This window comes from Pseudonaja textilis, chromosome 6 (genome assembly GCF_049901715.1).
Source record: "Pseudonaja textilis isolate UNSWEBS1 chromosome 6, rPseTex1.2, whole genome shotgun sequence".
NCBI lineage: Eukaryota > Metazoa > Chordata > Lepidosauria > Squamata > Elapidae > Pseudonaja > Pseudonaja textilis.
In genome coordinates, this window is record NC_141995.1 from 4148354 (window position 1) to 4289868 (window position 141515).

At 47.9% G+C, this 141515-nt stretch overlaps 2 protein-coding genes and 1 long non-coding RNA gene across 6 annotated transcripts; all 3 read right to left on the reverse strand.

Annotated features, from left to right (window-relative positions):
• Window positions 1-11620: 11620 nt before the first annotated feature.
• Window positions 11621-92071, reverse strand: LOC113450829 (transcription factor COE1-like). 3 transcript variants are annotated; one of them, XM_087935692.1, is made up of 18 exons: window positions 91606-92070; window positions 90519-90643; window positions 71930-72086; window positions 70024-70087; window positions 68446-68501; window positions 65237-65310; window positions 59865-59933; window positions 49747-49828; window positions 46368-46485; window positions 44409-44542; window positions 41443-41569; window positions 36603-36691; window positions 26625-26690; window positions 23320-23497; window positions 21563-21748; window positions 19760-19933; window positions 17762-17840; window positions 11621-14109 (listed from the first exon to the last, which is right to left on the reverse strand). In XM_087935692.1, exons 1-17 carry the CDS (start codon window positions 92023-92025, stop codon window positions 17767-17769), a joined length of 2193 nt encoding a protein of 730 aa, XP_087791818.1. In that variant the 5' UTR covers window positions 92026-92070; the 3' UTR covers window positions 11621-14109; window positions 17762-17766. The 3 variants fall into 3 exon arrangements, with proteins under 3 accessions (XP_087791818.1, XP_087791819.1, XP_087791820.1); XM_087935693.1 differs by lacking the exon at window positions 17762-17840 and having other exon boundaries at window positions 91606-92068; XM_087935694.1 differs by lacking the exons at window positions 17762-17840; window positions 19760-19933 and having other exon boundaries at window positions 91606-92071.
• A 6076-nt stretch (window positions 92072-98147) lies between these two features.
• On the reverse strand, window positions 98148-115630 carry LOC113450826 (RING finger protein 145-like). 2 transcript variants are annotated; one of them, XM_087935689.1, is made up of 10 exons: window positions 115306-115630; window positions 113164-113272; window positions 111691-111782; window positions 110388-110623; window positions 109338-109531; window positions 109067-109207; window positions 106871-107053; window positions 103733-103880; window positions 102242-102598; window positions 98148-99780 (listed from the first exon to the last, which is right to left on the reverse strand). In XM_087935689.1, the coding sequence occupies exons 1-10, from the start codon at window positions 115583-115585 to the stop codon at window positions 99094-99096; spliced, it is 2427 nt and encodes an 808-aa protein (XP_087791815.1). In that variant the 5' UTR covers window positions 115586-115630; the 3' UTR covers window positions 98148-99093. The 2 variants fall into 2 exon arrangements, with proteins under 2 accessions (XP_087791815.1, XP_087791816.1); XM_087935690.1 differs by lacking the exon at window positions 109067-109207 and having other exon boundaries at window positions 115306-115547.
• A 12027-nt stretch (window positions 115631-127657) lies between these two features.
• On the reverse strand, window positions 127658-133061 carry LOC113450832 (uncharacterized). The gene is made up of 5 exons (XR_015744024.1): window positions 132945-133061; window positions 132562-132629; window positions 130992-131090; window positions 129084-129182; window positions 127658-127738 (listed from the first exon to the last, which is right to left on the reverse strand). It is a non-coding gene; the product is annotated as an uncharacterized LOC113450832 (long non-coding RNA).
• Between the last annotated feature and the right edge of the window lie 8454 nt (window positions 133062-141515).

The window sequence follows — 141515 nt, forward strand, 5'->3', positions numbered from 1 at the left end:
TAGTAGTTCCTCAATTGAGATGTTGCTCACTGCAAGACAAACAATAAACAGCAGCCTTCCAGATGTTTTAGAATACAATCCCCATCAATCCTTCACACTGTTTGGATTTTATAAGAGATTAACCAGATTCTAATCCCACCAGGAGGCGACATCCTTTAGCACCCTTTCCTCCTCCTCCTCCTCCTCCTCCTCCTCCTCCTCCTCCTCCTCCTCCTCCTCCTCCTCCTCCTCCTCCTCCTTTTGTCATCCTCTTCCCCCTTCTTCTCCATTCCATCCTTCTCCTTGTCTTTCTCTCTTTCTTTCTCTCTCTCCTTCTTCCTTCCTTCCTTCCTTCCTTCCTTCCTTCCTTCCTTCCTTCCTTCCTCTCTTTCTCTTCCTTCCTTCCTTCCTACCTTCCTTCCTTTCTTTCTTTCCTTCCTTCCTCTCTTTCTTTCGTTTCTCTTGTCCTTCCTTCCTTTCTTTCCTTCCTTCCTCTCTTTCTTTGTTTCTCTCTCTCTTCCTTCCTTCCTTCCTTCCCTTCCTTCCTCTCTCTTTGTTTCTCTCTCTCTCCTCTTCTTTCTTTCTTCCTTCCTTCCTCTTTCTTTTTCTTTCTTTCTTTCTTTCTTTCTCTCTCTCTCTCTCTCTCTCTCTCTCTCTCTCTCTCTCTTTCTTTCTTTCTTTCTTTCTCTTCTCTTTCTTTCTCTCTTTCTTCCTTCCTCTTCCTCTCTCTCTCTCTCTTTCTTCCTTTCTCTTCATCTCTCTCTCTCTCTCTGTGTCTCCTTCCTTCCTTCCTTCCTTCCTTCCTTCCTTCCTTCCTCTCTTTCTCTTCCTTCCTTCCTTCCTACCTTCCTTCCTTTCCTTCCTTCCTCTCTTTCTTTGTTTCTCTTGTCCTTCCTTCCTTTCTTTCCTTCCTTCCTCTCTTTCTTTGTTTCTCGCTCTCTTCCTTCCTTCCTTTCTTCCCTTCCTTCCTCTCTCTTTGTTTCTCTCTCTCTCCTCTTCTTCCTTCCTTCCTTCCTTCCTTCCTTCCTTCCTTTCTTTCTTTCTTTCTTTCTTTCTTTCTTTCTTTCTTTCTTTCTTTCTTTCTCTCTTTCTTCCTTCCTCTTCCTCTCTCTCTCTCTCTCCTTTCTTCCTTCCTCTTCGTCTCTCTCTCTCTCTGTCTCTCTCCTTCCTTCCTTCCTTCCTTCCTTCCTTCCTTCCTTCCTTCCTTCCTTCCTTCCTTCCTTCCTTCCTTCCTACCTTCCTCCTCCCCCCTCAACCTCCCCAAAGCTTATCCTAGTGCTCCCGCATCCACGTACCAAGTGACTTTGCTTCCTTTCTCCTGCCCCGGATCAGGGCAAGCGCCTTCCTTTGGCTCCAAGCGATCCTTTGACCCTGATTGCTTGCAGGGGAGGCCTGGATGGCTCTTCAGCAGACATTAATGTTTCGAGAGAGGCCGTTCTTTAATGGCCTATTACCATTATGGCTAATAGCTGGGGCCATTCTTTCGGGGTTTGGGGGGAAGGGAGGGAGAGAGGGAGAGGGAGGGTTTGGGAAATGGAAGCAATCACAAAGGAATCTGTTGTTGGGTTGTTGTTGTTGGTTTTTTTGCCTCTGCCCTGAAGGGCTCTTGAGGGCCAGGAAAGAGGAATGGCTAAAAGCGCCTTTTTTTTTTCTGAGCCTCGCCCTGATCCTCGACAAGCAATTACCAAAGGAAGCCCACTCCCCTCAATTTCTCATCCCAGAGGAGGCCTAACCCTTAATGGTGCTGCTCTGGAATTTTCTGTGGGTGGCGGATGCAGAAAAGCCTAAGAGCACCTTCGCTTTGAAAATGGCCTTCTTTGGCATTAGCCTCGGTCTTTTTCCGGAGAGTTTAAATGTGTTTTTAATGGCGAGGTGCGGTGTGGTACGGTGCGGTGGGATGAAAGCACCGGTAAAGCTGCACTAAGCACCCTGCCCCATCTCTTCCTGGAAGGAGAAACGTTTTCCTTCTGAGGTTAGAGCCCTCGAGACAGTCCCCCATCAGGGAAGGTTTTGCACCCAGGACAATTAGCCCGCTCGATGCAACTGGAAGTTCAGGTACCGTTTGACAGGGGCTGCCACAAAGAAGAAGGGGAAATCCAAGTTATTTTGCCAAAACACCCGAAGGCGGGACAGGAAACAACGGATGGAAACTAACTTAGGAGAGAAGCGACCTGGAATTTAAGGAGAAAGGCTCCTCCCTAAGAGGGAGGACAATTCATCTGTGGAACAGCTTGCCACCAGAAGTCGTTGGGTGCTCCAATCGCCAGAGGGGTTGAAGAAGGGATGGGAGGACCTTTTTTTTCTGGAATGTTAGAGAGTCTCCTCTTTGAGCAAAGGGTTGGATTAGAAGCAGGGGTAGGATTCGGACGGTTCGCACCGGTTCTATAGAACCGGTTATCATGATTCTGCGCAGTTTGGAAAACCGGCAAATCGCGCTCCTGGCTGGCCCCACCCCTCTCCGCCGGCCCCTCCCCTCCCTGTCAATCAGTCCTTATCGCGCATACGTGACATTGCTGACTGTGTTCTTTCCTGCCCAGTCACTCTTTAAATTATTTCTTTCCCCCCCCCGAAGATCAGCTGTTCCGAGGATCAGCCGTGCCGGGATCCCCTCGCTCTCTTACTGCTTTGCCCAGGAGGCTTCCCTGAGGCCCAGGAAGGCAAAAGGGTGTGCAGGGGTGTGTGTGTGTGTGAGTGTGTGCTGTGCGCTCCATGTTTTGCCTTCCTGGGCCCTAGGAAAGCCTTCTGGGAGCAAAAATACCCCCGGAGGTTTGCCTGAGGCCCAGGAGGCAAAAGAAAAATGGAGGGTTCTGCAAAAAAAAAAAGAAGCCACGCCCACCCAGTCACATGGCCACGCCCACCTAGCCGCACCCACAGAACCGGTTGTTCAAAAATTTGAATCCCGCCTCTGACTTAGATTGACCACCAAGGTCCCTTCCAACTCTATTAGGATTGATTATTTTTCTAGATTGATTATTCTTATGAGCCGCAGTGGTGCAGTGGTGAGAGGGTAGGACTGCAGGCTACTTCTGCTGACTTCCGGCTGACTTGCCATTTGGCAGTTCGAATCTCACCAGGCTCAAGGTCGACTCAGCCTTCCATCCTTCTGAGGTGGGTAAAATGAGGACCCAGATTGTTTGCGGGGGTGATATGCTTAGAGAGGGCTGGAAAAACCTGGGAAGAGGTATATAAATCTAAGTGCTATTGCTATCCCTCCCTCCCTTCCTTCAGTAGAAATATCCATCTGGTTCTGTTCCAAGCCGGGAAAAAGACACTGAAAATAATGGAGGCTGATTGGAAAGATGGTTTAATGATGAAATAAAACCGCATAGGTCCTGGTGCATGTGACCACATGGAGTTGAGAGTGGGTGGCTTTTATACCTTCTCTTGAACTTCCTGTTCCTGTGCAAGAACATGTATTCTATTAGCTGTTGTCAGATTCCTATGGGGTCATGTAAGGGTCATGTTTGTCTGAGCTACGTTTGGCTGAAGTTTGGAAGGTGATGCAGTGTCCTTAGGAGATTGTGCAATGTAGTGAGCTCTGCTGCTTAGATGGTAGAGGGTTATTCTCATTATGTCCTGAGGAGTCACGTCTTAATCCCATCATCCTGGAGCTGGAGGTGTTTTGTTTTGTAGATGGACTGGCCCAACCTTTCTCAATGGGCACAAAATATCTGCTGGGGGAGGGAACTGGGCCCGTGAGTTTCTGTCTTCCTTAAGTTTTTATTTCTCTTTTCGGGGGAATATTTTATCCTGCCTTTTTAAATAGTTGTCAAAATATTTCATGCTTCTAGGAGGAGGGTGGGTGCTAACTTCCTTCCTTCCTTCCTTCCTTCCTTCCTTCCTTCCTTCCTTCCTTCCTTCCTTCCTTCCTTCCTTCCTTCCTTCCTTCCTTCCTTATTCCCTTTCTCATTCTTCTTCCTGGTGGCACAGTGGTTCGAATGCAGCACTGCAGGATGACTCTGCCAACTGCCAGAAGTTTGATCGTGACCGGTTCAAGGTCGACTCAGCTTTCCATCTTTCCGAGGTCAGTAAAATGAGGACCCAGATTGTTGGGGACGGGGGGGCAAGAGGCTGACTCTGTAAACCACTTATCGTGGGCTGTAAAGCATTGTGAAGCGGTATGTATATACAGTAAGTCTAAATGCTCTTGCTAAGTGCTAAGGAAGGAATGCAGGAAATAACATGGGAGGGAGAGAGGAAAGAAGGCAGGAAGAAAGAAAGAAAGAAAGAAAGAAAGAAAGAAAGAAAGAAAGAAAGAAAGAAAGAAAGAAAGAAAGAAAGAAAGAAAGAAAAGAAGGAAGAAAGGAAGAGAGGAAGGAAGGAAAGAAGGAAGGAAGGAAGGAAGGAAGGAAGGAAGGAAGGAAAGAAGGAAGAAAGAAAGAAAGAAAGAAAGAAAGAAAGAAAGAAAGAAAGAAAGAAGGAAGAAAGGAAGAGAGGAAGGAAGAAAGAAAGAAAGGAAGGAAGGAAGGAAGGAAGAAAGGAAAGAAGGAAGGAAGGAAAGAAGGAAGGAAGAAGAAAGAAAGAAAGAAAGAAAGAAAGAAAGAAAGAAAGAAAGAAAGAAAGGATTTATGATGATGGATAAATAGGTAAGAAGGGAGGGAGGAGACAGAATGGATGGAATTGGATTCCCCTCTTGGGATTCAGCCCAAAGCTTCCAGCTTGGCAGATGAAATCCATCCTCTTTCACCATCCAAACAAAGAACTCCGAGAAGCTGCCAGCTGTTGCATTTATACTGACGCCTCTCCTCGGCGTCTCACTCATGTCCACTTCTGCCGATGCTCTGAGGGCGGCTGTGCGATTGTGTCTGTGGGAGAGAGACCAAATCTCTTTGCACAAACGTCTTCTTTTCTCCCAGGGAAAGCCGGCCTGAGGCTCACCAACAGAGCCTCAAGCTGCACAACTCGTACAGAGGTGTATTTTGACGGTGGGGCCATAGCAACACTCCTAGAGGCACAGACTCGAACCCCGTGCCTCTTTCCTTCCTGTTCCCAGTTGGCAAAGGCCTTGTATTTCAGGTGCTCAACGTGCGTCAGGAAGGGTCTCCACAGTTAAAGGCAAGGAGGCTGGCTGGATTTTATTTGATCGATCGATCGAGCAAATTTACATGCCTGAGATGAGTGGGTGAAGAAGGCAGAGATACCGAAGGAGGGATGCATTCTTAAGCACCGCCTCCCCACCCCAAAAACAGCACGATGGTGGTGGGAACTAGAACATTTTAATACCGGTTCTGTGGGTGTGGTGTGTGTCTTGGTGGGCGTGTCTTGGTGAGTCTGGCAGGGGAAGGATATACTGCAAAATCCCCCTTCCCTACTAACCTGCTTTCCAGCTCCGTTCTCCTGTGCAGGGCAACCAAAGGAAGGCTCAGCCGATCAGCTAGGACTCGATGGGAGGCAGAGAAGAGATGGGGGTTGGCAGGGCCTGTCAGAGGCGGGTTTGGCCGGTTCTCCAAACTATACAAAATTTCCGCTACCGGTTCTCAAGAACCGGTCTGAACCGGCTTAATATACCACCTCCGGAGCACGGCACTTCCCATCTGCAAAAGGAGAACGGTTTCTATGCACGGGGAGGCCCTCAGAGGTGTGCGTGTCTGCGCACATGTGTCATGAAAGCTGGCAACGTCTGCAGGCGTTTTAGAAAGTGCAGCCAAGAGGGCTGTTAGATCTGACAGACATGAACGGCACGGATTTTTTATAGGCCTATCTGGCTAATTTCACGTACCGGCAGAGGCCCATCAAGGTGGCGACTAAAAGCCACGTCAAGGAAGTAGCTTTGTAGCCTTACCTTGAAGGAGAGAGGGGGCTGGTTATGAAGACTCCCTCCCACCCCCATATCCGTTGCCATCTCAATGCCATCTTGCTGAGTTTTAACAGAAAACAGGTAGTCCACGGCTGATGACGGTTTACTTAGTGCAGAGGTCCCCAACGTTTTTTGTACCACAGACTGGTACAATCCACGGTCCGATCCACGGACCGGTACCGCATCAGCACGCACGACCACAGCAAGGCGAGCCGAGCGACTGGCCAGCCAGCCGTCCCCCACTTCTCCCCACCACCTTCAACTCCTCCTTTGTACCTTCTCGTGGTCGATGGGCTTTTCGGGCTCTTTCTTAATCTCCTCCTGAGTAACGCGAGACTCCACCGCCATCGGGACGGCTCTTCGTTCAAAGCTGCTCCCCCCCTTCAACGAAACTAAGGCGCGAGGATTCCTTCAGCACCCAAACGCTGCTTTCCAACCGACGACCGACAAGCTCGCACGGAAGCACTTTCTCAAGCGCCATCGAAACAAGATGGCGGCGCCCAAGCAAAATAGGCCCTACTTTCGTTCTTTGGGGCCCGGTACAAAATGATCCATGGCTGGTACCGGTCCAGGGCCTGGTGGTTGGGGACCCCTGACTTAGTGTGTAAGAAGCTTGACTTAGTTGAAAAAGCTAAGCAGTTGGCGGGACTGGTTAGGAATTGGATGTGGTGGGATTCTAATTTTTTTTACTACCGGCTCTGTGGGCGTGGCTTGGTGGGCACGGCAGGGGAAGGAGACTGTAAAATCTCCAGTCAGAGATGGGATTTGCTGGTTCTCTGAACTACTCAAAATTTCCGCTACCGGTTCTCCAGAACTGGTCAGAACCTGCTGAATATACCACCTCTGGGGGATGCCCAGAAGACCCCCAGAGCCATGAAGCATCAGATAACAGATAATGAGAGTTGGAAGGGACCTTGTAGGGCATCTAGTCCAACCCCTCACCCAAGCAGGAGACCCTACACCCATTCCTGACAAATGGGAGTCCAATCTCTTCTTGAAAGCCACCAGTGATGGCACTTCCACAACTTCTGAGGGCAACTTCTATCCAATGGGTTGATTGTTCTCCCTGTCAGGAAATTCCTCCTTATTTCCAGGTTGAATCTCTCCTTGTTCAGTTTCCATCCAGTATTCCTTGTCTGGCCTTTGGGGGCTTTGGAAAATAGCCTGACCCCCTTCCTCCTCCCTGTGGCAGCCCCTCAAATATTGGAAGATGCTCTCCTGTCTCCCCTGGTCCTTCTTTTCACCAGATTAGCCAGTCCTAGTTCCTGTAAACATTGTTCATATGTTTTAGTCTCCAGTCCCCTAATCATCCTGGTCGCTCTTCTCTGCACTTTTTCTAGAGTCTCAACATCTTTTTTATAGTGTGGTGACCAAAACTGGATGCCGTACTCTAGGTGTGGCCTTACTAAGGCTTTATAGAGTGGTATTAGTACCTCCCTTGATCTGGATTGTATCCCTCTGTTGATGCAACTTAGGATTGCATTGGCTTTTTTGGCTGCCGCTGCACACGGCTGGCTCCTATTTAGCTGGTTGTCCACTAAAACTCCAAGATCCCCCTCCCAGTTCCTGCTATTGAGCCTGGTTTCTCGCAGTCTATATGGGTCCTTTGGGTTCTTCTTGCCTGAATGCAGGACTTCACTTTTCTCTACACTGAATTTCATTTTGTGAGATACGGCCCAGTGTTCCAGTCTTGTCGAGATCCATCTGGATCTTGAGCCTATCTTCTTGGGTGTTAGCTATTCCCGCCAGCTCAGTATCATCTGCAAATTTGGTAAGTTCCCCTTCTATTCCCTCATCTAAGTCGTTAATGAAGATATTGAAGAGTCCTGGGCCTAAGACAGAACCTTGTGGCACCCCACTGCTTCCTTCCCTCCGTGGAGGCAACCTCACATGTCTGCTCTACTCCCAGGAGGAAGGCCAGGGTGAGCCAATTCCACAGAGGAGCTGCCAAAAACACCCTCCGTCATTCTGACCGTAAGGTCGCTTAAAGTTGCACCGGACTATCATTTCCCACACACGGTGTCTTCCGGATATGTTGCAATGGCCAAGGATGACGTCCCCCTTGGCTTGAGGGAAGCCCATTGGCCAGTATGTTGTGATGGCGAGCCAGCTGTGAAAACACAACAACACAGCTGCAGGAAGCCATTTTTCCCCCCTTTCCCTGGCTGGCCCCCTCCTTTCCCCTCCCCTTCTCCGATACCTACAGATAGTTCTTGAATGACGACAGTTCAAGTTTGATTTTTGTTTTCTCTGTCCACAGAACAAGGGAGGTGGGTATCCGGCTTTCTATATAAATAGTGTTCTGACCCATTTCCCCAAACATGAGACAAACCCTCTGGCGTGAACTCAAAAGATTCCTCTATTAGGAAAGTCTCTCTCTCTTCTCTCTCTCTCTCTCTTTCTCTCTCACCCCGCTCTCTCTCTCACCACAGGCTAATCAGACCATCTAGCTGGAAGATGAATAGCTGTCTGCCATATTTATTCATCTCCACCCCCTGCCTTTTATCCCCACATCTAGGGTGGGGCTTCGCTAGCAGCGGTAGCTCTTCATCCCAAGGACGGGCCCATAGATTTCCACTGCTCTCCTCTCCTCTCCCTTCTGCACATCCATGCGTCAGGCACTGGACTCAGCTGTTCCTCTTCTTCCTCATCAGCCACCTCCAGACCTGGGGGATGTTGACTCTCCCTCTGAGGGCTGATGGAAGGCCCAAGCTCTCTCTCTCTCTCTCTCTCTCTCTCTCTCTCTCTCTCTCTCTTCTCTTTCCTCCCCTCCCTCCCTCTCTCTCTCACCACAGGCTAACCAGACCATCTGGCTGGAAAACGAATAGTTGTCTGCCACATTTATTCATCACCACCCCCTGCCTTTTATTCCCACAGCTAGGGTGGGGCTTCGCTAGCAGCGGTAGCTCTTCATCCCAAGGACGGGCCCATAGATTTCCACTGCTCTCCTCTCCTCTCCCTTCTGCACATCCATGTGTCAGGCACTGGACTCAGCTGTTCCTCTTCTTCTTCATCAGCCACCTCCAGACCTGGGGGCTGTTGACTCTCCCTCTGAGGGCTGATGGAAGGCCCAAGCGCTCTCTCTCTCTCTCTCTCTGATAGCGCCATTCCCTCATCCCCCTCGGAGGTCCCAGGTTGCCCTGATACTGACCCTGACTCCCACGCCTTCCCCTCCTCCTCATTTGGCTGCTGGAGGGGCCAGCAGCTGACAAGCCACAACAAAAGGTCTGCCTGAAGGCTTTTTCTTTTGAGAAATCCTAAACTAAAGAAGAAAAATTAGCACAAGCATTCGGCTGCCCTCTGTGAATTTGGCTGCCCTCACAAGCATTCGGCTGCCCTCTGTAGGGAATTTGGAAGAGAGGATCGACTGAGAGAGGCTGGATCCACTCCCATTCCCCAAAGGGGTAAAATATGATTTGAATCTGAAGAATCTATTATTCCTCTTCACCACTTTCGATAGAGGGACGATAAAGAGCATCCTGTCCTATGGCATCACTGTCTGGTTTGGAAGCATTCCTGCTCCAGACAAGAAGGCGGAGCAGAGAGTGGTCAGGACAGTAAAAAAAAAAAGACCCCCGGAAGTCCACTTCCTTCCACCCAGGACGTGACATATAAACGCTTCAGCAGGCTCCGCAGGATTGTTTGGGATGCTCTGCGTCCTCTTCACAACCTGGCTGGGGAATTTGGGAGTTGAAATCCACATGGGGTTGTAAGACACTCCTCTGGCGTGCAGGAGCCCATTGGGAAACGGAGAAAGGCTTCGGTGTCTGGCAAAGAGGCTTGAGATCAGTGGTGGGATTCAAATTTTTTTCTACTACCGGTTCTGTGGGCTTGGTGGGCGTGGCAGGGGAAGGATATACTGCAAAATCCCCCTTCCCTCCCCTCCCCACTAACCTGCTTTCCAGCTCCGTTCTCCTGGGCAGGGCAACCAAAGAAGACCCAGCCAATCAGCTGGGAGTCGATGGGAGGCAGAGAAGAGATGGGGTTGGCGGGGCCAGTCAGAGGTAGGATTGGGCGGTTCTCCCAACTACTCCAAATTTCCACTCCCAGTTTTCCAGAACTGGTCAAAACTGGCTGAATGCCACCTCTGCTTGAGATGGAACCAATATGGAACTTCCTTCCTTCCTTCCTTCCTCCCTCCCTCCCTCCTTCCTTCCTTCCTTCCTTCCTTCCTTCCTTCCTTCCTTCCTTCCTTCCTTTTCTTTGTTTTTCCTCCCACCATCTTCTTTCACTTCTCAGCTCCCCTTTCCTTCCTTCCTTCCTTCCTTCCTTCCTTCCTTCCTTCCTTCCTTCCTTCCTTCCTTCCCACCTTTTTCCTTCTTCCCTCCCTCTCCCCTTCCCCTCTCAGCTCCCTTTTCCCTCCCTCCTTCCTTGTATTCCTTCCCTTCCCGGCTTCTTTCTTTTCTTTCTTTCTTTCTTTCTTTCTTTCTTTCTTTCTTTCTTTCTTTCTTTCTTTCTTTCTTTCTTTCTTTCTTTCTTTCCTTTCCTTTCCTTTCTCTCTCTCTCCTTCCTTCCTTTCCTTCCTTCCTTTCTTTTCTTCCTTCTTTTCTTCCCTTCCCTTCCCTCTGCAACCCAGCCTAGAAAAAAGAAGGTTACATGCATTTCACAAAGCTGCATTTCTGTGAGAGAGCAACGGAGCCTTTGCTTTAGTCCGTCCACGCTCTCCTCTTTGCGGGGCCTCAATTCCCAACTCAAGTGCTGTAACCCTGATCCCCCTGCAGCTGCCCAGGCCTGGAGTCTGAAGGGCAGCCCAAATGCCCGGGTTCCAGCCTGCCCCTTGACCCAGCAGAAACTTCTCAGGAGAAGCTCTCAGCATCCACCCCAAACTCCCAAGGATTCCCCAACCAGCAGGGGTACAAACCGTTCAGAGCTCATGAATCAAAGCCTCCCTTGTTTTCTAACAGCGGTGTTTCTTAACCTCGACCACTTTTAAGGTGTGTGGACTTCAACTCCCAGAATTCCCCAGTCGACCATGAGCTTGGCTGCTTTCTTTTTCCATATATTTCTGTAAAACTAGGTAACATCACCTGAGCTGCTTAACATTAACAATGATATTACCTAGTTGGGTGATGAAACGACTGCAAGAAAGCAACCAAGCTGAGAGAGTTCCAAGGATCCCACAGTCCTCCTCTTCCCCACACACCCCATTCCCTGCTGGCACTGATGATGTTACCTAGTTGGGTCAAGAAACGCCTGCAAGAAAGCAACCAAACTCAGAGAGCACAAAGACCCCACCTCCTCCTCCTCCTCCTTCTCACTGCAAAACCCACTCCATTGTTGCACCAATAATGTTACTTAGTTGGGTCAAGAAACGTCTGCAGGAAAGCAACCAATCTCAGAGGGCACCAAGGGCCCCTTAAGTCAAAATAAACTCAACTGCATCCCACCAAGGAGAATCTATAGGTGGTTGACTGATACAATTTTCCAGGGACAACTTGGATTTTCTTTTCTTTGTCTCTTTTCAACGATGCTTCGCAACTGCTGCAGAAAAACCGCCGTGGTCTGTCACAGATTTCACGTGGATTTCGGCGGTCTCAAGGATAGCTTTTCTCGGCTTCCAATGGATCAGGCTTGAGATAATATCACGCAGAAGAAATTTACCAAAATTTACTGCATAACAGAGTTGGAAGGCCCCTTGGAGGTCTTCTAGTCCAGCCCCCTGCTTAGAGCATTGAGTGGGGATCCTAGAATCCTAGAACCGGAAGGGACCTTGGAGGTCATCTAGCCCAGCCTCCTGACCAAGGCAGGAGTCTTCATACCGGTCCCAGACCTATTAAAAGGACAAGATGTTTCTTTTGCTTCCCGAGACAGTAATCGGCTACAAATTAAGAGAGGGACTTGCTGCAGGAGGCAATTAAAGTGGTATATTGATATATTCTAGGGCTTTTTCCTAAGAAATTGCATTAATGCTTCATTTACATGTGCTTACACTGGGGAAAAAAAACCAAAAAACAAAAAAGAACAATGCAGCCAAGGGGTTTAACCGACATAGGGTATCGTACAACAGGACGTTATTACAGGACGTACAGTGAAGAAGAGCATGAAAGAAAGAAAGAAAGAAAGAAAGAAAGAAAGAAAGAAAGAAAGAAAGAAAGAAAGAAAGAAAGAAAGAAAGAAAGAAAGCACGGAAAACATGAGACAAAGATAAATACACAGCGAACAGAACCTGGCCAGACAGATTAAGATCCCAACTTGGGAGGGTAGGTTTTTTTTTTGTTTCCGCAGTCTTTATTTACAGATATTCATGCCCCCCTGTTTCCCCCCAGCTTTGTCGCTCGGAAATAAGGCTAGAAAAATAATGGAAGAGGTGGGAAGAGGAAACTAAAACCCCAGGGGTTTGCCGAGCGGAGAGGTTGCTTTCAATGGGACTTGCCACCCAGCTGGAATCGGTTCTCCCCACACAACACACACACACACACACACACACACTTGGTGCTTGCTTGGATTTCACCCTCCTTTGGATCTCACTGTTTTCTCTTTTTTTTGTTGTTGTGGTGGTGGTGGTGGTTGTTTTGCAAAACGAAAAGCAAAAGAGACAAAATGGAAAAGGCGTGACAAAGAATTGGTTGCGCTTGGTACAAAATCTCTCTCTCTCTCTTTTTGGTTTCAAAAAAGAAGAGCGGGATGAAAAATTATTATTATTATTTTTAAAACAAGCTTGAACCCGAGCCAGCGTACCGGCCAGTTTGGAAAACTGGATCGTTTTGAGTGGGTGGGGATGAAAGAATGTAAAAAAATTGGAAAGGGGGAAAAGGGGGAAAGGAGGCCTTTTAGGATAGTTGTGGCGATGGTCGTTGTTTAAATGCCTGGCTCTTTTGTTAAACCTGGAGGGAAAAAATGGGATGGGTTCTGTCTCTCCCCGTTAAATATAAGGGAGTCCTCGATGTGCAACAGTTCGTTTAGTGACCGCTTTGAAGTTACAACGGCACTGGGGGGGAAAAAAATGACTCGACGATTGTTTCTCACACATACGACCGTTGCAGCATCGACCCCGTGGTCACGTGATCAAAATCCAGAACGCTGGTCAACGCTTGGGCTCCTATTGGTGACGGTCGCGGCATCCTGGGATCACGTGATCCCTTTTGGCGACCTACTGACAAAGTCGATGGGGAGATTAGATCCACTTCACCCCCGTGGGACGGGCTGAAGCAGCGATTCGCTTATCTCAGGGGTCGGCAACCTTAAGCACTCAAAGAGCCACAAAGGTCCTAACCGGAAGCCCCGCGTTCAATTCTGGAGCCAATCAGACTCTAATGGCGGTTCCCCCCCCACCATAGAGTCTCCTCCTAGAGCGGCGTCCTTTTTCCTCTACCTGTGCTAACCGAAAGCCCTATCAATCGTGGAGCCAACCAGCGACAGGGAACCTCAGCAAGAGGGATGAAAGAGTCACATGCGGCTCCAGAGCTGCAGGTTGCTGACCCCTGGCTTAAACCCCTGGGGTAAGCCAGGTCGTAAAATGAGGCGAGACTCACTTTAGCAACAGAAGGCACCCCCCCCAAAAAAATTGGGGCTCCGTTGCGGTCGTAAGTCGAGGACCAACCTGTAGCAAAGACGAGGAAAATTTTTGGAAAAGAAAAAATGGAACAGACAGAAGATGGGCTGCAGACAAGCCAGCTTTTAGCCAGGATGAAAAAGGGTGTGTGTGCGTGGCGGGGTGTAGGCTGGGTGGGTAGACTTCATCCAAACCAGCTTGGGGTGGGGAGGGGGCTGACAGTTGGAGCCTGGTTTACACGGGGGTGGGGGTGTCTTTTCCATTGGGGGAGTGGGAGACGGGACCCCTAAGCTTTTAAGAAAAGCAAACCTGCTGGGAAAATGGAGACCCTCCCCCCCTCCCTCTTGGCCATCAGCAAGTCTACCTGAGTGAGGGTCCCTGTCTGGGTGTGGTGAGGGTCTCCCTCGGTCTGTTTGTTATCCTTGAACCAGGAGGGGGACAGGAACGGCCAAAGGACCCCTTAGTGGAAGATGGTAGAGCTCCCATCGCTCTGGAGGTCTCTCCTCCCTGGTTGTCTCCTCCTCCTCCTCCTCCTCTTTCAGGAAGGAGCCCCCTTCCCCAAATCCAGAGTTGTTGTAGATCTCCCAAGAGGGCATCAGTCGATCGTCACCCTCCTTCAGCCCCGATGCAGCCTGGGTTGAAGAGAGGGGAACTTGTGGGACGGGGTCCAACCGACAACGTGGGAAGTCACCAGGGACGAGGAGAATTCAGGAAGGCAGGTCTTGCACCCCTGGCTGGGCCCAGGCGTCCGTTTGAGGGTCTCCAAAAGTCCAAGTGCTAGTCTGTTTGCGTTGTCTTCCTCCCATGATTCACATGGGCGGGACAATGAGCCCCGACAGGCCTGGAAAACAGAGAAGGTCTCAATCAACCCCGCTAGAGAAGTTCGGTTGGCCGCGCCTTAAAGACACCACCCCAGAATAACGCCCACAACTTCTGCAGGCAAGTCGCTCCGTTGTTCTTGAGGAGCAATGCAGAAATTCAGGGTTCTTGGTTCTCTGGGTATAATTCAGTACGGAATAACAGAGTCAGATGGGACCTTGAAGGTCTTCTAGTCCAACCTCCTGCTCAGGCAAGAGATCCTACATCATTTCAGACAAAGGGCTGTCCCATCTCTTGTTGAAAATCTCCAGTGATGGAGCAGCCACAACTTCTGAAGGACAAGTTGTTCCACTGATTCAGGGTTCTAAGCGTCAGAAATTTTCTCCTTAGTTCTAGGTTGCTTCTCTCCTGGATTGGCTTCTACCCAACACTTCTCGCCCTACCCTCAGGTGCTTTGGAGAATAGATTGACACCCCCCCTTCTCTTCTTTGGGGCAGCCCCTCAAATATTGGAAGGCTGCTGTCATTTCATCCCTAGTCCTGCAGATCTGGTCACTGAAGAGAGTTTAGGAGCTAATGGTGACCATGTTTAACTTTAAGGCATTGGATTCTTAAAAGTTACAACACAGACTAATAGGGACCTTGGAGATCTTCTAGTCTAACCCCCTGCTCAAAGAGGAGACCCTATGCTATTCCAGACATGTGGCTATCCAATCTTTTCCTCCACCCACAACTTCTAGAGGCAAGTTGTTCCACTAATTAATTGTTTTCAGTCTCAGAAAATTCCTCCTTAATTCTACATTGCTTCTCTCTTGGATTAGTTTCCACCCGTTGCTTCTTGTCCTGCCTTCAGGGGGCTTTGGAGAATAGCTTGACTCCCTCTTCTTTGGGGCAGCCCTGGAGATATTGGAAGACTGCTATCCTGTCTTTCCTAGTCCTTCTTTTCATTAAACTAGACAAACCCAGTTCCAAAGTAGACATACCGTCATGACTCTAGAGTTATGGTGAGTTTCTTGAGCCCAGCCTGGGCACCCCCAAATTTGCACACAAGTGTGTCCAGGTTCTGTCCCAATGGTGCTTTCTCCGAAAGGCAACTGGGCTTTCTTGTTTTATTTTTCTGAAAACATATTGCTTCTAATCCAAGAAGCTTCTTCAGTTCTTCTCCAGTTAGATCGGAAGAAGCTTCTTGGATTAGAAGCAAAAGATCTTCAAGGAACATTCACCCCTCACCCCAAAGAAGGCCTAGTTTCCTTTGGGAAAAAAAAAACATCTTTGGGTCAACTAGGACCTGAAGGATTTGAGAGTCTTCACAGACATCTGCAGGTTCTCTTTAACCTCGATTGAACCTAGTGTTGTGGCCTGCCAGCGGCTGGCAGAGCTGGCAGCAGAGTCGGACAGTAGTGAGGAGGTTGGGGAGGAACCTGGGCCATTTCTGGAGGTTGAGGAAGGCTCGGGCAAGGGCTCTGTGTCAGAGGCAGAGATGGGACCAGGGCAGGCCGGCAGTCATCAGCTGCCTTCGGGCTCAGACAGCAGTGAGGCGTGGGAGCTTCTGGAACCGGTTCCCAGAGTTGCCAAAAAGAAGGCAAAATTAAGAACTCGGCTTTGTCGTGGGAGTAAGGCCACAGGTGGACGATGAAAGACCCTCCCATCAGGATTAAAAGAGAAGCGAAAGGGGAGGGGGCTTTTTTGCAGGAAACAACTCGCTCATTCGTTCGTTCCAGCCTCGTGAAGATTTGTCTGTATAACCCAGCCCTTCCCTGTCAGCACTGAGTGTGGAACTATTTACCGGGCAGCGTTCCAGGATTGATAAAGGTCTAAGCTAATTAGCATACCTTCGCGAGACTGTTTGCCAAGCCGTTGGCTGACTGTGAATGAAATAAATTCACATTAATGTAATAAAAGAGGTTTTTGCCGGGACTCAGAATTGACCTAGTGTTTTTTGGGGGAGGCCTAGGACAGACCGCCGAGGTTTGCGGAGATCACTTTTGGCACAATATCCTCAAAGGGTGATGTCCCACAACATGGCAGGCTGGTTTCCTATGTTGCACACCCTCCCCGAAAGTCACAGAGGACTTCCACATTAGGGCTGCATCTTTGCCCCAATTGCTAGAAAGAAGACAATGCGAATGCTTCTATGGGGCCAACTGGCAGGCCTGGGGAGGTCGCTGGCTGACTGAGAAGCTGCAGAGCCACACTGTATTTTGTAATATTATTATTATTTTTCTGTTGTTTTGCAAGTACACGGAGTGCTTGTGTGTCGGAGTCAAATGCCTTGTGTGTCTAACCACACGGCCAAATTAAATATTTTATTCCATTTTGTTCTGTTCCCTCTTTGTTTGTGGAAAATTCTCCGTCATCCAAACCATGGTTGTCCCAAAGGTGCTTTTTCAAAAGGCAACTGGATTATTATTATTTTCCTTGAGGAAGAAGAAGGAGACATTTCCGTTCTCATCTCATCCAAGAACTGATGAAGCTTCTTGGATGAGAAGTGAAACATTTTTCTTCTTGCCTCAAGGGAAAAACAAAAAAATCAGCGTTGCCTTTTTGAAAAAGCATCTTTGATAAAACTAATCTCTGTTCTGTCTGGCTCAGTGTAGTCTTTGTTATTCCGTTCCATTATTATAAAAGCACTGCCTTCTAGGCATGTATTCTGACCTAAGCTTCCTTAGAAAGTACAAAACACAGTCCTGGCAAAACCTCTTTTATTTCCCCGGCTGTGAATTACATTCATTCACAGCCTGCAAGGCTTCTCAAACAACCTTTCAGGGGAATGTTGATAAATGCTCACCTTATCACACTTGGAATGCTGCCCGAGAACGAATTGCCAAGCGCAGGGCAAGGCCAGACTTGACACAGAGTCAAACAGAATTCGAATTGACCAGACGAACTAATTGCTTCCTGCAAAGGCTCACGTCCCTTTCGCTCCTCTTTTATGTCCTATGGGAGGGGCCAATCATCTCCGAGGTGTGGCCTTACTCCTGAGTTGAACATGCTTTCTCAATTGTTCTTGCCTTCTGGTAGCCCTGAGCACGCGCAGGCTGGGAACCGGTTCCAGAAGCTCCCACGCCTCACTGCTGTCTGAGCCCGAAGGCAGCTGATGACTGCCAGCCTGGCCTGGTCCCATCTCTGCCTCTGACGCAGAGCCCTCGTCCGAGCCCTCCCCAGCCTCCAAAACTGACCCAGGTTCCTCCCCAACCTCCTCGCTACTGTTCGACTCTGCTACCAGCTCTGTCAGCTGCCGGCGGGCCGCAACCCCATGGGCCATAAAAAAATTAGGAGGAGGAGATTGGATCGCTTTCTTGAGGCCATTAATTTCTCATTTTGGACTACATCCTGCAGTCATTCCTGGCTGTCTTTGTGTGCCTTTGGCAAGATCAAACTAAGTCTTAGAAACATAGGGATGAAAGGGGCCTCAGAGGTCTTCTAGTCAAGCCCTTCGCTCAAGGCAGGAGCCTCATGCCATCCCAGTTAAATGTTCGTTCATACCTGTACATACATATTTACATCCTCCTAAATATCTACCCTCATCTGTCCTGATTCTGGTGGACAATGTAGGTGCTTACGAGGCTGTTGCAGAGGAATTAGTCAAAGTGGGAGGAGCAGCGGAGAGAGAGAAAGAGAGAGAGAGAGAGAGAGAGGAGAAGGCAAAGCAGCGGAAGGAGAGAAGGAACATACTGTGATTAAGAGTAAGCCAATCCTTGGAGTGACCGAGACGCTGTTTGAAACTTGTCTGCAGAATCCTCAAAGGGTTGGTCTGGTTGGTGGGATCGAGCAAGCAGCGAGGGAAGGAGGGAGGGAGGGAGGAAGGGAAGAGAGAAAAAAGAAGCAAAGAAGGATGAGACCGATGAAACAGAGAGAGGAGGGAGGAAAGAGGGAAGGAGGAAGAAGTGGAGGAGGGAGGGAGGAAAAGAGAAAAAGGAAAGGAGAGAGGGAGGAAGGGTGAAATGGAAGAGGGAGGAGCAGGAAGAAAGGGAGGGAAAAGGGAAGAAGGGAGGAAAGATGGAAGAAAAGAAGGGGAAAGAAAAAAAGGAAGGTAGAATGAGAGATGAAACAAAGAAGGAGGGAGGGAGGGAGGAGAGGAAGGAAGGAGAAAGAAAAAAGGGAGGGAGGGAGGGAGGGAGGGGAAAGAGAGGGAGGGAGGGAGGAAGAAGGGAGGGGAAAAGAGAAAAAAGAAGGATGAGAAATGGAACAGAGAGAAGGAGGGATGGAGGGAAGGAAGAGAAGAAGGAAGGAAAAAAGGAAGGAAAAAGCAAGAAAAGAGGAAGGCCAAGAAATAAAAATAAAAAGACAGTTAGCGAAGCACAAAAACTGCAGTAAAGATACACTTGAGAATCTATGAAGACAAGAGATCTAAGATTCCCCGATTCCTCTCATCCTGGTTTTAGACAAGTAGCGACCAAAGAGGCCCCAGGAGCTTTTGACACCTATGGAATAATCCAGATTTCCCATTTCCTTTCTGAATAGGAGAGGTTTAGGGGGTGCACCCTTCCAGGGTGTCCATAAGGAAGGGGAGTAAGGAGGAGAAGGGAAAAAGCACCACAAGGAAATCCCTGGGAAGAAGCTGCCTCGTCTGGTAGCTCTTTCCGGGGACTTTGTTGAGTTGGAAACAGCATTGTCCACTGAGGGTTTGGGGGAAATTCGAATCTCTGTTACCAATCAGCCCAGACCTTAGACTAGTCCTCATTGAGGCCCGCTTGGCTGAAAGCTCTTTGTTTAAAAAACAAGAAGAATTTTAGCTTTAGGGGATGGGAAAGAACATTTAAATTCCGTCAGCCTAGCAAGTCATTGGGGTTAAAACAGGGCCTGTTTCTCCCCGAAAGTGGATTTAGGTCCCGCAAACCACTTTGGGGACGATAGAAGATGCCTCCAAGGACATTCTACTCTCTTCCACGGAAATGCTCTCTGCTTAGACGTCTAATATTTCTTAACTTTTAGTATTTTAAATCCCCTAAAAAGATGTTTCTGGTTCACAACATGCCAAGGGTAGATCCTATCAGTGTTTTTCCACCTCGGCCACTTGAAGAGGTGTGGACTTCAACTCCCAGAATTCCCCAGCCAACCTCGGCCGCTTTAAGGCTTGTGGACTTCAACTCTCCGAATTTGGCTGAGGAATTCTGGGAGTTGAAGTCCACAAGTCTTAAAGGGGCCAAGGTCGGAGATCCCTGTCCTAGATTATGCAGGTAGTCCTCGACTTACGACCGCCACGGAGTCCCAAGTTTCTGTTATTAAGTGAGACGTTCCTTAAGTGAGCTTTTGCCTCGTTTTGCTCTTTCTTCCACAGTTGTGAAGCGAATCACCACAGTTGTGAAGTCAGACACCCGGCTGTTAAATGAATCTGGCTTCCCCACTTGACTTGGCTTGTCGGAAGGTCGCCAAAGGGGATCACGCGACCGACCCCCCCCCCCAGGGACCCCCTGTAACCGTCATAAATACGAGTCGGTTGACGAGCGTCTGAATTATGACCACGGGGATGCCACAGCAGTCATAAAAAAATGTGGAAAACGGCGATAAGCCTCCCACCCCCTCTTTTTTCCCCAGTGCCGTTGTAGCTTCAAATGAACCATCGTAAGTCGAGGACTACTTCTACACGGGGTGGGGGTGGGGGTGGGGGAAGGTGAGCTCGCGACGGTCTGCAGGATGGTAAGCCTGGTTTGAAGACAAAGTCCCCCTTACCTTGCAGGCCGGCCCCGTTGGTGCTGGTGCAGTTGGGGGGTGGGGAGGCCTGGGGTCGCACAACCGGGGCAAAGGCGCTTTTCTGCTTGACGGCAGAGATCATGTTGACCGGGGAGAAGGAGAAGACGCCGGCCGGAGTGGAGGAAGCCCCCAGGGGTGGGCTGGATGGCATGACTGGTGGGTGGGGAGGAGAGAAGGAGAAGGGTCAGTGGGGGCAGAGAAAGCGTGTGTGTGTGTGTGGCTTGAGTCCTGGGAAGGGAGGAAGATGGCTGGCCTCCTCCTCCTCTGTAAACCCCACACTTTTCTAGCCCTGATTATGTTGCCTTGTTGGGCCATGAAACGTCTCCAAGAAAATAACCAGGCTCAGAGAGCACCAAGGACCCCACAGTCCTCCCCCCTCCTGCTCCTCCTGTGGCTGCTTTCCGCCTTCTTATGCTTCCCTTCTGCTCCTCCTAACCCCACTCCCTCCTAGCGCTGATAGTGTTACCTAGTTGGGCCATGAAATATCTGCAAGAAAACCACCAAGCTTAGAGAACGCCAAGGACCTCACAGTCATTGTCCTTCTCTCCTTCCTTCCTTCCTTCCTTCCTTCCTTCCTTCCTTCCTTCCTTCCTTCCTTCCTTCCATCCTTGTCCTTCCTTCCTTCCTTCCTTCCTTCCTTCCTTCCTTCCTTCCTTCCTTCCTTCCTTCCTTCCTTCCTTCCTTCCTCCTCCATGCCACAATTGTCCTTCCTTCCTTCCTTCCTTCCTTCCTTCCTTCCTTCCTTCCTTCCTTCCTTCCTTCCTTCCTTCCTTCCTTCCTTCTTTCCTTCCTTCCTTCCTTCCTCCATCCCACAGTCATTGTCCTCCTCCTCCTCCTTCCTTCCTTCCTTCCTTCCTTCCTTCCTTCCTTCCTTCCCACAGTCATTGTCCTTCTCCCTTCCTTCCTTCCTTCCTTCCTTCCTTCCTTTCCTTCCTTCCTTCCTTCCTTCCTTCCTTCCTTCCTTCCATCCCTCCTTCCTCCATCCTCCTCTCCACACACTCCACTCCCTTCTAGCATTACTGATGTTACCTAGTTGGGTCATGTAACGACTGCAAGAAAAGCTCAGAGAGCACCAAGGACCCCACAGTCATTGTCCTCCTCCTCCTCCTCCTCCTCCTCCTCCTCCTCCTCCTCCTCCTCCTCCTCCTTTCCACAAACCCCACTCCCTCCTGGCTCTGATGATGTTCCCTAGTTGGGCCATGAAACATCTTCAAGAAAACAACCAGGCTCAGAGAGCACCAAGGACCCCTCAGTCCTCCCTCCTCCTCTTCCACTCTTCTATACCATTACACGAGGTCTTCTCTGGTGTCCAGTTTTGGGGAATGGACTGGAGTCTTCCAGGGAGGAGCTAGAAAGAAATGTTCCCGACCCAGGAAGTCCCCCCCACCCCCAGAAGGGATCAAGTCCATTCAGAAGGTTGTTCCCTTGAGGATGGCCCCTGAAAGCCAGCTGGGTGTCCTTGGGCCACTCATTCCCAACCCACCTCACTGGGTTGTTGTTGTTGTTGTTGTTGGGATAATAGGAGGAGAAAGATACATTGGGATAGGTTTGCTGCCTCGAATTATTCTTGAAAATAAAAAACAAGCCACCCAGCTCAGCAGAAAAACAGGATCCTTAGACCGACAGCCCTCCTTCAAAGGTTTTTTTTCTCCATTCGACATTCACCCCGGCTCGGAAAACCAACGGCAAATTTGCACAGAAACATTTGTGTGAAGCCATGGCGAGGAATGAATCCGACCGGGGTCCGGTTGCCGGTCTCTATCCAACAGCCACAATACTCACTGGCGTAGGGGGAGTTGGCAGTGGAGCCGTTGAGGAAACTGGGCGAGCCTGGCACCCCAAGGCCAGTCATGGCGGCCCCCGCGTAACCATTCATGCTGGACGTGATTGTGTTGTAGTTGCTCTGCTGCGGGGTAGAGCTGGGCACGTAGCCGCGGGGTGAGACGCTGCTTGCGCTGCGCGGGTATCCTGGAAGTCAGGTGGAGACAAACAGACAGAGAGAGAGAGAGAAATTCAAAATATCAGCAGCCCTCAATTTATGGCAGTTTGTTGAGCGACCGTTCCAGGTTACAACGGCACTGACAAGAAGAGACTTCTTTTTCATACAGTGCGATGGCAGCATCCCCATGATCGAATTGGTAACTGCGTCATGCCCCTGTCGGAGTCTGAATCTGAGAAGGAAGACGAACAGCTGACAGGGAGCGGGAGTGTGGCTCCGTTAGCTGTGGAGGAAACTGGGGAAGGGCAATGTCCGGCTGGCCAGAGCAGGGGAGGGGTAGAACAAGGGAGAGGGAGTTCAGAGGAAGACCCAGGCCCACCCTCTCTTCATCCTAGGGCACGCAGGAAGGAACGGAGAAGGGAGCAATATGGGTTGCATGGCTTGCGGGGAAGGAAAGGGCCCTGATTCCCTTCATTAGCCACAGCTGGGAAGAGAGTTTAAAAGAAATGCATGCCGAGTGCGGCAGCTGCTGGGAACAAACATGAGTCTATCTTGTGTTGACTTTGCTTATTTGCATTCCTGGTGTCCTCCCAACCATGTTGAATTACTGCCCTTCCTTCATGGCTGAAATTCCTTCTCTTACCCTGCCAAACTAATTTACCTCCTCTTGCTTTGATTGGACTTATAGTTACAGTTTTTGTTGGCCACGTTTTGGACTTGATTCTCTGCAGCCAAAGGCTGTTCCCGGGAGAGTTTTTCTCCAGCCCAGAATGAAACCAGGATATCGGGGGCAAAGTTGGGAGCTAATAGAAGGACTCCTATGGATTATCTGGCTGTGTTGCCTTTGTGCCGCGCCCCTTTGGGTCATCACAAACTGACTCGTGTTTATGACGGTCCCGGGGCTCACGTGATCCACTTTTGTAACCTTCTGATGAGCCCAGTCAACAGGGAGTCCTGATTCGTTTAACGACCATGTGACTAACTTAGCAAATGCAGTGGTTCACTTAACAACGGCGGCAAGAAATGTTTGTAAAATGAGGTAAAACTCGCTTCACCCATGTTTCATTCAGCAACATAAATTTTAGGATCGGTTGCGGTTGCAACTCGAGGACCAACCTGTACCCTCTGACCCACAAGGCGCTGGAAGGAAAAGAGATGGCGCTTAGGATGGACTGGCCAACCGAGCCTCCAGCTTTAGGAGTCGTCTACCCCTCACTCTCCACAAATGCCAGATTAGGACGATCATGCGATGAGTGTCATCAACTGGGATGGCTTCAAGCACAGGTGATTCTTGACCTACGACTGCAACTTTAAGCCCCAAATTTAAGTCATTGCGGTCGTTCAGCGAGACGCCCACGTGACCGCCTCACTCAACGACTGCAATCCTGGCTCTCCTCCCCATTAAAGCCCTCGGAGAGGATTGCACCTGGCGCTCAGGTGGTCGTGGCAAACCTGCCACAACTTTGAACGAGTTGCCAGGCGCTCAGATCACCATGGCCGCCAGTTCGAGGACCTATCCTGCGTTCCTTCGTTCAGCACTCTCGTCGTTTCGAACATTCGTGGAAGGATGGGTCTTTAAGTGAGGACTTCCTTGGCCTACCTTGTTCCGAGCCCTGGGTGGACTCGCTGATGTTGATGGCCAGCTGGCTCCCAAAGGAGTTGACGCTCATCATGCCCGAGTGCCCATGGTTCCCGGCCAGGGACGTCAGCTGGTTAGGGTTGCGTGGGACGCTATACAAAGCTTCGGCGATATCGGCTGCCCGTTTCAAGATGATGTCCTGTTTGAGTGCAAGAGATCAGGCGGCTCAGAACACTCCCTTCCCCAGCCTTTCGGCCCCTCCTCCAAAGTGTCAGGAATGCCACAGGCTGGGGATGCTGGGGATTGGAGTCCCAGCAGATCTGGGAAGCGGTCCTGCATAATCCTTTCGGGCTCAAGCAGAGGCCTGGCAAAGGGTAGAGACAATGAGTTCTAGTCCTGCCTTAGCCATGAAAACTATCTGGATGACTTTGGGCCAATCACCAGGAGACGGTGAGTTCTAGTCCTGCCTTAGGCATGAAACCTGGCTGGGTGACTTTGATCCAATCACCAGGGGACATGGAGTTCTAGTCCTGCCTTAGCCATGAAAGGCAGCTGGGTGGCTTTGGGCCAATCACCAGGAGATGGTGAGTTCTACTCCTGCCTTAATCATGAAAGCAGGCTGGGTGACTTTGGGCCAATCACCAGGAGACGGGGAGTTCTAGTCCCACTTTAGCCATGAAAGGCAGCTGGGTGGCTTTGGGCCAATCACCAGGAGACTGGGAGTTCTAGTCCCGCCTTAATCATGAAAGCTGGCTGAGTGATTTTGAGCCAATCACCAGAGTCGGTGAGTTCTAGTCCCGCCTTAGTCACGAAAGCTGGCTGAGTGATTTTGAGCCAATCACCAGGAGACGGTGAGTTCTAGTCCTGCCTTAGGAATGAAAGCCATCTGAGTGGTTTTGGGCCAATCCCTAGGAGACGGTGAGTTCTAGTCCCACATTAGCCATGAAAGGCAGCTGGGTGGCTTTGGGCCAATCACCAGGAGATGGTGAGTTCTAGTCCCACATTAGCCATGAAAGCCAACTGGGTGACTTTGGGCCAATCACCAGGAGACGGGGAGTTCTAGTCCCACTTTAGCCATGAAAGGCAGCTGGGTGGCTTTGGGCCAATCACCAGGAGACTGGGAGTTCTAGTCCTGCCTTAGGCATGAAAGACAATTGGGAGACCTTGGGCCAGTTACCAGGGTCAGTGTATTCTCCAAAATGCCTGAAGGCAGGACAAGAAGCAACGGATGGAAACTAATCAAGGTGAGAAGCATCCTAGAACTGAGCAGAAGTTTCCAAACCGTAAAAATAATGAACCAGTGGAACTGCTTGCCACCAGAAGTTGTGGGTGCTCCATCACTGGAGGTTTTTAAGAAGAGATTGGGCGGCCACTTGTCTGGAATGTATAGGGTTTCCTGCTTTGAGCAGGGGGTTGGACTAGAAGACCTCTGAGATCCCTTCCAGCCCTAGCATTCTCTGTTCTAAAATGGCTGAAAGGGAAAACACAGCAATCTCCTCTTCGGAAGCACCGAAGGGTGAGTTGGTGCTGCCAACCTTACCTACTTTGAACCCAAGCCTGCTTAGGATGTGTCCCAGCCCGGCCCTTCCGTCGTCTCAAGCAATGGGTGTGACATGTAGCCGGGCCCCAACGCTGGTTTTCCCTCTCGTCCTTGGTGGGCAGCTGAGAATTTGGCCCCGCTGTTCTGTTGCTGGTCACCCCTAAACGGGGGGTGAAAGATTTATACCCCGGAAAAGGAAGTCCGGGGGACTTTGGCCCTGTAAAGCCAACACCTCCCACCTGTTTGGCCCGACCTGACGCCTCCTCAGGACCTCAGCTATATCCGCCCAGGTGTTGTGAGCCATGACAGAGCTGTGAAAACACTGGCTGGACCTTGGACAGGGGTGAGGAAGCAGGGAGATGTTCGAAGCCGGTTACACAATCGCTCTGGAATCCCTGATGACAAACAGATGTTGGCTTGGGAGCCAGATGTTTGTACGGGGATGTTTTTGGGGGGGGCGAACTCACTCTCTCTCTCCCTCACTCCCTCTCTCTCTCTCTCTCTCTGCATTAGTAAGCAAGATCCAAGAAATGGAAAGGATGGTCTGCACAGCTAAACAAGGTATTAGATTTTTGGGAACCTTGGAATCTTGCATCCGAAAAAAAAATGGGGGGGTCTTCATATCTACAAGTCCACAGCTGGATTTGCAAGCTGGGACAGTTTCATGCGTCTGCAACCAGCTGGAGGCTGGGATATGAGCTGCAAAGGTTCCTTCTCCAACCTGAGGTGCCTCCGGTGTGCCACCTGAGACATCGTGGGAATTTGAAGCCCAGCACGGTGGAGGGTTTCAGGTAGGGAAAGACGGGACTTCCGCGTCCCAAGGAGGCATCTTGGGAGCTTTGCCTGTTTCATCGGGAGCTCGGTTGCCAAAACAACCTTCAGGTGGCCTTAAAAAGATCCAGAAAAAATAATTCCTGAAAGGTCTCTGTGGCAGCCCTACTTCCATCCTTACCTTTACCAACCAGCTATAGCTGAAAAAACCCAGAGACCTCGATGTAGATTCTTAGATAACCAGGAAGAATGGTCTAGAAGTTGAGTCACGGCAACCGAATTTCTTTCCTTTTGGGTTGGAAAGCTTCCACGGCTCATTTGAGTACCTTTCGTGCCTAAAGCAGAACTAGAACTCACTGTCTCTCTGGGTGATTGGCCCAAAGTCACCCAGCTGCCTTTATGCCCTAAAATGGGACTAGAACTCACCATCTCCTGGTGATTGGCCCCAAGTCACCCCAGCTGGCTTGAGTTTAAGGCAGGACTAGAACTCACCGTCTCCTGGTTTTTGCGCTGGCGCCTTCAGCGCTAAACCAAACTGGCTGTCTCTGTATGAGTTGCGTGCCATATGGCAAATAAATCAATAGAAATAAAAATAATAATAAATTAAATTAAAATAAAATAAATTAAAATGAAATCAAACAAAACAAAAATAAATAAAATGAATAAAAATAAAAATAAAGAAGTAAATAAAACCTGGACATCTATCATTTTATAAGGGGTGGGAGTGGCAAACCCAGATATGTGACCTTGCTAAGTTTGAATCAGAGCTTAGTTTTTTTTTTCCATCCAGACCTAAGATGGAATCGAGACAGTAACCCTTGATGGGTCGGAAAGCAGGGACGGACCACCAAAGATCATCAGTGCACCAGTGGCCAGGGCCATCAATGACCATGGACAATCTCGCCCAGATGTTCACCAGATGTTAAACCAAAGCAGGACGTTGGTGGCCTCTCTCTGCTCTTCCCCAATGCCGGGGCGGGGGGAGGGGAAGGGGAGCGCAGGAGGTGAGACTTACTTGGTTATTGTGGGGCATCCCATACAAAGCCTCCACCAGATCGGCTGCTCTCTTCAGCAGGACTTCCTACGGGAAGAGAGAGACACGGCTGAGATCAATGCCTGGTTAACAAACCCTGTTAAAGAAGAACGCTTTCTGAAGACAGGATTTTGATGGGTAAATAACCCCAGAGGGTTGAACAAACTCTTGCTGTGCTCAGCTGGTAGACCAGCTCGATCCAACTTAATTAAATCAAATTATTTTAACGAAAGCTTAATCGGTTAGCTGAATTCCAACCTGGGATTTAGAAGAAACTTCCTAACAGTGAGGACAATTAACCAGTGGAACAGCCTGCCACCAGAAGCGGTGGGTGCTTCATCGCCGGAGGTTCTTAAGAAGAGGCTGGACAGCCGGTTCTCTGAAATGGTACAGTGTCTCCTGCTTGAGAAGGAGCTGGACTCGAACTGAGCCCTCTCTGTGGGCGCGTGTGCTGTCGGTCTAGCTCAGCTCCACCACGCATGCGCGCGCACCTCTCACTGGCCAGCTGGCCTTCGGGTCTCTGCCGCGTATGCACGGGAGTGGGGTCAGGGGTGGGATTCAATTTTTTTTAACAATCGGTTCTGTGGGCGTGGCTTAGGTGGTGGGCATGGCTTGGTGGTCATGTGACTGGGTGGATGTGGCTTGGTGGTCATGTGACTGGCTGGATGTGGCCAACTCAATATCACTCACATCGAGGCATGCATCTCCTTGCCTGGCCTCTCATGACTGTGGGGATGCTGCAACAGTCGTAAGTGTGAAAAATGGTCCTAAGTCACTTTTTTCAGTGCCCTTGTAACTTTAAATGGTCACTCCACACAAGCAAAGTACCAGCAAAGGAGGGAAAGAAAACTCCAGAGAAGTTCCAGAGACAGGAAGTCCAGTCCTGCCAAGAATGTAATAAAGGTAAACGGAGAGGCAGTTTCTGTAAGCAACACCAGAATGTTTCCTTCCTGCCTTTCTTACAGGATTAGCCCAGTAATTTCTTCTAACAACCGGTTCTCCGAACTGCTTAGAATGTAAACAACCACTTCTAGCGAATAGGTGCGAACCTGTAGAACCCCATTCCTGGGCAGGGGGCATGCCCAGGGGGCATGGGCACATGCGCGGGGCGGCGCACAAATGCACAAGGGTGACGCCTTGCATTTTGGGTATGTGCACACGCGCTTTGGCACCAAAAGGTTCACCATCACTAGACTAGAAGAACTCTAAGGACCCTTCCAGCTCTCTTCTGATTGATTGGTTGATTGGTTGGTTCGTTGAGATCAGAATCAAATCCAATTGGTTGGGGTGTCTAACTTATGCCACTTTTAAAGGCCTGTGGGCATCACGAGCCTTTAAGTTGTCAAAATTGGACACCCCCACCGTAAAATAGAATTCACGGAGCAGCTTGAAATAAAAAAGTCATTGGAGGTTTTGGAGGGCCAGCCATTCAGACAATCTAGCAGGCCACCCTTTCTTCCTCTCCTGGAGGCCTTCCAGATGCATTGTGCTCCCTCTCTGATCTTCCCAGAGATCCTGGCCAAAACATCTGGCAGGCACGCAGGGGCGGAAGGGTTCTCTGCAAAGATCGGACAGCTGCGGACACTGTCCACAACTGGGATGCATTCGATAGCTCACCACGAGGCCAACGTGTTTTGTGCATTTTGACGCTACTCTTTCGGGCCTCGGCAATTCCTCCCGTGAAGATAGGATCTTTCCTTTGGGCCAATCCTGTTGCTAAAACTTTGCCCAGGGTCCTTCTCCAACTGGAGGAGAACAGCTTCTGCATTCCAAGAATCAAGATAGACTTTGTGGTTTGGGGTGTGGTTGTTACGATTTGTGGAACACAGCAGCTCATCAAAACTCCACTTGTATTGGGGTGTTTTTTTTTTTTTGTCAACGTGGGAGATAAATTGAATGCATCCGGAGGAGGCCTTGGCGGTGTTGACCGAGAGGGTTGCCAACTATTCTTCCAATTTCAGGGATTGTTCTTGATGTTGTTGTTGTTCTTGTGTGGGGTGGTTGTTTTTGGTTGGATCACAAAGCCATCGCTTTGCTGGGATGGAAACCCACTGAAAAATTGCAGAGGCTGTGCAAATTTTTCCTCCTCCTCCTCCTCCTCCTCCTCCTCCCTCCTCCTCCTCCCCTCTTCTCTTTGTCCTCTTCCATCTCTCTTCCTCTTCCTCCTTCCTCTTCCTCTACTTCCTCCCCCTCTCCCTCCTCCTCCTCTTTCTCTTGCTCTTCCTTCTCCCGTCTCCTCTTCCTCCTCCTTTGTCTGTCTCTTCCTCCTCCTCCACTTTTCTCTTCCTCCCCTCCTCCTCCTCCTTCTCATTTTCTTTCTCTTTCTCCTCCTCCTCCTCCTCTTCAATCAGGGAGTATAAACTTGTACACTGCCCAAATTGGCAGTTGGGAAATATGAAATAAATAGATAGATACATACATACATACATAGATAGATAGATAGATAGAGATAGAGATAGAGACATAGATCGATCGATCGATAGATCGATCGATCGATCGATAGATAGATAGATAGATAGATAGATCGATCGATAGAGATATAATAGATAGATAGATAGATAGATAGATAGATAGATAGATAGATAGATAGACAGACATAGATAGATCGATTGATCGATCGATCGATAAATAGATAGATAGAGATATAAAGATAGAGATAGAGATAGATAGATAGATAGATAGATAGATAGATAGATAGATAGATAGATAGAGATAGAGATAGAGACATAGATTGATAGATCGATAGATAGAGATATAGAGATAGATAGATAGATAGATAGATAGATAGATAGATAGATAGATAGATAGATATAGAGACATAGAGACATAGATAGATAGATGATAGATAGATAGATAGATAGATAGATAGATAGATAGAGACATAGACAAATAGATAGATAGATAGATAGATAGATAGATAGAGACATAGACAAATAGATAGATAGATAGATAGATAGATAGATGATAGATAGATAGATAGATAGATAGATAGATAGATAGATAGATAGATTGATAGATAGATAGATAGATAGATAGATAGATAGATAGATATGGATAGATGGATAATTAATAGATGGATAGAGGTGGGTGAGTGGGTGCATGGACAAACAGACCGACAGGGATAGATAGATTATCATTGAGCTGTGGCAAAACCAGGTTCTAATTGCAGATAAAGGTAGTCCTCGACTGACAATCATTCATTTAGAGAACCTTTTGAAGTCATTAAGTGAATCTGGCTTCCTGCATGACTTTGCTTGTCGCAAGCCGCCTGGGAAGGTTGCAAATAGCAATCGCACGACCCTCCGAGACGCTGTAACATGCCGGTTGCCAAGTGCCCAAATTTTGATCAGGTGACCCTGGGGGATGCCACGTTAGTTGCGAAGTGTGTGGAGCAATTGTGTGTCTATGGAGATTCTCAGTCACCCAGGGCGTGGCTGTCCCAAAGGTGCTTTTATTCAAGAGACAACTGGACTATCTTGTTTTGTTTTGTTTTTGAAGATGTTTCGCTTCTCATCCGAGAAGCTTCTTCAGCTCTGACTGAATGATGGGGAATGGAAGGATTTCTGATCCTTGCAGACAGCTGATCATTTGCGTCCTTTTAGAAAGTCGTTGAGGCCACCATCTGTGTCCTCAGGGTATCACCTGAGTGGTGCAAATGGGTCTAGAGCCATCTTGGAACTGCTGGAAGGACTGGGTCGTAGACAGAAGACTGGCGGAGAAACAAAACAACCACTTCACAAACGCCGTGGCACAACACAGGAGAACAAAGCCCTTAGGACAAAAGTCAGCAATCCACCTGCATTTAAAAGGCACAGGTCACTCTTTGGAAGACAATAAACTCCACATGCTGGACAGAGGGGACCTCTGGTTTGAAAAAGAGGCCATCTATGTCCAAATTGAACAGCTCTCTTTCAACATGGGGGAGGGATAGTACATCATCTACTTCCAGTCTACAACACCATCCTTTCAGCAGTTCCAGGAAGGCTCCACACCCATTTGCACCACTCAGGTGACCCCCCCAAGGACACAGATAAACCTCCAAGCGTCCTCAACAGCTCTCTCAAAAGGATGCAAATAACCAGCTGTCTGCGAGGAGTAGAAATCCTTCCATCCCCCACCATCCAGAACTGAAGAAGCTTCTTGGATGAGAAGCGAAACTTCTTCAAAGAAAAAACAAAAAACCAGAAAGTCCAGTTGCCTCTTGAAATAAAAGCACCTCTGGGACAGCCACTTGAGTGACTCCTTTTTTCGGGGTTGTCATAACTCTGTCGCTAAACAGATGGCTGTATGCCGAGGACTCCCGTTAACCCTGTTTGGGAGAAGGAACGCCATCACTGACCAATCCCTGGCACAGGTTGGAAAGGTTTCGTTCCTGAAACCCCCCACCCCCCAACCCCCACCCCCTTCCCCGCTCCACTTTTCCTTCTCCCAGCTTCCCGACAACCGAGAGAGACGACCAACCGGGCAGTTCTCCGGACCATACATCAGGATCTCAAGGCTATTGGATAGCTGTCAAGCTAAGTGCCAACAATCACGGCCACTTGCTCTTCTGTCTTCGGCAATCTCTCGCCGATCGATACCGTAATGGAGGAGGGAGGGGGGAGGGGGTGGTGGTGGCCTCCAGCTGTTTTCGGCACACACCGAGTCCCCAGCCCCTCGCCGTGAAGGTGGGCGTCACAAAAACAGTTGGTTTAACTCTGGGCAGAGACTGTCTGGGGAGGAGAGATTGGGGAAGGAAACAGCAAGCAAGGCAATCTCCCCCCCTGCGCCCCTCGCCCCCACAAGTTTGCCACTCACCCTGCACCCCACAACGTCTCAAGAGTCAGACTTTTGGGGAGCAGGGATGGAGAGGTTCTCCTGCTTTTGATCAAGGGAAGTCCTAATAACACTCTGTAAACCCTTAGTAAGACCACACACCTAGAGTCCTGCATCCAGTTTTGGTTACCACATTATAAAAAAGAGGTTGAGGCTCTAGAAAAAGGGCAGAGAAGAGCAACCAGGATGATTGGGGGATGATTGGAGGCTAAAACATACGAAGAACGGTTGCAGGAACTGGGCCTTGCTAGTCTAGGGAAGAGAAGGACCAGGGGAGACAGGAGAGCATCTTCCAATATTTGAGGGGCTGCTCCAGAGAGGAGGAAGGGGGTCAAGCTATTTCCCAAAGCCCGCAAAGGCCAGACAAGGAATAATGGATGGAAACTGAACAAGGAGAGATTTAATTTGGAAATAAGGAGAAACTTTCTGACAGTGAGAACAATCAACCCATGGAACAGAAGTTGCCCTCAGGAAGTTGTGGGAGCTTCATCACTTGAGACTTTCAAGAAGAGACTGGACTCCCATCTGTCAGAAATGGTGTAGGGTCTCCTGCTTGGGCGGGGGGTTGGACTAGATGACCTACGAGGTCCCTTCCAACTCTGATTATCTTTTTGATCTCGGCAAGTTTAAGACAGGTGGGCTTCAACTCCCAGAGTCAATAGGGATTCGTTTAACGACTGTGCAAATCACTTAATAAGGACAGGGATTTGTTTAAGAACTTGGGGGGCGGGGGGAAAGGTGATAACGTTGGGTCCCACTCACTTAACAAACGCCTTGCTTAGTGACAGAAATTCTTGGGGAGGTTGCAAGGCGAGAAGAACTTATATTTTATCTGAAACTGAAGTGGGATCTGGGAAAGGGGATCAGTTTTCCATCATTCCCTTCCCCCCACACACCCATTTTTTTTGTGGCCTTGCGTGACCCACTTGTGTGCCCCTGCCCATGCGTTCTGATAGGCTGGTGTTGAAAGCCCCAGTCGGGTACCCAAAAGGAACCTTGACTTCTCATGAGGACTAGAAATTTGACTTTGCTGCCTGAACGATGCGCTACCCCGCAAGGCGCACATTCCACATGCAGTCCTTGACTTATGACTACAATTGAGCCCAGATTTTACAGTGCTACACGAGACGGTTCTCAAGTGAGGTTTGCCTCCTTTTACAACTTTTCTCACCACCGTTGTTAAGTGAATCACGGCCATTGATAAGTTAGTAACAGCGTCATTAAGCAAATCTGGCTTCCCCCATCGACTTTGCTTGTCAGATGGGGATCGGTCGACCCCGGGGACACTGCGACCGTCATAGATACCAGTCGGTTGCCAAGCGCCTGAATTTTGATCACGCGATGGTGGGGGAATGCTGCAACGGTCGTAAGTGTGAAAATGGCTCATCAATCGCTTGTTTTAGTGCCATTGTAACTTCAAACGGTCACTAAATGAACTGTTGTAAGTCAAGGACTACCTATATTCCAGGTTCAATGTTCAATTGATTATAGTCTTTGCAGCACAACAATCACACAGGGGTTGTTGGGGGTTTTTTTTGGGCGGAGGGGGAAGGGAGGAGATTGTTGTTGTTTTGTGTTGGCCAGAATGGAAAGTTTCAAGGGTTGTGTAGTTTGCAAGAGAGTTTTTTTTTTTCCCTGAGACAGAAAAGCACAAATCTCTTTCTTTTGCATCCTTCCAAAGTTGTGCGCGCGCACACACACACACGTGGACAGAATAGCTCTAACTGTTGACAGTCTCACTTGAGGAGCTATGGTGTTTGTGTGTGTGTGTGTGTGTGTGACTGAGACAGGCTGCTTAACTATGATGAATGAGCAGCCCAGCCTGGCTACCCACTCTGAGCCTTGGCTAAAGGAGAGTCAGATCCCAGCCGGATGAGTCGATTCTGCTTTTTTTACAATTTACGGTATAAAGCAGAAGGTGAGAAGGATGTGGCCAGAGAATTAATTCCTTCCTTCCTTCCTTCCTTCCTTCCTTCCTTCCTTCCTTCCTTCCTTCCTTCCTTCCCCCTCCCTCCCTCTTTCCTTCCTTCCTCTCATCCCTATCACCATCTCCCTCCTTCCTTCCTTTTCTTCCTTCCTTCCCTCTCTATTTCTCTCTTCTCTCTCTCTCTCTCTCTCTCTCTCTCTCTTTCTCTCTCTCTCACACACACACACACACACACACACAACTGATAATCGAAAGTTAGCGTTTCCAATTTGGCTGTGGTTCGGCAGTTGGTTGTGGCTTTCGACATCAAACTAACCTACAATTTAGAGGATTGATTTTAGGAAAACTGGCTTGGATCCAGATTGGCCCAACTTGGGCATATTCCTAATATTTTCGTATATAGGAGGGCATATTCCTGCGTTTGGCTGCCCTTTTTATCTTTTCCGTCCCTGCAATTTTGTTTCTTAATTTCTCTTCCTTTCCTTCTACTCTGTATTTTTATTTTCCTCTGGGGGTTTTCCTTTCTTCGCTCAATCACCTTTTCTAAAAAGTTAGCTCAAAATGGGAGATTCGTTTATTTTTTTTCTCTTAAAACGTGCGTTTTAAAATTTTGGCAAGCTCTGCAACTTAGGATGTAGTCAGGATCCTTCATTCTTCATTCACATCCTTAATTCCTCCTCCTCCTCCTCCTCCCCCAAGATATAAATAACTCCATGCACCGATTGTCCAAATTTCACCTACCCCAAAGAATTCAGACCAACACAAAGGTGAGACGAAGAGCCTCCATATACAGAGACCGCCTACCTCAAGAACCATCTCCAATGCAGCATCTGTTGTGGTATTTCCTTAACTCCCTCCTGGAGGAGAAAGCCGGGCCTTGAAAACCCACCCTGCCTGTCTCCCTCTCAGCAAAACTAATCCTGAAAGTCAATTAACTTGGATAAAAAGAGGTCCTTCTCCCAGGGACTGACAGTCTCTGCAGGGCCTTCTTGGAAGGAGACCCCAGACTCGCTGATGGGGCTGAAATGGGGGTGGGGAGAAAGAAAAACCAGAGAGATGGGGGAGGGGGTTAGGACCACCGTGAGTCAGCCCCCCCCCCCCCCAAGGCAGGAGTGGTGGGGAAGCCATGCAGGCAAACAGCCTCTCCTGCGTCTGTGTCAAGCCATGATTAATGGCTCCAATTTGGCGGCTGCCTTCAGCTGTCACTCCCCTTCTGCGGTCCCTCTTGCCTCCAGCTGCGCGCTGCCCACAAGCATCAGCCGGATTTCCCAAGGACGGCGGTGGCCCGAGCGAGAGGCACCCAGTCGCTGTGGCAGGAGCCTGTCGGTGGATGGGTGCCACGTTCTCCTCCGGGTCTTTGAGGAATCCTGGTTGGTCTTTACGCCATCCCACTTCCCTCCCGGAAGTCCCTTTAAGGTCCTCAAGGAGTAACTGGAACGGGTCCTTCTGGGCCTTTTACACTCTGTGTGTGTGTGTGTGTGTGTGTGTGTATGCGTGGGGTGGGGGAGACCTCCTTTGAGGTTTGCCAATATCTTCATTAATGACATAGATGGGGGAATAGAAAGGGAACTCACCAAATTTGCAGATGATACTAAGCTGGCAGGAAGAGCTAACACCCAAGAAGATAGGCTGAAGATCCAGATGGATCTCGACAAGACTAGAACCCTGGGCCGTATCTAACAAAATGAAATTCAATGTAGAGGAAAGGAAAGTCCTACACTTAGGCAAGAAAAACCCAAAGGACACATGTAGACTGGGAGAAACCAGGCTCAATAGCAGGAACTGGGAGAGGGATCTTGGAGTCTTAGTGGACAACCAGCTAAATAGGAGCCAACAATGTGCAGCAGCAGCCAAAAAAGCCAATGCAATTCTAGGTTGCATTAACAGAGGGATACAATTGAGATCAAGGGAGGTACTAATACCACTTGATAAAGCCTTAGTAAGGCCACACCTAGAGTACGGCATTCAGTTTTGTTCACCACATTATAAAAAAGATGTTGAGATGCTAGAAAAAGTGCAGAGAAGAGCAACCAGGATGATTAGGGGACTGGAAGCTAAAACATATGAAGAACGGTTGCAGGAACTGGGCCTGGCTAGTCTAGGGAAGAGAAGGACCAGGGGAGACAGGAGAGCAGCCTTCCAGTATTTGAGGGGCTGCCACAGAGAGAAGAAAGGGGGTCAAGCTATTCTCCAAGGCACCTGAAGGGCCAGACAAGGAATAACAGATGGAAACTGAACAAGGAGAGATTCAACCTAGAAATAAGGAGAAACTTTCTGACAGTGAGAACAATCCACCCATGGAACAAAAGTGGCCCCCGGGAAGTTGTGGGAGCTTCATCACTTGAGACTTTCAAGAAGAGGTTGGACTGCCATTTGTCAGGAATGGTGTAGGGTCTCCCACTTGGGCGGAGGGTTGGACTAGATGACCTACAAGGTCCCTTCCAACTCTGATTATCTGTTATCTGTTAAGACGTGACGCAGAGCATGTCCTTCTAGGCCCTTTGCATAGGGTGCATGTATGTTTGGGCAGCTAGGTGTTTGTGTGTTTGTGCACACACAAATGTGTGTGTGTGTATGTGGAAGTGCTCATCAAGGCATGATGCGGAGTGTGTCCTTCTGGGCCCTTTGCATCGCGTGAATGTATGTACGCGCACACCTGTGTGTGCATGCACATGTGCTTGTTTGTGTATGTGTATGTGGGTTGGTGGTGATGTCCCTTGAGGCTCCTCCAGGCACGATGCATAGTGTGTGTGTGAGCCCTCTGCCTTGTGTGCATGTATATTTGTGCACACAAATGTGTGCTTGTGCATACACCTGTGTGTACGTGTGTGTGGGCGCTGATGTCCCTTAAGGCTCATCAAGGCGTAATGAGGAGCGTGTCCTTCTGGATTCTTGCCATGGTGTGCATATATGTGTGTGCAGATAAGTGTGTTGGTATGTGCACAAGTGTTTGGGTGTGCACCACAACCACAACAACATACCTCCCTGCCGATGACAAACCCACCCAGCCGAAAGAGAAGAAAACCAGGTTTCCTAAATGTTTCTTCCTCTGTGGTTTGTCTCTCACCCTCATCAGAAAATTCAAAAGGAAAAAAAACCCACCAGAGAACAAACTTCTGTTTGGCGTGGAAATGAAAACGCAGCCGGTGTTTAGACGCATCGACGCAACGCTGAGAGGCTGAAGGGAAGAGTGGGGTGTGGGGACGTGTGTGTCTTACCTTTGGTAAGCGTTCGGGGTCGCCTGGGTGCCGGGGGATCACCTTCTGTAAGCGCTGAAACCCATAATCGATCGTCGGCTCATTCAGGGCTAGGCGTGGAAAGAAGGAAGCCATCAGTTTTGCAGGGTGCAAAGAGCATCAAATAGTCTTCGAACTTACAACGGTTCGTTTAGCAACCGTTCCAAGTTACGATGGCAGTGAAAAAAAGAAATGACTCGGTGACTGTTTTACGCACAATGGTTGCTGCACAAACACACACACACACACACACACACACACACCTGTGGTCACGTGGTCAAAATCCAGATGGTTGGCAACTGACTCATCTTTACGACGGTTGCGGTGTCCTGGGGCCACGTGATCTCCTTTAGTGACCTCTTGACGAGCAACAGGATAGGATAACCAGGGGTGGGATTCAAATTTTTTAACAACCGGCTCTGTGGGCGTGACTTAGTTGGTGGGCGTGGCTTGGTGGTCATGTGACTGGGTGGACGTGGCTTGGTGGTCATGTTGTTGGCTGGGCGTGGCCAACTCAACATCACTCACAATCGAGGCATGCATCTCCTCGCCTGGCCTCTCGTGACTGTGGGGATGCTGCAACAGTCGTAAGTGTGAAAAACGGTCATAAGTCACTTTTTCAGCTCCATTGTAACTTTGAATGGTCATTCCAAGCAAGCAAAGTACCAGCAAAGGAGGGAAAGAAAACTCCAGAAACGTTCCTGAGACAGGAAGTCCAGTCCTGCCAAGAATGTAATAAGGGTTAATGGAGAGGCGGTTTCTGTAAGCAACACCAGAATGTTTCCTTCCTGCCTTCCTTACAGGATTAGCCCAGGAATTTCTTCTAACAACTGGTTCTCCCAACTGCTTAGAATGTGAACAACCAGTTCTAGTGAATAGGTGGGAACTGGTAGAATCCCACCCCTGAGGATAACGGAGTGGGAAGGGAGCTTGGAAGTTTTCTAGTCCAACACCCCACCCCACCCACCCACCCCCCGCTCAGGCAGGAAATTCCTGTACCATTTCAGACAAATGGTTGCCCAATCTCTTCTTAAAAACTTCCAGGGTTGGAGCATTCACAACTTCTGGTGGCAGGTTGTTCCACTGGTTAATTGTTCTCACTGTAAGGAAATTTCTCCTTAGTTCTAGGTTGCTTCTCTCATTGAAGTCATTCACTTAACAACCGTATGACTAACTTAACACCTGCCGGGGTTCACTTAACAACTGTGGCAAGAACGGTCATAAAATGTGGCAAAACCCACGGAACAACTGTCTCGCTTTAGCAACAGAAATGCCGGGCTCAACTGTGGTCCTAAACCGAGGACTACCTGTCCTTTTTGCTATAGGCAGTACCAATCCTATGCAAATGCAGGGATTCTTACAGCCACATCCTAAAAGGCTGGGATTTAGGGATGGTAGGCCTGAAGCCAAGGCTCCTTAATTGACGCTAATTCTCTTTGCGAAGTTAGGATGGCCTTTTTGGCAGTCTCAGCGTCCAGCTGGCTCAAGCTCGGCTGACCGCAACCTTGGGCTTGCAATGCGTAGGGGCCATTTTCGTGGCAGCGGTCTGAAAGTGCTTCGCTGCAGCTTCCTGTTCTCATCTGCTGCCTTAGGATCTCCTGGTGGTCTCCCATCCAAATCTAAAGCCGTTCCAGCCCTCTCTAAGCTGTTTGAGGTCAGCTACGAAAACCCAGCTGGTGGCTTTGGGCCTCTCCCTCTTCCTCAGCCCAGACCACCTTGTAGGGTTGTTGTTGTGCGGAAAACAGGAGGAAGAGGGAGGCGTAATACATCTGTTTTCAAAAATTATTATTTGCAAAAATAATAAAGGCATTAAATAAATAAGAATAAATAGCAAGCCCAGCGCATCAGGGACCCCCGCCCCCTTTTCCTGGATCCCCTCCAACAGACGCACGCAGCTTCCCTGAACAAACTCCTCCTCCTCCCCCTCCTCCGTTCCCTCCCCCCCAAAGCCCAGATTGGCATGTGCTTCGTTACTACATTGGGATGAAGATGGATTGCTTGATTTAGTGTAAACATATGCTACCATTTCAGTTCTGGGCAGCCTCTCTGCAACCTTAATTGCTATTGATTTCCTGGGCTCCTTCTGCTGCCCCCATCCCTGCAGACCCCTTTTCCAGGCCACAGCATACAAGATTAGTCATGCAACGGGAGGGAGGGGCTATAACGTACCCCTCCTGGCTAGGGTTATGTCCGGGAGGAGAGGCAAGGAGGGGGAGGGTCCTTGGCAGCCATCCCATCTTATGATTACTTTGTTGTTCTGCATGTAGACTGAGCTTTTTGCACGGGAGACAAATTCCTTGTGTGTCTGATCACACTTGGCCTATAAAGAATTCTTTTGTACTCTATTTTATTTTATTCTATTCTATTCTATTCCGTTCTATATTCTGTTATCTTCTCTACCTCTCCATTCCTCTCCTCTCCTCCCCTCTACCATCCTATCCAATTCTATTCTGTTCTATTTTATCCTATTCTATCCTATCCCATCCCATCTGATCCCATCCTATTCACCATCTCATCTATTCTGTTCTGCTCTGTTCTGTTCTATTCTTCATTATCCTATCCTATCCTATCCTATCCTATCCTATCCCATCCTATTCTATTCTATTCTATTCTGTATTTCTATTCTATTCTGTATTTCTATTCTATTCTATTCTATTCTATCTATTCTATTCTATTCTTATTCCTATTCCTATTCCTATTCTACTCTATTCTATTCCTTTCTATCCCATCCCATTCACCATCTATTCTATTCTATTCTATTCTATTCTATTCTATTCTATTCTATTCTATTCTATTCTTATTCCTATTCCTATTCCTATTCTACTCTATTCTATTCCTTTCTATCCCATCCCATTCACCATCTATTCTATTCTATTCTATTCTATTCTATTCTATTCTATTCTATTCTATTCTATTCTATTCTATTCTATTCTTTTCTATTCTATTCTATTCTATTCTACTCTACTCTACTCTACTCTATTCCTTTCTATCCCATCCCATTCACCATCTATTCTATTCTATTCTATTCTATTCTATTCTATTCTATCCTATCCTATCCTATCCTATCCTATCCTATTCCTACATACAAACAAAAAATTAATGTAACCATAAGATAGCAATAGGAGAAGGTGATATGAAAGACGAGAAGGATAAGAGTAATAAATACAGGGCTACTACAGGGAGTGAATATCCTTAGACATCGGACAAGAGCTGTGTGAATTAGGTGTTCAGCAGAGCGATGGCACGAGGGAGGGGAAAAAAAGGGCCGTCCCTGTGTCTGGTGGTTTTGGCCTGCCATGCCCTGTAGTGCCATCCCGAGGGGAGGAGCTAGAACTGTTTATGCCTAGGACGTGAGGGGTCTGCGGATGTTTTCTTTCCGACCCACGCAATATCCAGGTCCTCAACTGAAGGCAGGCCGGTTGCAATTGTTTGGTGTGTGTGTGTGTTGTTTTCCTGCAGTCCTAACTACCCATCGAAGTCTGTGTCTGTCCTGTCCAGTTGCTGTGCCAAACCAGACCGTTATAGAAGCAGGGGAAAAAAAAAAAGGCAAACTTATCAAAATTCACCTCTGGAAACGCCGGAACGAGTGGAAACTTTAACTGGTAAAAGTTGCTAAAAAATAGTATGATTTCCCCCCACACACACACACATATACTTATCCCCCATGTCAACATCACTTTTGTAATGATTCCACACGCCCCTCCAAATCAAGTTTCTAGTCCTTAAGAACTCTGCTTGGCAGCACACTTTGGGCGACAGCCAGTTGAAGGGGGTAAAAAAGACCTCCCACCCACGCCAGATTAGCTTGCAACGGAAGGCCCAAAACCACCCTAAAGGATGAAGTTTTCAGTTTGTCATAAAACGGCTGCTTCCCCTGCCGACAAAATAACATGAATTAAGCCAAACAAGCAACAACAACAACAACAATAACAAAAAGCTGCAATTGAGCGTAATTTTGCACGCTTTTCTAGCCGGCATCTGTCGGACTAGATTTGCAATCATTTCTTGGACCTGGTGGCGGCCTTGCGATTCCTTGCCAAGCTCACGTATCCTCCACACACCTCTCTTATATATGGGAAGTCCTCGATTTATAACCACAGGGCAGCCCTGAATTTCTCTTGCTAGGCAAGACGGTGGTGGAAGTGAGCCCTGCTCCATTTTAGGAACCTTTCTTGCCACCGTTGTTAAGTGAATCACTGGTGGGGCGGGGGGATTGGGAACCCAGTTGTTAAGGAAATCGGGCTTCCCCGTTGACCTCGTTCGTCAGAAGGCTGCAAAAGGGGATCACGAGACCTTGAGACGCAACAATGGTCGTAAATATGAACCAGTTGCCAATTGGCTGAATTTTGATCATGTGACCATGGGGAATGCTGCAACGGACCTAAGTGTGGAAAATGGTCATAAGTCATTTTTTTCAGTGCTGTTTTAGCTTTGAATAATCATTATATAAACCTTCCTTCCCTTCCCTTTCTTTCCTTCCTTCCTCCCTCCCGCCTTCCTTTTTCTTTCTTTCCTTTCTTATTTCTTTCTCCTTCTTTCCTTCCTCTTTCTTTCTTTCTTTTTTCTTTCTTTCTTTTCTTTCTTTTTCTTTTCTCCTTTCTTTCCTTCTTTCTTTCTTTCTTTCTTTCTCTTTCTTTTTTTTCCTTCTTCCCCTCTTTTTTCTTTTCTTTTCTTTTTCCCCTCTTTCCTTTCAGCAGTGCTGGGGCACTGCCTGACTCCTGGCCATCAGCTTTGTGGCTCAACCGTCCCATGGCAGAAGCCGTAAACTCCTGTCTCTCCCCCTTATTTTCTCACACTACCCTCCCTCGTGCCCAGCGCTTACCTGTGTAGACAAACCGCCCAGGTGCCCCTTTGCAAAACTGCTTCGACTTGTAGGAGAGCGTCACCTCCACCACGCCGGGGATGTGCCGGGGTGGCGTCTGGACCCGGATTGCGTGTGGCGTGATCAACTGTTATGGGGAGAAGAGGATGATCAGAGTCGGAGGTGAAGCTTTGCACTAAGGGAAGGGCCCAGGCACACAGAAGCCAGGAATATTTGAGGCTAGCAATCACTTCCTCCTCCCTCTCCTCCTCCTCCACCCTTTCTCTTCTTTTCCTCCCTTTCCATTTCCACTCTCCTTCTACTCCCGCATCCCTTATCTTCTTTTCTCCCCTTCCATCACCACTCTTCTCTTTTCTTTTCTTTCCTTTCTTTTCCTTTCTTCTTCCTTCTCCTCCTGCGTCCCTTATCTTTTTCCTCCCTTTTCTTCCCTAATCTCCTTCTCCACTCTCCTTCTTTTCCTGCATCCTTCTCTTCTTTTCCTTTACTTCCATCTCCCCTCTGCTCCTTCTCCACTGTCCCTGTATCCCTCCTCCCCTTCTTTTCTTCCTTCCCTTTCTCCTCTTCCTCCTCCTCCTCCTCTTCTTTTTCCTCCTCTTCCTCCTCCTCCCTCCTCCTCCTCCTTCTTCCTCCTCCTCCTTTTCCTCCTTCTCCTCCTCCTCTTCTTCCTCCTCCTCCTCCTCCTCCTCCTCCTCTTCCTCCTCCTCCTCCTCCTCTTCCTCCTCCTCCTCCTCTTCCTCCTCCTCCTCCTCCTCCGCCTCTTCTTCCTCCTCCTCCTCCTCTTCCTCCTTCTCTTCCTCCTCTTCTTCCTCCTCCTCCTCCTCTTCCTCCTTCTCTTCCTCCTCCTCCTCCTCTTCCTCCTCCTCCTCCTCTTCCTCCTCCTCCTCCCTCCTCCTCCTCCTCCCTCTTCCTCCTCCTCCTCTTCCTCCTCCTCTTCCTCCTCTTCCTCCTCTTCCTTTTCCTCCTTCTCCTCCTCCTCTTCTTCCTCCTCCTCCTCCTCTTCCTCCTCCTCCTCTTCCTCCTTCTCCTCCTCCTCTTCCTCCTCTCCTCCTCTTCCTCCTCCTCTTCCTCCTCCTCCTCTTCCTCCTCCTCCTCCTCCTCCTCCTCCCCTCCTCTTCTTCCTCCTCCTCCTCCTCCTCCCTCCTCCTCTTCCTCCTCCTCTCCTTCCTCCTCCTCCTTTTCCTCCTCCTCCTCCTCCTCTTCTTCCTCCTCCTCCTCCTCCTCTTCCTCCTCCTCCTCTTCCTCCTCCTCCGCCTCTTCTTCCTCCCCCCTCCTCCTCTTCCTCCTTCTCTTCCTCCTCTTCTTCCTCCTCCTCCTCCTCTTCCTCCTCCTCTTCCTCCTTCTCTTCCTCCTCCTCCTCCTCTTCCTCCTCCTCTTCCTCCTCCTCCTCCCTCCTCCTCCTCCTCCTCCTCTTCCTCCTTCTCGTTCCCTCCCTCCTTTCTAGCACTTCTGTTACCCATTTGGGTCATGAAACATCTGCAAAAAAAATCCACCAAGCTTAGAGAACACTAAGGACCCCACAATCGTCATCTTCCAAGCTCAAAGAGAACCAAGGATCCAGAGTCATTGTCCTCCTCCTCCTCCTCCTCCTCCTCCTCCTCCTCCTCCTCCTCTCCTCCTCCTCCTCCTCCTCCTCCTCCTCCTCCTCCTCCTCCTCCTCCTCCTCCTCCTGTATCCCTTCCCCTTCTTCTCATCTTCCTCCCCTTCCTTCTGCTTCTCCTCCCCTCCTCCCCCAATCTGTGGGGTTTATTGTCCCTCCCTCCCGGTCACCCTTCTTCCTGCCTTCTCCCTCCCGGTCACCCCACCTGGGAAAGACTCCATGGACAAGGAGCCACTGCAGGGGCTCAGGGGAATTTCCTTTCAAGAGGCGGAGAGTCTTTTTGCGTGTGGCTGACTCTGCTCACAAAGGGGGTGCCGATATATTCCCCCCCCCCCCAATGAGGAAGGCGAGGTGCTTTGGACTTGAAAATTTTGAATTATCAACACCTTAAATTATGTTTTTTTTCTTGGCACCCAGAAAAAAGGCTTCTGCGCCGTCTGCTTTTTGACCCCGGACCAAAAGCCGTTCTTTGGCTTTGGGTTTTACATCTGTCTGTTGCCCAGTGGGGGTGGGAGGAGGTGGGCTTTGGGCCATTTCTGCCTGCGGTTAACTTGAGCTGGGTTGTTTCTGCAAACTTCTCTTAGGAGCAAAAAATAAATAAATAAAAAAAATGAAGGCCAGGCCCCCCCCAAAATGGAGCCAGATCAGGCTGAGACACTTCGGATTTTGCTGGGACTCAAACAAGGTTTTGCACTGGGACAGATGGGAAAGGAAGTGGGGAAGGGGAGGAGGAAAGGAAAGGGAATCAGACATAAAACGGTGGGATGGGATGGGAGGAAGGGGAGGGGGAGGGGAGGAGAAGAAAAAGGGAGGGGAGGGGAGAGAGAAGAGGGCAGGACAGGAGAGAAGAGAAAGAAAAGAGGAGAAGAAAAGGGAAGGGAAGAAGGGAAGGGAGAGGAGGGGAGGAGAAGAGAGAGGAAGGAAAAGAGAGGAGAAATGAAGGAGAGGAGGAGAGGGAGGGAGGGGAGGGAAAGAGGCAAGCAAGCAGAGGATGGAAAGGGGGAAGGGAAAATGGAGGGTAGTAACAAGAAAGAAAGAAAGAAAGAAAGAAAGAAAGAAAGAAAGAAAGAAAGAAAGAAAGAAAGAAAGGAGGGAGGGAGGGAGGGAGGGAGGGAGGGAGGGAGGAAGGAAGGAAGGAAGGAAGGAAGGAAGGAAGGAAGGAAGGAAGGAAGGAAGGAAGGAAGGAAGGAAGGAAAAGACAAAAGGGGAGAGCTGAAGGACCTTCTTGGATGGGAAGCAAAAGGTCTTCAAAGAAAAACTACAGAAAGTCCAATTACCTCTTGAAAAAACACCTTTGGGAAAAGGGGAAGATAACAACGAATCCAGAAATGGGGAGGGGGTTGGGTGTGGGGGAAACAGGCAGACTTACCTCACTCCAGACCAGCATGGTGCCGAAGACCACCTGAAGCCCGTCGAAGAAGTTGTCCCCAATCACAATCACGGTGGCCCCTCCTGTTGTCCAGCCTTCACTGGGGCTGACGGCTTTGATGCAGGGGGTGGCTGCTTTAGGAGGAGGGGAGAGAGGGTCAGGCAGAGGGTCAGGACTCCCACAAACAGGGGTGGGATCCTACCGGTTCGGACCGGTTCAGGAGAACCGGTTGTTAAATTTGCATTTGTTTCACCGGATTGATATTTAAACCGATCTCCTGTGCTGCTGCAGCTGCTCTTTCCTTCGAGCAGCCCTGTGCACATGAGCACAGGCTCCTCGGGGGACTCTTCCTCACTGCTGCCAGGCCTCCACAATCTCCAAAGGCAGCACTCCGCTTCCTGATGGTCCTGGCCCCATCCCTGCATCACACGCAGGCCCCTCATCTGAGTCCTCAGTCTCAGAGACCTCAACCATCCACACCTGCTGCTGGCGAACCACAACGCATGTCTCCCCTGGTCCTTCTCTTCCCTAGACTAGCCAGGCCCAGTTCCTGCAACCGTTCATTGTATGTTTTAGCCTCCAGTCCCCTTATCACCCTGGTTGCTCTTCTCTGCACTTTTTTTCTAGAGTCTCAACATCTTTTTTATAGTGCGGTGACCAAAACTGGATGCAGTACTCTAGGTGTGGTCTTACTAATGTTAGAGCATGCTGCATGGAGAAACAGGGCCCAGCTTGCTCACTTAAATGAATTAAATCGACCAAATCCATCTTATCAATCCATCAAAATTATTCTAAGTACATAACAGGCCCCAGATTAAGGCTCAATAACTGGGTGATTTAGTTATGCATGTCGTAAAAAAAAAAAAATAAGCACAGGCATTCCATTTTCCTGGCAGCCGCTGTGTCTGTTCAACACAATTCTTGCTTTGTCCAGGCCATGCGTGGCTGAGAATGATGGAGTTTGTGGTCTGGGAGGGCACTGGGTTGTAGAAAGCTGTTCTGAAGAACTGGAGGGCAGGAAAAACCATTTCGTTGTTCTGTAAGCCTTTGTCTTACAACCTCAATCGGGACTGGTTGCTAAGCGATGCAGTTGTTAAGTGAACCCTGCCCGATTTTGTGACCTTTTTGGTTGTTAAATAGATCACATGGTCCTTAAGTGGATCTCGCTTCCTGCATTCACATTGCTTGTCGGAAGCTGGCTGGGAGCATCGCAAAGTGGCGATCACATGATCTTAAGACATTACAACCGTTGTAGATGCATGTTGGTTGCCAAGTGCCCCCAATCAGATCATGGGACTGTGGGGCGGCTGCTGTGGTCATATGTGTGAGGACCAGTCCTGACTCACTTTTCTCAGCGCACTTCTAACTTGGAATGGTCACTACATGAACCATTGTAAGTCAAGGACTGTGTTTGAAGCCTGCTGGATCACCTCCCATCTTCCTTCAGAGTAGGGCAACGCAACCATTCTTTGCTCCTAGTTGGTTCCTAAGCAACTTAGAACTAAGAAGAAATTTCCTGACAAGTGGAAACAATTAACCAGTGGAACTGCTTGCCTCCAGAAGTTGTGAATTCTCCAATACTGGAAGTTTCTAAGAAGGGCTTGGAGAGCCATTTGTATGAAATGTATATTAAGGTCTCCTGGTTGAGCAGGGGGTTGGACTAGAAGACCTCCAAGGTCCCTTCCAAGTCTGTTATTCCATTCCATTCCATATTTTCTATTCCATTCCATTCTTCTTCTTCTTCTTCTTCTTCTTCTTCTTCTTCTTCTTCTTCTTCTTCTTCTTCTTCTTCTTCTTCTTCTTCTTCTTCTTCTTCTTCTTCTTCTTCTTCTTCTTCTTCTTCTTCTTCTTATTATTATTATTATTATTATTATTATTATTATTATTATTATTATTATTATTATTATACTTTTGTAGTTCCTGCTGTGCAAACATGAATGATATAACAGGCAAGGGTACCTTCTGAAGGATCCAACCGCCGCGCCCGGCGTCCGTGTTTGGAATTGTTGTGGACAAACATGTTGTCGGACACGGCAAGGACGTGACCGTCTACATTCACCGTCGTTGACACCACCACCTGCGGAGAAGGAAGCATCAGAGGGAGGAAAACAAAAGGCAAACCATCAGAAAGAGAGCTCTGAGGATGATCGAGACAGAACCAAACATAGCGAGGTGAGAAATTTAGCTGTTTAAAAAAAAGCATCCTTCTATTGTTTGGGTAGTGGGTTGCTGTGGTTTTAACAAAATTTAATTTTTTATGATTAAAGTAGGAAGGCGGGTTAGTAAGGGAAGAATTACTTCCAGAGGATACAAAAGAAAGTATGTAAAAGAAAGCCAGAAAGAAGGAAAAAAATACACCCCACCCCAAATCTATCTGTCTGTCCATTTCTCTCTCCTCTTTCTATTATTTCTCTTTTTCTCTTCTCTTCAGTCTATATCTCTCTTTCGCAGAGAACCATCTACCATATCTACCATCTGCCTCTATATTGCTCCCCTCTCCCCTCTCCTATCCTATCCTGTCCTTGTCTGTCTGTCTGTCTGTCTGTCGACCTTCCTACCTACCTACCTACCTTCCTACCTATCACTATTATTATTACTGTATGGTTCATTACTCAGTCAGCCAGATATTTATTCTTTTATCTATCATCTACCTACCATTATCAACAGCTATTGTCTGTCTGTCTGTCTTTCTCTGTCCCATCTATTTCTCATTGATAAATCTATCTATCTATCTATCTATCTAATCTCTCATCTATCTATATCCATCCATTTCTCTCTCTCATCTATATATCCATCCATCCATCTATCTAATCTCTCATCTATCTATATCAATCCATATCTCTCATCTTATATCTATCATCTATCTATCTATCTATCTATCTATCTATCTATCTATCTATCTATCTATCTATCTATCCAATCTCTCATCTATCTATATCAATCCATCTCTCATCTTATATCTATCTATCTATCTATCTATCTATCTATCTATCTATCTATCTAATCTCTCATCTATCTATATCCATCCATTTCTCTCTCTCATCTATATATCCATCCATCCATCTATCTAATCTCTCATCTATCTATATCAATCCATATCTCTCATCTTATATCTATCATCTATCTATCTATTATCTATTATCTATCTATCTATCTATCTATCTATCTATCTATCTATCTATCTATCTAATCTCTCATCTATCTATATCCATCCATTTCTCTCTCTCATCTATATATCCATCCATCCATCTAATCTCTCATCTATCTATATCAATCCATATCTTTCATCTTATATCTATCTATCTATCTATCTATCTATCTATCTATCTATCTATCTATCTATCTATCTATCTATCTAATCTATATCTGTCTATCTGTCTCTATCTATCTATCTATCTATCTATCTATCTATCTATCTATCTATCTCCATCCATTTGTCTCTCTCATCTATATATCCATCCATCCATCTATCTAATCTCTCATCTATCTATATCAATCCATATCTCTCATCTTATATCTATCATCTATTTATCTATCTATCTATCTATCTATCTATCTATCTATCTATCTATCTATCCAATCTCTCATCTATCTATATCAATCCATATCTCTCATCTTATATCTATCTATCTATCTATCTATCTATCTATCTATCTATCTATCTAATCTCTCATCTATCTATATCCATCCATTTCTCTCTCTCATCTATATATCCATCCATCCATCTATCTAATCTCTCATCTATCTATATCAATCCATATCTCTCATCTTATATCTATCTATCTATCTATCTATCTATCTATCTATCTATCTATCTATCTCCATCCATTTGTCTCTCTCATCTATATATCCATCCATCCATCTATCTAATCTCTCATCTATCTATATCAATCCATATCTCTCATCTTATATCTATCATCTATCTATCTATCTATCTATCTATCTATCTATCTATCTATCTATCTAATCTCTCATCTATCTTTATCCATCCATTTCTTTCTCTCATCTATATATCCATCCATCCATCTATCTAATCTCTCATCTATCTATATCAATCCATATCTCTCATCTTATATCTATCATCTATCTATCTATCTATCTATCTATCTATCTATCTATCTATCTATCTATCTATCTATCACCTCCCTACAGATTGGATCACCTTTCTAGATAGGTGGGACTATAATACCCATTGCCCCAAACACCAAGTTGGGGAGGGCACAACTGGGGAATCCTCCATCTTCCTGGTGCTCACTATCTACATTTTAACCAAAGACAACCGGCTGGGCACACAAGCTTCCATTTTCAAAAGCCTCGACAAACGAGCGCAACCCGCGATTCGGAAATAAGACCATTTGAGGATGAAAAAGTTGTGTTTCCTTTTTTTAAAAAAAAATTTTTTTTGTTGGTCTTGCATTGGCCATTGGCCAGAAACCTAAAAGGGGCCAGGAAGGGGCTGTGTAAAACCAGAGGCTGGTGGGCCAGGTATACTCCCCAGGTATCCCCCAGTGCTGACTAGCTAGTAGCCTCATCAGTTTGCTTGCATAAGGATATGGTAATTGTGACATTTTTACATGATTAACTGCCGTGCCAATTTGCATATAGCATCGGTGCCAGGCAGCCGGGCGGTTGCTCAAGCAAACACACCCACCCTGATGAGCAAAATTGAGCCACCTTTGGGGCAGGAGAGCACCGTCCAGGACGAAGAATGGCCAGAGAGTCCTTCCAACCTGGCGGACCTTCAAAGGGCCAAATATTTTAGATCTTCCCACTGTTTGCACTGACCAACTGGATTACAGAAGGGGTATTGTTTACTTCACTTCACTTTACTTAAACAATACACCCAATCAAGGAATTGACAAACAACCTAACGCTAAACAGTCCAGCCAAACAATCTCCAAGACCATTCTCAGTCCCTTCTAGCAAAGCCCACTTCCTTCTAGCACTGATGAGGTTACCTAGTTGGGTCATGAAACTTCTGCAAGAAAACCACCAAGCTCAGAGAGCACCAAGGATCCCACGATCCTCCTCTTCCTTCTCCTCCCTTCAAACCCCAAGCCCTTCTAGCACTGATGAGTTACTAGTTGGGTCATGAAACGTCTGCAAGGAAATCACCAGGGTGAATCCAGGTGCATTAATCTTCTCCAGGGATCCCAGCCACCCCAATCTATGGGACACCCTCTTCCTTGAAGTGAGATGTATTCCATTTTTTTGTGTGCAGAGCCTCTGGGCTCCAGGTTCAAATGGATCAGATGAGCAAATGTTACAAAGGAGGATGTCTTTTCTTTCTTTTTTTTTAACAAGGATGTCTCCAGAGAAGAAGAAAGAGGTATATCACCTGGAACCGGCGCATATCTCGCGGATTGCCAGCATTCTTCAAGCAGTTCTGGTTGCATTTGAGGAAGAACTTGAGAAAAAATCTAGAAATAGAAGAAAATAGAAAAAAGCAACATTAATTGCTTTGAGGAATCTTTATAAGAGTTTGATCCTTGGCTTCCCCAGTAATTCCTTCCTTCCTGCCATCCTGCCATCCTTCCTTCCTTCCTGCCTTCCATCCCTCCTTCTTTCCTTCCTTCCTTCCTTCCTTCCTTCCTTCCTTCCTTCCTTCCTTCCTTCCTTCCTTCCTTCCTTCCTCCTCCCTCCTTCCTTTCCTCCTTCCTCCTCTCCCTTCCTCCCTTCCCTTGCCTCCCTCCCCTTTTCCTTCTTCCCCTCCCTCCTTTCCTCCTCCCTTCCCTCCTTCCCTCCCCTGCTCCATCTCTCTCTTTCCTCCCTCCCTCTTTTCCTTCTTCAATCCCTACTTTCCTCACCTCCGTCTCCCCTCTCCTCCCTCTCTCCTTTCCTTCCATCCCTCCTTCTTTCCCCACATCTTTTCTTCTGTCCTCGCTCCCTCCCTCCCTTCCTCCTTTTCTTCCCTGTGATTTATCAACCCTGCCTATTTGCAATTTCCCAACTAGACTGAGCAGATTGTTGGGGTTTCCTATTTCCCGTCCTCCACAGGGAGACTGTCCACATAAGCTCTGGCTAAACCAACAGCCACGCAAATCCATGGCTGCACCGTAAGTGAATCTCCCAAACCCGTTGCCAAAGAGGAAGCCGAAGATAAAAATGGCAAGACAGCAAATCGTACCAGGAATGGCTTATAGAGAGACTAGATAGCTCATTTCAGCCGAATTAAGCTTGCCCTACATAGTATATCGAAGGATTGTCCCTCGTTTAGGATTAAAATACGGCGCTTCCTTCCAAGCGTGTAACAAACTTGGTTTGGTTCCATTTGGTGACGATGCACAATAACTACAGAAAGCAGTTTGAATGACAACCGACGTTAAATCCCCCTAATTTCAAAGCCGTATAGTTAGGGCTCATTTGCACTAAAAGCTACCAGTGAATTCTAGGAACAACTTCCTTAGAAAACTACTTATTACTCATTAAATTAATATATCTATTAAGCCGTCGCCCTGTTTCTTTCCTAATGTAAACCACACAGATACCTTTAAAATCTCCACCGTTAGGTTAGTTACAAGTAGTCCTCAAGTTACAACTACCATTGAGCCCAATATTTATGTTGCTGAGGGAGACATTTCTTAAGAGACGGTTGCCCCATTTTGCAACCTGTGTTGTTAAACGAATCGTTACAGTTGCTCAGTTAGTCACACGGTCGTTAAGTGAATCGGCCTTCCCCATTGACCATGCAGGTCAGGAAGGTCGCATAAGGGGGATCAAGTGACCCAGGAGACACTGTGGCTGTTATAAATACGAGTCAAGTCAGCAAGCGCCTGAGCTTTGATCCCATGATCCTGGGGGACAATGCAACGGTTGTAAGTGTAAAAAAAGAATCCTGAAGGTCACTTTGTTCAGTGTTGTTCTAACTTTGAACGGTCACTAAACGAGCAGTTGCAACCCGAGGAATGCCTGGAATGGTAGAGGGTCTCCTGCTTGGGTTGCGGGGGTTGGACTAGAAGACCTCCGAGGACCCTTCCAGCTCTCTTCTGATTGAGGACTGCAGGGCTTTGAGTGGCAAGAATTAAGGTGGGAAGAAAATGGAGGAGGGTTAATCCCCAAATTCGGCTCATGAGAGCTAGAAACTTTTACAAACCCAATGGACTTTTGCTGATAGCCACTGACTATCTTTCTACCCCAGTGGTGGGATTCAATTTTTTTTTTACTACCGGTTCTGTGGGCGTGGCTGGTGGGCATGCTGTGGCTTGGTGGGCGTGGCTGCAAAATCCCCCTTCCCTCCCCACCCCACTAACCTGCTTTCCAGTTCCCTTCTCCTGTGCAGGGCCACCAAAGGAGACCCAACCGATCAGCTGGGACTCGAAGGGAGGCAGAGAAGAGATGGGGGTTGGCAAGGCCAGTCGGAGGCGGGATTGGCCGGTTCTTCCGAACTACTCAACATTTCCGCTACCGCTTCTCCAGAACGGGTCCGAACCGGCTGAATCTCTGCTCTGCCCCAAATTTAAAATCCATGCCATGGCAGTTTTTTCGCTTCTCTTCTTCTCCAACCTGGTGTGGTCCCTTTAAGGCGGCTCAGAAATACATCTTTGTTTGTCTAAAAGGGTATTGATTGGAAACTGATCCCCGGCTGCCTTGCAGGCAGCTAATGGGCCCCATTCCTGCAGAGAATGATCAATCAGGAAGAGGAACTCGGGAGATAATCTGAGCCCGCAGGGAGGGAAGCGGAGAGGCCCCAAACACCAGAAGGCAGGACAAAAAGCAACGGACGGAAACTCGCCGAGGAGAGAAAGAACCCAGAACGAAGGAGGAATTTCCTGACGGTGAAGACGATTAACCCGGTGGAACAGCTTGCTACCAGAAGTTGTGGGAGCTCCATCGCCGGAGGTTTTTAAGAAGAGACTGGACAACCCCTTTGTCTGGAAGGAGATCCTGCTGGTCTCCTGCTCCAGCAGGGGGGTTGGACTAGAAGATCTCCAAGGTCCCTTCCAGCTCTACCTGATCGAAATAGGGAGCACGGAATGAAAGCCCTCTGCCGGAAAGTCTCAAAGATAGATCCTTGTCACGCTTGAATCAAGCAGCGGACTTGAATGAAGATCACACAAAGGGTTAATATCACTTTATAACGCTTTGGTGAGGCCACACTTGGAATATGGCCTTCAGTTTTGGTCGCCATATTCCAAAACAGATGTTGAGACTCTAGAAAGAGTGCAGAGAAGAGCAACACAAGAGGATTAGGGGCTCTGGAGGCTGGAACATATGAAGAACGGTCGCGGGAATTGGGCATGTCTAGTCTAAGATGAGGAGGACTTGGGGTGACATGATACCAGAGTTTCCCTATTTGAGGGGCTGCCCCAAAGAAGTGGTGAACCTATTCTCCAAAATACCTCAAGGCAGGAGAAGAAACAATGGATTCGAACTAACTAAAGAGACAAGTGGACCTGGGACTAAGGAGGAATTTCCTAACAGGGAGAATAATGAACCGTTAAGAATGATTTGCCTTCAGAAAGTTGTGGTTGCTCCATCCATGGAAGTCTTCAAGAAGAGACTGGACAGCCATTGTTTAGGGTAAGGGTGTCCAAGCTGGAGAACTTTTAGACTTGTGGACTTCAAGGCTACGCCGGCTGGGGAATTCTGGGAGTTGAAGCCCACGAGGTCTTAAAGTTGGATAAGTCTCTTGCTGAAGCAGGGGGGTTGGACTAGAAGACCTCCAAAGTCCCTTCCAACTCTGATATTCTGTTATTTCGTTATTCTGCTTCGAAGAGCAGGCCGATCCAAGAGGAAAAGAGCTGGGATTCTAGGAATCTCTTGCGGGGGGGAAGGAACGGCTTTCGGCTTGTTGGGGCCAATAACCGGTGAGGTCGAAGTTCTTTCTGCCTCGGGCTCCAAGGAGAACGGGGAAATGTCGGTCTTGGATCCAGAAAGTCAGAGGGGGAGACCGAGCTGCCCAGAAAAGGGATGTAAGGATGCTCTGCTTCCCCTACAGCATGCGAAGCTGATGAAATATTTAGCCTGCTTGTGCAGGGACCTATAATTGTCATTCTAGCATCAATAATTAACAGGTAGCAGCCCCGGGCTGGCTGCAGGAGGAGAGAGGCAGAAACAGAGCGAAGTGGGAAGATGGCTCGGGCTCCACAAAAAGTCCCAGAACAAGCGAAACGCCCACAATCGGCGGATAGAAGAGGATATAGGTAGCTCTCGGGCCTGAGCTCGGTGGTTTTCCTGCAGCCGTTTCATTAACCCAGCTAGGTAATATCGTCAGTGCTATGCGGGAGGGAGATTGAACAGAGGAAGAGAAGGAGGACTGTGGTGTCCTCTGAGGTTGCACCACCACCTTCCTTCTAGCACTGATGATGTTCCCTAGTTGGGTCATGAAACATCTGCAAGACAACCACCAAGCTCAGGGAGTATCATGGACCTCACAGTTCTCCTCCTCCTCCTCCTCCTCCTCCTCCCTATAACCTCTCTTCCTTCTAGCACTGATGATGTTCCCCAGTTGGGTCATGAAACGTCTACAAGAAAACCACCAAGCTCAGGGAGCATCATGGACCTCACAGTTCTCCTCCTCCTCTTCCTCCTCCTCCTCCTCCTCCCTATAACCTCCCTTCGTTCTAGCACTGATGATGTTCCCTAGTTGGGTCATGAAACGTCTACAAGAAAACCACCAAGCTCAGAGAGCACTAAGTCCCTCACAGTTCAACCCTGAGCTACAAATATTCTCTCCTATCAATCAAACAGATGAAATGTGTATAAAACTTTCAGTGGTGGTAACTTAAACCGAGAATTCCCTAGCCAGTAAGGGTGGCTTTCAACTCCCGGAATTCCTGGGGAATTTGGGGAGCCGAAGTCCACCCATCTTAAAGCTGCCAAGATGGAGGAACGCTGGCCTGGACCTTTCTCTTCTCGAAGAGGCCCTGGGTTCAATGCCCATCTCTTCCCTCCGGTCTAGAAGCCACTTCTAGAAAGGACGGTCTCTCTCCTTTTTTGAGACCCATTCCTACAGAGCGGGAAACTCCCTAGGTTTAGCGATGGATGAACGGTGGTACCCCAAGGCTCTGTCATAGGCCCGGGACTCTTCAATATCTTCATCTATGATGTGGATGAGGGGATAGAGGAGGAAACTCATAAAATTTGCAGGTGACACCAAGCTCGGCGACCCCTGGATTAAAAGACCTTGAAGTTCAGTATAGAAGTAAACTATTTCCATGGAAATTTTGGTTGAGACTAGCGGTTGGGTAGGGTTCCTGAGGTCTTCGCAGGTGGTAATCAAGAGAGGAAAGGAACAGAGGACGGAAGAAGGAAAATTCATAAATTTTGAAGGGTGGGGGGGTGGGAAGCAAAGAGGGAAGCAAACATCACCCCCCCCAAGATTGACAGTGAATTGGTAATTTTACACATACACACCAACGCAACATGCCGCCCTCCCCTCGGATACCTCTACCTCCGAATAAAAGAGAAGGAAATAAGAATAAAAACACATGTCCGACTCGCTCACCTTCTTAAGTAGCAGTGGTGCATAGAAACCCAGGGAGTTAAAAATAAAGACAATGTGCATACATTAGCATGCCTAATGTGGCGTGTTCCCCATTTAACATGCAAATTCCCAGCGACGCTGCCGAACACCTTCTGTTCCGAGCGCATAAATTTGAATTCGCAATTAGAATAATCTTGTATAATTAATGAAAAGCGTCAATTTTAGCTCCTAAGTAATTTGATTAACATGTTGATAGGGCACTTACCATGCTCTCTAAACCAGAGGGGCTGGCCGCCGTTGGAGGAGAGAGGAACGAGAAGGAGGCAGAGAAAGAGAGAAGGGGGGGGAGGGGGGGGAGGGAGAGTTGGGAGGGCGCACACACAGACACACAGACACAGACACCCCCACACCCCCCAACTGTGTCCGCTGGGAAGGAAGGGTTGCGTGGCTAGAGAGTTAGAACGGACTTGGAAGGCAGAAAGAGAGAATTAAGGCAAGTTTCGAACCTCCTCCCTGCCACCAGTACCCGCCCCCTCCCGAAAGGGAGCAGAGGCTACTCAAATTTAGGTTTAGACCTGGTCAAATGCAACTAGTCCTCGACTTACGACGGTAACCGAGCCCAGCATTTCCATTGCTGAGCGCATTTTGTCCCATTTTACGACCTTGCTTGCCCCAGTCGTTAAGTGAATTGCTGCAGTTGTTAAAGTTGGGAAGATGGTTTGTTAAGCAAATCCAGCTTCCCCACGGAAGGTTGCCACAGGGGATCATGTGACACACACCCCCGGGACGCACTGCGACCGTCATAAACTCTAACCGGTTGCCAAGTGTCTGAATTTTGATCATGTGACCATGGGGAATGCCGCAATGGTCATAAAGCGTGAAAAACAACCATGTGCCTTTTTTTTCAGTGCAGTTGTAACTTGGAACGGTCACCAAATGAACTGCTGTGAGTCGAGGATTTTTCTATAGTGGAAAAATGGCCGGCATGCTGATTTGGAAACACCCCTAAGAGCTCTGGCAATTATCTTCTTATTCCTCTTAGCCAGAGGCCAGCCATCTTTGCAAGGACGGTGAAAGACGTAGCCAATTGGGGTGGCAAAAAGGCTGGGGGTGGGGGAGGGGGAAGGATAGGGGGCACGGGAGCCTGAGTGGCCCTGGATGTCTTGCTGGGCCTTTGCAGAAGGAGAGCATCAGGCGCGAACAATCAGACCCACACATGAAGATTTTAAACTAGACACTTTATTGCTCGTGCCTATTTTACAGGAATCTTCCCAAACTGACAATTTCATGCCAGACTAAATAAGGTTCAATGGAATCCAAAGGAATCAGCTTTAACGTTTGTGTCCACGTAGAGATTTCACACTCATTCCCAATGTCAACTCATAAAATATGTCTATATTTATTTTTTTTTAGAGTTGCCAACAGAAAGGGAGGGGGGAGCAGTGCAGCAGTTTGCAAACCGAAACTGCACTCCATAAGTGACTATCTGTTTTCAAAGATAGTCACTAGGCGACTGAAGTTTCTGCAGCGCAAAAAATCTAACCGGAGAGCATGATTGAGGACTCTGGACTATGGATCAGTGATGGGATTCAAAAAAAAAAATATTACTACCTGTTTTGTGGGTGTGGCTTGGTGGGCGTGGCGTGGCTTGGTGGGCGTGGCTTGGTGGGCATGGGAGGGGAAGGATACTGCAAAATCCCCATACCCTTCCCACCCCACTAACCAGTCAGAGGTGGTATTCCAAACTACTCAATATTTCCGCTACCGGTTCTCCAGGACTGGTCAGAACCTGCTGAATATACCACCTCGGCTATGGAGGTGTCCCATTGGAGAATACGAATTACGATACGCCCAGAGGGGTGTGGGGGGGGAAACCAGGGTCAAGGGTGACAATGAATGACGTGTCTCAGAGTCAGCTGCACCCAGGCAGTGCCGGACATGTTAACTCCCAATAAATCTTTTGGAAGTTTTGGAAGTTTGGCTCGAGACTCAGGATTTAAATGGGAGGAACAGCCAGAATCCTGACACCCTGCTGGACTCCTCCACTTGGCTGGGCCAGTAGAGGTAGTCCTTGTCTTATAACAGTTCATTTTAGTGACTGTTTGAAGTTACAGTGGTGCTGAAAAAGACTGTTATGACTGTTTTTCCACACTTCGGACTGTTGTAACATGCCTGGGTTCTGCGATCAAAATTCATCCGCTTGGCAAACTGTCTCACATTTACGATGGTTGCAAGACCCCCTGACAAGCAAAGTCAATGGTGAAGCCAGATTCGCTTAACCACCATGTTCCTAACCTAACAACGGCGGCGATTCACTTAACAACTGTGGCAAGGAAGGTTGTACAATGGGGGAAAGTTTACTGAACCGCAGTCTCGCTCAGCACCAGAAATGTCGGGTTGAATTGCGGTCTGCGGGTATTCTTAACCATTGGAGGTTTCGAATTCTCAGAGGAAGGCCGCATCTGGAGGGGCAGGTCATGTGCAGGTGTGGCACACACACGTAAGCGTGCATAGTGGAAGGGAGGGCAAAAGCTCCATCCCTCCCCCTTTCTTCCTCCTGTTGCATCTTTGACGCCTTCGTGCCGGATATCCTCAGTTTTGAGGCGGGGTGGAATCTGGATTGCGCCCTGAGATTTGCAACGCAGCGTGTAGAATATAGGCTTGTGCCGCAAACCCTTGCTCTGTTCCGGTCCAGCTCCAAGATTGGCAAAGCTAGAACCAACAAACTTGCTGGAATTTAATCTGAAGGTGGCTGGGTTTTATTTTATTTTATTTTATTTTGTCCTGCGCGCGAGGAAAAACAAGCAAATGGAGAGGCAGCCGACGGTAAGGAAAGGCTGAAAGATCAGCAGGGACAAAGGCGAGATAGCCTCTAATAGCTTTGATTCTTCTGCATCTAATCTCCCCGCCGGCTTGTCAATCCTTATTCTTCTCCTTCGGCGGCTGGAGGCCTCAGCAGTGGGACTGAGTGACAGGCGGGTCTGCCCAGCTATGGGGCCTCCTCGCCCAGCGGCCGATGTTATCGGGAGCGGACAAAGGCTGGGGAAATGTCAGTGTTTTATCAAGACCCCCCAACTGCCACTGGGATACGCCGGGAGAGGAGGGCCCTTGTCATTCCCTTGGTGTTTTATCTGGGAGAGGGAGACAGTGACTTGCATGAGTGCGTCCACACACCGACCCACAAGTGCAGAAGGTGACAATAGGAGAAGCATCCTGATTTCTGAATGGAAGAGAGCAGAAGACTTGTCGGAGGGACAAGAAGATTGCCAGGCCAACCAGAAATTAACTAAACTTTCCGAGGATTGTGTAACACCCCTTTTTTTCTTTCCATAGTTCCCCAGATCTGGGTTGGGCTGACCTGCCTTTTCTGCCCCTATCCACCCCCAAATTCTTCCTCCACCATCTTCCGCTGTGTCTAAGATACATCAGCCTTGCAGACCAAAGAGATTTCCTTGGTCTCCTGGTATGCAACAGGTAGAATTGTGGCGCTGGGAGGCACCCCAACTCACAGTGTGCATCGCAGCTGCCCCAAAAAAGCCAATGCAATCCTAGGTTGCATTAACAGAGGGGTGGACTCAAGATCATACCCCTTTAATAATAAATACCCCTTTGTAAGGCTTTGGTGAGGCCACACTTGGAATACGGCATCCAATGTTGGTCACCACCATGTTACAAAAGATGTTGAGACTCTAGAAAGAGTGCAGAGAAGAGCAACGAAGATGATAAGGGGACTGGAGGCTAAGAAATACGAAGAACCGTTGAAGGAATTGGGTACGTCTAGTTTAACAACGGGAGGGACTAGGGGTGACATGATGGCTTCCAATATTTAAGGGGCTGCCACAAAGAAGAGGGAGGGTCACCTGAAGGCAGGACAAGAAGCAAAGGGTGGAACCTAATCAAGAAGAGAAGCAACTTAGAACTAAGGAGAAATTTCCCGACAGTGCGAACAATTGAGTAGTAGAAGGGCCTGTCTGCCAAAAATTGTGCGTGCTCCATCACTGGAGATTTTTTTAAAGTTTTTAAGAAGAGATTGGACAATCATTTGTCTGAAATGGTATAGGGTCTCCTGCTTAAGAGGGGGGTTGGACTAGAAGACCTCCAAGATCCCTTCCAACTCTATTATTCTGTTATTCTGAGAAGAGACTGAGCTGTAAGGTGGGGTTAAACCTGTCGTCTATTTAGAATCATTTCGTTGTCACGAAGACCTATGTCCATGAATTTGGTTGTTCCTTATTTAGTGCCAATTGAGCTTTGACCATTATTTATTTGTTTGTTTTGTTTGTTTATTGTATCCCGCTTTTGCAATTTTTAGCAATGCCTGAAAATGATGAACATATACAACACACATTCTTTCTTCTTTTCCCCGCCAGAGAAACAACCCTTTGCTGCAGGTTGGGCTGTGAGATAGGGAACAGCTCCAGGCGAACAGCTAGCTCTCAGGCCCAAGGCAGGACTAGAATTCCCTGGCTCCTGTTTTTTGGCCCAAAGTCACCCAGCTGGTTAGGTAGGACTAGTATTCATAGTCACTTGATGATCGGCCCAAAGTTCCCTAGCTGGTTTATTCTTAAGGTGGGAGTAGAACTCCCTGTCTCCTGGTAATTGGCCCAAAGTCTCCCAGCCAGCTTTCTTGATTAAGGTGGACCAGAACTCACCATCTCCTGGTGATTGGCCCAAAGTCCCCTAGCTGGTTTATGCTTAAGGTGGAACTAGAATTCCACGTCTCCTGGTGATTGGCCCCAAAGTCTCCCAGCTGACACGGTATCATGGATACTTTCTGGATGCCTAACACCAGCCAGCTTTCTTGGCTAAGGTGGACTAGAATTCACAGACTCCTGTTTTCTAACCTTAGCCACTAGACCAAACTAAAGTAAGAACTTGCAAAGAATAAGTGTTATTCTGCAAGGGCTGGCCTTGCCTCCCTCTTCACTTTCCACGACTTAAGACTTCAACCAAATCTGTATTTAGTTCCGCTCATGGGTTCTGGGAAGAATGGCGATGTGGACATTCAGAACAGTCCTGCTGGTACTTACCTGTCAATGATGACTGGATCGGAAGGGGTCTCATTGCGGTTTCCACAACTTTTCTTGTCACAGCAGCGGCTGTTGGGTGGGAGAAAGAGAGGGACGGTCAGGGCAAAGGAGAAACTCAGGATGTCAATGACCTTCCCTGAACATCAAAAGAAAGACCCGCCATCAACTCTCTGAATGAAAAACACGGCAAAGAAGAAGGCGTGAGGCATCTGATTAGATCAACATCTATGGACAGTCCCCGACTTACAACGGTTCGTGTAGTGGCCATTCGAAGTTAACAAGGGCACGGGAAAAAAGGGACTTATGACCGTTTTTTTTCCCCACGCTTAGGACTGTTACAGCATCTGGGTTGTAGGCCACCCAGCAAAAGCCCGATCTGCTTCGGGTGTTGTCGGAATGCAAAAAGGCTAAGCAAGGAGCTGATTGTTGTAGAGAGGAGCTTTGTTAAATGTTTGGTGTAGAGAAAATTAGAATCAGCTGGCAGTCCTGAAGTGTGATTTAATTAATCAGAACCAATAGTCTTGCTTCCACTTCTACTTGGATATGTCTTAAGTTTTTTAAAATAGCCTTCCTTCCTTCCTTCCTTCCTTCCTTCCTTCCTTCCTTCCTTCCTTCCTTCCTTCCTTCCCTTTTCCCCTTTTTCCCACTCTTTCATCCCTCCCTCTTCTTCCTCCCACCATCCCTCTCTTCTCTCCCCCCTCCTTCCTTCTCTCTTTCTTTCTTTCTTCCTTCTTAACTTCCTCCTTCCTCCCTCCCTCCCTCCCTCCCATCTTATCCTCCCTCCCTTCCATCCATCCAATCTCCCTCCTCTGTCTCTCTGTTTCTCCCTCCCTCCCTGCTTCCTCCCTCCCTCCCTCCCTCCCTCTCTCCCCAAAGCAATCCCGATTCTTCCTCTAGTCCCTCCATTATTTAGGCTTGCCAGATAGGATTGAAAGGCACTGCAAAGGTACTACTAAGAGCCGAGGTGGTGAGGGGGTTAGGATGCAGTACTGCAGGCTACTTCTGCTGACTGCTGGCTGACTGCAATTTGGCAGTTCGAATCTCACCAGGCTCCCAGGCTCGACTCAGCCTTCCATTCTTTCTGAGGTGGGTAAAATGAGGACCCAGATTGTTGGGGGGAGTGATATGCTGACTCTGTAAACTGGTTAGAGGGGGCTGCAAAGCACCGTGAAGCGGTATATAAGTCAAAGTGCTATTGCTATCACTACTACTATGTTCGTATTTATGTTTCAGAAATCTGAAATACCAGATGTCTCCGTGCGTCGTCTTTTCCTCGCGTTCCCTCCCGCACGGAGTCAACAGAGAAATCAGCACCCTAAGAGGGTGCCAATGGGGCCGGGTCAGTTGCAACTTGGTTCTTCTCGCCACAAAAAAACTTGCTCTGAAACTTGGTTTGCCCCTCAAGGACAGAGAACGAAACTTGCAAACCGTTGGGTTTCTCATCCATTGGGGGGGCGGGGGGCGGGGGACAGTCAAGAAAGGCACGCCCCCCACCTCCCACTAGATTTCCTGCATGAGAAACTGGTCGTAAAGCAGAGCATCCGGTTTTCCTCATAAAAATTTGGCCGCAAAGGCTGTGCAGTGGTGTGGGTAGTGTTCTAAAAAAAAAAAAAAAGTGCTTCGCTGCAAACGGGGCTTGGAAGCAGCCCCTCTGCAACTCTTTAAAGCAACCGCATCTTTTCATAGACAGCAGATGTTCCATCCGGGGAAAAGAAGCGGATGCTTTAAAGAGATGCCAACAAGAGACTTAACGCTCAAGTTTGGACACTGGAAACAGGACTTGGGTTCCTCTTCGTGGCCAAGACGCACTGTTTTGCAAGAAAATACGTAATGGAATAATAAAGCAACAAAGTTGGGAGGGACTTTGGAGGTCTTCTAGTCCAGCCCCCCTGCTCAAGCAAGAAACCTCTTATACCAAACATAGCGAATCCAGAAATGAAAAATCACTAATGCAGCCGGTTGAACTTGGATTTCTGGATTTATCTTCCCCCAAAGAGAAAGACGGAGAAACTGACCGGATTTTGTCTCAGCATTAAGCTTCCTTACCTTTGTACACCACACTTTTCGAGATTCCCTAATCCCTACCCAATTACTGTTTTCTCAATCATTAGAGCAAGTACCATCCCTCATATTAAATATAATTAATCGCTGATCTGATAAACAGCCGAGAGCTCTAAATTCACCCCAATTCCCCTCGGGGGACCGGCAATTCCATCCGTCGTTCCATAAACAACAAAACCAAAAGCGTGCGTGGAAGGCACAATATTTTGCTCTCCCGAGTCGCTCCTGCGACTCCCGAGCCGCCCCACCTGTTCCCTTAGCCCCCGGGGTCATTAGCAAGGTTCCTGAAGCTCAATTAGCCCTCCAACTTGGCAACCAGGAAGCCCTGCTAATTTGCAAAACACCAAGAGCGAACAGCCGTAAACAAAGCAACAAAGCAGGGGGGGCGTTAATAGGTCGCTGGGGAGCTTGGCTGTCTAGGGAGGCTCCTTCGCACTCCTCCGGTGAGCCCACCTCCCAGCACTTGGTGAGGGAGGCACCGGTTCCCCCCACTCCTCCTGTGCTGGTCCTGGATGCAAATGTCGACACACATAGCCTGCCCGGCCTGAGTCCAGGGGTTCCTCTTAAGCCTTCGCTCTGCAACATGGCGGCATCCATGCGCGTGCCCAATCTTTTGAGTTTAAAAGCACATCAAAGTGCAAGGATCTGGATCCTGGAAAAGCTTGGTGTGAGAGTTATATTTTTTTTCCTCTACCTCCTGAACCTAGAAGTGAGTATAAGGAGGAGGAGGAACGAGAGACTCTAGAAAGAGTGCAGAGAAAAACAACAAAGACGATGGAGGCTAAAATATGTGAAGAACGGTGGCTGGAATTCAGTTTAATTCCAGTTTAATGAAAAGAAAGGCAAGGGGGTGACATGATAGCAGCCTTCCAGTATTTGAGGGGCTGCCCCAAAGAAAAGAGTCTCCAAAGCACCTGAAGGCAGGACAAGAAGCAACGGATGGAAACTAATCCTCAGTTTGGTTTAGGTCTTTAGGAGGATTTGGGTTTGGCCAGTAGAGGACTAGGGAAGAGATGACAGCATTATTCCAGTATTTGAGGGGCTGCCACAAGGAAGAGGCGGGCGAATTATTTTCAAAAGCACCAGAAGGCAAGACATGAAACAATGGATCAAAACCAATCAAGGAGAGAAGCAACCTGGAATTAAGGAGGAATTTCCTAACAGGGAGGACAATTAACCAGTGGAACTGCCTGCCACCAGAAGTTGTGGCTGCTCCATCACTGGAGGTTTTTAAGAAGAGATTGGACAGCCACTTATCTGAAATGTTATAGGTTCTCCTGCTTGAGCAGGAGGCTGGACTAGAAGACCTCCAAGGTCCCTTCCACCTCTATTCTGATTCTAAGCAAAGAGAAAAAAAACAACCTAGAACTAAGGAGGAATTTCCTGATAAGGAGAACAATTAAACAGCGGAACAGCTCGCCATCAGAAATTGCAGGCGTTCCATCGCTGGACGTTATGAAGAAGAAATTGGAATGGGATAGGGTCTCCTGCCTTAGCAGTGGGTTGGACTAGAAGACCTCCAAGGTCCTTTTGAACTCAGCTATTCTGTTAGTATCTGTGAGGACAGATAGGACAGGTGTGTCCCACTTTGTCAACATGGCTGGCTGGGGAATTCTGGGAATTGAAGTTCCACACATCTTAACGTTGCACGGTTGAACATCCCTGATAAGGAGCCACATTCACCAGATTCCCGTCCCACTCACCTTCTATTTCAAAATCAACCCCACAGCTGCACAATTAAGACACACCGACCCTTCCCCCTCCAAAAACTGCTGTGTATTTATGGGCACCAGAACAGCCTTGTTAATAAGATTGGTTTATAATTGCGTAGCCATGAACCATCAGGAGGAACTTGGTGGCTCTAACTTTATAGAAAGGCGCAAGCTTTTGTCAGCTCCAGCTCTCTTGGCCGGAAAAGCTTCACCCGAGAAGCTCAGGGTGAAAGCTTTTCAGTAGGAATTTCTTGGACCGGAAAAATAGGCTATGGGGAAACGCCTCTCGATTTTGCTTGCACGCTGAAAGTAAGACAACAACTTTCACACAACGCCAGGAATGAGAAGCACCTGGATAGAATGGAAACCCAGCAACCTGCAAGGCACTTTTCCTACAATGTTGACATTTTGGGGGACTTGAGGATCTGTGCATCACCTTCTCGTTGTGTAAAGAAGGGCCTCAAATCTGTATTTTTTTTTTTAGCTTTCTTTCCTTCCTTCCTTCCTTCCTTCCTTCCTTCCTTCCTTCCTTCCTTCCTTCCTTCCTTCCTTCCCTCCCTCTTTCCTTCCCTTTTCCCCTTTTTCCCACTCTTTCATCCCTCCCTCTTCTTCCTCCCACCATCCCTCTCTTTGTCCCTCCCTCCTTCCTTCTCTCTCCCCTCCCTCCTCCTTCCTTATTTCTCTCTCCTTCCTCTTCCTCCTTTCCTTCCTCTTTCTTTTTCTCGCCCTCTCCCCTTCCCTATTTCCCCCTCCTTCTTCTCCCTCCCTCCCTCCTTCCCTTTCTCTCCCTCTCCCTCCTTTCCTTTCCTTCCTCTCTTCCCTCCCTCTTTCTCCTCCTCTCCCATTTCATTCCTCCCTCCCACTTCTTCCTTCCACCCTCCCTCCCTTCCACTCCTTCCTTCTTCTCTCTTTCCTCCCTCTTTTTCTTCTTCCTTCCACCCTCCCCCCTTCCACTCTTTCTCCCCTTCTTCTCCCCCTCCTTCTTCTTCCTCCTTCCCTCCCTCCTTAGAAGAAGTAGGTGCACTCTGAAAAATGGCTACTTTTGCCCCCCATCCCCTTGGAGTGAATCTGTATTTCCAAAGCCAGGACAGGTGAGATTTGACCAGGTTAAAACCCTTGCGATTGTGGCTCGGAGGAACAAACTTCCTACAAACCATGACTGCAAATCTGGGTTAAAATGCTCCCCGTCGCTCTTAATTTAAGCCACTTCCCCAAGGCCACATGAACCAGGTGAATAGGAACAGCAGAACTATCAATTTAAACTAGACCCCAAAGATTAATTCTGGACAGTCTTGTTATTAATTCAGAATGTCGGACAAATTTTTCTGCAACAAGTCAAACGTCCAAGCAACCCAACGCTGGGCAGCTTAAACCCCTTTTCTGAAATCTAAAAATGGTTGTGGTGTGGCTGCTTTGTATTCTTCGGATTCTCCATTTTCCCCCTTTGGTTATGTGCAACAGGGACCTTCTTCAGTCACGGTCACGGTCTTCGTTTTAACTTTTTTGACCCCTGTCCAGACATCCGCCTGTTTCTAAGGTCCTCCTTAATCTCACCCATGACCAGCTGTGTCCCTGCCACCATGGCTGAGCACGACTTACCTGCACATGATCTCATGAGTTAACAACACGCGACACATCTCTGGGTTCTTATCTTGACCTTCGTAGATGATGGCCTGCAATCCAAGAGGGGACACAACATTAGGAAGGGCCTGGATAGTTGCAGACCTGCTGCAGAATTTTGTCTTTCCTTTCTTCCCTCCCTCCCTTCCTCATTATCTCCCTTTTCCTTCTTTCCTTCCTTCCTTCCTTCCTTCCTTCCTTCCTTCTTTCCTTCCTCCCTCCCTCCCTCCCTCCCTCCCTCTTTCTCTCCCTCCTTCCCTTCTCTTCCATGTCTCCCTCATTCTTTTCCTTCCTTCCTTCCTTCCATCCAAATTTTGTCTTTCCTTTCTTCCCTCCCTCCCTTCTTCATTTCTCCCTTTCCTTCCTTCCTTCCTTCCTCTTCCATTCCTCCCTCATTTTTTCTTCCTTCCTTCCTTCCTTCCTTCCTTCCTTCCTTCCTTCCTTCCTTCCTTCCTTCCTTCCTTCCTTCCTTCCTTCCTTCCCCCTTCTCTTCCAGTCCTCCTCATTCTTTTCCTTCCTTCCATCCAGGTTGCTTCTTTTCCTTGGTTAGTTTCCATCCATTGCTTCTTGATTTGCCTCCTGGTGCTTTGGAAAATAGTTTGAACCCCTTGTCTTTGTAGGAGACCCTCAAATCCTAGAAGACTGCTATCACATCACCCCTAGTCCTTCTTTTAATTAAACCAGACACAACTGTTCTTTTTGCATGTTTGTATCTTCCAGTCCCCTAACCATCTTTGTTGCTCTTCTCTGCACTCTTTCCAGAGTCTCAACACCTTTTTTGTGTTGTGATGACCGGAACTGGATGCAGTATTCCAGGTCTTGACTTACAACCGTTTTGTTTAGCAACTGTTGGAAGTTACAACGGCACTGAAAAAAGTGACTCACTATGATCGCTTTTCACACTTACAACCATTGCAGCATTCCCCAGGGGCATGTGATCAAAAATTCAGACACTTGGCAACTGACTCAAATCTATGACGGTCACAGTGTCCTGGGGTTATGTGATCCTCTTTTGCAACCTTTTGACAAGCAAAGTCAGAGGGGAGGCCAGATTCACCGAGCAACTGTGTTATTAACTTAGCAACTGAAGTGCTTCCCTTAACAACTCCGGCAGGAGAGATTGTAAAACGGGGCAAAACTCGCTTAATGACTGTCTCATTTAGCCACAGAAATTTGGGGCTCCATCGCCATCGTAACCCGAGGACTACCAGTTAATTCAAATAATGCCAGGGTGGAAGAACAGTTGGATTTCCTGACTGCAGAGCCATCTTTATTTATTTTTTTAATGGAGCATTATTCTCTTCCTTCTTTTCATTTTAACATCAAGCAGAAAGCCAGAGCTCTGAGAGAAAAATCGAGGGTTCAAAAAAAAAAACCAGGAGTTGGATACTCCTTGGTGCAAAGTAGGTGTTAAACACCCGCTGCCCCATCTGGGCTGGGTGCTCTTAACACCCAGCCAGGAATCTGCCTCTCCACTTAATGGTGTTGATTAATAAGATGGAAAGTTAATGAAGCATCTTCAATTATTTGCAAGAATTAATTCCCTGGGACTCCTTTTCCAGAGCGAGCTTGTTTCAGAGTGTGCAGATTCGGAGAGTGATTTGTTTTTGCATCAAACGGAGACTGGATTGCATTTTTCCTCCACTATCCCATCGGTCCATCGGTCCAAGAGGCAACTGGACTGTCTGGTTTTTCTTTAAAGATGTTTCGCTCCTCGTCCAAGAAGCTTCTTCAGTTCAGAGCTCAGAACTGAAGAAGCTTTTTGGATGAGAAGCGAAACATCTTCAAAAGGAAAAAAAACCAGGAAGTCCAGTTGCCTCTTGGAAAAAAAAAAAAAATCTTTGGGACAACCAGAATCTCCATAGCCGTTTTCCTCCACTACAAAATTTTAGGATAAGGCCTAATTTTGGCGGGGAAATGACAAAAAGTTCTGCCTTTTCATAACATGGGTTGATGGGGACATTTAATTTTATTTGATCCTGGGTAGATCAAAAATCATATGTTGCGATGATTTGTGGTAAACAGGAAACCGTTGTATTTCTGTGAGTGAAATACAATACAGGTAGTCCTCAACTTACGACCACAATTGAGCGCAAGGTGTGTACTGCTAAGGGAGGAATTTGTTAAGTGAGTTTTGTCCCATTTTACGACTTTTCTGGCCACCTTTGTTAAGTGAATCCCTGCGGTTGTTGAATTAGTAAAACGGTTGTTCAGTGAAACCGGCTTCCCCATTGACTCGACTTGTCAGAAGGAAGGTCATAAAATGGAAGCAAAACTCACTTAACGACTGCCTTGCTTAGCAACGGAGGTGTTGGGCTCAGCTGTGCCCATAGGTCGAGGACTTATCTGTACAGTTGAGTTGGTGGGAAGGCCCTGTCTCCTTGTGAAAAGAAGCTGTTCATGGCGGCTTCCTCCAAATGACAATTCCCAGTGTCCTTTCGAGGAGCTTGCGATGGGCGTTGTGGTGTGTGTGTTGTGGCCTGCCGGTGGCTGATGGACCTGGCAGCAGAGTTGGACGGTAGCGAGGAGGTTGGGGAGGAACCTGGGACAGTCTTGGAGGCTAAGGAAGGCTTGGATGAGGGCTCTGCATCGGAGGCAGAGATGGGGCCAGGGCAGGCTGGCAGTCACCAGCTGCCTTCGGGCTCAGACAGCAGTGAGGCAGGGGAGCTTCTGGAGGCGGTTCCCAGCCTGCGCATACACAAAGGTAGCAGAAGACAAGAACAATTGAGAAAGCAGAGTCGACTCCAGAGTAAGGCCACACCTCAGGGATGACTGGCCCCTTCCATAAGACATAAAAGGGGACGTGAGCCTTTGCAGGAAGCAATTAGTTCATCCGGTCAGTTCAAGTTTTGAAAAGTTCTATTTGACTCCGTGTCAAGTTTGGCCTTGCCCTACGCCTGCAATTCGTTCTCTGGCAGCATTCCAAGTTTGATAAGGTGGGTGTTTATCAACATTCCCCTGAAAGGCTGTTTGCCAAGCCTTGCGGGCTGTGAATGAACGTAATTCACAGCCGTTGAAATAAAAGAGGTTTTGCCAGAACTAAGATTGTGTTTTATGCTTTCTAAGGAAGCCTAGGTTAGAACAGTTTGTTCTGAATCCCAGACCTATCAACTCTGAACCTTTTAAGCCCAGCCAAAGACATGTTACAGATGCTTCCCCGTAGCACCCCAAGCACAGGGTGTTGTTACCTGCTTGGACATGGAGTCAATGAGTCGTACGTAGAGATCTTGCTCAGTTCGAAGCCCTGGGAAAAAGCAAAGTTAGTTTAGAATAGCGTATCTCAACTTGGCGACTTGAAGATGGATGGACTTCAACTCCCAGAATTCCCACGCCAGCCCTGCTGGCTGGGAAATTCTGAGAGTTGAAGTCCACCTCTCTTCAAATTGTCAAGGCTGAGAATCACGGCACAGCAGCTCAAGACAACCATCCCTTTTCTTTTTTAATGCTCACAACAACCCTGCAAGTTAAGTCTCCATGGTGTTTAACCCTCTGACTCCCCAGCCTGGGTCTACACCAATGGGTTTCAAACTGGGACATTGGAAGACACGTCAACTTCCGCTCCCAGAATTCCCTAACCAGGATTCCAGGCTGGGTTAATTCTAAGAGTTGAAGTTCTCTTTTTGTAAAGTGGCCACATTTGGGGGAAAGGTTCTAAAAGTTTAAAAACTGGACTGAAGGTCTATTATAACTTGGCATTCAATGGTGCAAAATGTTGTTTTTTTTAAGAAGATGAGCGAGCTGTGAAAAGCAACCAAGATAACGCAAGCAGGGATGCAGAACTGTTTTGGCTTGCTTTGAAAACAGAATAAGCGAGTAACAGACTTGGAAGGGACCTTGGAGGTCTTCTAGCCCAACCTCCTGCTCAAGCAGGAGACCCTGGCCTACGCCATTCCAAATAAATGGCTGTCCAATTTCTTCTTTAAAACCCCCAGTGTTGGAGCACGCAAAGCTTCTGGTAGCAAGCTGTTCCACCGGTTAATTGTTTCTCACTGTCAGGAAATTTCTCCTTAGTTCTAGATTGCTTTTCTCCATTCATTGTTTCTTAACCTGCCTTCCGGCGCTTTGGAGAATGGCTTGACTCCCTCTTCTTTGTGGTAGCCCCTCAAATATTGGAACACTGCTACCACATCATCGCTAGTCCTCTTCTTTATTAAACTGGCCGTACTCCTGCAATCGTTCTTCATACGTTTTACCCTCCGGTCTCCTAATCCTCTTGGTTGCACTCTTTCTCAAGGCCTAGATAGGTTTCTTACAAATGCTTTAGACCAGGGGTCTCCAACCTCGGCAACTTTAAGACTTGTGGACTTCAACTCCCAGAATTCCTCAGCCAGCTCTGCCTTGACAGTCAAACTGAAGCCAACATCTCAGCCCTGTCCTTGGCTGGCTGAGGAATTCCGGGAGTTGAAGTCCACAAGTCTTAAAGTTGCCAAGGTTGGAGACCCCTGCTTTAGACAAGCTTTACTTCGAATTTTGCAAGAATTCCAGAGTTTGCTTAAAAGAGGAGACCCCAAGTGCTGACCTCCAGCCCTGTGGGATGAGTTGAGGGGGGCGGGGGGGGGGTGTCCTTTCTTCAACTGCCTGCAAATATACCTTGCAAACTTCTGAAGCCACCATGAACTGTATTGACTGCAGGTGAACTCTATCCTAACTATTTGACTGCAGGTGGAAGGCCAAGACAAAAGTTGGATGAGCAAATGTATCTCAGAAGCTCCCATCTTCTGAGTAGTCTTCACCACAGCGCTGAACTCAAGTGGTGGGGTCCTTACCGTTACTGTACAGCAACTGCAGCCGGTAGTGAATGCCGTTGTTGGTTTTCTCTCCGTTCTGCTCCTGTCAGGAGGAATGAAAAAAGCCACACAATGGATATTTTCCTCCTGGTGTTCCTCAGGGACACGTTCAACCAGGAACGGCAGGCAAGCGGGGGATGCTTTTCCTTGGGAGGTACAAGAAGCTGGAAGGGGAGTGGATAAACTGGGATTGTCTCCTGCTTCCTGGGTCTTGGGGAAATCCCTGGTCTTCCTTTTGCCAAGATGGGGAGTTTGGGAAAAGAAGAGGGTGGAGGTGTCTACTTTCTGAAAGTGCCTCTTGCAGAAATTAGCCTGGGGTGCAACCATCCTCTTCTTCTTCTTCCTCTTTTCTACCTCCTTCTCTTACCTTGACATCCTGTCCAGGCTGACTCATTCCTGAGCCCCCCTCCCCAGTCTCTCACTCACTTTGTCTTTTTCTTTGTCTCTTTCTTTCTCTTTCCCTCTCTCTTCTCTTTCTTTTTCTTCTTTCTCTTTCTCTCTCTCCTTTCTTTTTTCCTCTCTCTCTTTTTTCCTTCTTCCTTCTTCCTTCTTCTTCTTTATTTTCCTTTTCTCTTTCTTTCTTCTTTCTTTCTTTCCTTTCTTTCTTTCTTTCTTTCTTTCTTTCTTCCTTCCTCTCTCTCTTTCTTTCTTTTCTTTCTCTCTCCTTTTCTCTTTTCCTTTCTTTTTCCTTCTTTCCTTTCTCTCTCTCCTTCCTTCCTCTCTCTCTCTCTCTCTCTTTCTTTCTTTCTCTCTCTCTCTCTCTCTCTCTTTCCTCCTTCCTTTTTCTTATCTACCTCTGTGTGTGTGTGTGTGTGTATGTGTGTGTGTGTGTGTGCATGTCTATAATCTATGTGTGTGTGTGAAAATCTAGATGGCACTCCTCAAATATGCCCTCAGTGCCCTACAAATGTCGTCTTTATCAGATGAGGATTTTAACCCAGAGACCATCTTAACTGTATGGAAAACTAGATTTCTAGCATGGAGTGGAGGTATCATAGTTGATAGTTTTAAATAGCCATTTATACTGCACTAAGCAGCTAGTTTGACAGAGTGAGCAGAGAAGGAGAAAAGGGCCGTTTTAATCAAAGGGATTTTGCTGAGCTTTGTTTCTACTTGAAAACAGATTCTGGACTTTTTGTAAGAAACTGAAAAAAATGGAACTTGGATATTGATGACTACAATGGTTTTGTTATTATAGGAATAGTTTAAAAATTTGTGAAGTGTAAAACAAAATGTTACGGTTGTGGGGGGTTTTGCATTTTACTGGGCTGAAAAAGTCAGGAGTCATGTTTTTTATCTCTCTCTCACTTTCTCTGGGTTTTCTAATGTTTGGGTTTATTTGTATTTATATCTTGGAATGACACTTAATAAAATGTATTTAAAATATTAACCTGGTAGCTTTGGGTGAAGGCTTAATGAAGAAGAATTTTCACTTTCTTTTTTTAAAAAAATAGGTATAGTTTATAATAAGTCATAATGATATTTTGCAGCAAAATTCCCTTTATGCTATTTGAGATTCTCGGGTATTCCTGCTTGCCACTTATTCCTGGTTATTTTTTTCTTTTATATGCTGGGTCTCCTGTGGCTTATCTTTTCCTTCCTTCCCCCCACCCGCCCCCCACACAAATGTTCAATAATAAAATAAATACATGAATGAAAAAAGCGCTCAGGGAGCCATCAAGGATATTTTCAATTTTACTCCAACAACCGTCTAGCTCTGCTGCATTCTGATGACTGCTGGGGGAAAAAATATCGAAATAACTGCAACTGGAAGGGTTGGAGGATATTCTATCCTGACTATTTCCTATGCGTGTGTGTGTGTGTGTTGTGTGTGCGCGTGTTTGGGGAGACATTTGCAAAAACCAAGCATGGGTTTGGACCTTACTCTGTCCTTCTCCACAAAGTCGATGAAAGACGTCCTCTCGATCTCCACTGGCTGTCCATGGCGGTCGTACATTGCAAGCACGAAGTGGAAAAAGTTGGATTTCCTGAGGTTAGATGGTGGCTGTTTTTCAAAGTGGGCCCGAGCCAGCCCAATACCACTGTGGGAGGGAGAAAAAAGGAGAAAAAAAGGTGTTTAAGCAGCTGCATAAGCGCACCAACGTGCCTACCGTCCCTGTCCCATTGTTTCTTTTATATTTTTTTTAATTTTTCTTATATGTATCAATGTATTCATAACTATGTTTTTACTTATACCTATTATCTTGCAAGCAATTGACAAATAAAAATAAATAAAAAAATCTGCAGGGGCTGAGCTCATCCTCCCTTTCTATGCCAAATATATATATATATAGAATAACAGAGTCATAGAATAGCAGAACAACAGAGAAACAGAATAATGGAATAGAGTAACAAATAACAGAGTAGCAGGAGTAGCAACAGAGTACAGAACAACAGAACAGCAGGTAATAGAATAACAGAACAATAGAGTTACAAATAACAGAGCGGCAGAAAACAGAATAGTGGAATAACAGAATACCAGCGTAACAGAGTAACAGAATTGCAGAATAACAGAGCAACAAATAACAGAATAGCAGAAAACAGAGTAGCAGAATAATAGTATAGCAGAATAACAGAATAACAGAATAGCAGAATAACCAACTAACAGAATGACAAATAAAAGAATAGCAGAATAACAGAATAACGGAATAACAGAATAACAGAATAGCAGAATAACAGAATAGCAGAATAACCAACTCACAGAATAACCAATAAAAGAATAGCAGAAAAATACAGAATAGAAGAATAACAATTCAAAAGGTTGGAAGGGACCTGGAGGTCTTCCAGTCTATTTTCTTCCGCCGGTAATCTTTGACATACAACCACAATGGAGTCTGCCCATGTTACCTAGTTAGGTCATGAAATGTCTGCAAGAAAAGAACCAGGCCCAGAGAGCAAACAACAAGGACCTCGCAGCTCCAAAGGAGTTTCCAATCTTGGAGCGTTGAGAGTTTCAATCCAGAGAAACCCCTAAAGGACATTGGGGTAGGCAGGTTTGTCCCGTTGCTCTTTTTTCCCCCCCTGTTTGGTGGAGAGGCTTCCTCTGAAAGTTCCCACATAGCCATTTGCAGGGGGGGAAAAAAATCCAATGTTTCTTATTTACACACCAGGTTTCGTTCCTCTGAATGGCATCCTTTTGGGCGCACAACATTGTGCCTTCCGTTATAGCAGAGGGCAAAATCCACACCACATTTAACAACTTGGCCATGGGTAGCTTGAGGAGGACAAATTCTCTGTATCCTCCCTCCAAATGCAACTTCATCTACAGGTAGTCCTCGCCTTACGACTACAATTGAACCCGACATTGGTGTTGCTAAGCGACACGCTTGGCCAATGTGTTTTGTCCCATTTTAGGACCTTTCCTGCCATCGTTGTTAAATGAAACCCTGCAGCTGTTAAAGTTAGTGACATGACTGTTGAGTGAATATGGCTTCCTTTGCTTGTCAGAAAGTCACAAAAGGGGATCACATGATCCCTGCACAGTGCAACCATGATCACGTGACCACGGGGACGCTGCAACAGTTGTAAGTATGAAAAATGGTCATAAGTCACTTTTTTTTCCAGTGCTCTTGTAACTTTGAATGGTCATTAAATTGTCACTAAATGAACAGTTATATTTTTAGGCCTGGCTCTGTATTTGTCAAGCCTGGAACTGCAGATTTTCTGCAAAGAAAGCAACTGTTGGGGATATAATAATCTCTGCCATAGTTGGGAAACGACCACTGTGAGCATTACAATCCAGACAACAAATGCTTTAAACTCCTGGGAACTATAATCAACACTTTAGACACCTGGACTTGTACAGAAATGAAAAAAGCAGGAATTTCAGCCGCTTTGCAACTTGGCAAAGGTAATATTAGATATAAAGGAAATTTACTACATTGGTTTCATTTATTTGGGGAATTAAAGTACAATGCCAATCTGCAAAACCCATCTGTGAGAGGGCAGGGGGGCGGGGGGAAATCATAAATGAAGGAGAAATTTTAGGAGATTAAAGGAAACCTGAGACAGACCCAGCTGTAGGAAACAGCTGTCTGGAAACCCAAAACCCAACTGGGGCCTGGTACAGGTAGTCCTCGACTTACGACCACAATTGAGCCCAAAATTCATGTTGGGTAAGCGAGATAGTTGTTAAATGAATTTTTCCCTATTTGATAACCTTTCTTGCCGCTGTTATTAAGCGAATCACTGCAGCTATTAAGTTAGTAACCTGGTTGTTAAGTGAATCCGGCTTTCCGATTGCCTTTGCTTGTCAGAAGGTCGTAAAAGAGGAGCATGTGACACTGCAACCGTCATAAATATGAGTCAGCTGGCAAGCGTCCAAATTCTGAACCTGTGACCGCGGGAATGCTGCAACGGTCATAAGTGTGTAAAAACGGGCCCTAAGTCGCTTTTTTTCAGGGATGCTGTAACTTTGAAGGCTCACAAAATGAACCCTTGTAAGGACTGCCTGTAGTTGTCTTTGAAAGGCTACATATAAATTTTCTAAACAATTAAATAAATAAAATGTCAACCAGCCCAACTTGTAGAGAGGTTGATGCCTAATAAAAGCCTTCAAACCTGAACCCCGCAACACGAGAAACAGACCCCAAAAGAGATGAAGAAAAATGAAAAAGATAAAATTCCTCTGGGATTTTAGAATCCAGACAGACAAGCTCCTGCCACAAAACACTCCAGACTTAACCATTGTTGATTAGAAAGACACACACACACATACACACAAGTCTGGATAACGGACGTGACAGTAGCAAGAGACAGCAGAATAGAAGAGAAAGAACTGGAGAAAGTAACAAAATTCAGAGACTCAGGCAAAAGCAAGCAAAGGTGCTACCAGTAATAATAGGTGCCTTGGATGCAATCCCAGAAGCAACTGGAGCACTCCTTGAAACACCGTTGGCATTGACAAACTCACCACCTGTCAATTGCAAAAGGCACTTTGGCTTGGAACAGCTGACATCCGTTGACATACCTTTTGTTAACTCAAACAAGCACATCTACCTATCCCAGGTCCTTGGGAAGGACTCCGTTGGTGGGTAAAAATGCCAAACACAGTCCAAACATCTGGCTGACTGTGTGACCAACCATGGTAAATATTATTCAGATTATTCAAGGAGGAAGAGCGGGGGAGGGAGGAAGGAAGGAGAGAAGGAGGAGAGGAGATAGATGGGAGGGAGGGAGGGATGAATGGAAGATAGGGGGGGATGGAGATAGGGGAGGGATGGAGGAAGGAAGGAAGAGAGAAGGAAGGATGAGAGGAGATAGATGGGAGGATGGATGGAGGGTAGGAGAAAAAGAGGGATGGATGGATCGATAAATGGAAGGAAGGAAGGAAGGACAAGAGGAGATAGTTGGGAGGGATGGAGGATAGGAGAAAAAGAGGGATGGATGGATAGATAAATGGAAGGAAGGAAGGACAAGAGGAGATAGTTGGGAGGGATGGAGGATAGGAGAAAAAGAGGGATGGATGGATAGATAAATGGAAGGAAGGAAGGAAGGACAAAAGGAGATAGTTGGGAGGGATGGAGGATAGGAGAAAAAGAGGGATGGATGGATAGATAAATGGAAGGAAGGAAGGAAGGACAAAAGGAGATAGTTGGGAGGGATGGAGGATAGGAGAAAAGAGGGATGGATGGAAAGAAGGAAATAGATGGGGGATGGAGGAAAGAGATAAAGAGGGAAGGAAGGAAAGAGAAGGGAGGAAGGGAAGGATATGGGAGGGTTGATGGATAGGAGAAAAAGAGGGATGGATGGATGGAAAGAAGGAAGGAAGGAGATAGGGGAGGGATGGAAAGTAGGAGAAAAAGAGGGATGGATGGAAGGAAGGAAATAGATGGGGGATGGAGGGAAAGAGATAAAGAGGGAAGGAAGGAAAGAGAAGGGAAGAAGGGAAGGATATGGGAGGGTGGATGGATAGGAGAAAAAGGGATGGATGGATGGAAAGAAGGAAGGAAGGACAAGAGGAGATAGATGGGAGGGATGGAGGATAGAAGAAAAAGAGGGGTAGATGGATGGAAGGAAGGAAAGAGGGAAGGATAGAAGGAAGGAAGGAACTAGATGGGAGGGATGGAGGGAAGGAGAAAAAGAGAGGAAGGAAAGGAAGGAAGTCTTCTCTTTTTTTGGTCCAAAGCAAGCGACAGAAGTAGTGGCAATAAGAAAATGTATTCAAATTAAGTCAATCAGTTAAAAGGGAGATGATTAATCAACCAGGAATTCTTCCACTGGCCCTCATTTTTATGCATTAAGGTATTTTGCACCGGCGCATGAGCCTTGATACGAACTGAAAACTCCCTTTTCATCTTTCCCCCCACCGTTTTTTTTTTGAAACCACCCAAACTTCCAGATATGTATTTCAGAATGACAGAATAATAGTAATATTCTGTCGTTATTATTATCCGTGCATTATCAGTAATAACAGAATAGCAATATCAGAGTTGGAAGGGACCTTAAGAGGCCTTCTAGTCCAACCTCCCCTGTTCAAGCAGGAGACACTACACAATTTCAAACAAATGGTTGTTGTTAAGATAATTTAAATGTATCGGTGGAGTTGTACAATCTGCCAGAACGCACAATTGTAGCTGATTGATGGGAGAGAGCTGAGGCAACCTGCGCTGTGATAGGTCGCTGTGGGCAAAAGGGGGCATGTCCTTCTTTCCCGCCTTTTTCTTCTGTGCATTCAGTGATTTACCTCATGAGGATGTTCCTGGGTGGATTTTACCTCATGATGCTCCTATCTTGACTGATATAAATATAGATGTTAAATATATTTATTTATATACAACTGCAAGTTCGGATCAGCGTCCATGCAGCTGCTGCACAATTCCCTGACAGTTGTTCAGTCTCTTCTTTAAAAAAAAAAAAAACTCCAGGGACGGAGCAGTCACAACTTCTGGTGGCAAGCTGTTCCGCTGGCTAATTGTTTTTTCACTGTCAGAAACTCCTCTAGGTTGCTTCTCTCCTCGGTTAGTTCCCATCCATTGCTTCTTGTCCTGCCTTTGGGTATTTTGGAGAACACCTCTCTTCTTTGGGGAAGCCCCTCAAATATTGGAAGACTCCTATCGTATCACCCCAATAGTCCTTCTTTTTGAACGTTTACAAAATACAGAATGACAGAGTTGGAAGAGACCTTGGAGGTCATCTAGTCCAACCCTCAGGTCAAGCAGAAGACCCTATTTCATTCCAGATTGTCCATTTCCTTTTAAAAGCATCCAGTGATGGATCACCCACAACTTCTGGTGGCAAGGAGTTCCACTGTTTAATTGTTCTAACTGTGAGGAAATTTCTCCTTAGTTCCAGGTTGCTTCTCTCCTTGTTTAGTTTCCATCCATTGCTTCTTTTCCTGCCTTCAGGTGCTTTGGAGAATAATTTGACTCCCTCTTCTTTGGGGCAGCCCCTCAAATTTTGGAAGATGCTACCATGTCCCCCCCGATAATCTTTCTTTTCATTAAACCAGAATTAAACCCACTTCCTGCAACCATTCTTCGTATGTTTTAGCCTCCACGCTCCTAATCATCTTTTTGCTCTTCTCTGCACTCTTTCTAAACATCTTCTTCATATCATGGCAACCATGATATATGGCAAACGAAAACTGTTTGCAATACAGGTAGTCCTCGACTTACAACCATTCACTTAGTGACTGTTCAAAGTCACTGAACAAAGTGACATAGGACCGCTTTTCACCCTTACGACCATTGCAGCATTCCCTCCCCCCCATAGTCACATGATCAAAATTCAGATGTTTGGCAAGCGACTCATATTTACGACGGTCACAGTGTCCCTGGGAGCGGGGGAGTCAAGTGATCCCCTTTTGTGACCTTTTGTGACTGCCATTTGTCAGAAATAGTGTAGGGTCTCCTGCTTGGGCAGGGGGTTGGACTAGATGACCTGCAAGGTCCCTTCCAACTCTGATTATCTGTTATCTGTTACCTTCTGACAGGCAAAGTCCATGGGAAAACCAGATTCACTTAACAACCAGGTTGCTAACTTAACAGCTGCTTACCAACTGTAACCATTCACGTAACAATGGTGGCAAGAAAGGTTGTAAAATGGAGCAAAATTCACTTAACGAATGCCTAGCTTAGAAAGATACATTTTGGGCTCCATTGGAGTCATAAGTCGAGGAGTACCTGTATTCCAGGTGTGGTATTTTGGGCTTCCCTGTAAGACTCCTTGGACAGTTCTAAAAAATAAATTGCTTTAAAAATAATCAATTGTGGTTTCCCTGCTGATCTCTTAGGGAAGGCTGATTTTTCCTCTCTTTCTATCCTCCTTGCTGGTTTGGCCTTTCAGTCCAAAAAGGAAAGAATAATTAGAGAAAATCTTCTTTTTTTTTTCTTTAACAATGCAAAACAAGATTTCTTCCCAATCTGCAACCCACACACAAAAGTGAGGCAAACTTTCCCTTTCTTAGCGCAATTCCCCAAGGAAATAACATTTCCATCCACTGTTTTCTCCAAGATTTGTTTAGCTAAGAAACAAGAATCCAGAGAGAAAAAACGGGGAAAATAGGGCGGTAGTGACGGAGGTCCTCAACTTACGACCACAAGTAAGCCTCAAATTTCTGCTGCTAAGTGAGATGATTGTTCAGTGAATTTCCCCCCACTTTATGACCTTTCTTGCCATAGTTCTTAAGTGAATCACTGCCATTGTTAAATTAGTAACAACGTTTTTAAGGGAACTTGGCTTCCCCGCTGACTTAGCTTGTCAGAAGATTATAAATATGAAACAGTTGCCAAGCACCTGAATTTGGATCCCATGATCATGGGGATGTTGCAAAGTTCTCGTAAGTGTGAAAAACATTCAGCCCTGTTGAATGGTCACTAAGTGAACTGTTGGAAGTTGAGGATTACCTCTATTTGAGTCCCTGAAAGGCTTGGTCGATATTGGACAGAAAAGTTTCAGAATGTTAATGAATTAAGTGGGTCAGAAGTGCGTTGACACATTGGGTATGATATAGAGATCTTCTGTGCCAAATGTGCAAGAAAGCAACCAAGCTCAGAGAGCACCAAGGACCTCATAATCCTCCTCTTCCTCCTCCTCCTCCTCCTCCTCCTCCTGCACTACTCCTTTCTAACTGATGAAGTTACCTACTTGGGTCATGAAATGTCTGCAAGAAAACTACCAAGCTCAAAGAGCACCAAAGACCCAGAATCGTTCTCCTCCTCCTCTTCCTCCTCCTCCTCCTCCTCCTCCTCCTCCTCCTCCTCCTCTTCCTCCTCCTCTTCCTCCTCCTCCTCCTCCTCTCTATAAACCCCACTCCCTTCTAGCACTGATGATGTTATCTAGTTGGGTAGTGAAACATCTGCAAGAAAACTACCTGACTCAGCACCCAGTTTTTATGCCTCCCTGTTCACAGTTGGAGGATTGGGATAAATCACTCAGTTTTCCCTGGATTAGTTTTTGGGAATAATTCTAGAGCCAACATTTGTTCTCCTAAGGGAGAAAACTTAGGATCTATTTCCTCTTAAAACAAGCAGAAATTACAAGGAAACTAATAACGGGCATCTCCTCTGCGGGGAAAACAAACTTTATTCATTCCTCACTGCCTCCTGTGTTTATTCTCATCAGAAAGAAAAGATGTTGCTTTGACTGACATTAGAACTGCCGTTCGCTGGGCTGGACATCCTTGGAAGGAGCTACCATGGAGGACTGTAAAAAGGCGGCTTCTCTCATCACACAGCACAACCACCCCGACTGAGCTTTCTCCAGCTTTGCTGACTACAAGTCCCAAGATTCCCAGCTGGCAGGAGATGATAGAATTACTGGTTTGATCCAGGTAGGAAATATTATATTAATGAAAACGGAAGCCATCCTGAATTCAGTGCTTCCAGCCAGTTGCAGAAATGTCCCTCCCTCCCTTCCTTCCTTTTTCTTTGCTTCCTTCCTTTCTTCCTTTTTTTCCTTCCTTCCTTCCTTTTTTTGATTCCTTCCTTCTTCCTTTTTTTGATTCCTTCCTTCCTTCCTTCCTTCCTTCCTTTTTTTGATTCCTTCCTTCCTTCCTTCCTTCCTTCCTTCCTTCCTTCCTTCCTTCCTTTTTTTGATTCCTTCCTTCCTTCCTTCCTTCCTTCCTTCCTTCCTTCCTTCCTTCCTTCCTTCCTTCCTTCCTTTTTTTGATTCCTTCCTTCCTTCCTTCCTTCCTTCCTTCCTTCCTTCCTGGATAAAATTGTTATAGAGACAGACAGACAGGCAGACACACTTATTGTACGTCTCCTGGAGTTGCAACAGAGACTGGGATAGTGTCTTGCTTTGATTAAGCAAATGCATAAATGACATGAATGACAGGTGCATCATACCTTGCATTTCATCATCCTCATCCTCATCCTCATTTTAGCCATTGTCTACCCACTGCAGGACGAAGGCCTCTTCCACATGTTTCCAATCAACATGATCCTGAGCTTTCTTTGGCCAATTGGCCCCACACTTTGCAAATAACAGAATAACAGAAGAGATCTTGGAGGTCTTCTAGTCCAACCCCCACTCCCTCACTCAGGCAGGAAACCTTATACCGTTTCAGACAAATGGCTGTTCGATCTCTTCTTAAAAACCTCCAGTATTGGAGCACCCACAACTTCTGGTGGCAAGCCGTTCCACTGGTTAATTGTCCTCACTGTCAGGAGTGAGTTACTTGTCCTCACTCCTTACTTCTAGGTTGCTTCTCGCCTTGGTTAGTTTCCACCCATTGCAAAACCAGTCTCAGAGACTGACAGATTATTTTCAAGTCCTCCGTCTGTCTGTCTGTCTGTCTGTCTGTCTCTCTCTCTGTCTGCCTCTTAGCTTTCTGCTACTGCTGACTTTTTCAAAAGATGACACCAGACACAGCCCTAAAGCCAACAGCCCAACGACACTTCAGCTGTGAGCCTCCTGCGACAATGAGGATCCGGTTTCTCGCTTACTGTCACCTGCTGATCCCCCGGGAGCTGCAGGCAGACGCAGTTAATTCCAGTTTTTCATTCCTGTTTCCACCCCTCCCCACAACCCCCTCATTCTGCTTCTCCGCCGCACCCCACTCGGATATCTCGCTTCAGTCTGTTCCAGAAATCAAATGCAAACCACATTTCCATGAAGGCCTCCTCTGGAATCTCTGAGCTGTGTTTATATTTACCCAGTGATCCTTTGCGTATCTCTGAAAGAGTTAAGCTACCAGTGCAGAAAGCCGCTGCGTGGATAGCACAGGTAGCCCTCGACTTACGACCGCAGCTGAGCCCAGGATTGCCATTGAGACGGCTGTTAAGTGAGTTTCGTCCCATTTTACCACCTTTCTGGCCACCGTCGTTAAGCGGACCAGGGCAGTTAAGTTAGTAACACGGTTGTTAAATGAACCTGGGTTCCCCAGTGCCTATCCGAAGGTCCCGTGACCCTGAGACACTGCGACCGTCATAAATATGAGTCGCTTGCTGTGGCCACAGGAATGCTGCAACGGTCGTAAGGGGTGAAAAATGGTCATAAGTCCCTGGTTTTTTCAGTGCCGGTGTAACTTTGAACAGACACTAAATGAACTGTTGTAAGTCCAAGGGCTACCTGTATGTCTACTGCTGTGTATATCTATTTTGGATGTTTTTTATTGCTGTGTGTGTGTGTGTGTGTGTGTGTGTGTGTGTGTGTGTGTGTATCTTTGCAGCCAAAGGGATCTGACCTGTCACCTCCAAATGTCCTCTCTCTGCTTCCAACTTGGCATCCCATCGTCCGGGATGACTTAGAACTGACTTTCTACATCCCAGAGGGCCGGACTAGATGACCTTGGGAGGGCCCTTCCATTGCACAATCCCACCGTTCTTTTCCCAACTTGCCCGCCTTCCTCCTTTTCCAAATGTTCTGGGTACCGACTTGAGTTGGGGTGGGGAAGTCGGTGGGGGCGCTTCACACACACACACACACACACACACACACACACAGACACACACACGAGCCTGGCCCCCTCCGGCAGCGGGGAGGGGTCGTGGGCGCAGAATGAAGGAAAGGAAAGGGTTAAAAGGGGGAGAAACTTCTTAACTGCAGCTTCCCCTTTCCTGCACCTGCATTTAATTCTATCTCCATTTCCCCAAAGGCCCCAAGAATGAGGGAGGAGGGGCGGCCTCCAGATTGGGGGCGGAGGGGGGGGGGCGGCTCCACCAGTCCCCGACGCTGCAGAGGCTTCCATTAATAATTCAAAGAAATCAGCGCATTTCCTAGCAAAGCAGGCCAGCGCCTGGGCTTGTTACAGGAAAGGCACCTCGGGTCCCTGCTTTGGACCCACCGCCGGAAAACCGTGGCCAGGAGCGTCCTAAAACGAATGAAGAAGGACTGCAGGAATGGAGTGCGGCTACTCCTCCGGTGGAAAGAAGGACGGGGGTGTGTGTGTGACATAATGGCAGTCTTTGAGGGGCTGCCCCCAAGAAGAGGGGTGCGGGGGGGTGTCTTTCAAGCTATGCTCCAAAGCACCAGAAGGCAGGACAAGAAGCGATGGGTGGGAAACTAACCTAGGAGAGAAGCAAGCTTGAATCAAGGAGAAAACTTCCTAACGGTGAGGACAATTAACCAGTGGAACTCCTTGTCACCAGAAGTTGTGGTTGCTCCACCGTTAGAAGCTTTTAAGAACAGTGAGGGTCTCCAGTTTGAGCAGGGGGCTGGACTAGAAGACCTCCAAGGTCCCTTTCAGCCTTTTTTTTTTCTGATTGATTGATTGAATCACTGCAGGTGTTAAGTTGGTAACATGAAGTTGTTAAGGAATTTGGCTTCCTCAAGGTCCCTTATAGCCCTGTATTCTATTATTCTATTGTTCTAAGTTTTAAGAATCCGACATCCTGAGTCAAAACGTTGTCCCTATTAGCTCCTAAACTCTGTGCTATCACCAGGTTGGAAGGACTAGGAGAGACATGATAGCAGTCTTCCAGTATCTCAGGGGCTGCCCCAAAGAAGAGGGAGTCAAGCTATTCTCCAAAGCCCCAGAAGGCAGGACAAGAAGCAATGGGTGGAAACTCACCAAGAAGCAACCTATAACTAAGGAGAAACTTCCTAACAGTGGGGACAATTAGCCAGTGGAACTGCTTGCCACCAGAAGATGTAGGTGCTCCATCGCTGGAGGTTTTTAAGAGACTGGACAGACACTTCTCTGAAATGGTATAGCTTCACCTGCCTGAGCTGGGGGTTGGACTAGAAGACCTCCAAGGTCCCCTCCAGCAGGTGCACACACAGAGAGTAATTCGCCTGGCTTCATTGGGGGGGTCAGTGAGATTGTAATTTCCCCCAACCACCATCATCCACAGCAAGCTGGGGGCTGCGTGCAAATAATCTTTTTCCAATAGGAAACTGGATGCTCAATTGTTTCCTTTCGATATTCTGCTTTCAATCGCGTTGTTTTCAAGAGGTTTCTCTTGTTCACCTCCTTCAGAAGAGGTTCTTTTGCTTCTCTTAGGTAGTCAGGACACCGAGATTCAAGACTATAGGGACTCCTCGACTTACAACAATTCGTTTAGTGACCATTCGAAGTTACAACGGCACTTTAAAAAGTGACTTGGGACCGTTTTTCACACTTACGACCGTTGGGGCATCCCCATGGTCACGTGATCAAAATTCAGCCACTTGGCAACTGACTCATAGTTATGACAGTCGCAGTGTCCTGGGGGGGGTCACGTGATCATCCTTTTGTACCTTCTGACAAGCAAAGTCAATGGGGAAGCCGGATTCACTTAACAACCATATTACTAACGTAACAACTGCAGTGATTCAGTTAACAACGGTGGCAAGGAAGATTATACAATAGGGCAAAAAAATAGCTTAGTAGAAGTCTCACTTAGGGACAGAAATTTTGGGATCAGTTGTGGTTGTAAGTCGAGGACTCCATGTATTCAGGTCCGATCCCCCTCCCCAAACCTTGCACAGTTTGAGCTTTTTTCCACATTTTCACGCCATAAATGAATGTTGTCGCTTAACAAATATTGGAGTCCTTCTTTAGAAGCAAGAATGTCCCCAGACCTGCCTGGGAGAGGCTGAGCAATTGTGGCTGAAAATTCAGCCTCAAACTCAAAGTGATTTTGCGCTCAGATGAATTCACTCATCTGGCCACTGAATTAAAAATAAATAAATCCCATGCAATTCCCGCCGTTAGGTTGCTGGATTTCAACCGCCCAAATCTTCTTGACACGAGCAAAAACCTTTTTATTCAAATGCATGCACCGATGTGTCATCAAATGTTTGTGTTGGGCTTGGATCTGAGTGTTGGCGGCTGATTAAATGATTATTTATTTCTATTTATCAGCTCTGCTTAGCGCTGCTGTCGGTTGCACCTTACGGACAAGCAAGGGGAAACGAACGCAAGGCACAGCTTGAAGAGAAAGAAATATTAAAACTCTGAACGGAGCAGCTCCCACTTTCTGCCATCCTATGACTGGCACCCACATTGCAAATTGGACATTAATACGGTCGAGAGAGTCCAGAGATATTTCACGAGAAGAATCCTCCACTCCTCTACTCGCAACAGAATACCTAATGCCACCAGACTTGAAATTTTAGGCATAATTTTTTAACTTAGAACTACGCTGCCTTCGGTCCGACCTAAGCATAGTACACAAAATTATCCATTGCAATGTCCTACCCTTCAATGACTACTTCAGCTTCAACCACAACAATGCACGAGCATACAATAGATAGAAACTCAAGGTAAACCTGCTCCAAACTTGATTGCAGGAAATACGACTTCAGCAACAGAGTGGTCAATGCCTGGAATACTTTACCTGACTCTGTGGTTTCTTCCCCAACCCCACAAAACTTTAACCTCAGACTGTCTCCTGTTGACTTCACCCCATTCCTAAGAGGTCTGTAAGGGGTGTGCATAAGTGCACCATCGTGCCTACCGTCGCTGTCCTAATGTTCCCTTTAAATACATTTCTTGTATTAATAATAATCGTGTTTATACTAATACCTGTTATCTAATACATGCTCAACAAATAAATACATAAAATAAAAAAATAAAATAAATCCAGAGCAGACTTGCTAAATTTCCCCTGAATTGGAATTCAGATGTTAAACATTATAGGCACAGGAAGGCGGGCAGCCTGGGGTCCAACGCACCAGGGCAGAGACATCCAAGCGTTCGTTAGGAATTTTTTTCCGGATTGCAACTTTTTGAAGGCTGCTTTGAGTATCTTTGAGGAAAGATGAACGGCGAAAGGAGAAGGGGACAGCAGAGGATGAGATGGTTAGAAAGTGGAAACCAGCATGGCCGCCAAAAAAAGACAAGTGGAAAAAGGCAGAATATCAGCAAAGATGTCAGGAATTCCCGCCAAAAAGTCAGGAAAGCCAAGGCGCATAATGAACTAAGGCTTGCAACAAAGGTTAAAAATAACAAAAAATAAATCCCGAAACTTCTTCCAACATGTGAAAAACAAGAGAAAAAGTCAATTCGTCCATTAATGGGACAAAATGACCAGGCGGTGATGAGCAACAGGGAGAAAGCAGAACAGCTTCAGTGGAGTAACTTGCCTCCAGAAATTGCGATTTTTGAAAAGAGATGGAACAACCGTTTGTCTGAAAGGGTTATAGGGTCTCCTGCTTGAGCAGGGGGTTGGACTAGATGACCTCCACGGTCCCTCCCAACTCTGTTATTCTATTCTGTTATTCTGATAGCGTCGTGGACCCAATGAACATGAATTTGGGCAAACTCTGGGAGACAGTGGAGGACAAGGGGGCCTGGCATGCTGGAGTCCATGGTGTCACGAAGAGTTGGACGCAACATAGTGACTGAACAATAACGACAACCAATCTGGCTTTCAAAGAAAATTCAGTGTCTGGTGATATTTCTCAATCTGCAAATTCAGCAAGGCTCTGCTGGGGAACATTATTAATTCTACAACCGAAGCACCCACCTACCCATTTCTCAATTCACTGGGGGACAAAAAATGCAGACCCCAAAACTGAAAGAGAGACAGACAGAAGGAAAGAAAATAAGTAGTTAGATGACGTAAGTCCGAACTGGAAAGAATGAAAGTTGGACTTATTCCAATTAGATAAATCTAGGAAAGATTATGGTGTGGAACTCAGGTTCCATGAAAGAGAAGGGCAAGAATATAATTTATGGGGGAAAGAGGTGATTTCCCTTCTGCTTGGCACAAGATGTTGAGAGATGATAGATAGATAGATAGATAGATAGATAGATAGATAGATAGATAGATAGATAGATAGAGGCAGAAATAGATAGATGATAGAGAGAGATGATAGAGAGAGGAATGAGACAAACATGCACACACACAGATGATAGATGATGGGTGGATGGATGGATGGACGGACGGGTAGGTAGGTAGGTAGGTAGGTAAGAGGTAGAGAGATGGATATAGATTATAGGTAGGTAGGTAGGTAGATAGATAGAGAGATAGAGAGATAGAGAGATAGAGAGATAGATAGAGGCAGAGATAGTTAAAAATTAGAGAGAGAGAGAGATGATAGAGAGAGAGATATGAGACAAACACACACAGAAACAGATGATAGATGTATAGATGGATGGATGGATGGATGAATGGACAGATACATGGATGGACGGAAGAATAGGTAGATAGGTAGGTAGGTAGGTAAGAGGTAAAGAGATGGATATAGATGATAGATAGATAGATAGATAGAGGCAGAGATAGATAGATGATAGAGAGAGATGATACAAAGAGAGAGATGAGACAAACACACACAGAGAGAAACAGATGATAGATGGATGGATGGATGGATGGACGGAAGAATAGGTAGGTAGGTAGGTAAGAGGTAGAGAGATGGATATAGATGATAGGTAGGTCGGTAGATAGGTAGACAGACAGACAGACAGACAGACAGACAGACAGACTAGAGAGAGAAGCAGGCAGGCAGACTTTTAAAAAAAGAAAGAAAAAAATTTAAGACAGCAAGGCTTCTTTCTGAATCAATTCAGCCCAGATGGTTCAAACAAGAATGAGGAATATTTCAAAAATGTGGATGCTTGCAATGACCCACCGCTGTCTTTTTCCAGAGGGACTCCTTGGAAAGTCGGATTTCACTTAGCAATTGGAAAGCTTTGCTCCGGAGCAAAACCTGGGAAAAGGGAAATATTGCCACCACTGCCTAGACTCCAGAGAAACACGGCAGAAACCATTTCATCCTCTGCGGTTCCCTTCTGCTTCCACCTTTCCCAAGGCTCTTTCTCCCCCAAAAAAAGAAGTCATCTTCAAAGCCAGATTAAAAGGGCTAAATCCTGTTCCACTTGTTGCGATGTCGATTTCCTGAGCCCGGTGGGGCCCTATCTCTATTCTTTTAGGACACTGTCTTCGCTTCTGTCATCAAGGCCAAAGCTGCCCACTTCTGGCCTGATCCAGTGATGGCTAAACGCATTTCCTTTCAGTGCTCCTTGACCGACTGTCATCCACAAAGCCGGATCTACATACATAATGCCTTTGGAGGACTCGGCTGGAGCAGCCTAGCCCTGCCTGGCTCAGAGACCTGAACCGCAATCTAGAAACCTGTTGCACGCTGAAAGGAGAACCGGATTAAATCTCCAACGACGGGATAGGCCGCCTCGGGCGAACCCTCCCAGCCTCTTGGCTAGCCGGGATTGAAGATCAGAAGACCATCGAAACTTTACAGCTTTGGGGGTTTAAAGGAGACATTTTGCTCTGCACTCAACCTGATGGCACAAGGCAGCTCTGGAGTGGATGGTCTGCAGAAAATATAGAAAAAGAGGGGAATATCTTTGGCAAGAACTCAAGAGAAGCAGCAGAAGATTGGAAAAGGTCGAGAGACCTGGTCCATAGAATCATAAGAGTGAACAACTTCTTCTTCTTCTTCTTCCTCTTCTGCTTTCTTCTTCTTCTTCTTCTTCTTCTTCTTCTTCTTCTTCTTCTTCTTCTTCTTCTTCTTCTTCTTCTTCTTCTTCTTCTTCTTCTTCTTCTTCTTCTTCTTCTTCTTCTCTTCCTCCTCCCCCCTCTAATCCCTATCCTGCATGATAGTGATGGCCTCTATTTTTTTTCTCATTACCTACTGCCTTATATGGTTACAGAATAACAGAGTTTGAAGGGACATTAGAGGTCTTCTAGTCCAGCCCACTCCTCAAGCAGGAGACCTTACGCCATTTCAGACAAATGGTTGTCCAATCTCTTTTCGCAAACACCCAGTGGTGGAGCATCTACAACTTCTGGAGACAAATCCTTGCGCTGGTTAATTCTTCTAACTGAAATTTCTCCTTAGTTCTAGGTTGCTTCTCTCCTTGATTAGTTTCCATCCATTGTTTCTTGTCTTCCCTTCTGGTGCTTTGGAAAATAGTTTGAACTCTTCGTCTTTGTGGGAGCCCCTCAAATACTGGAAGACTGCTCTCATATCTCCCCTAGTCCTTCTTTTCATTAGAGTAGACATACCCAGTTCCTGCTACTGTTCTTCATATGTTTTAGCCTCCAGTCCTCTAATCCTCTTTGTGGCTCTTCTCTGCACTCTTTCCAGAGTCTCCACATCTTTTTTATATTGTGGCCACCAAAACTGGGTGCAACATCCCAGGTGTGGTCTTGCCAAGGCCTTATAAAGCTGCACTGAACGTTTAACTAAAGGTGAATCTGCAGGGCCGCAGAAAGGCTTGAAATATTTGTGCGTGGCGCAGGAAAGAGAGCGCCGAAAGAATTGGATCCATTATAGAACGGTTGGACGACGAGAAAGTGCTAGTGAATTTACAAATTGTGTGTCGCAGGATTCCTTCACGGGGCATCGTCCTCAGACGGTGCGCGTTAGCCAAAGGAGGGTACAGGCCTGGTATCCCATCCTCAAGCTCAAACAAACGGGGAAGGCTGGCAGCAAGGTGATGAAGCCGTGGGCTTGGGAGACATGATAGTCATCCTCCAATATTGGAGGGGCTGCCCCAAGGAAGTGGGGGTCAAGCCATCCCCCAAAGTACCCGAAGGCAGGACAGGAAGCAATAGATGGAAATTAATCAAGGAGAGAAGCAACTTAGAACGAAGGAGAAATCTACTGACAGTGAGAACATTTAACCAGTGGAAGGGCTTGCCACCAGAAGTTGTGGGGGCTCCATCACTGGAGGCTTTTAAGAAGAGACTGGACAGCCACTTGTCTCAAATGGGGTAGGGTCTCCTGTTCGAGCGGGAGGTCGGACTAGACGACCTCCAAGGTCCCTTCCAACTCTGATATTCTATTAACTGGCAGATGCCAAGATCCAATTCTGTGAGAATCTTAGGGGTTGGGGGGGGGGGAATGGATTGGGAAGGGGGGGGGTGAACTCATCTTTCTCTCTCTTCCTTCCCCCCCCCTCCTCATTCATTAGCTATGCAACCTGATTCCGATTTCCTTTGTTTAACCAAGCTGAACTCCGTGCCAAGCAAGATTGGATGTCAAAGGTCAGGGGACATTTGCGATCGATAGAAAATCAATCCGAATCCAAAGGAGCGAACTCTCCTACCGGCCAAGCCCTGGGAGAAATCATGCATACGACCCCCTGTTTATTGACAAGCAGGAAGAGGCAGATAGAAAGCGAAGACCGAAAGGGAGGTGGTGGATTTGTGAGGCGGGCAAGTCCAACAACAAAGAAAAATATAAATATATACAGAGGTCCTTTCGCTGTTTTGAGAACCAGAAAGATGGTTAAAGCTTCAGAATTTTGTCTGTCTGTCTGTCCGTCCATATCTATCTATCTATCTATCTATCTATCTATCTATCTATCTATCTATCTTTAAAAGGGAAGTTTAGAAGATAGCTGGAAAGTTGGAAAAAAAATATGCCAGGGATGGGTGTCACTAAAAGAGAACTCAGGCTGAATTCTTTCTGGGTTTTCCACCCAGAAGTGTTATTTTACTCTCAAGGAACGTTTTCCAAAATCACCCGAAAGAAACCTCACATCCGCCACCTCGGAGTCATCTTCGCACACAACGGTTGTCATCATCTCCTGCAGGGACTTTCACAGAGGACCTGGTGGTCTTGGGAGGAGCACCAACAAAGGGGGAATCTCCGCTTGCCCACTTGAGTATTTCGGGGTGGGGGGTGGGGTGTCAGCTGCTTAGCCCAAATGCCTGGGACACGGCCCCCCACCGAGAGCGCTGACCCTCACAACGACCCTCTTCCCAATCCCAGCCCCACTCTTTGCGCCCATTCAAGCAAGCGTCTCCTGCTCAAGCAAAGGAGCTGGACTAGAAGATCTCCAAGGTCCCTTCCAACTCTGTTATTCTAGGTTCCAAGTTCTGCATCGCTTAGCAAATCAACCTTCCTGTTTTGTTTTTTTTCTTCTTCTTCTGCCACTTCCAAGACCAGGTTCTAACCCCGAAGCAGAGCAGCCCTTTGGTAATTTTGAGGTGGGGTGTTGGGGTCTAATGGAAGGAGGTGCCCTCTCCTGCCCGGACTACAGCTCCCATCTCCCGCAGGAGGAGGCAGTCCCAAGCTCCGCGCGCGCGGGTGCCTAAACCAGAGGGGAAACTGAGGCAGGGAACGGGGTCGCCGGCTGGAGTTTAAAAGGAGAAGGGTTTGGGGACTGGGGGCGGGGGGGCTCTCTTGCGTCCTACCTTTGCAGAGCCGTGTGGGCATCCAGGACGCCGGTGGTTTGCATCCAAGACCTGACCGCCGAGAGTCCACCTCCTCCGGTCAGGGGCTCTTCTTTCATGGTCAGCCCCCCTCTGGCCAGGCTCTCCTGGATGGAGAACATCAAAACTGCTTTTTAGCGAGCGTCGGGAGGGGTGTGTGTGTGTTTGTATTTGTGTGTGTCTGTGCGCGCGTGTGTGTATGTGTGTGTGTGTGCGCGTGTCGGGTGGGCGCGCGCCTGCCGTCCTCCAACCAAAACAATCCCAGCCCCTAAGCAGGGGCTTGTTGGGGAGGGGGACGCTCGGAAGAAAGTTTTGGGGGTCTTCTGGCTTTCCGGGGCCGGCAGCTCTCCGAGGCTGACGGGAGGACCCCGTGGGGCTGGAGGGGAGGGGGCGGCAGAGGCTGAACGCCGGCCGAGAGCCCCCCACACCCCACCCCAAGCCCAACCTGGGGGCGGGAAGAAAGGGGGCTGCCCTCGAGCCACCACCTGCCCGCCGCCGCCGCTGCTGCTCCCGCCGCCACGAGGTGCCGGGGTGACAATCCGGGCTCGGGGATGCTTTGCTGGCTTGCCGGCGGCGGCGGCGGGGCAGGCAGGCAGGCAGGCGGGCGGGAGGCGAGCTCTGGGTGGGGACGCCTCGGCGGGGGAAGGATGGAGGAATCAGAGAGTAAGAAGCCCCCAGGGAGGGAGGGGGGAGAGGGAGGGGTGGGGAAGGGCGGGGGCAGGAGGAGGAGGAGGAGGAGGAGGGGAAGGAGGAGGCCGGCGAGCGGCAGGCGAGGCAAGCAGCCGGCTAGCAGGCAGCTCTTTCCCCTCCAACCCCCCGCCCCACCGGGGCCACAGGGACCACCGGAGCGGAGCGCGCCCGGGACGGCAGAGCCCACCGGTCCGCCGCAGGTGAGCGAGGGTCCAAGCCGGGATGGGTGGGATGGAGGGGCGGGGGTGAGAGAGAGGGATGGAGGGGAGGGAAAGTTGGGGCGGGGGTCTGCCAGAGCGCGCGGGGCGGGGGGGGACGGGGCTGGGGTCTCCCCTCCCTCCCTCCTTCCCTCCCTCGTCTCGCCGGCTGCTGACTTTACCGGAGCCGCAGGCAGGTCGGAGCGCGGACCGGGGCTTCTTCCTCCTCCTCCTCCTCCTCCGCCCCCCCCATTAGCCGGCAGGAGCAGCAGCAGCAGCCGCCGCCGCGGGTCCCCTGGGAGCAGCCCGTCGGCTGGAGCGCCCGCCGCCCGCAGCCGCCGCCGCCTCCTCCTCCGCCGCCGCTGCTGCTGCCTCCGACGGCCGGCCTGGCCGCCGCGCTGCTGCTGCTGCTGCTGCTGCCCGCCGTCCTCCTCCTCCTCCTCCTCCTCGTCGTCGTCTTCTTCGTCCGCTTCGTCCGGCAGCAGCACCATCAGCACCGCCAACCAGTGCGGCGCGGGCCCGGGCGCAGCTTCCAGCCGCAGGGGGACCGGGCCGCCGCCGCCGCCGCCGCCTCCTCCTCCGGCCGGGCCGAGCCGGGCCATGCCGCCTCCCTCCGCCTCCCCAGGGAGGAGGGGGCTGCAGCCACCGGGCCGAGCAGGCTGACATCATCCGGGGAGGGGCGGACTCCAGGGGACGGACGGAGGCGGCGGCGGCGGCGGCGGCGGGGATGACCGCGGGAGGGGCGCGCTGGGCTCGGCCGCCTGGCGGAGACCCCCCCATCCTCCTTTCCCCGTCATCCTTGCTTCCTCGCCCCCTCCCTTTCGCAGCCCCCAAGTCTCCAGCCTCGGAAAGTGCATCTCTCTCTCTCTCTCTCTCTCAAAGTTTCGCAGGCTCCCCCGCCCCCATCCATCTCCCCTCCCCCAGGACTCTCCGTTCCCCGAGACCCCCTCTTCATAGGGCCCTAGCCGCAGCCCCCCCAAAGCTCCCCCGCCTTTCCCTAACCGCTTCCTTCCTTTCCTTCTCCCTGCTAAGTCCTGCAATCTCTTCCCCCAAAGGCTTGGAGTCTCTTTCGCATTCAGACGACTCGCTAGGATAAAGGGTTTCGATCCCGAGGAGGGCGAGCGAGCAGGGAACACGGGGTTCCCCCCACCCCGTTCAGCTGTGGAGGAGCCGATCGTTTGGGGGCGGGGGGAGCTGCAAGGCATGCGAATGGGGTTGCGGGTTGGCTTGGCAGGGACCAGGTTTGACGAGTTGTCTGAAGCCAGCCGGTGTGTGCCAAGGTAGCCAAGTTTGCAAAGGGCCTCAGCCAGCTCCTACTGAATTTCCCTTGCACTCCCTGTTGTGCATCCTACAACATCTCCTTTCTCACACACACACACACAAAGCGCTTGGAAACTTTCTATAGGGCAGGGGTCTCCAGCCTTGGCAACTTTAAGCCTGGCGGACTTCAACTCCCAGAATTCCCCAGCCAGCTGGCTGGCTGGGAATTCTGGGAGTTGAAGTCCGCCAGGCTTAAAGTTGCCACGGTTGGAGACCCCTGCTATAAGGGGGTTGCAGCACCTCACATTTGCAGGATTTTATTCCCTGGACTTTTTATTTTTAAGTATTATCGATACTCCTCAACATACAGCAGTTGTTTAGTGACCACTCGAAGTTAGAACGGCAATGAGAAAAGTGACTTATATGACCGTGTTTCACACTTATGACCATTGCAGCATCCCCGGGATCAAAATGCTTGGCAACTGACTCATATTTACAATGGTTTTGCAGGGTCCCAGGATCAGGTCGCTATGGCGACTGTCCAATAAGCAAACTCAATGCAGAAGCCCGATTCACTTAATGACCGTGTGACTAACTTCACTGCAGTGATTTGGTTAACAACCGTGGCAAGAGAGGTCGTAAAATGGGACAAAAAAACCTTGGTGCCTCGCTTAGCAATGGAAACGTTGGGCTCAATTGCAGTTGTAAGTTGAGAACCGCCTAGGCTAAGTTTTGCACATGCTTAGCTGGAGGGACAGACTGAGGTGGAGGAGACCTCAGTAGCTTTAATCCTTTTTTTTTTTTAAAAAAATCATTTAGTTCTCTACTTTTCTAGCAGGTTTAATTATTTTCCTAAAATTTCCCTATCTGGACTCGCATCATATTCTGGCTCACTTTATCTAGATGTCTTTCTAATAAATTTATTGATTAGATTTTTAAATTCCCACTTTTATTATTGTAAGTAACCCATTTGTTTGCTTTTAATATATAGCATAACAATGTGCGTGTGTGTGTGTGTGTGTAAACTTTTCTCAGTTCCGTTGCAATGGTTGAACAGTCACTAAGTGAATGGTTGTAAGTCAAGGACTACTTGTACGGTGGTGGGATTCAGTTATTTTTTTTTACGACTGGTTCTGTGGGCGTGGCTTGGTGGGTGTGGCTTGGTGGGTGGGACAAAGGAAGGATATACTGCAAAATGCCCCTTCCCTCCCCCTCCCCACTAACCTGCTTTCCAGCTCCGTTCTCCTCTGCAGGGCAAGCAAAGGAGACCCAGTCCATCAGCTGGGACTCAATGGGAGGCAGAGAAGAGATGGGGTTGGCGGGGCCAGTCAGAGGTGGGATTGGCCGGTTCTCCGAACTACTCAAAACTCCCGCTTCTCCAGAACTGGTCAGCACTGGCTGAATATACCACCTCTGTGCCTATATTTCTACTCCCATCTGGAGGAATAGATTCAAGTCAGCCATCCCATTGAGAAGGTCCCAACAGACGCCAGGAGGAGGTTGAGCAGACACCTCAGCTGTCAAGAAACCAACGTAACATCATCATCATCTGGAGCCAAGCTTTAATTGAGAAGGACTTTTATGTCCAGGCAGGAGGAGGAGGAAAGGGAGCTGGACACGTGGTTTTGGAAGACCTACCCGTCAAGATTGCTTGACCTTGCGTGAAGCAGCACTTGGTGTTTCCTCCACACTAACTATTGCACACGTGGGATGAAGGGAATCCAGAACTTGAGAATTCTTGCCCGTTAGGTCTCTCGAGGGGTCCCACAAGCCAGCTCCTTGCGGCACGGCTACCTGAAGAAACCCGAAGGTCAAAGCTCAGCTAGAAGACCACCAAACCGGTGGAGAACTTCAAACCGCTGGGACCGTGGTGAGCATGTCTGGCCTAAATCAAGAACTTATGATGTCTACGGGTGTCCTCTTAGTGTTGGATGCTTTCTCCCTGGTGGAGGAGGTAGGAGGGCCCTAACTCTCAAAGGGTTTTCGTCAAAGTCTCTTTAATCTGCATTCCTCCAGGGCTGAGTTGGCAGAAAAAAATAGGCCCGTGTAATTTGTCGCAACCAGATGCTTGAACTCTTATCTACAAGGATGAAATTCGTGCAGAGTTTTACCCTTACAGTTTTATGGTGGATAATTTAAGTTCCCCTTTTCTTCTCCCTCCCATCGGGTAGCAGCTGCTGGGCAGAAGCGCTACCAACTGCTCTTATTATGCTCTGCGCAATGCTGGAGGTGGAGAGCGGTTGGAAAATATTACAAGTCCCAAAGGTGATTTATTTTATTTATTTTCCCAAGAGGCAACTGGCTTTTCTTGTTTTTTTTTTTCCCTTGAAGACTTTTCATCTTCTCATCCAAGAAGCTTCTTTGATTCTGACTAAATGGTGGTGGATGGAAGGATTTGCGGTCCTCGCAGTCATCTGGTCATTGGTAGTCTCTCAGAGAGTCCTCGAGGCCACTTGGTTTACCTGTGCCCTGAGGGTGGAGCTGCTGAAAGGACCGTGTTGGAAACAGGAGATGGGTGGTGGTGTACTTCCATCCCCCAGTTGGTTGAGAGAGGGCTAGTTGAACGTAAAGCCTTAGTAAGGTCACATCTAGAACGCCGCAGTTTTTGGTCACGTTATGAAAAAGATGTTGAGATTCTAGAAAGAGTGCAGAGAAGAGCAACCAGGGTGATTAGAGGACTGGAGAATAAATAATATATAAAGGACGGTTGCAGGAATTGGATAGGTCTAGTCTAGCAAAAAGGAGGACTGGAGTGACAGGATAGCAGTCTTCCAGTATTTGAGGGGCTGCCCCCCAAAAGAGAGGACCAATCTTTTCCCCAAAGCACCCAAGGGTAGAACAAGAAGCAACGGATGGAAACTGATCAAGGAGAAAACCAATCTGGAATTAAATTTGCTCACAGGGAAAATAATAATTATCCAGTGGAACAGCTTCCCATCAGAAGTTGTGGGTTGTCCATCACTGGAGGTTTTCAAGAAGAGGCTGGACAGCCACCTATCTGAAATGGTATAGGGTCCCCTTGAGCAGGGGGTTGGACTAGAAGACCTCCAAGGTCCCTTCCAACTCTGTTAATCTGCTAATATTAACCTAGGTGGCCTCTTTGACCTCTCTTTTAAACCAGCGGTTTACAGGTTTTCAATACGGTCCTTTTTAAGCAGTTCCCAGAAGGCTCCACACCCCTTTGCGCTATACAGGTGACCCCTCAGAGCACAGATAAACCTCCAAGTGGCCTCAACGACTTTCTGAGCCGCGCAGGGATTCGCTTAACAACAGTGGCAAGAAAGGTTGAAAAACGGGGCAAAACTCACTTAAGCGTCTTCACTTACGGAGCCGCGGTGGCGGCACAGTGTTTAGAATGCACCATTACAGGCCGACTCTGCCGACTGACAGTTCAATCCTGACTGGCTCAAGATTGACTCGGCCTTCCGAGGTCGGTAAAATGAGGACCCAGATTGTTGGGGGCAAGAAGCCGACTTTGTAAACCGCTTTAGAGAGGGCCGTAAAAGTACCGTGAAGCGGCATACAAGTTTCCAAGTTCTATTGCTTAACAGCAGAAATGTTTGGCTCAACTGTAGTCGTAAGTCGAGCACTAACCGTAAACAGCTAGCAGGGCATCGTCAGCTAGAGGTGGGTATTGACCTGGCGCTTACGGTCGTCTTCTCCAATCAATTGCAGGGATGTTCTGGGAGTATATTTCCCAGAATTCCTGGTTATTTTCTGCCCCGTGGCTGGCTGAAGAATTCTGGGAGACGTCCTAGCCAATCAGGAAGAGGCCAGGTTAACTTGATGTTAGGCGTAGCTGGAAAGACAAGCAAAGCTTGGGTAGATTTCCGCAGAAACCATTAACACTAAAACGATTATGGCTCCGACTCAAAATGCCATTGCCCTGGTTGCGTCAGAAAAAAGAAAACACTCGGAGAAACCAAGCAGAAAGGCCAGGAAGGAAGGAAATAACAAAAATTCCAACTCTTTCTCTCCTTCCACGCTGTGAATTTCAGCAGCTCATTATTTTTGTAATGGCGCGTCTGGCCTGAAACCAGCTTCCAAAGCATTGAATTTCAAAATCTCCAAAGCCCGGTCCGTTGTTTTGTAAGGGAGGGCGAGGGATAAAACCCAGCCCTTGTATTAATTCCAAAACCATTCAACGTGCAGCCTTTTAAAAAAAAAAAAAAAAATTAAAAACTTAGAGAAGTTTAATAGACCAATGGAAGAGACCCAACGGAAGCGCTGATGAGATTACCTAGCTGGGGAATGAAACGTCCGCAAGGAAACAAGCTCAAAGCACCAAGACTCACAAAAGGATTCTATCCTGCAGTCCTTGGCGCTCTCTGAGCTTGGTTGTTTCCTCGTGGACGTTTCATGACCCAACTAGGTAACCTCATCAGTGCCAGAAGGGAGTGGGGTTTGAGGAATGGAGGAAGACCGCGAGGTTCTTGGTGCTCTTTTGAGGCTGGCTGTTTTCTTGAGGACGTTTCATGACCCCAACTAGGTAACATCATCAGTGCAAGAATGGAGTGGGGCTTCAGGAGGACTGTGCGGGGTCCTTGGCGCTCTCTGCGCTTGGTTTTCTTGCAGACGTCTCATTACCCAACTAGGTAACATCATCAGGGCTAGAAGACAGTGGAGTTGAAGGAGGAAGATGAAAGGGGCAGGAGGAAGAGAAGAAGAAAGAGGGGGAGGAAGTGATGGTGAAGGAGGAAGGACGGACGACTACGGGATATTGCTCTGAGCTTGCTGTTTTCTTGCAGATGTTTCCTTACCCAATCTGGTTACACCATCAGTGCTAGAATAGTTTTGTGAGGAGGAAATCTGTGTGGGGGTCCTTGGTGCTCTCTGAGCTTGGTTCTTTTGTTGCAGACATTTCCTTACCCGTCTAGGATACATCATCAGTATTAGAAGGGAGCGGGCTTTGCTGTATTCATATAGTGTGTCATGTGCGCCATCTGTATATATATAGGTGAAGTCCGCTATCCTCCAAGGCTACACAACCCACTTAAACTTCCCCAGCCAGGCATGCTGGCTTCCGAGATTAACAGGCAGGCTACTCAACCCTGGGAAGAATGCTTGTTCATCCCTTCCCAGGCCCAGTTGTGCACCGGGTTACACAACTCGGTTGTGTGGTGGCAACCGGAAACCCGGCTGAGTTGCGAAGAAAACAGGAAACGCACCTGGCTTTGAGAAAGCAGCTCCTCCAGAGGAGTGCAGATTGTCCTTTGGAGCCAGGTTTTGGGAGTGGAATAACCAGAGTTGGAAGGGACCGTGGAGGCCATCTAGTCCAACCCGCTGCTCAAGCGGCAGACCTAAACCGTTCCAGACGAACAGCTTATCCTGTCTCTTTCTTTAATAAAAAAAGCAAAACAAAACACCTCAAGTGTTGGGAGCCGCAGGCAAGTTCAGCAACCGACCTTAGCTTCGCAAACACGCAACGCACACCAGGGAGCAAGGAACACAACCGAGCATCGCCTTGGGTCACAACGGAGATATTTTAAGAGGGTCCAAAGAATCCACTCGTAACAAAACCTGCCCGTCCTTTTGACAAACCCGCTTTCTTCTCCCTTCACCCTTATTAAAAAAAAAGTCCACCTGTGGGATTCAAGTCTCTTTGGTAAAGTTTAAGCCCATTTTGGCCCGTCGAGATTTTATTCGTCGATTCTGCAGGATTTGAGAATTCTCTAAAGCTGGTTTTGGGGTGTGTGTGTGTGTGTGATCGAGGTATTTCCCTCTCCCACTTCGGGATTAATGACCCCATTATTATTATTATTATTTTACAGAATCTGCCCTATGCCCAGTTGTGGGTTTTTTTCCTGGTTGCACACCTGGAAGTCCACACCTGTCCGGAATTTCACGGGTACCAATTATTTTTGGGGGGGGGCACTTGAGGACGTGTGGACTTCAACTCCCAGAATTCCCCAGCCAGCATGGCTGGCTGGGGAATTCTGGGAATTGAAGTCCACAGGTCTTAAAAAGTTGCCCGTACAGTATTGCGAATCCCCGCTTTATTCATCCAAAGAGCAACAAACCCCAGCCTGGGACGGATCTTCCGCAACACAACTCTACCACAACACACAATGGGCAGAAGACGATAAAAAAAAGAGGAATTCACACCTCTCTTGTGCTTTTTGACCTCAATGGGCTAGGAGGATTTTGCTGGTGACTTCCTTGCCTTGCCAACATGCCATCCTCTGCCTCCTACCCCCCGCCACCCCCCAAAAAAACCCAATGAGGAAGCTGCAGGGCTGAGCTACCAAGCTTAAGTCAGCCTGCCGTGTTTGGAGAATGGATTTCCTGAGCCTTAAAAAAAAAAGATGAACGGAGCAAAACCACCTTTGTATGGTTCGAAAAATGAGCGAGACGGGCAAAAAATAATAAAAAAAAGGCAACTGACAAGGTAAGGGAAGGAGGAAGGGAGGTTACGGGACGCAGGGTTTCTCGGGAGAAATGCCCGCGAATGTCGGCCGAGGGTCAGGAAGCGACGCGGGGAGGCTGTGGCTGAGACTGTCCAGTGGCTCACAGAGAGTGTCCAGTTTCTCCCAAATCTCGCCCCCCACCGCCTGGGCATCGCTGCCCGGGGCTGCAGGGTGGCTGGCAGTTGGCACGGGCCTTTCCTGATGCCCCTTGGCACCCTGAGGAGCCGAGGGCCAAGGGGGACCAGGGTCTGTTGGCATGTTGGGTGATCTCAGGTCACTTTGGGAAGGCTGCTGCGCTACAGACCGGGCCTCGAGTTTTTCCGGCGCAGGCCGCTGGTCATTTTCTTCTCCCGGGAGGGAGGTCCCTCCTGGATGGGGATGACCCCAATGGGGGTTTTCCCCAGCGGACCCCGCTGGCAAAAGGCCCGGCTGTTCTGGGCAAGTGGACATCCCAGAGTCCGGCGGCTTGTCATCGTGGGACTCCGCTGTGTTCTGGTGGCTGACGGGCTCTCCACGCTCCGGCTGGGGTGTCCCTTCTGGTCCAGGGTCGCCTCGCTGGACTTTCTGGGCAGCGGGGACTTGAACCGGCTGGTGGCAGAGAGGACAGGTGTCCTGCACGTAGAACCACTTGCGAAGGCAGCCTTTGTGGAAGAAGTGGCCGCAGGGCATGATCACGGCGAGGGTCATTTCCTGGTGGAAAAAAAAGAGAGAGAGAGAGAGAGAGAGAGAGAGAGAGAGAGGAAAAGGGAGGTGAGGAGGAGAAGTGGATCGAAGCTTGGCAAGGTTGGATGTCGGCCACATCCAAGAATGACAAATAATTCATCTATGGTGAACTTGAGGGGATAAAGGTAGTCCTTGTGTTGCGACCACAATTGGTAGCGGGACTTAAAAATTAATAAGGAAAAGACACAAATAATAACTTAAAAAAAAAATCTTACCAAGACTCAAAATGAAGAATTAGAACATGAACTAGGGATGGAGATAGCAAAAAAAAAAACCAAGTAAAGTATTTAGGAGTTTGGCTCACAGCGAAATGTTCTTCCATAAAGGAAGAGAATTACGCTAAGATAATATTGCAAATACGAAAAGACCTGGATAACTGGGCCAAAATACCGCTCTCGCTATTGGGATGGATAGCAGCTATAAAAATGAGCATACTACCCAAACTTTTATATCTATTTCAAACGGTGATGGTAAAATTGGGAGTTTTTATTTTATGTTTTGGACGATTCGAATAAAGAATAGCCAAATTTATATGGCTAAGGAAAAAAAAAACCCGGATATAAATACAAATATTTCATTTGGAATAAAGATCTTGCTATGGTGAACTTGAGGGGATACAGATAGTCCTCATGTTATGACCACAATTGAGCCCAACATTTCTGTCGCTAAGCGAGACGGTCCTTAAGTCAGTTCCGTCCCATTTTAGGATCCTTCCTTGCCAGAGCCGTTTCATTGAATCCCGGCCATCGTTTAAACGAGTGAAACCATTGTTAAGCGAAATCTGGCTTCACCCCTTGACTGAGTTGTGCCCCATTTTACGACCTTTCTGGCCACCGTCGTTTAACGAATCACTGCGGCGGTTAAGTTAGTCACACGGTTTGTTAAGTGAATCTGGCTTTTCCCGTTGACTTGGTTTGGCAGAAGGTTGCCAAAAGGGGATCGGCATCACACACACACACACACACACACACACACACACACACAGAGGGACGCTGTGCCCGTTGTAAGTATGAGTCGGTTGCCGAGCGTCTGAATTTAGATCACGTGACTGTGGGGAAGCTGCAACGGTCGTAAGTATGAAAGAAAGTTATTTGTATTTGTGTGAGTCAATGTCAATTGAAGAGACTGCAGAATCCGTGGAAGATGAACGAACGAGTATTTTTAGTCATCCAGGTTGTGCCAAAAGTGCTTTTCCCCCCCCCTCAAGCGGGCACTGGACTTTCCTGTTTTTTTCTTTGAAGAGGTTTCACTTCTCATCCCAAGAAGCTTCTTCAGCTCTGAATGAATGGCGGGGAATGGAAGGATTTCTACTCCTTGCAGACAGCTGGTCGTTTGCATCCTTTTTAGGGAGCCGTTGAGGCCACTTGGAGGTTTATCTGTGTCCTTGGGGGGTGGGGGTCACCTGAGTGGTGCAAATGGGTGTGGAGCCTTCTTGGAACTGCTGAAAGGACGTTGTTGTACGCAGGAGAAAAGAGGATGTAGAGCAGCTGCTAACAGTTTCAACTGACAGCCGTTGAGACCGCTGGTCCTTTGCATCCTTTTAGAGGGACGTTGAGGCCACCTGGAGGTTTGTCTATCTCATCAGGGTCACCTAAGTGGTGCAAATGGGTGTGGAACCTTTTTAACGACACCGTCCTTTCAGCAGTTCCAAGGAGGCTCCACACCCATTTGCACCACTCAGGTGACCCGGAGGACACAGACAAACCTCCAAGTGGCCTCAGCGTCTCTCTAAAAGGATGCAAACGACCAGCTGTCTGCAAGGAGTATCAATCCTTCCATTCCCCACCATCCGGTCAGAACTGAAGAAACTCCTTGGGATGAGAAGCGAAACATCTTCAGAGAAAACAAAGTCCAGTGGCCTCTTTAAAAAGCACCTTTGGGACAACTGAGGACACACAGACAAACCTCCAAGTGGCCTCAGCGTCTCTCTAAAAGGATGCAAACGACCAGCTGTCTGCAAGGAGCACAAATCCTTCCATTCCCCACCATCCAGTCAGAGCTGAAGAAGCTCCTTGGGATGAGAAGCGAAACATCTTCAGAGAAAACAAAGTCCAGTGGCCTCTTTAAAAAGCACCTTTGGGACAACTGAGGACACACAGACAAACCTCCAAGTGGCCTCAGCGTCTCTCTAAAAGGATGCAAACGACCAGCTGTCTGCAAGGAGTATCAATCCTTCCATTCCCCACCATCCAGTCAGAGCTGAAGAAGCTCCTTGGGATGAGAAGCGAAACGTCTTCAGAGAAAAAACCGGAAAAATCCAGCGGTCTCTTGAAAAAAAAAAAAAAGGACCCATTGCCCAGAGTTGAAAAACATCCTCAAGCTATTTGTCCTTCAGATGCATTGCACTACAAAGCCCATCCTTGCCCCTATGGGGGAGGGTGGGAGGCAACCAGCCACACCTCAGGGTGAGGGGAGGGGAAGGACTCACCTGGAAGCAGATGGCACACACGTCGTTGTGCTCCTCCAGCTGCCCGCGGGTGGCCCCGGGTAGCGAGCCGATCTTCTTGGCCGCCTCCCAGCGGAGGGAGAAGCTCTGCCAGCCGGATCGGGCCCTCCGCCAGACGTTGAAGTAGCAGTGGATGACGATGACCGAGGCCCCCAGCCACGTCCACTCCCCCACGATGGACCCCCAGGCGCCATAGGTCACCACGCACAGAGCCACCAGGAACTCCAGCACCCGGCTGACGGCCTGGACACAGTAAAGGATCTCGTCCATCTTCTCCACGGGGGTCTTCTGGAGGAGTTCGGCCATGAAGAGGCCGTAGACGAAGAGGGTCCCCGTCACCTATGGGGGGGGTGAGGGGAGGGGCAGGGAAGTTGAGGTCGGCTCCCACCCCGACGACTTGGGGGAGCTCGAAGACCTGGCTGGGCCTGATGGGTTGTTGCGGGAGCGTCATCCCTGGAAGCTTTCAAGGAGAAAAAGGGCTGCCCTCTGTCAAGAAACGGTGTGGGGTCCCCCCGGCTTGGGCGGTGGGTGGGAGGGTTGGACTAGATGAACCTCCAAGGTCCCTTCCGATTCCGTTATTCAGAAATGGTGGGGGGCTTCATCCCTGGAGGCTTTCGAGGAGAGACTGGGCTGCCCCCTTTGGCGGGCAGGGACATTCCTCTGCGGATCACCAAAATTTTCTCACGGACCACCAGTGGTTCCCAGCCTACCGGTTGGTGACCACTGGACTCGAAGAGGGGTCACTAACCTTTGGGACCTCGGGGACCCCCAAACTCATCACTTTAAATCCCGCGGACCAGAGACCCTGGGAAAATCCCCCACCCCGTTTTCCGACCGATCGATTGTTCTTTTACTTGGGATCGCAGGATCCCATCTCCAGCTCCGTTCTCGGGGGGGGTGGGAGAGAGAGAGAGAGAGAGAGAGAGAGAGAGAGACTTTTGGCTTCATGCAAGGAAAACAGCAGAAGCCGCAGAAGTCTTTCTTTCTCTCCCCCAAACTCCGCCAGAAACGAGTCTTTGCCAGCGCAGCCTCTTGGAGCTGGAGGCCTTGCAGAGTCGCAAAGACTCGTTTCTGGCGGAGTTTCGGGAGAGAAAGAGAGACTTTGGCTGCTTTCCTTGCGTGCAGCCAAAAGCAGAAGAAGAAAGAAGCGGAAGTGGCCAGGCCAGGCCAGGCAAGCGGGGCGAGTGGGGCAAGTTTCCCCACCTCTGCCCTTTCCCCCTCCCCTCCCTACCTCGTGTTGTTCGCAATGCAAGCGACGCAAGCCTTGCGGGCCATGTGGGCTGTGCAACCCTGTGTTCCCGCGCAGCCTGGATTAATTGCTTCGGGGGGGAACGGGACATTTCTCTGCGGACCACCACAATTTTCTCGCAGACCACCAGTGGTCCCCGGCCCACCGGTTGGCGACCACTGGACTAAATGACCTCCGAGGTCCCCCTCCCAGCTCCCTTCTGATTTGGGAACGCCGAGCCATACCTGCAGGGAAGTCAACATGCAGCTGGAGATGAGGATCACCAGCCAGAAGTCTGGCTGGAAGAAGTGGGCAATCTTGTAGGCCATGAAGCCCGGGACCACCAGGAGAAAAAGGCACAGGGTCACCCCACGGAAGTGCTTCCAGAAATTCCTGCAAGAAAGGGGTGGGGGTGAAAAGGAGGGTGGGGGGGTGCTTTGGATTGGCCAATGCAGGAGGAGGAGCCCCCCCAACCCAGCTTGGGAACCCTACACCCCATCTCTCAGGGCCAGAGGGGTTAAGGTGGCGTCCAGGGAGGTAGTTCTCGGCTTCTGACCGCCACCGACGTTTCCGTTGCTTCAAGTGAGACAGTGGCGGAGTGAGATTTGCCCCATCACACGACCTCGCTTGCCACCGTTGTCAGACGAATCCCCACAGTTGGGAAGCTAGGAACGCGGTCGTTAAGCGAATCTGACTTCCCTCCCCCTTGACTTTGCTAGTCAGGAGGTCGCAAAAGGGGATCATGCCCCCCCCCCCGGATGCTGCGATGGTTGTAAATGTGAGTCAGTTGCTAAACAACCAGAATTTTGATGCTGAGGCTACAACGGTAGTTAAGTGTGAAAAACGGTTGTTAAGTCCCCTTTCTCAGGGCCGTTGTAACTTTGGTCACTAAACATCTGATACCTGTACAATTAGCACACACACACACACCAAGGCTGTGTGCTTTCTCCACTTCTCTTCTCCCGATATACCAATGACTGCATCTCAAATGATCCACCTGTTAAAATACTGAAGTTTGCAGATGATACAACAGTGATTGGTCTCATTCGAGACAATGACAAATCCGCATACAGATGGGAGGTTGTACAACTTGCCTCATGGTGTAATCAGAACAATCTGGAACTGAACACACTCAAAACCATAGAAATGGTGGTAGACTTTAGGAGAAACCCTCCCATACCACCACCTCTTAAAATGCTAGACAACACAGTATCAACAGTAGAGACCTTCAAATTTCTAGGTTCTATCATATCACAAGACCTAAAATGGACACCCAACGTCAAAAATGTCATCAAAAAAGCACAACAAAGAATGTTCTTCCTGCGCCAACTCAGAAAGCTCAAACTGCCCAAGGAGCTGCTGATCCGGTTCTACAGAGGAATGATTGAGTCTGTCATCTGCACCTCTATAACTGTCTGGGTTGGTTCTGCAACCCAACAAGACAGACACAGACTCCAGAGAGGAATTAGGACTGCAGAAAAAACAATAGCTACCAACCTTCCTTACATGGAGGACCTGTATACTGCATGAGTCAAAAAGAGGGTTGTGAAACTATTTACACACCCCTCACATCCCAGACATAAATTGTTTCAACTGCTATCCTCAAAACGACACTATAGAAGCCCTGCACACCAGAACAACTAGACACAAGGACATGTTTTTTCCCAAATGTCATCACTCTGCTAAACAAATAATTCCCTCAATAGTGTCCAACTATTTACAAAGTCTGCACTACTATTACTATTAATCTTCTCACCACTCCTTATCACCCATCCCCTCCCACTTGTGACTGTATGACTGTAACTTTGTCACTTGTATCCTTACGATTTATACTGACTGTTTCCTAGTATGATTTGATTGCTTATTGTACCCTAAGACTATCATTAAGTGATGTACCTTATGATTCTTGACTCTTGACGAATGAATTTTTTCTTTTATGTGCACTGAGAGCATCTGCACCAAGACAAATTCCTTGTGTGTCCAATCACACTTGGACACCAATTAAGAATTCTCTATTCTATTCTATTCTATTCTATTCTATTCTATTCTATTCTATTCTATTCTATTCTATTCTATTCTATTCCATTCCATTCCATTCCATTCCATTCCATTCTCTATTCTATTCTCTATTCTATTCTATTCTATTCTATACCTGACAGTGCTGTGGAATGCTGCCAAAAACAGAAGTATCAAATGAACTAGAAAAGAAACCAACTGAAGTATAAAAAAAAACCAACCGAAGTACAAAGGAGTTTCAAGGATGACTCAGAACTGATCAAACTACTTTGCTTCCAGCAAAGAGTTCGTCATCTTGGCCTGACTTTCATCCCTTAGGAGAGGGTCCATCACCTCCCAGCCTTAACTCTCAAGTTGCTCCTTTTGTCTCAGCTGCTCTCGCCTTCTGGCAGCTCTGCGCCTACGCGCACTGGGAACAGGCTCCCCTGGTTCCTCTTCTTCGCTGCTGCCAGACTCTGGAGGCTCCGGAGTCAGCACTCCACTCCCAGATGGTCCTGGCTCCATCTCTGCATCGGATGCAGGGCCCTCGTCCAAGTCCCCCCCAAACTCCCTGACTGGTCCCCATTCTTCCCCACTGACTGATTCCGCTGCTGGCTACACCGGCTGCCAGTGAACCACAACAAGAACTTACCTTTTGGTTGTTAATTCTGAATGGTCACTAAATGTCTGGCCGTAAACCGAGAACCGCCTGTAGATAGATCCAGGCAGTCCTTGCCTTATAACAGTTCATTTAGTGACTGTTCAGAGTTACAATGGCACTGGAGAAAAAAAAAAGTGATTTTTGATTGTTTTTCACACTTATGACCATTGCAGCCTCCCTAACGTGATCAAAATTCAGACTCTCGGCAACTCACTCGTGTTTATGATGGCTGCAATGTAACACTATCATGTGATCCCCTTTTGCGACCTTCCGGCGAGCAAAATCCATGGGGAAAGCCAGGTTCACTTAACAACTGGGTGACTGTCTTAACAACCGCAGTGATTTGCTTAACAACAGTGGCAAAATGAGGCCAAGTTGACTTAACAAATGTCTTTGGCTTAACGACGTCACTGTTGGGCTCCATTGCGGCCTTTACGTGGAGTGGCCTGAGAGGGGAGCTCTCAAATCACAATCAAGAAGCTGTGAGTTCGATCCTAGACAGAGGCTAGGATCTGGGCACACTGAAAATGTATCTGCTGGACAAAACTCCACACTGGCAACAGGAAAGGTATCTGGCCATTAAAACACTCGGCTCCACTCAGTTGCCCAGACTTCACCCCACAAGGGATTATGGGGTCGTTAAAAGAGGACGATTGTGGGTCTTCACGTTGCCCTCTTCCACAGCTGCGTGGATCCCCAAGATGGGAAAACCCCTCCCCCTCCTCACCTGTTCTGCGACGCCCCCAGACCCAAAACGACCGGCTCAGCTATTTCCGTCACCGATTGGAGAGTGGAGGTGGCCACGATGAAGAAGATGACGGTGAGCAGGTAAGTCCTCTGGAGGAGCTGAAGGTCCAGGAGGCCCGTCTGGATGGCCAGCAACAACAGCGTCACCCCTTCCGTCACGCCCCTGTAAGGGATGGTTGAGTGGGTGGGTGGGCGGAAGGGATGGAGAGGTGGGCCAAGTATTTTGGGAGACCCCCTGGCAGGTGGGTTTCGGGATGCAGGGTAAAACCTGGTAGTCCTCCAGTTAGGGTCATTCGTTTAGTGACCGTCACAACGGTCTTGGGATGAGAAGGGAAAGCTGCCTCTTTTGAAAAGCAATTCTCTGCGGGGGGGAGGGAAGACATTTTTGAACCCAGACTTATGACTGTTCAATTAGCGGCTATTCAAAGTTGCAACAGTGTTGGGGGAAAAAAAAGGGACTTGCAGCCATCTTGTTCACACTTAACGACTGTTGCAGCTTTCCCAAATCCAGGCATTTTAGCAACCAGAGTGTCTAGTTATGAAAATGGTCCTGTGGGGTTCTGCGATCTCTTTTGTGACCTTCTCAGGCAGATTCGCTTAAGGTTCTGACCCAAACCTTGTTCCAAGGAAATCAACACCAAACAGAGGTAACAGCAAAACCTTTTAATGATCCTTTACAAATTCCGTCCCTTCCCGGTGAAAAGGCTGTTTCAGACTAATCGTCTCTGATAAGAACGAGCCTTGCTGAGGTGGTGCAAGGTTGCCAAGAACACGAGATAAAGTTACCAAGAAATATTCCAAACACAAAGACTCTCCAAACACCAACCAAGATAGTCCGAACGTCCACAAGGCTTGAGTGCAAAAACGTCTTTGCTTCCTGCAAAGAACTCCGGTTTCTCCACTGACTTTTTTCTCTTAAAGGAGGGGCCATTACCTTGCAGCCTTACTCCCGAGTTACCCTTGCTGCTACAGCTGCTCTTTCCTTTGAGCAGCCCTGCACATACGCACACTGGGCACAGGCTCCTCGGGGGCCTCTTCCTCACTGCTGCCAGCCTCCACAAGCTCTGAAGGCAGCACTCCACACCCTGAGGATCCTGGCCCCATTCCTGCATCACACACAGGCCCCTCATCCGACTCCACACTCTCCGAGACCTCAGCTGTCCGCACCTGCTGCCAGCCAACCGCAACACTTAATGACTGCGGGACACTGCGGTTGTCGTAAAGACGAGTCACGTGAGCCAAGCGCCTGGATTTCGATCACGGGGGAATGCTGCAACGGTCAGAAGCGTGAAAAGTGGTCGTAAGTCACTTTTGTCAGTGCCGTCGTTAACTTTCGCAGCAGTCCCTAAATGGACTGTTGTCAAGTCGAAGACTACTTTGGTCATCAGTCGAGGACTGTCTGCTGATGGCGGGTTTTGACCGAGGGATCGAAGAATGGGCTTAGCTGGGGGTCAAAATCTTGAACCAAAGGGGAGGGCCGAGGGGACGGAAAGTACCGGGGGTCCGCAGAAGGTGGGGAGATATTGTAGCCCACCCTCCATCCCAGCCCTTGGGGCTGCCACCTGTTTATGGGGCTATAGGGAGTTCTCTTCCAGAGGGTGGAGAGAGAGAGGGGGGGAGAGGAAGAGAGAGGGAGGGAGAGCGGGCGGGGGAGGGAGGAAGAGAGAAGGAGAGAAAGGGGAAGAGAGAGAGGAGAGACGAAAAAGAAGGGAGAGAGAAGGAGAGGGCGAGGAGGGAAAAACAGGGAGATACAGGAAGGGAGACAGAGGGAAGGGGAGAGAGGAACGAGTGAGAGAGAAAGGAAGGGGGAGAGGGGGAGAGAGAATGATAGGAAGAGGAGAGAGAGAGTGGAGAGAGGGGGAGGGAGATAAAGGAAGAGAGGGGAAAGAGGGAGAGAGAAGGAGAGGAGAGAAAGGGAGAGACAGGGGAAGTGAGAAGGAGGGAGAGAAAGAGAGGGAGAAGGAGAGAGGGAGAGAAAGAAGAGAGGGGGAGGGAGATATAGGAAGAGAGGGGAAAGAGGGAGAGAGAAGGAGAGAGGGAGATATAGGAAGAGAGGGGAAAGAGGGAGAGAGAAGGAGAGGAGAGAAAGGGAGAGACAGGGGAAGTGAGAAGGAAAGAAAGGAAGAGAGGGAGAAAGGGAGAGAGAAAGCAAAAGAAGAGGGGGCGAGGCTCTCACCTGTGGGTGACGCTGCCATCCTGGAAGGCCCCGTAGCCGGTTAAGTAGAGCCTGGCCAGCTGGAGCATCCCCAGGGCCAGGTAGGAGACGGTGCAGGTGAGTCCGACCAGCGAGTAGGGGGTGCTGCAGCATTTGGCTACGCTGGGAAAGCCCAAGAGAGGGACAAGCTGGACCGGCTGCGCCGGGGCTGCTCCTGCCTCTTTCGGGCAGCAGGTCCCGTCCCCCCGCCGCATCAACCTCACCGCCACCTGCCCCCAGGCGCAGCTCCTACCTGCTGAGGAAGAGGAAGATCCAGCCCTGCTGGGCTAAAAAGTGGCCGGAGGAGGAAGAGGAAGAGGAGGAGGCGCCCAGGGTGAGGATCTGCAGGGCAAACAGGGACAACCAGAAGGCGGAGAAGACCAGCGGCACAGCCAGACGCCTCCAGAGGGACCCGGCCAGCCTCACCAGGCGATGCGCCTCGGGCTCCTGCAAAGGAAGACCGTGTTGGGTGGGGGGGCTTGGGAACACCCCGCCAGCATCCAAGGGGGGGATTGCTAAGGGGGAGGAAGAGGCGAGCACAACGACCCTCCGATGCGGGCAGCTGAGGAAGGTCTTTCGGGGAGGGAGGTGAGGAGGCGACGGAAGGGAAGCTCGGATGGAGGAGGAGGGGTGAACGGTGCAGGGGACGGCCTCTCCCCGACCCCGCAGGGTTGGCGGTCGGCCTCCATAACTGCCCCGTGGGCTGCCCTCCTGGGGGGCTTCCTCACCCAGCTGTCAAGCCCTCTTTGCCCCAGGGCTGCCCTGGAAAAACCACCCTGGGAGGAACAGCGGGGGCTCTGGGGGTGGGGAGGAAGAGGAGGAAATATGGAGGTCTTGGGTGCTCTCAGAGCTTGTAGACGTTTCAAGACCTGACGAGGTAACATCATCAGTGCTAGAAGGGAGTGGGACTTTGGAAGAGGAGGAGGAGGAATGTGGGGTCCTTGGTGCTCTCTAGAGCTTGGTGGTCTTCTTGCAGACCTCTCATGGCCCAACTAGGGAACATCATCAGTGCTAGAAGGGAGTGGGACTTTAGAAGAGGAGAGGAGGAGGAGGAGGAGGAGGAGGAGGAGGAAGGAGGAGGAGGAGGAGGAGGAGGAGGAATGTGGGGTCCTTGGTGCTCTCTGAGCTTGGTGGTTTTCTTGCAGACCTTTCATGACCCAACTAGGGAACGTCATCAGTGCTAAAAAAGGGAGTGGGGTTAGTTGCCAGCAGGAGGAGGAGGAGGAGGAGGGCTTGACAGGGAAAGGAAGCGAAGGGCAGGCCGAGCCCCCCCCCACCTGCAGGAATCCCCCCACCTCCTTACCTGGAAGATCTCTTGGCAGCCGGCCGCAGCCGTGCGGAGAAGCCCCAGGAGGTAGGAGGCTGCCCCATAGAGGAGCTGCAGGGCCGCCACGACCGCCCCGCAGGAGCTGACGGTGGGCAGAGCCTGGGCCGGGAGGCAGCACAGCCGGGCGGCCAGCGGGAGGAGCGGGGCGCAGAGCAGCCCCACCTGCCGGGTCTTCAGCAGCAGAGCGCAGAGGGCGATGACCGCAACCTGCCCTGGGAAGGACGCAGACTGAGTGAGCGTGTGTGTGTGTAGTGTCGTTCTCTTTTGGCCCTCAGGAGGCGGCAATGGCAAATCGGACCCTCTTTCGAAAGGCCTTGCCAAGAAAATGGCCGCCAATAGGCCAGGCAGAACAAGACTGACTCATACCTTCTCCCCTTCCCCTTTCTCTTCTTTCTTCCATCCTTCCTTCCTTCCTTCCTTCCCTTAGTCCTCTATCCATTCCATCGCTGTATATTCTCCTTACTTCTTTCTTTTTCTTCCCTCTCTCTCTTTCCTGCCTTCCTTCATCCCTCCTTCCATCTGTCTCCTTCCTTTCCTTCTTTCCCCGTCTTTTCTATTTTTCTCTCTCCTTTCTTCCTCTCTCCATCTCCTTCCTCTCTTCTTTTCATTTCCTCTTTCCTTTCTCCTTCCCTCTTTCCTTCCTTCCTTCTCCTTCCCTCTCTTTGTCTCCTTCCTTTCTTTCCTTCCCCCGTCTCTTTTCTATTTTTCTCTCTCCTTTCTGCCTCTCTCCATCTCCTTCCTCTCTTCTTTTCATTTCTTCTTTCCTTCCTCTTTCCCTTCTCTTCCCCCGTCTCCTTCTTTCCTCTTTCCTTCCTTCCTTCTCCTTCCCTCTTTGTCTCCTTCCTTCCTTCTTCCCTCCCTCCATCTTCTTCCTTTCTTTTCTTCGTTCCCTCCTCATCTCCTTCCCTCTCTCCCTTTGTCTCCTCCCTTCTTCCTTTCTTGCTTCCCTCTCTCCCTTTGCCTCTTTTCTTTCTTTCTTTCTTTCTTTCTTTCTTTCTTTCTTTCTTTCTTTCTTTCTTTCTTTCTTTCTTTCTTTCTTTCTTTCTTTCTTTCTCCTCCTCCCTTCCTCCTCCTCCTCCCCTCCCCTCTTTCTCTCCTCCCTCCCTCCCTCCTCTCCCTCTCTTTTCCCCAAATACTCTACAACTAAAGCCATGCTCTGCCTTGGCAACCCACCCCCTCACCTTCAGCCCCTGCAACAACACCCCAACCAAGGGAGACCACCAGGAGATCACCCTTCCGTCCCTCAACCAACAAACCATCTCCCACCTCCATTCCTCACCAGTCACTGCAGTGGCAAAGTGCCCAAAGGCCACTGGGTCCTCATAGATGGCGCCCTGGAATCCATGCTCCACCTCATGGTCTATGTAGTCCCTGGAAAAGCAAGAGGGGGGCACCAAGGAGGCATAAGCGCAATGCTGCCTGCTCAATTGTCTGTACAGCACCCCCCTACTCCCCATTTCTCGACCTTGGGCAACTTTTAAGATTTGTGGACTTCAACTCCCAGAATTCCCCAGTTAGCCACCTAGATGGGGGTGCGGTGGGGAGGTGCTCTCCAAACAGGGCAACTTTTAAGATTTGTGGACTTCAACTCCCAGAATTCCCCAGTTAGCCACCTAGATGGGGGTTCGGTGGGGAGGTGCTCTCCAAACAGGGCAACTTTTAAGATTTGTGGACTTCAACTCCCAGAATTCCCCAGTTAGCCACCTAGATGGGGGTGCGGTGGGGAGGTGCTCGCCAAACAGGGCAACTTTTAAGATTTGTGGACTTCAACTCCCAGAATTCCCCAGGCAGCTGAAGTCCAGAAATCTTAAAAAGTCGCCAAGTTTGGAGACAAATGTAAAACGTTCATAAATAAATGTCATAAAACGTAATAAACAAATGTAACGAATAAGAGACAAATGCAAATTACTAAAGAAATGTGCATGTCGTATATGTAAGAAATTAACGTATTGAAAAAATGTAATAAACCTAACAGTGCATTTAAATCAATAAAATTGCATCAATAATTTAATAAATGAATGCATTTTATAAAGCCTGTATCTTTCATTAATTAATTAAATTTAATCTATATATATAAAAACAAAATACCCCTCACACATCATCACAAAATCTCCAGAACCGTAAAGCCTGCAAACTTGAAATTTGGCACCTAGGTTCCTCTTGGCTCCTAGGTGCTTGCTAAGGAAGGATTTTTCGAAATGACCATCAGAGCATTTAGAATATTTCCTATATTATTATTGTTATTAACATGCTCTGATGCTAAGGAGTTCTACTCCCCCTCCCCACCTGAAAAGAAATCTCTTCCAAAGGCAAAACACAAGCAGAGGAGTTTCAGTTTTAGTTTCAGAGCACCCAGCAGCTTTAGTACAGAACAGTTGAGCTAAGCCACGCCCAGGCTCCTTGTTGTCTCCTTGGCTCACAGCAAATACTCTTTCAGTTACCAAACAGCCCTCAACTCTGACACACTGACAGGACGCTAGCCAGGTGAATACCGATGGATGCTAATAGGCAGAGGCACAATTCCGCCCCCCCCTCATTTTCCTCCCCCCAAAACTAAGCCCGACCACATCATTTTGTAGCGAAGCACGAGTATCGAGCTAGTATATAAATAAAAACAGCCCTGCAAGGTAGGCCAGGCTCAGGTGAGTGTGCCTGGCACAAGGTATCCCCAGTGGGCTTCCAAAGCCAGGAGTCTCCCCATGGACTTTCCCAGGGAGGTGGGGAGGGGGGGGGGGGGGAAGCACCGTCTTACCAGGCTACCTGGTGGGACAGGTAGAGGAGCAGGACGGCCAGCAGGTGAAGGTAGAGTTGCACCAGGGAGAGGAGCGGGAGCACCAAGACCATCAGGCACAGCAGGTGACCTCGGACAAGAGGGGAGAAGGTTGCATTTCAGACAGTTTGTTTTAACTCTGACTTTGATCTCTTTGCAAACGGCTCCCAGGTGCTTCCGCAGCCAGGCGGGCGGGCGGGCGTTGCAGGTTTTCACAAATAAAATCCAGCTAGTCCTCAACTTACGGCCACAATTGAGCCCAGACATCTCCGTTGCTAAGCGAGACACTTGTTAAGCGAGCTTTGCCCCGTTTTACCGACTGCCTTGCCGCCGTTAAGCGAACCCCTGCAGCTGTTACGGTGAGCAAAACGGATGTTAAAGGGAGTCCGTTTTTCACCGTCACGAAAGGGGAAATCACGGACCACCCACACCACCACCACCCCCGCGGGGACACTGCGGCCGTCATAAACGTGAATCAGGTGCCAAGCATCCGAATGTACACCACTGGACCATGCAACGGTCGTAAGAGGGGGCGGGGGGGAAAACCACGGTCATAACTCAAGTCTTTTCAGTGGCATTTTAACTCTGAACGGTCACACAAACTGTTGTAAACCGAGGACCAAGGTCGGTTGCCCGGATGTGGGTGGACGTGAAGTGCCCCCTCCACACACACACACACACAGACCCGTCCCCGGTTTTCCCTCCATGGTTGGCAAGGATGTTGCAAATGGGGGGGGGGCTGCATAAGCGCCCCCTCCCTGTCCCCACTGAGCTCCCTGCGTCCTTGTAGTATCTTCCTACTTACACTTCTCGCCTTGCACGTGTTTGACAAACAAATAAATAAATGGAAGAAATAAAATGTTTGCCAGCCCCTCGAAGAAGTTCAGAACCTCCCCACAGCCCGCCTGGATCACCAGAGCCCCTCGCCCCATAAGGAAGGAGGGAGACCCCTGCCCCATTTCCCAGGTAGAGGGTGTGTATATGTGTGTGTGTAAGTGCTGCCCAGGTAGAGGGTGTGTTTGTGTGTGTGTGTAAGTCCTGCCCCATTTCCAGGTATAGGGTGTGTGTATATGTGTGTGTGTAAGTCCTGCCCAGGTAGAGTGTGTGTGTATGTGTGTGTGTGTAAGTCCTGCCCCATTTCCAGGTATAGGGTGTGTGTGTGTGTGTGTGTGTGTGTGTGTATGTCCTGCCCCATTTCCAGGCAGAGTGTGTGCGTTTGTGTATGTGTGTGTGTGTAAGTCCTGCCCCATTTCCCAGGTAGTGTGTGTGTATATGTGTGTGTGTAAGTCCTGCCCAGGTAGACTGTGTGTTTGTGTGTGTGTGTATGTCCTGCCCCATTTCCAGGTAGTGTGTGTGTGTGTGTGTGTGTGTGCATGTCCTGCCCCATTTCCAGGTAGAGTGTGTGTGTGTGTGTGTGTGTGTGTAAGTCCTGCCCCATTTCCTTTTCCAGGTAGAGGGGACTGGGGGGGGTGGGGTGGAGAGGGAGACCCTGCCCCATTTCCAGGTAGAGTGTGTGTCTGTGTGTGTGCATGTGTGCGTATGTCCTGCCCCATTTCCAGGTTGTGTGTGTGTGTGTGTGTGTGTAAGTCCTGCCCCATTTCCAGGTAGAGTGTGTGTGTGTGTGTGTGTGTGTGTGTGTGTGTGTGTGTGTGTGTGTGTGTAAGTCCTGCCCCATTTCCAGGTAGAGGGGACTGGGGGGGAGAGGGAGACCCTGCCCCATTTCCAGGTAAAAGGTGTGTGTGTGTGTGTGTGTGTGTGTGTGTGTGTGTGTGTGTATGTGCATGTCAGCCAGAAAAAGAGGGAGACCCTGCCCCATTTCCCAGGTCGAGCTGTGCGTGTCTGTATAGGAAGGGGGGGGCAGCCCAGCCCCCGCGGTCCTGGGTGCAAGGCGAAGTCAGGCTGTCCCGCCTCCTCCTCCCCCCCCCCCACTTTTGCACCCACGTCTCCTTTGGCGGGTTGCGCTTCCCCTTCATTCCTTCTGGAGTTTCCCTCCATCGTCCGTCCCCCCCCTTTGCAACTCTCCCCGGCCCCTCCCGCGCCCCATGGGAGGTGGAGTCCCTCCCCCACCCCCGGCCGAAGGGGCGCCCCGAGGGCTCTCCGGGTGGTGCCCTTTCCACCCCTCACCGGCGTAGTAGAGGCTCCAGAGGCGGGCTCCCCGCAGCTGAAGCTGGTCCGCCAGGGGGCGCCCCGCGTCGGCGAAGGCCCGCACGTCCCACCGGTACAGCAGGTCCAGGAGGACCACGGGGGGAACCCGCAGCACCACGTTGGCCAGCCGCTCCAACCGGCGGGGCATGGCGAGCGAGAGGGGGAGGGGAGGGCGGCTGGCTTCTGGGCCGACGAGCCCTCCCCCTCCCTCCGCTTCGTTCCCCGCGTCACACGTCCCGCTCGAAGGCGCGGCGGCCATCTTGGATCAGGGCACCACGTGGCGGCGCCATTTCTGAGCCCCGCCATGTTAGGGTCGCTCCTTCCGGCTCTGCTGAGTGGGACTCCGCCTCCGCCTCGGGCGCCCTCTGGAGGGCATGGCCGGAAGCGCCCCATGGCCCGCAGCTGGGTTGTCTTAATTTCAGATGGGGGCTGGGAGGCGCTTTTCATAGAAAGGGACCTCAAGGTCTTCTAGTCCACCCCCCCTGCTCAAAGCAGGAGACTTTATACCATCTTATACTATCCAGTGTATGGCGGCAGCCCAAAAAGCCAATGCAATGCTAAGTCGCATTAGCAGAGGGATACAATCGAGATCAAGGGAGTAACTAATATTACTCTATAAAGCCTTAGTAAGGCCACAGCTAGAGTACAGCATCCAATTTTGGTCACCACACTATAAAAAAGATGTTGAGGCTCTAGAAAAAGTGCAGAGAAGAGCAACCAGGATGATTAGGGGACTGGAGGCTAAAACATTCAATGAATGGTTACAGGAAGACTAGCTAAGAGAAGGACCAGGGGAGACAGGAGAGCATCTTCCAATATTTGAGGGGCTGCTACAGAGAGGAAGGGGCCAAGTTATTTTCCAAGGCACTCGAAGGCCAGACAAGGAATAATGGATGGAAACTGAACCAGGAGAGATTCAACCTGGAAACAAGGAGAAACTTTCTGACAGGGAGAACCATCAACTAATGGAACAGAAGTTGCCTTCAGAAGTTGTGGGAGCTTCATCACTGGAGGCTTTCAAGAAGAGACTGGACTGCCCTCTGTCAGAAATGGTGTGGGGCCTCCTGCTTAGGCAGTGGTGGTGGGGGTTGGACTAGATAACCTACAAGGTCCCTTCCAACTCTGTTAATCTGTATCAGTCTCTTCTTGAAGACCTCCAGTGAAGGAACACCTAGAACTCATGGAGGGAAGCCGCCTTTCCACCATGTAATTGTTCTGACTGGTAGGAAATTTCTCCTTCATTGTAGATCGGATCTCTCCTTGATAAGTTTCCATTTGTTACTTCTTTAGTTTAGTTTATTGTCATTGCACCTCACACAACGAAATCAAACACCATCTTCAGTGCACATCATGACCATGAAAATAAACACCAACATGCATTCTTCACCCTTCGCACAATGCACCGGCGCCAACACTGCACTATACAGCAGAATTCAAAAGAGCTACTGCCCTGGGATAGAAGCTGTTTTTCAGCCTATTTGTCCTTGTTTTTATTATTCTGTAGCATCTGCCAGGTGGTAATAGTTCAAAAAAAGGGGGGGTGCCCAGGATGAGATGGATCTTTGAGGATGTTTTGAACTTTCTTAAGGCAGCAGGAGCTATAAAGCTCTTCCAAAGAAGGGAAAGGGCAACCCATGATCCTCTGGGCAAAGACATTAACCCTCTGGAGCGCTGTCCTATCTGCCCCTTGCAATTGGCAAACCACACAGAGGTGCAGTATGTTAAAATGCTCTCTATGCTGCAGCGGTAGAAGGTCACCAGCAGTTTTTCATGCAGTTGTTGTTTCCTGGGAAGTCTCAGGTAGAACAATCTCTGCTGGGCCCTTTTGACCAGGGCTGCAATGTGAGCCCCTCAGGTCAGGACCTCTTTTAGGGGAACACTCAGAAATTTAAAACTGGCCAGTTGCTCCACTCCACTCCACTTGCCCTTAGGTGCTTTGGAGAATACATTCATTCCTTCCAAACCAAAAAAAGGAACCAAAAGACCAAATGGTATCTCCCCACCAGCAATCGGCACCCAGATGACCAAAGATCAAGACTATGATTAACAACAGACCAATAATCAATACTCCAATCAAAGAAACAATAAACAATACCCCAATCAAAGAACTGCCAAACAAGCTAACGGTAAACAGCCGAACCAAAGAATATCCAAGACCATTCCCACCAACACTTGACAGGGCATGTAATTGCAGAGCAAACCCCACTCTTTCTAGCACTGATGATGTTACATAGTTAGGTTATGAAAGGTCTTGCAAGAAAACAATCAAGTTCAGAGAGATCCAAGGACCCCACAGTCATCCTCCTCTAGCTGTCCTGCACTCTGCAAACATCACTCCCTCTTACCGCTGCTGATGTTACCTAGTTGGGTCATGAAACGTCTACAAGGAACCAGAGCACCAAAAATACCATACTTCAAACCTCAGCAACAAATATTCTCCTTTGTTGGTTCTTCTACTCTGAGGAAATACATTGTGGCCTGTTTGTTTTCATCTTCTGACTGAAGAGAGGAAGGTATGTCATAATGAGGAACTCCCCTTGGTATCTTCCTTACTGATTTGTAGATTCAATGCGGAAACCCAGAAAAATCAAGGAATGTAGCTAAAGATAATATCAGCTTGTCATATGGAGTCCATAGACTGGGGTGGAGAACGATGGTCCTTTTAGGACTTGTGGACTTCAACTCCCAGAATTCCTGAGCCAGCATGGAGAACGATGGTCCTTTTAGGACTTGTGGACTTCAACTCCCAGAAGGCGTGCATACTGTCCCTGTCCCCATTTATTCATACCTATTTCCTGTACTCTTACTTACGTTTATGCTTATATCTATTATCTTGTAAGCGATTGACTAATCAAATCAAATCAATAAATAAATTCCTGAGCCAGCATGGTATACCAGAAACCAGGCCACACAAATAGGTAAAGCCCTGTCCGTAGGATGCAGGTAGCATGCGAAACCATGCCCTCTTCGGTCCACGAAAAAACCTCTGTCCACGGAACCCGTATCTGGTGCCCCAAAGGCTGGGGGAGGAGAGGGGGGGGCTGATCTAAAGTCCCTTCTAGCTCTAACTCAGATAGATTGATTGAAAAGGAGCAAAGAATCAAACAGCAAATGGCGTGACTTTACTCAGCCAGGAGGTGGCGCCAAAGACTTTGCTATGATAAAAGATGCCTGGAAATTGGGGGGGGGGGGGCATCTTCCTTCTTTACCGCTAGCAAATTTGGGATTTCCAGAACCAGGGAAAGAAGATCTGGTGACGGTTGGGATGCGGCTGTAATTCAGAAAACCAGTCCGGGCAGTTCCTGGCTTACAGCCATTTTGTTTAGTGTCCATTCGAAGTTACCACGACACTGGCAAAGGTGACTTTATGACCGTTTTTCCACACTTGATGACCATTGCGCCATCCCCGTGTTCATAGAGATGTTTTGCAGCTGCCTCATATTCGTGATGCTTTTGTGACCTTCTGACGCGCAAAGTCAACGGAGAAGCCAGATTTGCTTAACAACTGTGTTACCAGCTTCACAACGGCGTGACATCAATCCATCCGAATAGAGCTGCAAGGGACGTTGGAGGTCTTCTAGTCTAACCTTCGGCTCAAGTAGGAGATCTTATAGCCGTGATGGCACGCAGAACCATTTGTGCCTGCAAGCCACAGGCAAATTTACCTCACTGCGCACGCGTGCACCTCCCAGCTGATTTGGGGCCCGTTTGAAGCCTTTTTCAGCCTCCCAGAGGCTTGAGGAAAGCCTTTGCAGGCCGAAAAATAGACCCATTTTGTCACTGCATGTATTTCCGGAAATACTGGAAGTGACGAAACAGGCCCATTTTTCAGCCTGCAGAGGCTTTCCTCAAGCCTCTGGGAGGCTGAAAAAGGCCTCAAACGGGCCCAAAATCAGCTGGGAGGTGCAGTGCAAGGTAAGGGGGTGGGGATTGCGTGCACATACACAGGGTGGGGAGGGGGCACGCGCATTGCCTTCTGGATGCTGGCATGCGAGCGTGCAGGCACAAGTGCACACAATTTTTGGCACAGGAGCCCCAAAAGGTTAGCCACCACGGTCCTATGCCATTTCAGACAGGTGGCTGTCCAATCTCTTCTTAAAAATCTCCAACGATGAAGCACCCATAACTTCTGGTGGCGAGCAGTTCCGCAGGTTAATTGTCCTATTAGGAAGTTTCTCCTTCATTCCAGGTTGTTTTTCTCCTTGATTTCCATCCATTGTTCCTTGTCTTGCTTTCTGGTGCTTTGGAAAATAAATGGGCCCCTCTCCTCTTTGGGGCAGCCCCTCAAATACCGGAAGGCCGCTATCATGTCCCCCCTTGGCCCTTCTCTTCCCTAGACTAGCCAAGCCCAAATCCTGCCACTGTTCTTCATATGTGTTAGTCTCCAGGCCTTTAAAATCATTTTGGTCGCTCTTCTCTGCGTTTTTTTTTCTCCAGAGTCTCAACATCAGAAGAGACCCATCTTTTACCCCTTCCTCAACGGAGTAGGCAGCCTTGGCAAATGCCACACCCGCTCTGACCTTGAACTATCCATGCCACAACCCTTAATGCCAGGCTCCTGGCTTTGACGGGCAACTTTAATCAAGCTTTTTCACAGTCCCTTTTTCAGCGGCTCTCCAGAAGGATGTCGTGCAAATGGTCATTTGCTATTTTTTTTCCGCATATCAGAAATGGCTTTATTCAATGATTAAGACGCTTGATGTCTTCATCCTCCAGGTGGTTTTGCTGGAGAGGGAGAGGGAGGTACTACAGGAGGATCTGGAAGACCAGATGGAGACAAGGATGGATGCGTTTTCTCCCCTTCTCCCCCCTGGGTACACCACAGCCAAATGAGAACATTTGACGGAGCTTCCCAAGAGACTCCACCGAGGTTAAGAAATTCATTAGCACAATGTAGAACTTCTTAAAAGCAAAAAAAAAACCAAAAAGCAGATGTTACCAATTGGCAGCAGTTCTTAGTTATGCAGGAGGAGGTTTTGAAGAAGAAGAAGAAGAAGAAGAAGAAGAAGAAGAAGAAGAAGAAGAAGAAGAAGAAGAAGAAGAAGAAGAAGAGGAGGAGGAGGAGGAGGAGGAGGAGGAGGAGGAGGAGGAGGAGGAGGAGAAGAAGAAGAAGAAGAAGAAGAAGAAGAAGAAGAAGAAGAAGAAGAAGAAGAAGAAGAAGAAGAAGAAGAAGCCCCCAAAATAAAACAAATAAGGACTGTAAAAGGTCATCATCATGCTAAAAACTTATGCTGCAATTTTTCACATTTTTTTCATGCTGGGTTTTCGTGGGGGGTGGTCAGGATTCAAATACAGTGGAGGCATTGTGATGTCCCCATAAATTGTAGAGTAATGTTACACACGCTGTCGATTTGGCTTGTAGGTCACTCATTCACACATTCCCAGCCCGGATCGACAGCCACACGCAAGTCACTTTGAACACAACTCTGTTCTTTGGAATAGAGGCTTTAAAAAGCTATTAGTTGCAATACACACACACACACACACACACACACACACACACACACACACACACTTGACCCTGTCCTTCTCAACTAGACTGGCCCGCACTAACTAACCTCCAAGTCTGGACCTACAGAGGATTCTGAGAGTGGGTGGGCTTCAGGACCCCTTTCCCCCCCAAAAGCCCTTTCGCTATTGATTCTCAAGACTGACAGTTTCTCTGGCCTTGTGGATTGACAGGTCTGGTAGCTGTTGACAGGATCTGGATATAGTTTTCTCGCTTCCTTTGTCTGGTTCATTGTTGTTATTTCTTTGTTTCTTCGATGGCTTGGATCCTTCTTACCTTCCCTTTCCAAAGGGATCAAGTAACAGAATACAGATAGTCCTCAATTTATGACAATTTACTAAGTGAACGTTCAAAGTTACAACAGCACTGAAGGAAGCAACCAATGACCATTTTTCAAACGGCTTTTGGTAGCATCACTCCTGATCACGTGACCAAAATTCATATAATTTTCTTTGTATAAACTAAAAATCATTATCTTCTATTACTGGCCCCATAATCCCTCGTGGGCTGGAGTCTGGGGGCAACTGAATGGAACTGAGTGTTTTCATGGCCGGATGCCCTCCCCTGTCACCAATGTGGAGTTTTTTGTTCAGCAGATATATTCTCTGCATGCTACCTAGGATCGAACTCACAGCCTCCTGATTGTGAGGCGAGAGCTCCACCTCTAGGCCATTGCACCACCCCTTTTGAATAAACTAAAAATGTTTGTTAAAAAAAAAAAAGGGAAAGAAAACGGATTCTTTGTTTCATTTTTTTTTTACTAGCCCTTTAAGTTGCCAAATAAGACGGCGTTTTTAATCTGCAAAAAAGAAAAAAAAAGAGTAAGGCTGAGAAGAAATTTCAAAAGTGTTGATTTGGGCTCCTGTTTTTAAGCGGCAGTTTTGTCGTTTGCTTTTCTCTCACTGAGGCGATCTAATAACAGTTTTGCCTGTCGTTCGGCCAGGCGCTAGGACAGCCACTTCATCTCTGGAGACTTCTTGCAAATGCCCTTCTGGTGTTCATCACATGGGTGATTCATCCAACATTTATAAGGCATTGGACATTTGCTGCTGAGTAGGACACACTGGTTGTCTTTCGGATGCTGTGGAAATCCATCAGCCCAGTAACTGAAAAGAAGAAACAACAGCTATCAGTCCTCCACGCAGAGTAAGAAACTTTTAACAGAATGGCCGAGTTGGAAGGGACCTCGGAGGTCATCTGTTAAGGTCTTGGGATTTAAGAGCTGATCAGCAGCGAATCTGATGCAAAATAAGGCAGATGCAATGGAGTTGAATCAACATTAGTATTGCCTCTTTAAGACTGAGGGTGGGTTCTACCCCTTTAAGAGGTGTTTATATAAGGCAGCAATTAGAGGGTGTTTTCTTTCTCCTTTTGTCCGGTATTCATTGCAGAGTTCTCCGTGTAGAGTTAAGAAGGTTGATTGCTTGTAAGGTATTTTGCCTACCATGTATATTTTTGTATATGTCTTGTATATAAACCACGGTTAACTGTCTAAGTCTTATGAGTGGTGTGCTTTGCTCCTGGCTTGTCTCACAAGAGCAATCACACTGCAAATGCTCTGACATCATCTAGTCCAACCTCCTGCTTGAGCAGGAGACCCTACACCCCCTCTCAAACTCAAGCAGGAGACCCCCCATCCCATTCCAGACAAATGGTTTTTCAGTCTCTTCTTGAAATCCTCCAGGGATGGAGCGCCCACAACTTCTGGTGGCAAGCTGTTCCACTGGTTAATTGTCCTCACTGTTAGGAAATTTCCAGGTTGTTTCTCTCCTCGATTAGTTTCCATCCATTGTTTCTTGTCTTGCCTTCATATGCTTTGGAGTAGGGGTCCCCAGTCACCGGGCTGCGGACCGGTACCGGTCCGTGGAACATTTCCTACCGGGCCGCCAGTTTGCTGGGCTCCGCCATCTTGTTTGATGAGAAAGTGCTTCCAGGTGAGCTTTTCTGGTTGGAAAGCGGCGTTTGGGTGCTGAAGGAATCCTCGCGCCTTAGTTTCATCGAAGTGGGCGGCGGCTTCGAACGAAACTAAGGCGCGAGGATTGTTTCAGCACTCAAGGCAAGGCGAGCCGAGCGACCGTCCCGAAGCGAAGCCGATCGACAAAGGTACAAAGGAGGAGTTGAAGGTGGTGGGGAGAAGCGGGGGACGGCTGGCTGGCTGGTCGCTCGGCTCGCCTTGCCTTGTCATGCGTGCTGATGCCGGTACCGGGCCGTGGATCATTTTGTGATGCCGGTACCGGGCCGTGGCACAAAAAAGGTTGGGGGCCACTGCTTTGGAGAATAAGTTGCCTCTCCCCTCCCCTTTTGCATTAATAAAGGAGAATATTAAAAATGAAGGTTGAAATGAGGGGTCCTTGGTGATCTTTGAACTCAGTAGGTTTTTTTTTTTTTTGCAGACATTTCATTACCCGATTAGGTAACAGCATCCGTGCTAGAAGGGGGTGCAGTTTGCAAAGAGGACGATGACAACTGTCGGGTCCTTGGTGCTCTCTGAGCTTGGTTGTTTTCTCGTAGACATTTCATGACCAAACTAGGGAATATTATCAGTGGTTAGAAGAGAGCGGGGGCTTCCAGAGAGGAGGAAGAGGATGAAGAGGATGATTGTGTGTTCTTGATGCTCTCTGAGAAGGTTGTTTTCTTGCAGACATTCCATTACCCAACTAGGTAACATCATCAGTGCTGGAAGGAAGTGGGGTTTGAAGGGGGAGGAAGAGGAGGAAGACAATGACTGTGGGGTCCTTGGTGCTCTCTGGGCTTGGTTCTTTCCTTTTAGATGTTTCATGGCCTAATTAGAGGCTTTCCACAGCCCCCCACACCTTCCTTCTAGACTAATGATATTACCTAGTTGGGTAATGAAACATCTGCAAGCGCAGGGAGCACCAGGGACCCCACATATTGCATCATCTGCCTTCTCCCCCAGATGTGAAGCTCCATTCCAAGCTACAGACAAACTGAAACGATATACTTACGTAGGATAGGCTGGAACTGCAGGGTTTTGCCAGACAAATTTACTGTCCTGGGCATGATACTTGTATCCAATCCAGAAGGGACCAGATCTGGAGGCGACGGATGTTCCTAGAAACCTCTGGAAAAATGAAATCACAAATTCTCACCCGGAACACTTTTCAAATCGGAGCCTGCACAGATGCATCTTTGGAAGAATATGCAGAAGCGGAAAGAGCGCAAATACAACCCAAAGGGTCAGTGGTGGGATTTGAATAACTTAACAACCGCTTCTCTGTCTGGGTAGGCATGGCCAATTGGTCACGTGACTGGGTGGGTGATGTCACTCATCACACCCAGTCCCACCAACCAGCCACTTGCCTCAAAGGCAGAGGTAGGATTCAGCCAGTTGGGGCTAATCCCATCACTGGCTGGCCCCACCCCTGCCTATTTTTCAGCCTGGGGATTTTTTTTTTGGCTATTTTGGGGGCATTTTCAGCTGTTTGGGGGCCATATTCAAGCCATTATTTGGGCTGTTTCCAGGCTGTTTTTTTCGGCTGAAAAATGGCCTGAAAATGGCTCACAAATGGCCTGAAACACAGCCTGAAAACAGCCTCCTAAATGTCCTGAAACACAGCCTGAAAACAGCCTCCTAAATGTCCTGAAACACAGCCTGAAAACAGCCTCCTAAATGTCCTGAAACACAGCCTGAAAACAGCCTCCTAAATGTCCTGAAACACAGCCTGAAAACAGCCAAATGTCCTGAAAACACCCCCCAAATGGCCTGAAAACAGCCATTTTTTCCAGGCCAAAAAATGAGCGGGGGTGATGCCAGTTAGTGGTGGGATTTGCTAGTTCGCTGAATTGTGCAGAATCTTAATTACCAGTTCGTCCGAACCGGTGCGAACCAGCAGCAGACCACCTCTGCCTAGGGTATACTTAGAAAAGAGCGAGATATGTCAGATATCTGAAGCAATGCAGCAATTAGGGGGAACCGAGGAGGAGCTTGGGTGTCATCTCTTCCCCTGCCCCAATCATTTTATGAAGGATTTTATCAAACAAGTAAGAATAATACAAGCCCTGAGACAGAAATACATAATAAAATACGCACATACATAGAACATTTTTTAAAAGTACAGGGGGAAAAAAAAATCAGTAATACCAGTTAATAATTAACATGAAAAATAATTACAAATTAATCCATTGCTCCCCACAATAACAATAATAAAGTTTTTTTAAAAAAACTTTAGGCATCACCAGAGATAACAAACCATTACTTGAACCCTAAACAAATTAATTATGTATCCTTCTTTCGGCCAGCGATATTGAAGTCCCACAATTACAATTCCAATAACTGCTCTCTCGTAATCTTTTTGTCTTTTCTCTCAAAAGTCTTGTCCACTTTATCAATTTTGCATGCTGCCTGTGTCCTGCTGATGGGATGTGTGGCCAGGTTTCTGGCCTGCTGAGGCCCAGTGCTGGTCCATGGACTCAGGTGGGAGGTGTTGGGGACCCCTGCTCTAGTCTCCAAACTTTAAAATCTTGTTATTGGCTCATCGTATAAACAACGAAATCTTTCCCCGTTAAGAGAGGATCCTTTTCATTAACAGATTAACGGAACAGCAGAGTTGGAAGGGACCTTGGAGGTCTTCTAGTCCAACCCCCTGCTCAAGTAGGAGACCGTATACCGTTTCAGACGAGTGGTTGTCCAATCTCTTTTTGAAAAACTCCAATGACGGAGCAGCCACAACATCCGGTGGCGAGCTGTTCAACTGATTAATTGTTCTCACTGTCAAGAAATTCCTCCTTAGTTCTCGGTTGCTTCTCTCCTTGATGAGTTTCCAACTGTTGTGCTTCTTGTCCTGCCTTCAGATACATCGGAGAATCCCCTCTTCTTTGTGACAGCCCATCAAATATTGGAGGACTGCTATCACGTCACTCCTAATTCCCTCTTTTCCTTAAAGTAAGGTAAAAGTTCCCCCTCACATATGCGCTAGTCGTTTCCGGCTCTAGGGGGCCGTTCTCATCTCCGTTACAAAGCCTAAGAGCCAATGCGGTCCGAAGACATCTCCAGGGGTCATGTGGCTGGCATGACTAAGCACTAAAGGTGCACAGAGTGCTGTTACCTTCCCACCAAAGTGGTCCCTATTTTTCTACTTGCATTTTTTTACATGCTTTCAAACTGCCAGGTTGGCAGAAGCTGGGACAAGGAACGGGAGCTCACTCCGTTACATGGCACTAGGGATTCGAACCGCTGAACTGCCAAGCTTTCTGATCGACAAGCTCAGCGTCTTAACCACTGAGCCACCGTGTCCCCTTCTTTAAAGTAGACCTTCATGTTTTATCCTCCAGGCCCCTAATCATCTCTGTTGTTCTTCTCTGCAGTCTTTCCAGAGTCTCAACATCTTTTTTTGTTTTAATATCGCGGTAACAAAACTGGATGCAGTATTCCAAGTGTTGAGCCCTCTCCTGCACCCCTGGCCTGAGCGCTTGAGGACAGCTTTCCAATCAGATGTCTTGCTATCCAGAGATTATCCAGAGACAATTCATACAGGAGAGGGGCCAGCAATGGGCACAGCCAGTTTTAGGCTGGTGTTCTTTTCTGCCAGATCAAGGCCAGGATGGCCAAGAGCAAAAGGATACAACAACTCAGTCAATGACAAAGTCATTCTAACTCCTAGCCACTCACCTTGTGTGAACACCAAGCGAGGGTTATAATGAAGGCTATGAAATTCCAGGGGTGTCCAACTCAAGGCCCGTGGGCCGGATCCAGCCCGCAAGGTGCTTAGATCTGGCCCATGGGGCTGTCCTGGGAACGGTGAAGGACTGCTCAACAATGCATCTGCCAGCAAAAATGCGCGCAGTCCTGCCAAGTTCTGTTTTCACTTGCAGAGGGTTGCAGGAGGCAGTTGCATCTGAAAATGGAGCTCGGGAACCCGTTACTGCTGGCAAAACTCTTGGGCCACCACAGGCGCCGACACGAGTGACGTCGGCCTGGCCATGCCCACCCCGCACCCTGAGTCAAACACAACCCTGATGCGGCCCTCAGTGAAATCAAGTTTGACACCCCTGGGATAGACCACAAGCCCAAGGATACAAACAGCCAAACTCAGCTCCATCAGGAAAGGGAGGGAGCAAAATAGCGCACTTACTTGTTCATCCTTATCTTCAATGGACACAATTTCAGCTTTGTGGGCAGCACAGCGCTTTACCCATTCTTCCTGCTGAAGCGTCTGGTCCCCAAAATAATACATTTTACCTCTATGGATTATCCAGTCTGTGGACAGTTTGGCTTGGAGGTCCGCTTTGAACCCAATCATGATTTTGATATGGGGAGAGAGAGAAAAGAGCAAGAAAAAACAAACAAACAAACCACCAAAATTTAAAAGAAGAACAGTTCGGTTAACACTTTCAACACAATTTATTGAAATGTGTGTTGTTGTTTTTTTAAGAAGAAAAACCCCGTCAGGATGTAACGAAACTTTAAGGCTGTTTCTTTCAGGAATAGACATAATTTGCAGTTCTGGATCCTATATTTCATACATTTTCTCATCAACATTTTGGGGTGGAATGTTCATGGCTTCCTAGTTTTTCATTAGAAGAGACTTGTACAGTAGTCCTCGACTTACAGCGGTAAATTTAGGGAGCACTCGAAGTCACAGAGGCACTGAAAAAAGTGATTTGAGAGCGTTTTTCAGGATTACGGCCATTGCAGCATCGCCCAAACTCAGAGGCTTGGCAACTGACTTGTATTTGTGACTGTGCAGAGCTTGGAATCCGAATCTGCGCAACGGGGGTGTTTTCTGAGGACCTTTGGGGAGGGGTTGAATAAATACCCTTAGAACAGGAGAGGGGAGGGGCAGCACACTGACTTACCAAGCTCGGCTTTAAGTTCTTGATGCTTTACAGTCAACAGCGCCAAAGGTAGGGCCAACTTCTCAACTTCCCAGATCAAATCGGTATCTGAAAAAAACGTGAGTAGCAGATCTTAACTGATCAGAATTTGTCTTCGAAAGAAAAACCAGAAAGTCCAGTTGCCTCTTGAAAAAGCACCTTTGGGATTTTAGAGGACCAGCCTGTGGCTTTTCCTGCCGGCTTCCCTATTGATGCTGCTCATGGGAAGCCAGCAGAACGGAGGTGGTATTCAGCCAGCTTGGACCGGTTCTGGAGAACCAGTAGCAGAAATTTTGAGTATTTCAGAGAACCGGCCAATGCCACCTCTGACTGGCCCCGCTGACCCCATCTCTTCTCTGCCTCCCACTGAGTCTCAGCTGAGTCTTTGGTTGCCCTGCACAGGAGAACGGAGCTGGAAAGCAGGTTCATGGGGTGGGGAGGGAAGGGGGATTTTACAGTATATCCTTCCCCTGCCACGCCCACAAAGCCACTCCCACCAAGCCACACCCCACCAACCAAGCCATGCCCAGAGAACCAATAGTAAAAAAATTATATTTATATCATCCGTGCTACTGTAGTACAAACTAGACGTTGAGAGAGAAAAATGTCTCTTTATCCATTGCTGTCTTTGGTGTCACCAAAACCAAAGGTCGTATTCAGCTGGTTCGGACCAGTTCTGGAGAACCGGTAGCGGAAATGTTGAGTAGTTCGGAGAACTGGCCAATTCCACTTCTGACTGGCTCCGCCAACCCCCATCTCTTCTCTGCCTCCCATCGAGTCCCAGCTGATCAGCTGGGTCTCCTTTGGTTGCCCTGCCCAGGAGAACGGAGCTGGAAAGCAGGTTAGTGGGGTGGGGAAGGAAGGGCGATTTTACAACATATCCTTCCCCTGGAGTGGGGTGGAAATGGAGATTCTGCGGTCTCCTTCCCCTGCCCTGCCCATCAAGCCCTGCCCATCAAGCCACGCCTGCCACGCCCACCACGCCACAACCACACAACCGGTAGCCCAAAAAATTTGAATCCCACCACTGCAGGAGAAGGTTGGCAGCGGCAACTACCTGACCGTGGGATGCTGCAACCCCGTTGTAAATGCAAGCTGGCTGGCTGCCAGTGCCTCAAACTTTGTTCAGGTGACCACAGGTGAGATTAGGATTAAGTTATCCCAGCCATTCTTCCCTTCTGCCATAACCCGTGTGGAAATGTGCATCTTCAGATATGGAGCTCTTGACGTCATGCCCCCGTGGGAGCCTGAATCCATGGCGGTAGTTGAGCGAGCATTTGTTGGGAACAAGCATGGAATCTGTGGAGCCTCATGTGCATTTGGGGGCAAAGTTGGAGCAATAACAGGGGAATTATACCTGTTCTCTGGCTGATTGGCTTTTGTGCCATGCCCCAGGTCATCACACTTTACATACCATTAAGCGAGGTATAATTTTCATCCAGAGATACCATATAATTCCTCATATTCACGACTGCTTTCCGAAGCGTGCCATGTTTTCGCTTTTCTATGAAACCTGTAATGGAGGTTTATTATCAGGTGGGCTTTTGGCTGACAGAATCTTGCTAAGTACAACGTGCCCAAAGAAAATATATTATATATAATATATTATATTATATATATTATTAATATATTATTAGGTATGATAAAGATTCTAAAACGGAAGGTTTCTATGATAAATTGATGGATTTAGATAAGATTTTGACAGGTACTGATGAAAAGGTGATTAAAAAATTGTATGGATATTTATTAGAAATTAAACTAGAAGAAGAACAAGTTAAAGAAACTATGATTGCTTGGGGGAAGAATTTTGGATATGGGGTTGATTTAGAGAAATGGCAAAAATTGTGGTTTCAAAATTATAAAATGACAATGTCAACTGCATATAAAGAAAATTTGTATAAGATGTTTTACAGGTGGCATTTTCCCCCCGACAAGAATAGCAGGAATGTTCAAGAATAAATCCGAAAAATATTGGAAATGTCATCAGACACCTGGCTCATATTACCATATGTGGTGGACTTGTGTGGATGCTAAATAATACTGGACTAAAATCCACATGTGGTTGGAAAAAAATGACAAAAAAACATATAGACTTGAAACCAGAGATATTTTTATTGGGAATTTTACCTGAAATATATAGTAAAGGCTTGAAATATCTGATTGTCAATGTATTAACAGCGGCTAGGATTGTATTTGCCAAAAACTGAAAATATATTTTGGTACGCTTCCTTTAAAGGTTTCTTCCCCGTGAAGTCATACCTTGAAATTATGACTGCTAAGGTAAATTGTCTTCGACTTAACAACAGTTTGTTCAGTGATCGTTCACAGTTACAACGGCACGGACGTCGAGAGGTGCCAATAAATGAACTGAAGTAAGTCGAGGATCGCCTGTTGTCCATGACTATCAGGTAAAGATGGTGAAAGGTCGTTGGCGACTTTTGGGCTAGGTCACAAACCCGGGAGTTTTTCCCATTCAGTTCATCTTTACATTGATGGCATGAAAGCTGGCAGGTATGGGCTTTGAGTTCACCCAGAGCCCATCAGCTCTGAATATGCCTCGCAGCAAGTCAGCTGGCCAGGTTACCTTAGCTCTGCTGCTGCCAGATCTGTATTTCTGCTTGTGTGCTGGCCGATGGTTTTGGAATGACTCAGCAGAGCTGAGGATGGATTCTGCAACAACTGCGGGGCTGCAGGATGGATTCTGCAACAACTGCGGGGCTGCTGGAGCTGGCTCTTTATTGATGTGGGGCATATTGTTAAAGTCGGTTGGGGCACATATAGGTGGTAATTGGGACTTAGGTTAAAACATGGTGAAGGTGACACCAGCTGGGGATCAGTTAGTGAGGGTTGGAATAGGGTAGGGATGTAAACATGTTATAGGGTTAATAGCATTTAGGGATAATGGGTTAGGCGTAGCCAGAATTAGAACTGCATATAGGCCTGAGTGTGTCTCTTGATAATGGTGATAAAAGGAAAGGGAGAAAACCCAATTCTAACCTTGCCTGGCTTTTAGCCATTCTTGCCTGATTGGAGTATTTGTTGTTTGATGCTATATTGAATAAACCATCATTGTCCTAAAGAGGAGCTGGAGTTTGGATTCATTTAAAGACAAACCTTCAATACTCAAGTACTGGCTGAGAGAAGGTTAGGGTTTTGAGTTTGCTCCTTCTCCTTTTATCACCATTATCACGAGACACACCCCGCCACTTTGTGAGGGACACAAGCACACCCAAACTATTCTAAACAATGTTTCAAAGTTTGCCTTGGAGGCTTGGGTGAGCCTCTAAAGGGATAAATCATGGGAGAGAAATTAAATACTTACTCAGCGTACCGATCCAAGAGGTGCAGAGAAACAGACAGAAGAGTATTACAAAACCAACAACTACAGATCGCTGGCTTCTGGTGGTTGGGGCGTTCAACACTGTGGTTAGGGAAAAGCAAACATTGGTTTAAAAACAACAACAACAACCATCCAGTAGCCGCAGGAAGGAACTTAATGTCCGTTGCTGTGACGCATTTTCTCTTGCTATGCGTCCCAAATCTACAACTGATCTAACTGACCTAATCTGGAGGATTAGGGTCTGACTCGTCTAAAGAAAAAAGGAATTAGGGGTGACATGACAGGACTACTCCAAGATCTAAGGGGCTTCCACAGAAGAAGATTATTCTACAAAACACCAGAGGGAAGGACAATAAACAATGAATGGAGAGAAGCAACCTGGAATTAAGAAGAAACTTCCTAACAGCGAGGACAATTAACCAGTGGAACAGCCTGCCACCAGAAGTTGTGGGAGCTTCATCACTGGAGGCTTGTAAGAAGAGAATGGACAACCATTTGTCTGAAATAGTACAGGGTCTCCTGCTTGAGCAGGGGGTTGGACTAGAAGACCTCCAAGGTCCCTTTCAGCTCTTCCATCCCATCCCATCCTATCCAAATTGTAATTATTTTTATTATTTCAACTGAGGATGGAGGTATTCTAGGAGGGAGGTTCAGAGTAGGCAACTGCTTCGTATTAGGGTCTTTGTGGAGAATGGAGCTTCTCTTTGCTTTACAGTTTCCCCCCAAAATGAAATGCAATATAATGAAACATCTCTGAATAAACTTTGGTCCTGTTGTCATGAGTGAACCTATTTGGGTACTTTGGGCCTGGAAGACCGAGCCTTCATTTTACACCTTGTTTTTCATTTTGGGGAGGAACCTTGCCCCCGTCCAGTCAGTATGGCAAGTGTGTATATTCATAGATTTTGTACTCTCAAATTGCAAATGGAGACGTGGGTACTCTATTTTTCTTATCTTCATTTTTAAGTGCTTTGGTTTTATTGTCTTGCGAACAGCTGCTGGGGTGCATCCACAGTTTCGTTGGACTTGTACAATGACAATAAAGTTCTTCTAATTCTAATTAATTCCGCAGATTCTCCGCCTATCCGAAATGTTGTATTTTGACTGAAGTTACTTGGGGGAGTAATGAAACATCTCCGTTTGAATAAACGGGGGTCCGGTTGCCATGACTGAACCTTTTATTGGTCCTCACCTTTACGACCATGACAGCATCTCGGCAACCACGGGATCAAAATTTGTGTTGCTTGGCAACTGGCCTGTATTTCTGTATCCCAGGTCGTGTGATTGCGATTGGTAAACCATCCGGCTTCCGACAAGCGGCAAGCCGGGTCCGTTTAACGAACGTGCGATTCATTTAACAAGTGCAAAAAAAAGAGTTAATAATAGGGGGGTGGGGCTTACTGAACAACAGTCTTGCTTCACTGTAGAAATTATGGCCGTAATGGACATAAGTCAAGGACTACTTGTACAGGGGGGGTGGAGAGGGGGCTGACTTTCTCATAGGGATTCTTTGGAAGAGTACAAGGTACGCAGTCAGAAAAAAACAGGTTACCTTCTGGCGGTGCTCTGGGAGGCATACTGTCTCTCAGTGCATGTCACAAACCATCTTGATTTCCGCAGCTAGAGAATGAAAGACAATATAAAAAAACAAAGCAATGTTGTAGCGGGCAACAAAATAGAATTACCGTATTGTCCAATGCGTAAGATGCTACTTTTTCTTTAAAATATTCATTTGAAAACGGGGAGGGGAGAAGGCCGCAGATGTCAGAAGAGCCTCCATCTTATATGCAGCTCTACCATTCTATTGCAGGCGCTTCGCGTTGCCACTCTAGGTTTCATCCAGCGGTGGGATGCTGCCAGTTTTGACAACCGGTTTGGTGAGCGCGCACTTTGCGTAATGCTGAAAATAGGGCATTTAGAAGCTCAGATACTTACCTTCCAAGTCAGCAATGGTAAGTAGAACAGCGAGGGGAGGAAAATTAACTGTGCCGCGCGATTGGGATGAGCTACAAAGCAGGAAATAGGGTAGGGGCAGGTGGGCGGGGGCGGCTGATAGTCAGAGCTACCGGATCACCCAAACCGGTCCGAACAGGCAGCATCCCATCACTGGTTTCATCTCTATTGTTTCTGTGATGCATTTCCTGTTCTTGTTGTGCTACTCGCTCTAACCAGATCGCTTCTGCCCATGTGATGGCTTGTAAGGTGCTTACTGCAAGAACCTACCCGAAACATGGGGGCATCTTATAGATGGAAAAATATAGTAGTTTCAGAATTGATTTAAATCTTCTGTCACAGATCTTGGGACCTTGAATGACCTGCTTCCAAAAGTTGTGGGTGCTCCAATGCTGGAAGTATTTAAGAAGAGATTGTCTAGGATGATGTAGGGTCTCCTTCCTGAGCAGGGGATTGGGCTGGATGACATCCAAGATCCTTCCCATGGTCTATACCTGTAGACAGAATCTTGCCAGAATGATCCACACAATCAGATGTCCCAACCTTGGCAATTTTAAGGCGAGTGGACTTCAGTTCCCAGACACAGCCATCTGGGTGAACTTGACTGCGCTCAACCCCTCATGACCTGGTCATCTCTCCGTTGCATTACTACAAAACACTCTCCATGGGACTACTCTATGGCAGTGGCCCCCAACCTTTTTTGTGCCACGGCCCGGTACCAGCATCACAAAATGATCTGCGGCCCGGTACCGGCATCAGCACGCATGACAAGGCAAGGCAAGCCAAGCGACCAGCCAGCCAGCCGTCCCCCACTTCTCCCTGCCACCTTCAACTCCTCCTTTGTATCTTTGTCGATGGGCTTCGCTTCGGGACGGCTTCGGGGCGGTCGCTCGGCTCGCCTTGCCTTGGGTGCTGAAACAATCCTCGTGCCTTAGTTTCATTCGAAGCCCCCCCCTCGATGAAACTAAGGTGCGAGGATTCCTTCAGGACCCAAACGCCGCTTTCCAACAGGAAAAGCTCACCCGGAAGCACTTTCTCGTCAAACAAGATGGTGGCGCCCAGCAAACCGGCGGCCCGGTAGGAAATGTTCCAGGGACCGGTACCGGTCCGCGGCCCAGTGGCTGGGGACCCCTGCTCTATGGAGTATTCAGAAGCTACACCTGGTGCAGACGTCAATGGTGTGGTCAGTTTTGGAGAGGGAAAAAAAAAGGCCAGGGTGACAAGTGACAGGTGTAGTTTAAAACAAAGATGGTTCTGGGACTGGAAGCGAAAACATATGAAGAATGGTTGCAGGAACTGGCTACGGTCTGTCTAGAGAAAAGAAGGACTAAGGGGAATGATGGCAGTATTCCAGTATTTGAGGGGCTACCACAGAGAAGACGGGGTCAGCTTATTCTTCAAAGTACCTGAAGGCAAGATAGGAAGCAACGGAGGGAAACTAATCAAGGAGAGAAACAACTTGGAATTAAGGAGAAACTTCCTAACAGCGAAGACAATTAACCAGTGGAACAGCCTGCCACCAGAAGTTGTGGCTGCCCTATTACTGGTGGTTTTTTAAGAAGACACTGGACAGCCATTTGTCTGAAATGGTGTGCAGGGGGATTGGGAGGGAGTAAACATTTCATCCAGGGTTTTTTTTTTAATTATTGGAATAGGCTAGTGCCGTGATGGTGAACCTATGGCACGCATGCCAGAAGTGTCCTGGTATGCCAACCGTCACCCATTGCTCTTCCAACCAGCTGTTCTTCACGTGTGCAGGAGCGCTGGAAACCGGAAGAGCAGCTCCCCGGCGTGCATGTGCACGCCGGGAAGCTGAGCTTCTGGTTGCGTGCACTGGCCAGCCAGACTTCACGTGCACATACACGCCAGAAACCGGAAGACCAGATGGCCAGCATGCACATACGCACCAGGGAGCTGCTCTTTCAGTTTCCGGTGCTCCCACGCACACACGCACGCTCCTGTTTCGGCACTCAGTGTCGAAAAGACTTGCTGGGCTAGTGAATGAAAGAACAGGATCCAGTAGGAGTCCCTAGCCAACCTGCAGACTGTAAATCTACTCCTGAGCAGGTGAGAAGAAGCATCTGCCCATTAAGACTCCTCCTCCTCCTCTTCTTTCTCAATTTTTTTCTTCTGCCTCCCCTCTTGTTACCTACCTATCACCTGATCTTCCTGCAGGGGTGTTAAGATTGCTGGGTTCCTTTATGATGCAGGTTATTCGGCTTCTGCTGCTCTCTGATTGGCTGGCTGCTGTGCCCAATCAGCATTCAGCATTTAGCTTTCAGTGTCTTTCTCTGGCCTTCAGGAATTTGAATGTGAATAATATTCTAAGGTTTTTGAGTGCAGCTCAGAATCTGATAAGTCCAGTGAAACTGAACACGAGCCAACTGATAAACAGTTTTATTTCTGATCAGAAAGCAAAACTGGGCGACCTTTTAGTCTCTGAGCGACCTTTTAGGAAGAGAGAGAAAACTAAAAGCTGCAAAAACCGCCAGAGCCATAACCACAGCTGCCGCAAAAAAAAAACAAAAAACCCAGAACCTTTTTCTCAAACTTCTTATGGTTTACACAGCGCACAGCTTGTCAAAGTGTTAGAAACATTATTTCATATCCACTAGTTTATGCAAACTTCATGATTTTCTCAGCACTCTGCAAACAAAGGACCTTAGAAGGGGAAAGAAATACATTTTCTGCAGTGGTGGGTGTTAGGAATATAATTCACCTAACAGGTATTTTGGTTGCAAATATATAAACCAGGATAGACATTTTAAAACTGTATCTTTAAGAGAATCATAAAAGTGTAATTGGGTGTGGCTTCTCAAACGGCCATAAAATGGAGCCAGAAACCTGGGTTGTTTAGTCTCAGAAGAAGGTGTGTCTCAGTGAGTCTCTGTTTTCTTCTGTTGGAGAGTATTGCCGTTCCTCCATTTTTCCTAATTGACTGCTATCCCTGGATTTGATGTGAGTCTGATACTGAACTGTTTTTGACACTGGACTTTGTTATTGGATTATCCCTGGGTTGAAAAACTGACTGATTTACCTGTGAATGACTTTGGACTGCTTGTTTTGAACTTTGCTTAAACCTTTATTGAAAGTAAAACCCTACATTTACTGTACAGTGTATCTGTGTGCTGTGTGTGTATTATTCAAACACTTCTCTCAAATACGTCTCCCTGTATGCGCTCATTCTCCTAACGGGGAATTACCTCAACAGTGGGATTCAAAAAAAAATATATTACCAGTTCTATGGGCATGGCATGGTATGGCTTGGTGGGCGTGGCAGTGGAAGGATACTATAATATCTCCATTCCCACCCCACTCCTGGGGGAATGGGGATTTTGCAGTATCCTTGTCCTGCCACGCCCACCAAGCCACATCCACAGAACCGATAGTAAAATAATTTTATTCCCACCACTGGATAGAAGCAAGATCACATGAAGTGTTAATATCACTTTACAATGCCCTAGTAAGGCTACACTTAGAATGTTGCATAGACTTTTAGTTGCCACAATATAAAAAAGTTGTTGAGACTTGAAAAAGTGCAAAGAAGACCAATGAAGTTGATTAGGGTGCTGGAAGCTAAAACATACAAAGAATGGTTGCAGGAGTTTGGTATGTCTATTTTAATGAAAAGAAGGACTAGGGTGACATAATAGCAGTGTTCCAATATTTGATGGGCTGCCACAGAGAAGGCAGGACAAGAAGCAACTGATAGAAATTAATCAAGAACTAACCTAGAAATAAGGAGAAATTTCCTTACAGTTAGAACAATTAATCAGTAGCAGCTGGCTTCCAGAAGTTGTGAGTCCTATAATACTGAAGATTTTTAAGAGACTAGAAAACCATTTGTCTGAAATGGTATAGGGCTGAAGGAAGTTAAAACCCACCTCTCTCCTAGGAAAATGAAATACTTTCGGATATATTGAAAAGACAGAATATTTCCCCTAAAAGAGTAGAAACTCATAAAGGCAGAAATTCAGCCCCCACACCTTTGTTAATGGGCCATTAAGGCCTGGGCCAGTCTATTCTACATAACAAAGATCTACCTCCTTCAAGCAGAGCCATTTTAATTGCCCTTCATTGCATCACCCAGCAAGTTTCAACCAAACTTAACACACCAACAAACTAAAAAGTTAAGCTATGACCTCTGACAACAATCTATCAGGACACACTTCCTGTACTCCAGGAAGTTCAAAGCCAGAAAGGGTATAAAATCCAGGGACTCTCAGCATTTCTTCCCTTTTCTTCGCCCAAAATTTCCAAGGCATGGGATCCTGTTCATCAATAAACCATCTTTCCAAGCAGTCACACCATGTTTCCAGTGTCTTTTTTTTCCACTGGGAACTGAACCCAGAAGGATATTTCTTCCAAAAGGGTTTTCGGGTATATCGGGTGTTGGACTAGAAGACCTATAGGGAGCATGGGATGAGAGATCAAACTAGATCGATCTCCTTTGCACCTTCTTGGACATGCTAGTAGGAGTGACATTTCTCATCCTGATCTAGAGGGTCATTCTGTTATTTTGAGAGTGGGGAATGCCTCACCTTTTCCACAGCTCTTTAACTCTGATAAAGCCTAGATCTGAGGCCCAGATTTTCCAGGATTGATGCCACACATGGAATTCCGGTGAAGTGAGCCAGTCAGCCAATCAGGGAACCGCATAAACTGAATGGGAATTCTGGAATGATGGTTGAAGGTGTTGAGAGGAAGGAAATGCCAGGAAGGAAGAAAGGCTGAGAGAAAAGAAACTGACAGAGATGCCAACACATTATCCACAGTCTTCCTTTGGAGAGGCAGGAACGGTATTCTTCTAAGGTGAACATCAGCTTTTCTCACTGGCCGGATATAACTCAGGATATAACTGCAGGATATAACTCAGCAAAAGCCTCACAGCTGGTGATCTGGTCAAAGGGAAATGTCGGGGTTGAACTGAACCCATTTGTAAATATAATGGGGAGAGCAATTCTTTGGGACCCAGAGGCATAAAGATCCCAATTGGGCCCTTGTCCCTGATTTTTAGTAAAGCAGATTGGATGGAACAGGACACCTACATGGGCCCTCCTTTCCTCAAAGGAACCTCTGCCTTGGCTGCCTGAACATCGTTCTCCCTTAGACCGGAGGTGGCCAACTTGACATCACTCACATCGAGGGGCGCTTCTCCTTACCTGGCATCTGGTGACTGTGGGGATGCTGCAACGGCCGTAAGTGTGAAAAATGGTCATAAGTCACTTTTTTCAGTGCCTTTGTAACTTTGAATGGTCACTAAATGAACTCTTGTAAGTCAAGGATTACCTGCACAAAAATACATAAAGCTTCTTTGCTGGCAAAAAGCTGCCTTAAATACCTATCATTAGATTAAAAATACCTGCAACCTGGAGTTACAGATCAGGCCGGCTGCCAGAGCACCTTGAGGAATGAAAATACTTAAAATGCAACGATAAGTGTCAAGCAGCCAACTCTTGCTCATAAAATGAAACCCTTTAGCAGAGAGGTTAAGCTCTCCAGAAAAAGCACACCCAGGAAAAGTAATCCTTAGAACCGTTTGCACCACTTAAAGAAACCAGCTGGTGTCACTCACCTCACAAGATATCCTAAGCAAATCATCCAGATTTAAGGAAAGATCATATGCCCCCTCCCAAAAGACAGTAAAAAAATCAGTGCCAAGCTTGCATCCTCCTCTTGGAAATATACCCCAAAAGGACAGTGTCAGATAGCAATAGCACTTAGTTATTATTACCTGTATTGTCAGAGTACGACATGTGTACAATGAGATTGGCTGAGCCTCCCTTCAGGCACACACGCCCCAACACAACTCACAGTGAGGGCAGAAGTCCCTAACCCAGTCCCAATCTTATTGCACTGAGATTGTGGATTTGGGGTTTTCATGAGCTGTAGGCCATAATCTTCTCAATTATGACACATCAAGGCTTGAACTATCTTGCTTTGCATGTAATGACTTTATCTCATGTATTAGTTTCACCTTTTAAGTTGCATTACTGAAATAAGTGAACTTTTGCACAATATTCTAATTTTTCGAGTTTCACCTGTATATACCGCTATCCAGTGCTTTTGCAGCCCTCTCTAAGCAGTTTACAGAGTCAGAATAATAGTGGAGTTACTAATGACACTTACAGAGTCACTAATAGTTTTCTTCCAGAACATCTTTCCTAAGAAACATCCTTCCTCCAGAAATTAGGATGGCCCTGACCCTGCTGGCCTTTGGTACGGGTTGTCTGAACATTCTCCTTGGCTGCTGTGCTGTTTTAATTTTTGTACTTATGATGGAAATTTTCTTTTAATTTATTTTAAGATTGTTCACTGCCCAGAGTCACTTGCTGAAACAGATAGCCATCCAAGTTGAATAATAAAGTATTTCCTGCATCATATGATTTTGAAAGCTGGATGAAATGAGAGGCTGATACGACTGAGAACTAAATTGCCCAAGTACTGATCAATTTGGGGAGATATCTGTATTTTGCTAGGATTTGTTTCTTTTTGGGGATTCAGAAATAATAGACTTCTCCTGTATTAAATCTTGCTGACATGCTTATTCTAACTTCATCTTTAATCTATCCATATGAACATGGTCTGCTCCTAGAAGCATCTCTTATGATACTTTTCTGCCTTTTATATATGACAAAATTCTTTTTTTAAGTAAATTTTTATTGAAAATTAGATTTTAAAAACATTGAACGTTGTGATCCTTTTGACATATATCAGTCTTTACATTGTTATAAGAGCAAAATGTCATCAAACATTACTAACATTTATATACATATATACATATACAAATACATATACATATATATATTTGTTTTCTTAAGTTTTCGCGGGTATTTATATGTATGGTACTCATCTTTGTTCGGGTATTTTCCCACATCATTATAGTTGTGCTTTTAAAGTTGTAGCAACGTTTCGGTAAAATCTCATCTGCCATCATCAGGCTTCTGTATTGTGTTCGCCTGTGAGTCAGACTTTCACAGCCAAACGTTTCAGTTTTAAATTTGGTGCTAGCTTACTGCTGTGCCAGAATGTTTTTTTCTTCATCCTGATTGGTTGGGAGTCTTGGTCTGTGTTTATTGGTCTTGGAGTTTGCTGTGTTCTGCTTGATTGGTGTTATCTTCTGCCTGTTTTGTAGCTTTTTTTTGTCTTGATTGGCTGGCAACATTGTGTTCCTGTATTGGAGGCTTTTAGTGCAGCTTGGCTCTGAGTAAATGGACAGCTGTCATTTGTTAGGAAGCTAGGTTTCATCTGCGTGCCTGGTTGGGGTGTGTTTGAGCTGGAGGTATCAGGGGGGATCTGTTTGTGCCCAGGTCTTTGCCTGGCTTGTGGTGTGGAGATCTTTTTGTTTTTGAGTGCAGGCTTCCAAATAATTGACAGTCTGGTGGAATCAACTCTTCTGTTCATGCTTTCAGGTCTTTTTTCAATTTCTATGGCTTCTCTGATAATTCTGTGGCTGGGGTTTTCTATAGTGGCTAGGGTTTTGGTGCCATTGAAGTCGATACTATGACCTGTGGCTTTCATGTGTTGGACTAGTGAGGAAGTGTGTTCCAGCTTTTTGACTGCATTTTTGTGTTCATCCAGGTGGGTACTTATTCTTCTATTCGTCTGTCCAATGTATGTGGCCGGGCATGATGCACAGGGGTTATGCCTTGGTTTTCCAGGTCAATGTTATCTTTGGGATTTCTAAGGATGGCTGCTATTTTTCTGTCTGTTTGGAGGGCAGACTTGATGTGATGCCTGTGCAGTATCTTACTGATTTTGTCTGTAGTACCTCTTATGTAGGGCAGGACAGCTGTTCCATAGGTCTGTTCATCTTCTAGGTCTCCATTATGTCTCAGTGTGTTTTTGTGGATCAAGCCGGTGATTTCGCTTTTGTGGAAGCCGTTGGCTGTCAGTACTTTAGTCAGGGTGCATAGTTCAGTCTTTATATGTGTCTTGTCTGCCAGGAGTTTGGTTCTGGAGATTAGTGTTTTGGCCACGGAGTTTATATGTGCTGGGTGGTGGTGGGATTGGGCATTGAGGTAGCGGTTGCTGTGTGTTTTCTTCTGGTATATGGTGTGTCCTAGTGTGCCATCTGTTTTTTTGTAGATTAGTACATCTAGGAATGGTACTTGTTTGTTTATTTCCATTTCCATGGTGAACTTGATTTGGGGGTGTGTGCTGTTTAGGTGTGTTAGGAAATTGTTTAGGTTTTCTTTTCCATGGGGCCAAATCACAAATGTGTCATCGATGTATCTTAACCATAGTTTGGGTGGCATTAGCCAGGGCTCTGGATTCGAATTCTTCCATGAACAGGTTTGCAATGACGGGTGACAGTGGTGATCCCATAGGGGCGCCTTCAATTTGCTTGTATCTTTGTCCTTTGTATATGAAATATGTGTTGGTTAAGTAGTGTTCTGCTAGTTCCATGAGGTGTTTAGCTGGTTGGTATTTATTTTTGATGATATAAAGAGTTTCTTTTATTGGGACTTGAGTCAATAGTGAAACCACGTCGAAACATACAAGCAGATCTTCTTGTTCCACGTGTAGATCTTTGATCATTTCCAAGAAGTG

Bases quoted from the DNA above. Each gene is read 5' to 3' on its own strand.
- LOC113450826 (XM_087935689.1), bottom strand. From the start codon at position 115,585: ATGGCCGCCGCGCCTTCGAGCGGGACGTGTGACGCGGGGAACGAAGCG. The intron at 110,624-111,690 runs GTGAGGAATGGA...CGTCCTTCCCAG, and splicing joins CTTTGCCACTGCAGTGACTG to GGCAGGTTGCGGTCATCGCC. The intron at 99,781-102,241 runs GTGAGTCCTTCC...TTTTTCCACCAG, and splicing joins TGTGTGCCATCTGCTTCCAG to GAAATGACCCTCGCCGTGAT.
- LOC113450829 (XM_087935692.1), bottom strand. From the start codon at position 92,025: ATGGCCCGGCTCGGCCCGGCCGGAGGAGGAGGCGGCGGCGGCGGCGGC. The intron at 90,644-91,605 runs GTAAAGTCAGCA...TTCTCCATCCAG, and splicing joins CCGACCTGCCTGCGGCTCCG to GAGAGCCTGGCCAGAGGGGG. The intron at 46,486-49,746 runs GTGATATACCTC...CCTTCTCCGCAG, and splicing joins GAGATATGCGCCGGTTCCAG to GTGGTGGTGTCAACGACGGT.